Source organism: Nyctibius grandis, chromosome 5, assembly GCF_013368605.1.
Source record: "Nyctibius grandis isolate bNycGra1 chromosome 5, bNycGra1.pri, whole genome shotgun sequence".
Lineage (NCBI taxonomy): Eukaryota > Metazoa > Chordata > Aves > Nyctibiiformes > Nyctibiidae > Nyctibius > Nyctibius grandis.
The window spans coordinates 12,072,303-12,216,481 of NC_090662.1; the positions used below are offsets into that span (position 1 = coordinate 12,072,303).

Sequence of the window (144,179 nt, forward strand, 5' to 3'; positions counted from 1 at the left end):
ATTCACCTTCATTAAAATAAATCAGATTATTTTTTTAATTCATATTTGCAGTTAGTCTAACTATCTTCGGAGGAGGGATCCATACGAGCAAATACTGAGACAATGGAATGAAACATGAACATATAAGAGAGTTGCAAATGCTTTGAGTTTACAGGAAATAAAATAGGAAATTAAGAAATATTGAACAAAAGATTTCTTTAGAAGGAAGTAGTTTCTTAGCAAATTTCAGATATCTTTATTTTTTTTAGCACAAGCATCAGATTGGGTGTGTCATAATGCACTATTATGTATTTAAGATTCACATTCCCATTTCACCTTCTCTTCTTCTAGGTGGAGAATGCTCAGTATCTTCCTTTAACCAGAGGAGGCAAATTAGGCTGCTCACTTTTACACCTGAACCTCCTATTTTTTTTTTTTTTTGCCAGCTGGCATGACACGAGTAGTCTGTCTCCATCTGTTCCACATTTGAGGTAGACATCATTAACCCCACTACTCTGGTAAGCTGAATGAAATAAAACATGGCAAAGAAGAAGTTCCTTTCAAATTCTTTTAAAAATCCCCTATGTCTGTGGAACTGACATGCTTTATTGAACAAGTTTCAGAGCACTACCATGATTTACTGCTTTTTCAGCTCAAATTAAGCCTACATTAAATCACCAATATATGTGATGTCACGGTGAATGTAGAGATGGAAAGAAAATTAGAACATATAGATATTTTAGGGATTTAAAGATAAGGGATTCAAGCATGTGCAGTGGCAAATCACCTTTAGAAATATTTTTTTGGGTAGTTGCCAGCTTTTGGAGTCTACAATAGGTGAACGTTCCATGGTCATAGATGAAGAAATTCTTCCTTATCCTTCAGCCAATACTGGTCTTCTAAGCAGCCTGGACATCATGCCAGTAAGACCTACCACAAGAATGTGTTCTAAAAACAATTTTTTTTTTCAGTCTCAGAGCTAACCTGGGTTTTGGGTAAACATATAGAGTGTAACTCATCAGTAAATGACAGAATCACTTATGATTCATATTTGCATGGCTACTGGGAATTCATCTTTGGCAATTACTCACAGATGAGAGAGGAGAAAGAAAAGTCCTCCTTCCTGGATAACATGTACTTCTTAGATCTGGGTCAGTAGTGATACCAGATTGTGAAGCAGAAAGGCAATTTTTGTTAAAGGAAATGAAAATAGCAACATCTGGCTCTGCCTCAGTCCTCTGATTTGGTAAAGAGTTGTCATATGGTTGCTTTTTAGTGGCTTTTGGATACTCCTGCACAGTTTGGTTACATTTTCTGTCATAATTATCAAGCAAATTTGGGGCAAAGAGAAGCTAAATCATGGCTGTCCTTCTTTCACCTGATCAGTCATTTAGTTTTTTTGAAAGGTCTTTATTCAGAAAATAAGGTCTTGGAGGAAGCAAAAGTTATCTACATCTATATAGTTGTTGCTAGTGAACATTTAGGCCCACAATGCCAATAAAGGGTTAAATTATAAAGATAAGATTTTTATCAGTAAATGTTACATGTGTATAGTGTAGCTATTTACATCAGAAATAATCACTCCATGATTTTTTTATAAATACAGGGAAAAGGACACATTTCTCTGATCTATTCTAGATATCTAACTTAGGGTGAAATGAACCGTGACTGACATGACTGCTTCTTTCCACTGACTGTAACAAGGGCCTTGATAACTAGCCTAGACGCAGTCATCAACATTTAGTCAAATCGATCACACCTATATTTCTTAACACCTTGTATTCTTACTCAGTGGTACAGCAGCCTCTGTAATTCATGCACTCTATAAGTAAAAGAGAAGAGCAACAAAATAAGTGGACATATGTAAAACAATGGCACTTTAAACAGTCTAGATAGCAGAAATTTCTTATTTTATCAGGGATGTTAACTCTTCATGCTTGAAAAACGATAGTTGCCAACATTGCTGTTGGATCAGTTAGAGAATAAAAACACATTACAACTATCTAACCAAAAGAAAAAGAACAGGAACTAAACTTCTCAGAGAACAATAGTTGTAGTTTCTGAAGGTGATGTTGAGTCATCAACAGCATTCTGCCCATGGAAGAATGTTTAGGAAGTGAAAGTGCGGTCTTGGGTACTGCAGCCATCCAGAATAACAACCAGACAAGATCAAGTGATATGATCTATGTCTGTGTCTTTTCAAAAGACAGTGGCTTTTTTTCCTCTTTTTTTTTCTCTTATCCCTATAGCAATTGTCCTTAAGAATTTGTGACTGTTTAAGACGGATCTGTGAAGGGATCCCCACTACATAACAGAGGTGCAAACTCAGCCAACAATTCTACCAATTTATTCTGAACTTTTACTTGAGTGTCTAGAAAGAATTTTGTCTTTTAATGTTAAAAATACAAAAAATGCTTTTATTATTGTTATCTGCTGTGTGGTCAGGAATTTTCTAGGATTCTTGTGAAAAAATATTCAAAGAATATGCCATTTACACTCAATGTGTCACAAGCCAGAAACTCACGAGGGGAGAGGAAAGCATGACAATGAGATCATAAAATTACCCAGCAGAAGAACTTACTAAAATGGTCCCGGATTTTCCTCAGTTTTTCTTCACAATTTCTTACCTTCTTTCTTTCATTGTTTTTGTTTTGTTTTGTTTTCTTTGTAGGTGAGATTTTTAAAAGTGATTGCTTGAAACCAGTCAGTTAGTCTGGTTTGCCAAGAGTATGTCTATGAACTCAAGGAACAAGCATGGGGACAGTGAACAGGGGTGAAAAAACATAAAGTCTGATAAGAAATCAACAAGGAATATGCACTTTGAAAGAGAGACTGGCAAGGGCTATGTGATATATGGACTGGAAAAAAAGAAGAGACGCTGGAATTATATGATGGATGCATCAGCAGAGAAAATGGCTACTGCAGAAACTTTGGGAGGCTTATTAAACCTCAAAGATGTGCATTAAAATGCATATAGATGATAGGAAGAGAATGGGTTAGATTTAGAGTGCTGTGGAGAAAGAAAGGGCTGGATTTTCTCCAGCATGGATGATGGTGGATTTAGAAAAAAGGTCTTAAATTATTTTAAGCTACAGTTATATGGGGGTCAAGAAATACAAGAGCATGATTAGCTGCGATTATTAAAGGAAATAGAGTAGACAACTTGCCTAGAATATATTGGATTTACCAGACAAGTTATTCTAGATTAGATATTCTAGATGAGAACAGCATGAGTGAGATCATAACTCTAAAAGCTCTGGAACATAGAAGTGTAAATTCTAAGTAGTTAATCTAGGCATCGCAGATAAAAATCCATTTAAAAAAAGAAGGAAGTAAACATGGAAAAGGGGGAGTCCTGATGTAATGGCTGATAATGAGGAAACAGAGCTGCTAGTGGGGCTGCTGACAGAGCAGTTAGAGAAATGAGCAGTGAAGAACAATCATGGGGGTCAGGGAGAAACTGGCTGCCAAGAAGGGAAATGACTAAATGCATTAAGGACAACAGGAAGATCAAATAGGCCTTGAGCCAGGCCAGAGAAAGAAAGTCAGAGGGAAGTTACCATGGCTCATGTGCTGGATTGAATAGTTATTCTGCAGTAAAAGCAACAACTGAGATGTTATAAGCACTCTAAGATTTAGAAGAAAAGATAGAGATAAGACAGATCCCATAAAACTTCTCATACAGAACAGACCTTCATCAAATTTCAGTGGCTTTTCATCATTATCTTTGATATTTGTTTGCAAATTTTCTTCTCCTGACCTGTGCACTACTGATTTGGTGTACAGGGATTCTTTGTTCCAGCAGTTTCTCATCACAATGTGAAAGGTTCATCTCATTCCGTGGCTTTTTATGCTTGTAGCAATTCCCTCAGGTTACTAATGGATCATTTACACATCTGAAAATGTTGTTAAGAAGATCCTGAGGTGGAATGGGATTCCAGCTGTAGCAGCTACCTACTGCTCTTATTTCTTATGGCAGGCTCCTGAGAGTTGCACAACTGCCTATTAGTAAGTTGGTGATAGATGGAACAGCTGTAAATTTACGAGTAATGATAAGCTTGAGACTCCTAAATTAGTTAGAGAAGAGCAATTTGCAAATTTTTAAACAGACCTTGAACCAGGATCTTTTTACAGGATAATGCCACCAGCAAGACAACAGGTCAGTGACTGAAAGCTATAAGCATTCCTCTGTCTTTTCTTATGGTTTTCCATCTTTTCTGAAAATAAATAATCCAAATCTCACACTGGTTCAAGTATGGGTTTTAATTTTTCTATTAATCTGCTGGATGATCTTCAGGAAGTTGCATGTTCCTCTCCAATTCACCGGAATATGTAGCTATTTTCTTCTGCAAAGTCACCTAAATTCATTTGTTCTGGAAAGTAGGTGAAAAGTAAAAGGAATTAATATAGTAAGGAGGCAAACCAAGAACAGTCACTCAGGGATGGTGACACAGGAGAAACAACAGAATGAGGAGGAAGGAAGAATAAGACAGCTGGTTCAACAGATGGAAGAGAGACAGCATCATACCCATAGTGATTATGTGAAGCTCTTAAAGACACACTAAAACAGGTACTGTCACTCGCTCTGTATTTGTACTGTCTTTAGGACAGTGCTGCCTGACTTTGTCTGAGGTCTGTGTAGGACATCATAATATTGACATGTGTGCTCCCATCACAGAGCACATCACAGAGAGAAGTTCAGCCCATCTCTCTCTGTGACTTCAGTGCCTGACTTCTCTATCCCAGTTATTCACATTACTCAATGAGGTACCTGAGTAAAATTTGATGGAACTGCTCACATGCTTAAACATTAGGCAAATATTTTAATAATATCCAAGATAGGTCTCTGTTTAATTGCTTTTCTCTTTTATTCATCAATTCTGTATAAAACATTTGTAATACAATTCAATTACAGGAACAATAATCTCATAGTGTGTATGAAAAAGGAGAGAAAAATACCACCAAGGGAAATTAGAACATCAAGGCACTTCTTTCCTTTGGTACTTTTTTCCTGCAAAGGCTGTATTTGAATTGATGGCTTGTTGTACCCCTTTATTGCTTTGTTTGCCTCAGCTCTGCAGTACTTTCCAAAATTAAAACCAAAACGTGTCACCCTTTTTTTTTATTACCCCTCTCAAAAAAAAGTGACTGAACATTCTCATCTGACATCAGCAGTGTCCCTTAGAGAGATGATTCATGAGATACCGTGTCATGGGGAAAACTGAAGGGTAAAAGGGCACCCTGAATCCTATTACTTTTATTTCTCTCTTGATTTGGGTGTTTTTGAAATGGGTGGCCTTTTATTAGTTCTGTATCTGTTTTTACAATTTCTGCTAGTCTTTGTGTTCTTACAATAAAGTAGTGGCACAATCACTGAAAAGGAAAAAATAATCAGAACAGCTGAAATACTACTTCAGTTTCACTCAGAAATATCACAACCATGGCTTTCCTGGAACAGTGGAGAATGATGCCAAACTCAAGCGATGTCGCCTATGAACAAAGCACAAACGGCTAATGTGCCACATTGTCACAGCTATTGTAACACATCACTGTGGCTAGTTTTAGATCAAACCATAGAATATACAGATGTGTTTAAGCAAATACCTTGCCTAAGAAGAATTTTTGGATTGTGAAACAAAGTCTAGGGTGGAAATTTACTGATAGGCTAGAATACAATTTTTAATTAGAACAGTTGGCTTTCAAAGCAAATATAAACTCCTATGCTGTTCAGAGTATCTGTCCAATAACTCTACTAATTAGTATTATTTAATTGTAGACTGCTTTTTGACCACACTGCACAGAAAAATGCCTGTTTTCTTAAATGTAGTACAATCATGCCCTTAAAATTATGTGGGGCATCACTATTTCTACATAACTCTAAGTGTGAATGTAGTCCTAGCGTTTTGGGTTTTTTTTAACAGACATAAATGGATTTGCATAGCATGCCCACAGTAAGAATGTTTCTTTTTAGTGACATTTTAATCTTGGTTTAAGTATTGTTTACTTTACTGATCAATTGGTTTTGTTAGTGTTGTTCATCTGATGCTACGAGAACGATTTTAAACCCTAATGTTGAAAAGGCAGATCAAAGAAAAAAATGCATTCTTCACATTCAATGATTCTTGACATGGTGAATTATTTTATTTTATTTTTTAATAATGCAACTACAAATGTGATTAATGACATATGTAATGGCCTCCGGAGAATATCCACCTACCTGTGTTTTTATAAATATGAGATATCAGTGAAACACTGTCCACAGTCTATATCCAAAACAACTCATTTTCCAGCTCCAGCAAACTCCAGCTATGGAAAAAAATTTAATGGTGATTTCCTCCACTCTTGCACAATGTTGATACTAATTTCAGTGCCACTTTGTTTATCCATTTGAGAATGCTATTATTCCTCAAAATTTTCCTAGTTGTCCTTAAGATTCAGTTTGTGGGTATATATTAATTAGTGAAGCAGAGATGTTTGTATGGTCTGTGATCTGCTTGAGAATGCCTTATTGAATGAACTATTTTCCTTGATTATATATTCCACAGTATAATAGAGACCAGAATTTGGTCCATTTTTTCAGATTTTGGGATGAAGCTGTTAAAAAAATTCAACCATAACAACATGTCTCTTTTGGGACATGAACTGCTGACACACTTTTTTGTTTGGCGAATCAGTGTGATAACTGAGTTTGGAAAAACACTTTCTGGTAATGTGAAAGCAGTCACAAATATGTCATCTTCTCATACCTTTATGGAAAACCAGTACAACTTAGCATTCCTGTCTGTCTTCAACAAGACTAATTAGTAGGCTAATGAGGGTAGCAGACAGCATATTTTCCTTTTGGTTTTCAAAGGAGTCAAAGGGAAAGTCAGTGTTGTTTGATTATTACTACCCATTTTCCTTTTGTTCTTTTGAAAATTCCATAATAAAATATAGAGATACAAACATAAGTGTACAACAATCAGAATACAGATCATATGTAATTAAATACAAGATTTTCTTTGACACTTGCCTTGCAAGCTCTTATTTTTGCTATTAAAAATTCCTTTACTGTATCAGAACATTTGTGCCTTTAATGCTTCTGATACATATGCATCGTATTTTGCTACTTGTGTATTTTTTTATTCTTACTCTAATTTCATTTTCATCATGGGTTTCCTGTAATATAGAGGATTTATTTTAGAAGTTTTGGTCTTTGTGACATCAATATATCAGAGTGTGTAATGTGGTTAGGTCCAATTTGGTCGAGTTTCCATTTGCAGACATTTTTAATGATCCTACATAGCATTTCTCTTAAACACAAGATCGTGTACGGTCTGTGTATATTTGACTGTACAGATTATGGTCTTTACAGATTTTCAGACTATATACAAGGTCCAGATCTTCCTGTATTACACACTGGCAAACATTTTTCAATATTCATTATTGCTAGTTCTTGTTGGAATGTTCTTCCTCTGAAATACTGCTACCTTTTAAATAAAGTGTATATATTTTTAGAGGGAAATAAGTTAGAATTCACTTTTAGAAACTGTGGTTGTACTCAACAGATATGAAAGATTTTTTTCATCATTATGTTGTGTAAAAATTGACATTACCCAATAAAAGTTTTAATAGTAGGTTTGTTCATAGTTTATATATTACTGAAATACAAATCTTAGTGATTAATTAATTTAGACTTTATATTATGATTTAGTTAGTTTGCTTGCAAAGTTTGCTGAAAACACACTGGTTTATTATCTCCCAGTTTAATTTCATTCTGCACAAGTATATCTAAGACTGTGTAAAATGAAGTAGAAACAGACTAAAGTACCAAACAAGTTAATAAACAAAGAGAACCTCAGTCCTAAGAGTGCTCATCAGGCAATTTTCAAATGATGTCTGGTTTTGTCTGGAACAAGACTGTATATTGCAGTACAGTGTCAACTATTTGCATGTCATGTTGAAACTTTAAAACCTCAGCTATTTCTTGGGATGACTTTTTTAAAAAAAGGCACAAGATGAGGATATTTTTTAATACAGGAAAAAAAAATTATTTATATGCATTTTCATTCTAATCAAGACCTCTCTTGTACTGACCATAAAATCTTGCCTTTTGGAGCTCAGAAAAATTATAGTGTAAGATGTGGGAAATTATATCCAAGAGGAGGATGTTCCATTAAGCTGAGATAATCTGAACAGTAATCATAACAGATATAATTTTGAAACTAAGTACTTGCTACAGTGTGTTTAAGAAAAGAAAGCAGACATCAGCTTGGGTGTATTTTTTGTCCCCAGAACAGTACTTCTGGTCTACTTAGATAATACATTAGAAGAAGAATCACCCATTGAGTCAGACTGTCCCTAATGTGTATATTTTGCCTTCTAGAAGTGTTCTGTCTCTGACATGCCATCAAATAATCTCATTTTGTTTGCCAGAAACACCCTTTCTTTGCATTTGGGGTGTAGAATAGTCATTGGGGTAAAGGTCTGGAGGTAGAGTTAGCAGTTCCATCTGTTAATGTGCTTAAGATATGAGTTTAAGCTTTACTCTGGACTTACACGTCAGCTGTATAAGGTTATTGGGAAGGAGTCAAAGGTGATGCTAACTACATCAATCTTTGTTTTCCCATGGATGTAGGATCTGGTGTCCTATAACTATCCTGGCCTGGTAGGCGACCTATCCTAGTATGGCCTTTGCCTTCTTTTTGATGTAGCAAAAAGAAGGAGTTGGATTTTGGATAAAATGTGCAACATCCTCATGGGTGTTTCAGATTTCTTTGTAGGTATTTGATACAGTGCAATATAATGAGGAGCTGCATTGGCTGCTGCTTGGTTTCCCAAATACTCCATACTTCCAGAAGAAGAAAAAAATACTTGAACAGCCCTGGACCTCTTCTGCCTCCACCAATATGGAGATATGCTAAATTTCTTCGTTTAAACCAATCCCAGTAAGAAGTCAGTTAGACTGTGAACTTTCTCTTTTGTTCCTTCTTAGAGATTTCTCCCCTGTTCTCCTCTGCCGTGCCCTGTGGTTGCAACAAAGGAGGAAGCATGAGAAAAAACTTGTATCACCTGCTGGAGACAGTAAAGCAGAGATAATTTTGTGCCTTTCACGTAACACTTTCAAGAATTCAACCCATAGCGTCCAAGGATTTTTTATTACCAATTGCATATAATTCTTCTTATAGATTTCTATTGCTAAAGATTGATAGCAACATGGTAAACACATGAGTTCAGGAAGAAAAAACTACCGTTTGTGATGAGGAAATAGTTTAAACAGTATGAAACTGCCAATCTAAATTTAAATGTGCCCTTTAAACAAATCCATTCTCTCTACCTCTCCTTTGCAAGTGCTGTAAAAGTGTCACTTCTGCTTTCTGTAGTTTCAGACTCTTCTTATCTCTTAACAGAGTCTGATGGAAGTATCCCATTAGCTCTTTTCCCCTTTTTCAACATGTCCAATGAAATAGGTTTACAAAAACCAGGGCAACACTGAAAAACTGCTATTTTCATGACCATATCTCTTGCCATTTTTTCAATTCTGCTCTTAATTTATTCCACACAGCTTATTTTAATAACAATAACAAAGTTTTTTATATGCACAGTATGTTTTTTTTAAAGCCCTTTTTAAAGAAGTAGGCTAAAAATTTCCAAAGGCAGCTTTTAATTTCTGGTACAGTGATGATTTAAGCATCCTAATTAAGACAAGTGAGAGCCTATTTTAGAGGTGCTGAGCATCAGCAACTCTGAGTTCTAGAGCTTTAAAGTTCAGCACAGTCAAAGGATCAAGCAGGCACATACAAGCAACTCCAAATCAGACTGCTTTTGGAAAATTTAGCGTTGTTTCTTAAGGGTGAAAGCTCGGCCCTTCAAAGTAAATTACAAATCTCCCAATGACTTCAATAGGCTAGGATTTCACCCTTTATATTTTATAGGAAAAAAGCAAGCAACATCATACAGAAGTTTCTCTTTTATGATTTTCTTGATGTTTGCTCAACCCTGGCTTCCCTTTAGGTAGGAAAAAACATGGTTTTAATTTAAACTGCATAAAAACAAATAAACAGTAGCTTAATTACAAGGGTGGATGGGATGTTTCACAATGCTTAAGCTAATGTAGTAAAACACCAAATGTTTGAAAAAACATTTTTAAAGCTCAGAAAACTTCAAACTATAGTGTGTTTTCTCCTCCCTGTTCCCAACAATGCTGGAGTTGCTAATTTTACAGCACAAATGAGAAACTGATGACAGTTTCTAGTAAAGTAGATTCTATTTATTTTGGCAGATGCCAATGGCAGCACTATAGGATAACAATTTTAACTGCTTTATCTGTAGCATTTTTTAGGTGCTTCAGTGTATGCCTGTAAGATACACTGTGTCTCTGCTCCAACTGTATGATACTGATCTTTTAACAATCACTAAGGTACGGTCATCTCATGTTCATAAGTGTGTTATGTTTGTATAAAACACATTTCTGCATCTATAATTGACCACACTATGACAATAATTTATAAAATGTTTTTACTGATTGTCATCCTTAAAGATGATATCCTTACTGATGATTCAGACATGAAAATTATTGCAATATAAAAACTGAAACACAAACACTGTATAATTTTTTAATTCATAGACAGTCTGCTGGTCTTTGAGTCACAATGTGCTAAATAAACCTTAGGTCCTATGAAATCCCCAGAAGTTTTAAATATTCTTCTGTTCTACAGATATGACATATTCAAAAATTTTATGGTGCTGTCAGTTCAAAGATTGAATGTATGCTTTAGCTATTCCAGTCTTTCCACTAGCCCATTTCTTTAGGTGTTTGCAGAACAAGAATTGGCAATAATAATGTTTATTAACATACAAAATATGGCTCTTTATTTTGCATATGTACATGTCCCATCTATGTTGACTTATTTTCCCTAATAAGATCAGATACAGAAAGGATTTATCTGATGACTCCCTGACCACTCCCTTTAGGGACTAGAGCAGAACCAAGAACTTTGTTGGTCTACATATGGAGGGTCCTTGTATGGAAGAAGGTCTTGCGAAAAATTACAGTTCAACAGCTGTTCTTTGGAGGAGTTGGATAAGTGTCACTCTTTTCTTTGAAAATTATCCTACTTATCTTCTGTCTAATGGTCAGAGATTTGAGGACAGATTTCCTTTTTCCCTGCAGGAGGTGGTGTCAGCAGTGCTCACAATTCAGCTTTTTAATTTCACTTGATGCATCAACACCAGCAGACAGACAATCAAAGGTCTTATTTCCTACTCAGGTGATTTGTTCCCTGAGCCAAGCAGCCTACTTAGAGTACAGCTACCTTTTATGGGAAGGAAGCACAAGGAAAGAAAATTTGTGGTCCCTTATTTCAATGGTTGGTTGTTTTCAAATGGGTTGGTGAAGTTGTCTGTGGCTGAAGGGTTTCATTTGTGGAGGTGAAGAATACAGACAACCTCTGATCATCATGCCCAAAGCACAACACTGGATTCCATTTTAAACTGCAAGAGTAATTTTAGAAAATTTGCCTTCAACAGATAGCAAAGGTAAAATATCAAGACTGTGGAAAAGACTTCTTCCTTTCTGTGTGCTTAGAGGTCATGTTTTCATCTGAGCTCTCCAGAGTCTCAAATTGCTCTTTTGTAAAGTATACTTCTTGCCATATGGTATCTATGCTAAATTTGAGTCATCCTGTTAAACCAATTTTTTACTGGGTTTTTAACCAACCAAAATTCTGCTAGATGCTTCTATAAATAAAGGACAGCACTGGCCCAGTGTATTTTAGCTGGATCTGCTTTTGGACACTGTAAGCTTGTTTTCAGGATTTTAAAAGTCTCTTAATAGACAGAGTGTATCCTTACCTACCCATCTATCAATTCTGCGTACATAATGTGATTACAAAATATGCTGCACTAGTCCACTTTACTTTTTGCCTGGCAATACTCCTGAGGCATGTGTTCTCGGATCAAGGGAACATTGAAAGGCCTTAAATCTGATCTCTCAGACAGCTGTGCTAATTTAACTAAAGGGGCTACAAGAGGGGATGGAGAGAAATGTATAAAATACTTGGCTGACATTTGAAAAAAGAGATAGGATGTTTTCTTGTTAACCTTTAGAGCAGCCCATTACATAAATTGTGACAATGTTCTCAGATTAAATGAGACTGTATTCTGGTTTAGCTCTAGATTTATCACTCCAGCAAATGAATTCTACTGTAAAGTCTGGCAATATATCTTTTAAAGAATGCTGTTTATCTCACTAGAGAAGCAGACTGCTGATAAATAAGGAGCACAGCCTTTTGGATAGAACATGGTAAAGATGGATTGGAAAGAAGATTCAATAGTATTGCTTTCCTTCTTCAGTGTAAGAATGTTCCATGGTATATATCTGATTAAAATTAGAGATTTCTCATAGCACTTCTGTAAGTTTTAACATGATAAACAAAAGTATATAAGAAATATTGCCTTCTCATAACATTTGATTATGTAAATTTAATTACATATGAAAAGCATTTGCACAGAATTCGATGATGAATTGTTGTTCAGTAGTAGCTTCAATTCCTAGTTACGTTTCTGTTCGCTCTGAATGAATAAATTTCACCAATTTATGTCTAGGTTGAGCACTGATACTTTAAATAATTTTATTTTAAAATCTTCTAAAATAAATACAACTTCAATGGAATTTTTTGATTTCTCAGATACTAAAACTAAATCCTGCACTAGTTTCTAAGTGGTCAAAATTTCTTTGTTTTTATTCAAACTCTGAGTAATATCAGAAGCTGAAGCATAGAGCTCTTGCAGAAATCCAAAAGGCCTATGTGCCTCTCTCGGAAGAGAGTAGAAAACAGTTTGAAAAATTATTTTAGATTAACACATGAAAATACTATGTAACAGTATGAAATGTTATCAGAGGCAGACAGCTTATAAAAACTGCTTTCTGTAAATTAATTATTCAATTTCTGTAAAACTTTATTTTAAAATATCAAGAAATTAGCTATTAATAAACTAAGGGTAATGAGCACAAACCTTGATTCCAATAGGATGAATTTTTGAAAACTAAAAAAAATTTTCAATGTTAGTCCCTAAACTGCACTCAGGAAGCTGTCATGAGTTACTTAAACTTTCAAAGGCAAGAGGTTACAGACATTGTAGTGTTCAAAAAGAAAGACCTGATTATTCAATGTGTAAAATATCAGAATTGTTATAAAGACTGTAAGTTTTAAACTGTAATTGTGTTACTCATGAAAGTAAAGCCTACTTGCCTGAATAAAGCAAAGAATAATTCTTCCTTATAGGGTAAAATTTATTTTCAGTAAAATTTTGTGTTCTGGGAAAACTGAACATAGCTGACCAAAAAGCAGAAGTATATAATCCTACCAGTCCCACATACTAATTTTGTGGAAGGTTGCAGTGTTTCGTTATTTTATCTTTATTTACTGTAGAAAGCTTGTTGGGTGATGGTGACTAATAGCTGAACATCTGGATGCAGTGACCTTTAAAAGCCTTTAGTCATTACTGTGCCCAATTAAACTCAATATCAACAGAAGTGCTTGCATTTTGACTGGACTAGTATAAATCACGTTGCAAATACATTGTGCAAACAGGGTAAGTATTGCCATCCTGGGCTCATTCCCCTCTAAATGACTTCAGCAGAATGGGTCAGGAGCTAAGGATTTGTTTTGGTTTTTGATTCCAAAGTACAAACTTTGACAATTAAGAAAATTAATTAATGAAGTTAACTGGACTAAATAGCTCAAAAACTTCAATGGGGAACAAGACTGGAATTTATCTAAATCAAACGTAAAAAAAATTATCTGGGACTCGTATCTCATCCAGAGAGAAAAAATCTTTCAAGAAAGCTTTTTAAAGGCCTAACTAGATAAGCAACCATCTCATAAAAAGGATATTAGAAGTAAACAGGGAGCCTATCTGGAATGGGAAAAGGACTGATCATTAAAGGAAGCTATACTTTAAAGGTCAAAATTGCAAACACAATGTGACAGTTTTGAAAAGTCAAGCTGTCTTTGGCTTTACAAAGGAAAATAAAACAAGTGAGCAAAAGGGTCTTCTAATAATGTCTAAGACGTGGAAGTTTGACTCCTGTTCAGTGAAGGGTAGAGATAAAAGGCAATCATCTAATGTGGCACAAAACCCCGACGTTCAACATAGGTAGAAAAAAAAAAGTGCCACATCAACAAAGGAAGTAAAGCCCAGATCTAAAGTCAGTCAGGGCACTGCGTGGGCCAGGGCTGATGGTTCCCTGGGCCTGGGCCTGGGGGTGTTGGTACTCCCCGGGGCAGCAGGGCAGGGCCTGGCAGCCAGGGCCTGTTCCTCCCAGCAAGGGCATGGCAGGCCAGGGTGGCAGCTGAGGCTGCCCCAGCCCCAGGCTTTGGGCACCTCCTTGGAGACAGTGACAGGCCAAGGCCGGGCCGGGACTTTGGCCTGCAGGCAGGGATCAGGATCCAGGCCAATGAGGGGAAACAGGGTCAGAACGAGCCCAAGATGGCCGGGCAGGGCCATGGGAACAGGGGTGGGTAAAGGCCAGGCCGGGACCTCAGACAGTGGCGTGGGCCCCCCCATGGTCAGGCAGGACAGGGCTGGGACCGGTGTCCTACAGCCTCTTTGGGGCAGGCAGTGGTGGCCCGGGGGCTGGAATGGGGTCTTGGGCTGTGGGCAGGTGTATGGAGCCCCAGGGGTGGGCAGGGACATTAGAGCCCATGAGTGCACTCAGGGGCCTGGCAGGGCTTCCTCAGTGTCAAGCACTTAAGCAAAGCAATCAGAAGCTCGATTTTTCCCATGTGCCTTTAAAATCAACAGAAAAAAAGACTCTATAAACATCAATTCAAACCCCCTATGATCTAAACTGTTTGAAAATCCCTCTCTCCATTGACGGGTAGGAGGTCTTTAGGCGGTGCCTGCGTTCGTGTGCTGTGAAGTTATATGCTGAATTTGGAAGGGCTGGTAAGCATAATTTCAGACCTTTAAGAAAATGTAGCAAGAAATAATTAAAAATTTGACAAATTGAAGATTGTCTTTTATAGCTAGAAGCTATACAATGCAGAATTTGTATTTAAAAGAAGAAAAATAATATCTTGGGTGGCTGAGGGACGATTGTTTAACCTTTGTAATATGGAACACCTGGAGGAAAGAGTAATTGAGTATTTCACAATAAACAGAAAAATGACATAATACACAATGAGTTTATCAAAATTAATCATGCCACGCCAACAGGAAGCTTTTGATATCACTGTTTTCTAGACAGTGCATATATGCAAAGATCATCTGATATTATGTCGCATAGGAAACTATTAATTTTTCTACAATTAAATTATGAATTTGCAAAGGCAAGATAACAATAGATTGTGATGAAGGTAACTGTCAGGGTAGAGACAGTGCCATTCCTTGGAGCTAATGTTGTTTAGTATTTCTAATTAGTGGCTACAGAATAAAAAGTAGACATGTTTCCATAGAGCTTGTTAATGGTAGCATGTTAGGACATGTTGAGTGTATTTAGACTGGGTGTCACATTATACTTCATAGCTACGAAAGGTCCCAGTTCTTGAACTGTTTGCATTGATGGAACAATGTGATGGAACATTGTGATACCTGGAACGTATCACAGTTCACTTCTGATTCAGATATCTGAATATCTTCTGTAAATTGAAGCTTGGCAGAGGGGAGGATGCTGTGTGCGTGGATCTTGCCCTGAGGTAGGATTAGGAGAACTCTAAACATCAAGAAGGTTAAATGCAAACATTGTCATTGAAAGAATGATGACTTAGAGGACTGAAATGCTAGGAATAAAATGAAATTCAACACTACAATGTGCCCAGACTTACCTGTGTATCTCATAACAGAGAGTTATCCTATAGTTCATCACTCATAAATGCAGAAGCAGAGAAAGATCAGGCATCTAAATTTAGGCTCTGTGAAGACTACTTGAAAGAACTCAGTCCATTTGTCCTGGTAATGCATCTCTATTAATAACAGGAAGGCAGAAAAGTATTTTAAGATAGGCTGCATTTCAAGCAGAAGAAATTGGCCATAAACACCCTTAACATGAAAACAAAACAGTAACAATATGAAGATTTCTAAGCATCAGAGCAATAAAATTCTGGAAAGTTTTTCCAATAGGACAATCGTAAAGTGAAGATTGATTTATTTATCTATTTATTTATATATTTTTAATATTTTAATTTTTTCATCATTCCTATATTGAAAGATATTCAGATGTGACTTCCTAAGAACTTTCAGAACACAAACTTTCTGTAAGTTCCTATAGTGATGAAGTTCGTAGAGTGATGCCCTTCCTTCAACCACTTTTTCTCTACGTTGAAATGAGTACTCCCAGGATATGCCAAAGAAACCCTCTTATTTCTTCATTGTGCATGTCACTTCTCTGAAGAAAATGATGTCCTTGGAATTGCCATTCCTTACTATGCTTTTTATATTAAAAGATTGTGTAAAGGTAGATTATCTGAAGACAAAAACTATATTGTTTCATTCTTTAGGAAGAAGAAGAAGCCCATAGCAGATACATACGTGTAGATTTAGTATTTATGCATGAATCATCTTGGTGAAACTCATATGATTCTTTTAATTTGCCTGCAGTATTAAGTAGTATTAACAGAAATGAAAATAATCATGCATTCAATCTGCTGTCTTTGGTAGCAGTAAAATGATAACAGGGTGAAAGAATTCAAATGTAAAATGCCTAAAAAGATGCAAAGGCTTCACAATAACAAGTCCTGTTATTCAAAACTAAAACCTGACTTTCTTACAAGCCCAACTGTGAGGCAATATGTAGCTGTGTAGCTCAACATCTGATTAGCTCTAATACTGATAACGTAAATTTGAGAGCCACATTCTGCATTTCAGTTTTACTTTCTTCTTCCTTTTCTTCTGAGAAAGATGTATTAGACCTATCCATAGTAGGCGTACTGTCCTATCATGAGCTAGCACAACTTTTCTGCACCATATATTGATGAGTGGCATTTATATCTCATTTCTTCTCCCCTCCCCCTTCTCTTTACAGTATTGGCAGGTTACAGTGAATGGTTATAGCAGTCTCACAGGTTGTGTCTAAACTGATCTGTGTGTGTGAATGTAATGTGAGTCAAAATCTCGATTCCTGGTAATTCAGATTAGGGAGTAGGGCTGGACAGTTGTTCTGATCTGATCCAATTTCCTGAGTGTTATTGTCTGCAAACCAGGAGCTGAGGGAAGAAGGGAGTATGATTTGTACCTATGATAGAATGAATGCTAATTGAACTGAAGGAAATGAGTGTTTCATTTTTTGGGCAGCATCTAGTTTTATGAATTGTCTGTGTGTCATATTTTCCCTGTGAGTTTTCCCCTCCATTTCATTCAAAAATGCATGAAGAACATTCTGTTTATTTCTAATTTCTAAAATATTTATATGCTATGTATTTGAAAAGTAAGAAAACTTTTAAAGAGTAATTTTTATTGTCTTTTTTAAAAATACTGTAATGTGTTTATTGTGTAACATGCAATAGACAACTTCTGCTAGCATTTTTCATAATGAAAGTTCAATGTATACAAAGAAACTCAACTCAAGATTCAGATACCTAAATTTAGTTGCCTATGATACATATGTTTGTGTATGAGCTGGATGTGTAAGATCCCATTACCTTCACTGGAGGTTTGCATTCATATCACTCAAACGCAGACATTAAATTTGGTTAGCTGACTAGGTTTTTTTTACTCTATTGAGAATACTGCCAAAGGACTTGATTCAATTGCTTACACATAGGTGACCAGTGCAAAATGAAATGCTGCGGAGTGTCCGAGACCATGGCATAGGATTAGAAGATATCACAGAAGATTTATGGCAGTTCGATACTCTTATGAATCAGCAGTGGGTGGTCAGGTATGTTACTCTGGGGAATCCCATCCAATGTTGATATCTTCCTGTATTTAGAAACATTATGTAATTTGTCCCCTACATTTGTAGAGATTATAATGAGTTTAGTTGCATGTAGATACTTACAAGTAGACACACAAATTCATGTGTCTAAATATCATGTCCAAATCTGGATTGGAATCCCACTCTGTCCAGATGGAAAGTAGCTTTGCAATAAAAGACCTGGGGGTCCTGCTGGACACCTAGATGAACATGAGTATCCTGGGCTGCATTAGGAAGAGTGTTGCCAGCAGGTTAAGGGAGGTGATGCTTCCCCTCTACTCAGCACTGGTGATTCCACACCTGGAGTACTTTGTCCAGTTCTGGATTCCTCAGTACAAGAGAGACATGGATATACTGAAGAGAGTCCCACAAAGGGCCACAAAGATGATTAAAGGACTGGAGTATCTCTCATATGAGGAAAGACTGAGTGAGTTGGGACTGTTTAGCCTGTAGAAGGGAAGGCTCAGGGGAGATTTTATCAATCTATATAAATATGAGGAAGAAGAAGACAGAGTCAGGCTCTCTTCAGTGCTGCCCAGTGACAGGAAAAGAGGCAACAGACACAAACAGAAGCACAGGAGGTTCTGGCTGAACTTAAGGAAACCCTTTTTTACTGTCAGGGTCACTGAACACTGGCACAGGTTGCTCTGAGATCTTGTGGAGTCTCCATCCTTGGAGATATTCAAAAGCTGCCTAGACATAGTCCTGGGCAACCTGGTCTAGGTGGTCCTGCTTGAGCAGGTGGGTTGGACCAGATGACCTCCAGAGTTCCCTTTCAACCTCAACCATTCTCTGTGATTCTGTGATTCCGCGAAAATGACAATTTTCAGTCTCATAATCTCTCTTTGGCATAGTTTCTTCCTTTATAGAATAGTAACCAGAAGAACTAACTAAAATTTTTTGAGGCCAAAATAATGTTTATAAAAGAGACTGAACATCCTCTCTAATTAAGAACACTATTGCGAGCAGAGTATTCAAAATACATGAACTCACTATGTTATATGCTGTGCATTTAAAAGTAATGCTTTGGGGTTTTTTTTCAATATTCTTGAGAATATGGGCTTCAGAACTCCTTAATTCGGGTGACTAATCTTACTTTTTATTTAAGAGCATTAGTTGAGACTTTTAAAAAAAGTACCTTCTAGAATTTACATTGAATAGAGTATAAGTAAGCCAATTAAACACACACACACACACCCCCCAAGAAAAAAAAAACAAACCCCACCTTAAACTTTTTCAAGCCATATGGATTCCATTCACAGTCAGGTACTATTTAAATAATAAATATTTCACAATTTTATCTGATGTATTTCCCTTCTGAAGAAAACAATTGTCAGGGAAATCTCTGAGGCAGAGTATAAGAAGATAGGGATTACTTTCCTGAAAACAAGTCAAGTGTCCTGAAGTTCAAAGTCAGGCTTTCTGGATTTCTTCAAGAACTACAATTCCAACTCAAGTGGTCAAATTTAGGGACTTTGATGGAGGAGATAAATGGTGTAGTGCCACAAATTAAGTGACCGTAAGGAACACATATATAAAATAATCCCTTATTCATTAATGAGTGGTTCCAATCAAGAAGAAAAGGCTGAGAGAAACAAAAATGTAATTAAGAAAGTAGTAATAAGAAAAGGCATGAAACAATATCCTCTCACAATAGACAAAAATTAAAAGCACTTACAGAATATCAGATTTCCTTTTAAATTTAATCCTCCATAAAATGTTTCTGTATGTAAGGCTAAAAATTAGTCTTCAGATTTAAATCTGGTTGAAGAGTCAAAGATAAAGGAAAATATTCGAGCACTTGATTCATGAAGTTAGACCTGTAAGCAAAACTAAATAGGCATCTAACGACTTTTAAATATTCTTGACAATTATGAACATTAAAATTAAATATAATTAATTTATCCTCTTACCTTTTCTTTCTTATAAAAAGTACCAAAAAGAAAATTATCTGAAATGCTTACTGACCTAACTATGTAAGTATCCACATAGCAGCCTTTTTCTCAGACTTTGCCTTGCTCAAACTAGAGCTGGTAAGCCTTCTTCTCCACTGCCTTCCAACAGACCATCTGGCCTCATTCTTCTTCCTTCTTTCTCCCTCCTTTAGTTTTTATTTCTTATTCCAGAGACAATCTGGTAGCAAATGTCTTATTTCTTTTTCACCCAGTCTGTGACTTCCCCACTTCAGATACACCCAGCACACCTGTGGAAATAAAAGAAGGGATGTGTCATTATTGACTTTTATAATGAAAGAACTGAACTCTGTAAGTGATCTTAAGTTGATGAAAAAAATTGCACATCAAACTGATATTATCACAAGACAAAATATGATAAAGACATACAAATCAGACCAGTTGCTGTTTTCAAACGATATTGCTTCATATGCTACAGTGAAGTGACCAGATTTATACCCTCCTGAGAACCTGTTTCTATATGAATCCAACCTCTGCAAAGGATATCTCTCTATATATGTTTATATAAGTTACATAAGTAAGGCATAGAATAAATCTGTGTTGTTTAGGACACTGAAGAGCAGAGTCCTGAGACAAGACATGCAGCCTGTTGGCTTGGAGTCATGGTTTCAGATATGACTGGAAGGTGTCTCAGTGTAGACCTCAGAGCCTCCTGCCTCAGGAAGCCCCACTAATTAAAATGCTGCTGGACTTGTCTGGACAGGCCCTCCATGAGGCAGCTTTGTGGATGGTAAGAAATATGACATGCCTTTTCCATGGAAAGGAAGAGCTCTTTAAGAAATTTGCAAACATCACTACAGACTCGGAAAGCAATTCAGGGTTTCAAATGAAAGAAAAAGCTGCAGGCAGTGAAACGGCATGGACCTCACCTCACATGTATACTCTAAGTTGTTAAAGGTGGGATTTTTAATAGCCCTTGCAACTGTTCATAATAAAATCAATTGGCAGGTTTTACCCTAGATACCTTGAGGCAGAAACAGGCTAGCACTGAGTGGCAGTGATAACACAATAAAGCAAAAAAAAAAATCCTTCTGGAATGGCCCTCTGTGCAAACCCTTGGATTATCACACGTTCCTGAAAATGTCTGTGATAATTTGCTATGACTACAAGGAATTTTTGTTCCCATTTACTGCATGTTTCAGCAACGGCAACCACTCAGATCCTATATTTTGTGCATTTGTTATCTACTGCCTTGTAGGTTACTCTCAAAGAAAGAAACAGCATGTCATAAAAGACTATACATTATCAGTGGTGACGATAGCAAATAAAAACTGCAAGGTGCTATGATGTATTTACCTTTGACTGCAAGATCCTCTGTTTGGATTTAACAAATTAGCTTCTCAGAAATTTGCTCATCTGAACAGCAGCTGTTTGCCATATGGATCAAAACTGCATTTGGCAAACGGAATAGTTTCCTCATGCCCATCTGATTTTCGTGTACAGTCATATATCTGAATGTTTAAGGGAGGAGTTTGCTGGTCTGCTGAGGGTGGTTCAGCTGAGAAGTGTTTATTTTGAATCGCAGTTTTCTTTTGCTTTTTTTTTTCTTTTTCCCAGAAGATTCTCCTCCTGTAGAAAACTTTAAACAAAACAAAAAGCCCTAAACCCAAAACTTAATAATCGGAGGAAAACGAAAGGCAGTGGAAAAGTGAGGGAGAAATATCTTTTAATCTTAACAAAATAAGCCAAAGAAAATATTCTGGGTAAAATTCTGGCTCCAAGGAAGTAAGAAACACTCTATTTCTTGTATCTTCTAAATATTTGGTTACTATCAATAAAACCAATAATTTAATTAAAGAATAAATGATGATGATGATGACCGCCAGTTATAATATTAGTGCAAGAAACATTAATAGTAGTAACACTTTGAAATGTTGACAAGGAAGTTCCCAATTTTGCTAATTATGCTTTAAGTCCATTAAACAGGATTATGCAAATATAAAGAAGAAATGCTCTTTCCCTGTATGGGTTATAATTCTATGAGCACATTTTTTTTTTTTTAGTTATAGACTTCTAGCACTGCTCATGCAAAGCTGTCACAGCAGATTTCATGCTTTTAATGAATGAACAGAGCTTCACAACACCTTCTGGATATTATGGGTAAGGATTGTTGAAACCAGTAAGTAAAGCAAGTGAGACTAAGAAATTTATTCATGGACATAATGCATATCCAGATTTGCATGTTATGTTCACATGCTCCCATATGGATTCCTACACTAACAACACAAATCGCAGAACATTAGAGAGATAATAAATTAGGTAATGTATAATTGCGGATTCATTTATAACTTCAGTGTGCTGTCCTCATGACCAAAACACTGATTTCATTGACCTCTTGATCCATGACTTATCTAATAAGAACCATAGCTACACAGGAAATTAGAATAAGAATTTTTTTTTAACTTTTCTAGGTTTTTCCTAGAAAATTATGAAATATCAAAATCTGATATTTTGCGGAACTAGTATTAAAAATGTACTGAATTGTCATAATTAAAATTGTTCATTCTATTTTTAATTCTATTATATTTTATAGTTCTTTCTGCTACACATTCGTTCTGATTTTAATTTAAAATATCTAGAAACTTCTTCAAACTGGAAAATGTAATTTTAAATTCTGATATCTGTCAAAAAGTTCAGATTATTTTGTAATTGCATAGCTCCTTAAAAATAGAATAAAGAGACTTGTAGAATATACCTTTTCTTCAGTTTTGGATTTGATTGCATTCTGATTTTAAAATATCTGACCTTCAGTTTTCCAGTCTTAATTAATGTTCAGGATTCTGTAAGTAGTTTGATGTAACTTCTATTATGCACTAGTATATTAGCAATACAGATAATTTCTTTGTTGATAATATTCTGTAAGTTTAATGCATTCAAAATAATATTCTCAATTAATCATATAAATGTTTCAAATCTCCTGATAGATTTTATCATTCTCTTTTTGGAACTCTGTTGTCATCAGTTGTGATAAACTCAACAAAGAATGTAAAAGGCAAGGACTGTATTTTTTTTTAAAAAACAAACCTAGGAAACTAGTCCTCTAAAAGGAATCTGTAACCCAGAACTGGATGTCTGAGCTACTTAGACAAATTTTAAAAGTTGCATCATATTCCAAATTGCAAATATTCCCTTACCTACCTTTAGTCACATTGGTACATTCACATAACAGAGTAGGACAATTCAGAGGCACTGCCTTTGGCTACTGAAGAAATATATGCATGCTAGCATGGTGCTATGCCTAACAGCCTTAGCCTAATATCAGAAAGTGTAATTAGCTCAAATCCAGCACAGGAATGTCGTGCCTTTCCTATTTCTCGTTCTAGAAACGGATAGGTGCAATCTTGGAGATACCTTTGCATATGTCAGTGGAGATACATTGAAAGTGGATGCTAAACCAAGAAGTGAACTGGAAAAGCTTAAGTATGAGGGTTGATCCACGTGTTTCTCCAGAGTTAAATTCTTGATTCATGGTTTCTTTTCAGTGTCAGGGAATTAGAACCCTTAGGTGAAACAACAGACATTTAAAACAAATATTGAAATACTGCAGCTAGGGTCCTTCTTTTCTTTTGCTGTGGTGTATGTAGAAGAACACTAAGGAAATGTGAGTTAATAGTTCATTGTCCCCCAAAATTGTTATCAACAATTTAAGACTTAAGAAATCTTCATTTCATCTTGCTGAGTTGCAGGCTGTACTCAAGCCTGAGTGCTGTACTGAGCCATTGTTCTATCTGTCTTTCAAACCAAGATGTGAAGTCCATAGTAAATTTTCTATAAATTCCTGAGGATCCTGTATTACATCATAAACATAAGAACATGGCAGTTTCATGTGAGTCCACTGATTTCAAGATAGTTTTCTCATTCATTAGAACACTTCTGATGCACTAGAACAACATAATTTTTGTCCTTTACCTACTTTTTGCCTCGTTGGATGTGTTTCCTTAATTCTTAGCATTTTTTTCCTATTGTTCTCATCTGATAATTTCATTATCTTCTTGCAATCAAAATCAATGAGCAAATTTCAGCTAAAAGGAGTTATGCTGAAGACACTCAGAAGGGTAGGCATCTGACCGAGACGAAGTAAATACTTCCAGGATACTTTGAGGGCAACCTGAAAGATGCCTAGAAAGTGTATTCTATCCAGTCAGATCAATTATGCCCCCAAATGCCTATTAATTTCTAGTAATGCTACAATGAAAGCTAAGTGATTACCTCAGACATAATTGTCAAAAACATAGATATCTAGCATTAGATAAAATTAATACCACCCAAAATTAATAGCTAGGTAGAAGTGAGAGACTGATGTAAACATTTCCATTGGGAAAAGAGCCTTTAGCGTGCAGTCATTATATGTTTTAAGTTTGTTTGTGACCAGTCAATATGCATACGCCATGTTACATGGCAAAATGGTGTGTGTGATTTTCAGCGTTCACCACTGAACCCACTGCCTCCAGCCCAGCTGGTTGCTGTGGGGTGTGGCAGGTAGCTGAAGGCAGCACAGGGACAAACACGTGTATTCTCGGGAGGAGGCATGTGCACCCAGGAAGATGGGCTTCCTTTGGTAGCGTTGGAGGACTACAAGACAGAAATATGTAGGAAATACACAGTATAACATGGCAGAAATGCAGTGTGAGACAAGCAGGAAATATATGTTTTCCCATCTATTTATGATAGGATTGTAGGTGTCGATGATTTGCCTCCCTTCTTGTAATATTTTTACAGACTTCCTGGACTCTAGAATATATCTGAAAGTTTTTTTATGTTCCTTATTTTCACTTTTGATTCCCTGGTGTGTACATAAAAATGCCTTTTAAAATGGATTTGTGGGTAGGCAACCTTCCATTCCAAACACAGATGGTACATCTTCATTTATTATTTAGACATGCTAAGTGGAACACTTTTTTAGTCTATTGTAACTGTACTTCGTTCTGACTTATTAAATTTGGATATGATACAGTGGGTCTTTTCTTTAAAATAGAACATTTGTGCTTTATTACCTAGTAAAAAAAAATTAATAAACAAACTGCTTTATCCTTTCGCTGCAGTTGCTGTTCCACAGCCTCCTTGTCTGCAGAGATTTTACCTACAAAGAAGGTTGTTTCATTGCCCCATTGTTCATGAAGTATGTGATCAGTCTTGGCTTACACAGTGTGATGCACTGCTGAAAAATGCTCTTCCTTCCTGTTGCAGTTATGACATGTTTGACTGAATACTCATTTTGCCATGGTTGCTTCTTCACTGGATTTTTTACTGGCCAGATGACCTATGATTCTCAGTTTGAACGTGTATTTTTCTGTCCTGACATTCTCTTCTTTGAATTACATCACGTAAGCTAGCTGTTCATTCAGACTTGATTTTTACAAGGCTAAGATTCATACTTAATTTTGTGGTGTTGGCTCAAGATAAAATTTTTTTCCACTTCACTCTATGAGTTTTTGATCAATAGTTTTTAAGTTATTTTGGAGTCAAAGTCCTTTGAAGTACCTTTTCCATTTTCATAAAAATAGTCTCATATGCCTAGACCCAAGAAAGTTCTTTTGAATACATGCCTAAAAACATGAGTAGTCCCATATCTATAATGGGAAATAACCAAGGATTTAAATTTGTAAACATGTTTTAATACCTCTTTAAAGGTGTCACACAGAACAACAACTAGTTTATATTACTAACGATGAAGAAAAAAGTTTAGGGCAAATCTAAACTTCACTTGTGTCATAACTTTCTAAAACATAGTGGAATGTCCATTCACGAGAATTAGGATGCCACGCAGAATTTAAATGCTTTTCTGAAGCTAAGCTTCTATGTAAAAGAGAGAATGGCTGTAACAAAAATTTAGAATCTTTGGAGTTACAACAATTGTTATAACAGTTTCTGCTTTTTGGCCTGCTGAGCGCTATGAAGTTTATACAGTATCACAGACTGGGGGGCACATTCCTGATGTGTCCCTCCGTAATGCCTGCTCCCAACGGTAACACCTTCAGATGTGATCTTCGTGATCACTATAAAAGCTGATCTCTGCTGTTAATCTCCATCTTTTGACTTCCCTGTAACAGGAGACCCTTGGAAATAAAGATTTAATAGACTGCTGTTTATTGTGCCAGTACTTTATCTGTTCTAGATTGATAGAACATTTCAAGCTGCTAGTATTCCTTTACCTCCTTAGAAAGTTTATTTGAAAATCTATTGCACTTTGAAGTATCTTTTCTGGTTCTATTGTAACGTTGTATTTCAGCAGTCTCTCTGGTGACTGCAAAGTCAGGAAAGAAGACAATCAACAGGATGGTAATTAGCATATGTCAGTATGCCACCTAAAAAGCCTGATAGCTGGAGTTGTAGTTGCTAAATTTTGTCCCCAGATTCATGGCGCTTTGTAAACTTTTCTTCTAGTTTTTGTTTCATAGTCCAAAAATTAATTCATAAGTCTTAGCCCATTTAACTGTATTTTTAAATTGACAATAGACTTCTGGAAGACTTCTGTATTATGTGAGGCTTTAATAAAACTTCTAGAAGACAGAAAGAGACAGAGAAGGATAAAAAGAAGGAAGGAAGGAAAAGCAGAAAGGCAGAGAGAAAGATAAAGGGAGAGGCTGATGGAGGGGGAGAGAGAGAAGGTTAAAAAGAGAGAAAGAAATAGAAATAGCGAAAAAGAGAAGGAATGAGAAAGAGAAAGAAAGAAAAAGAAAGAAAGAAAAGGAAAGAAAAAGAAAGAAAAGGAAAGATTCCATATGCACTGTCAGCTACTGGCAATGAGGCATATAAGTGGTTTACCAGAGTAATTAGTACTCAAAGCTTTTTTAAAATGTGATATACAGCATTCAAAATTTTGAGCAATTATGCCTCCCATTAAAAGTTGGAAGATTATTTCCAGATACAGAGTCAGCTTTCTACACCAGTCCTTTCAATGCGACTATATCAGACTTCCTTGTCATAAAATACAGATTAATTGTAGATAGTGTGCTTGCTATTTTGATCTTGGGAAACAAATACCAGATTTTTATTTTTTTTTCCTGGTGAAACTATAAGAAAAGTAGTTTAAATGTTGTTCATCTCAAGCTGAGTGACATAGCCCTCTATTTCCTGTGGGTGCTCAATGCGCATTCTCAGTGGTTTATTTGAAGTGCTTCCATAACTGAAGGACATGTGCATAAAATAATCTCAGGCAAAAATAAAGACAGTTTGTTGCCATTGCTCTGTAATATGTGAATTGAAACCACATCATTTTATCTACTGGGAATAAATGAAGAAATACATTGGAATGGTAAAAAATACCTAATCAGATATGTGGCATGTAAATCTACATATTTTCAGAATTTATGGTTTTATTTTCTTATTAAAAATTGTTTATTCAAGTGTTTACATGAAAATCAAGTAAGGGACAGAGGGGTGCTTGGTTTTTGGCTTATTTTGTGGGGTTTTTTTGTCTTCTTATGGAAATGTAATACGATTGTAACATTGAACATTTATCATTCCATAGTATAGGAAAAAGCTATTTCTTCTCAGGGTTTTATATGTGAAACATTTTGTACCAGAAGTAAAAAGCAACTCACAAAATTGTATATTTGAAAATGCCTTGCCCAGATGATTTCTCTCATATTTTTGTTTAGCTGTGTACTTTGGAACCTTGGTAGGCTGCATAAAGAGAGAAAAAAGTCATAAATCACCATGAAGATAATTAATTTCATAGCACAAAAAATTAGATGACCGTCAAATGTTGGCAGGTTGGAAAACATTCTAAGGAAGTATAACTGCAAACTTGTTCTGTTTTTATACTTTTCCCTAGACAACCTTCATTGATTACTGTCAGATAAAATTTCTTGTCTATGTGGACTTGTCCTTCAACCCAATCTGCAGATTCTTAAATTAAAAAACAGTGTTACTGATGTGGGGATTTAAATATACAATGAGTATTAATCTCTATATCGCTATTTTGAGAAAGACTTCAAAAAAACTTGCAGTAACAATACAAAGACAGAAATAATGTGTTTCAATTTAGGATAGACCACAACTGCTATTCAGCAGGAAAAATATACTTTTCAATAAAGATTTTCATATGCCACTATTTTAAATGCATTTGTTGCTTTGTGTATACTAATATCAATCTGGTTTTATTAAGAAGATAATTTTATTTAATAATCTGATAGAAATATTGAAAAAGGCCATCATATAAGCTTGCTTAGCAGTAGTGTTCCAAATTAAAAAACTTATTCTTTAATTGATAAGTTTAATTTTGGACGTGAAGAATGGGATCAGAACTTTGGGAATGTTGAGCAAAGCTGATGCATGTGAACAAGCACACAGCTTTAGAATTGCAACTTCAGACTGCAGACAACTAAATTCTGCTTCAGTCTTATTTTTGCTGCAGAAGTTGGTAGCAAAATCCTCACAGAAGAATAATCCATGGCAAGAATATACTCTGTCACTGTTAATGTGCAGTGAAGCCTGATCATCCGTGCTCACATTTCACCTATAAGAAAAAAACTGGGCAACAATTAATTTCCGTGAAAAGTGGGGATTGGGTACTTCGTAAAAATAGCACTGTAGTGTTGAGGTATGGAATACTAAAAATAGCATAGAGAAAAAATGTTTTCTTGGCATAACAAATGTAGAGCACTCACACTGTTATCAGTGTCATTTCAGTACCAGCATTACAATACCTGTGGTAAGATCTTTAAGGGACAAAACTGTGCTGACAAAGGTTTCTCTTTAGTATCTAAAGACATGGAAACAGCTAAGAAATTTGACGGTTTGCCTTAGTCTTCCTTTGAGAGTTCCTGTCCTGATTCTGCAGCCACATGTCTCTTTTCCCTACTTGACTATTTTCCAGTAGCTGCATTACAAAGCTCATATCCCAAACAAGGAGACTTTGATTCAAATAAAGCACCCAAAGCTTGTTCTCGAAAAGAATTCAAGCTGAGATTCCTCCCCTGATAACATCTTTTCTGATGTCTTGGCAAGCTTTCAGTCTCTGGGGTTACAAACCTTAAACCAGGAAAGATCAGTGCTTTATGGTCATGAATTGTGAGTTCTTTTTTGCTGTTTGTGTTTTCTCTCAGCTGCTATTAATATGTCCTTATGTCTGAGAGATTGCTAGGAAACTGGTGAATCCCCATTTAGGTTTCTTTCTAAAATCTTTAACAGCACCCTAGGTAGAAATTCTCCTCTTTGATATGAAATCCTAGAGAATTTACTCCTGACAAGCAAGTTCTGGAAGTCTTCATTCTCTGGAATTCAAAGGCTAATGCTTTTGTCTCTGGATTTTCAAATTGCTGAAGTTATTCCATAATATATAGTTCACAGTCAAAGTCCAGCTTAACTTTATTCTTTGTTACTCTAAACTTATTGAAAATACATTTTAAAATGTCTACCAATCTGAGAGATATTAATAGTATTTTTATAGCAATACCTCATTTTTTTAAACCTCTGTACATTGATTTTTTGTAGCAGGTCTTTCAGTGTCAGTTTTGAAAGGGTCTTCTCAGCACATCTCTCAATGATGTTTCCTTTACAGAAGTATCATACTGGAAGATAAGGACCCTTTGCTGTCTGCCAACCATTTAACCTCCTCTAGAGGTAAAATGTATGCTACAGAGAACCTGTTTTAGACTTTTCCCAAGTTAAAAGCACACATTTAAGTTGAACAAAACAATACACAGGCTTGCATTAACATCTCTGCATTTTTTTTTGCCAAATTTTTCCTGGAAATCCTTTTTGTTTGTTTATTTATTTGGATTTTTTTGTACGTTAAATATTTTATAATTTATAACTAAAAATGATGTCCTGATTTGAAATCCTTCAAGATTTTAGTTTATTTTTAAAATAGGAGCAATCACAGAAAATAAAAAATGCTCTAGGAAATCGAAAAATTGTTCTCCAGTTTGGGATTTAACACATAAAAAGATTTTAGAAAACCTACTCTCAGTTTTATGGTTTAGCAAGTTAAATGAAAAAATATTCAGCCAGGTATGTTCTGTGGATTCACTTAAGTACACTTTTGATTTTCACTGACTTAAAAATTGCAGAGGGAGAGGTAATTATCTGAACCTATAAAAGTTTCAGAGTAAGCATTACTGTATTGTCAAAATCACAGATTTACACACCTCAGCTCAGCCACTAGAATCATAAAATGGTTTCAATACCAGAAGCTTTTAAAATTAATATAATTGGAGATTTTCTTAGTGGTTGAATATTTGGGGCTGATATTTTCAAGATTTTCAACAATAAGAAAGACTAGAAATGTACTTAAAGTATATATACAAATGTAGATTTCCTTCGTCATGATTGAGATTTGTAATTTACATAAATATGCAAAGGAATGAAGGCTTTCAGAATAAAAAAAAAACAATAGCTGGAAAAAGGGAGATCTGAAGTCTGGGCGATAACCATAGATGAATTTGGCCAAAATTTTGATTTTCAGACTACTTTGTCCTAGAGACTGTATCTTCTAAAAAGCACAAAAAAGCCACTTATTTGCTAAAAATTAAACACTTATGGAGAAGCACAAATGCATGCATATTTGAATGGTTAAATAGTCTAGAGAGTAACTGTCCTCAGAGAAGTAACTCAGTAAGTATGGCATGTAAATTAAGGGCTTCTGGGGTATTGCTTCATATGAAATATATTCAGCTTCTGTTTGTTTTTCCAATGGTCAGTACCACAACTGGATTTTAGTAGACTGAGGTCAAAGAGAGGTTCAATTTTTCTTACATTCTTGCACAAAAATATCTATTGTAAAGGTTTTGAAGATCAAATTCGGCCCTGAGTAATATAAGCAAAGTACATCGTTAGAACTATTTAATAGTACTTCCAATGGCATTTATCCTTTCTAGACTTTCTTGGCGCAGACACTAACAGAAGAGGAAACAAACAAATTTAAACAAAAAGCTTAACGTCCTCAGGCAATATATCTAAACTCTGAGTACGTACAAGGAACAATTATTCTGAGTAGAGTGAGGGATTTTTCACGTTCCTAGGAGTGTATAGCCACAATGCAGCACATTGTCAAAAATTTCAAATGGATGTTACTGGAAATTATTATGAAAGTAACCATCTTGCGTGAACATTTGTTTGCAAAATTTATCTCCTTGTAGATAAAGCAATTAGTTGTGGAAATATCTAAATTTTGATCAGATAAATTTGATCAGATATTTCCTACTAATAGCAATGTACTGCATATAGATTTTTACATTTTTCTTTTATTATTTTTTTATTATTTTTTCCCAAAATATTGGAAATAGTAATTTCCAAACTGATCTTGAGGGGCAGTATTATCATCAGCTGCCATTGGGCACTGTGACATAAATGGCTTAAATGGTCTCATATCAGAACTTAAAAATTGTTTTGTTATTCATTTTAGCTATTCTTAGTTAGCATGTAACAGATATATAAAAAGTAGTTACAACACATCTTATGCAGAGAAGCAATAAAGGATTTATCCCCTGAGTGCAGGGATGAATGCTGGATTACCTGACTAGCGTTTAGAATCCAGACCTGAGCATCTGGGAGTCTGAGTGTGAGGAAAGTTGTGAATTATATAAGTTTGAATATTATGAATACATGTGAATTATAATGGGTGCAACCAAGCACAACCAAGTCGCTTTGGAGCCCATGTTCGTTTTTAAACTCAGCAACTTCAAAACCATACTTTTCATTCCCCAGGAGCATTCATCTGTGTATAAAATTATAATCTAAACCATTTAGTATTTTGCATATGCCCTACATTATTTTGCATGTTTGTGCCACGAAAGTGCTCAGTCAAGGTGTGAAGCTGCTTGCACGTGTCTGTTTTTGGGGAGAGGAAAGTGCAACTGTAGAGTTTCAAGCCAAATCATACCATGCCTTGTGCCTACAAAGCCAGGTAATAGACCCTGACTGATTTTTATTTATAAGCTCTGACATGGGCTGAAGAAATAAGAAGCTTTTTAAAGATAAAGAGTTTAGGTTATTAAGTATACATGGAATTACGTATGAATGCCATGTTTGCAGAGGTGATAACCTCAGGACTGTAGGTTAGTGCCTACATTGCAGAGTGAGGTGTGACTCGTCTTCATCCCTGGGTTTCCCTGATGGCTAATCAACAAGAAGCCTCATCTGAGGCACCATACTCTCCTACTTCACTGCATGGGGCTCTAAACACTTGACCGGTGTGGTGAATTTGCCCTCTGGGACTAGCAGTTTGGATCTGCAGCATTTAGCATGATGACATGCAAAATCCTTTTGGCTGAATCTAAAATGGTTGACCCAGGGGAGATTCTGAGCTTCTGCTTTCGACTAGACATTAATACCTATGCTTGGACCTTGCTATCCCCTTCCCCCTCTTCCTTTCAGCCTTCCCACCCCATTTGCCTTATTTTCTTTCTGCATGAAGAAGGTTTGGGGATTGGGCTGGAAGGTGCCATGTGTCCAGCTGGGGCTCTGGCTGAGGTGCCTCTGCAAGAATAGACGTGTGGCATGTGCTGTAGCTCTGCTTAAACTCTACCTTTCCAAGCAGTGTCAAATCTCTCAGTCCATACCTCAGTCTTTTCCCTTCCTAGTCTCAAGCTCAGTTTCTAAAAAAAAGACAATAAAAGTTGATCCTGCTTGAAATGTGAAGCACAATTGCTTGGTTTAAACTTCTAAGGCAGCCTGAGACTTTTTTTATCAACCAACTCAGTGTTGAACAATAATTACTACATGCACTTGCTTATTTTATTGAGCTTATTATCCAATAGGATCTTAACAGGATGATACCTATACCAGATACATCAAGAAGCAAAAAGGTTTATTTTGAATACAAGAGGTGATTCATATGACAGTTGCTGGTTCATTTCGAAAAGCTTTCCTTTAAAGCTAATTGTCACTTGGTATTTCTGTGTGTGTGTGTGAAGATTTCTGCCAAAACTGTGAATATCTAGCATTTCTGAATAGCAAGTTACATCTGAAAAACAAATCCAACTGTGGTTGTGGTCAGAAAAGGGAATATAAAAATAGCAGTTTCTATGTATTTGGTCATGTCTGCTTGCTTTTCCAACCAAAATAAAGGTTTTCAAACTTTTTTACTCATGTAGGCAATCCAGAGCCAATACATCTTTGGTAAAGTGTGCTGTAACTCTTTTCTTTTTAGATATCTTCTACAGAAATGTTATGCTACTTTCCTAATACAGAACTACACTGATTTGAAAGTCAGGTTATCAGGGCAAGTTTGCAAAGCTGCCAAAAAAAATAGAGAATGAAAAAAAAAAGAAAACCCAAAATCCCCACTTTCAGCTAATCCCCAAAAAAACAGAAAAGAGAAAGAGATTTATAGGTCAGAAAACATGCCCTCAAAAGGTCAGAAAACATAACAGAATATTCTTGCATAAACCCTATGTCTTTTGATTATCATATTTAGATTTTTAGCTTCTCTATGTGCAGACTGAAACTCAAAATGGAATTCTTTTTTAAAACTTAAGCATGAAATGCAATTTTTTCAGTGTTGCTCCATATTGTATTTTGTTTCAAGGTAAAATTTGATTGAACTGAACTAATATTATGCTTCAGTAGTAAAACACATGGGGCAAGAAGACATAGAAAAAGGATCATACTACATTTCGCAGTATATGATGCAGGACCAGAGAGCATTTTCATTTCCCAGATCCAGATGCAAACCTTTGTCTTGACTGCTTACAAATAGAGTGTCTGAATACAGCATCTGTAGGATCTTTCCCTTTCTAAAGTCCCTACTGTCCTTGGCCCTTCTCTCCGTCTGTGCTAGTTTCCACTGAAGGGAAATATATAGAGATTATGTAAAAGTTAGAGGTGTCCTCCAGCAGGTCCCCAAAACTGCACAAATGGAGAACCAGGACTCTGGAGTTGCACCTGCCCAACATAATATACACAGCCAAAGAAGCTTATGCCCATGACTTGAGCTCTCAAGCAGAACTGCAGATACATCATGAATAATACAAAGGACTATGTATTAATAATGGGAATCCATATAGCAAAATATTTCTTCCATTAGGGAGCACCCTAGTCCTCAAGAGATGCAGAAGAATTCTTCCTAAAATTCAGGAGAAATCTGACTACAGGGCAAATACTCCTCTCAGGGAAGTCAGTGGCAAAAAAATCTGCTCGACTTTAAAGGCGCATGATTTTGTGCTTTATAACAAAAAAAAAAGGTCACTCATCACATGCATGGACAACAAGTCAAATACATCTGGTTAACAGAATGTGGCTATTTTGGGCTCAGCATGGTGTTATGATTATTTTTGTTGCTTATTGTTTATATTTATGTCTATCTTTAAGCACAGGGAGAAAAACAGAGAACAGAAACTAAGCAAGATATCCATGTTCTACCAGTTGCAGTGGACAAGGATTTCGTGCAAGGTCATTGGCCAGTGGAACACATTTTCTGTATTCTCAGGTTGTGCATCTCTAAGGAACTCCTGTAAATTAATTTTTATTCTTGGTAGAAAAACAAGGACAGCAAAAAAAGAAACAAACTTAGAAATAATTTTCATTCTGCAGATTTTAGAAAGTTTTTTTTCTTACATAAATGTGTTTTTCCTGTAACGCCAAATGTTCAAAATATTTTCTTCACAGACTCTCTCTCAACTCTTCTGTCCCCTTTCTTTCACTTACCAAGGCAGTAATTCTCAAATGGAAATTTCATATTTTGCCACTGGGCATAAATTGAGTGAAAAAAAATGTTTGGGGAATATAGGAAAAAAATGAATAAAAGTTAACAATGAACTTTTGTGGCTTGGGAAACAACCTGTTTTTAAGAAAAGGTGTTTCACTCAAAGGTGTTTATCAGCAGTATGGATAGTAAGTCTGGGCAAAGGAGTCTTGGCTGGAGAAGGAGACCTGTTTTCTGACTCACATGGCATTGGGCCACATGCAGGTCTCTGGTTTATTTATTCCTGTGTTGTCACACACTCGTGCTGTAGACGGTAGGTGGGTGCATGGGAGAAAGGAACAGTTTAAAGTAAGGCAGAACTTTTCCTGAAGTGTTTATTTTTGAACACTTGTGTCACGAAAGCCAGTTTCATGACTTCAAACAAAAACCAATGCCATTGCTTCCATGAGGTTAAAATGAAGTGCAATAGAAGAATTACAACCACTTTGCCTGCGACAGAAGGAAGGTCAGGTCTTCCTTCGGACTGAGGCTTGTCTCCATGGAGCGACGCCAGCCAGCTGATACTTGACCTTTAGATTCCCCAGAGTTGCCACAATTTTGGGGAAGTGGCATTTGTCAGATGGCCAAAGAGGGTGATGGGAAGGCCAGGCTGGTGGCCAGGGGCAGCCATGGGCAGGTTGGAGGAAAGGTGTTTCCCTACTGAGAAATTGGCCCTGCTTTGTCCCTGGCCATGGGGTGGGGGAGTCCTGCTGAAACAGCTATGGGTGAGGGTGCTGCCTGGGGATGGGGCTGAGGGGCAGGTGGAGAAAGGAGGAGGTTGTGAAGGAAGATGTCTGCAGGGAGGGAGAGGTTTGTACTGGCTGCAGGTGAGAGGGCTGAGGGGCTGTGGGCCAAGAGGGGCTGGGGGAAGGCTCTGGAGGACTGCATAGCAGCAGACACTGGCCTGAGGCAAGAGCTGGGGGGTCTGGCCCTTCCCGGCTGCTCCTCCTGAAACCCTAAGGGATGGAGGGAGGCATGCAGGGGGGAAGGAGGGAGGGAAGGATGTAGGGAGGGATGAGATGGTGGGAGCCCTCTCCCTGGGCTGGCTGCGGGGCGGAGGGGAGGCTGCTCCTGGGGAGGGGAGGAGGAGAGGAGGTAGAGAGGGGATGTTGTTAAACAGTTTCTTACCGTAAGAGGGAGTTGGGACCCAGATCTTTCCAGTTAATCACACAACAAACTTAGATCATCGCAATAAAAAGCAGCTCGGCTCACTCTGCCTCCTCTAGTGACCGGCTGTGCACAGGGTCCTTCCGAGGAGCCATCTCCTCTTCTCCTCCCCGCCAGCCGCCGGGGGGGCCGTCAGCACCATGTGGGCCACCCAACTCCTGCCAGCCTTGCTGCTCCATCAGCTGCTGCTGCTTCCCATCAACTTCCCTGGGGCAGGTTAGTTTTTCTATCACTTCCCTAGTGACCCCCCCTCCACCTCACAGCTGCATCATTTTCCCGCTCCCGCTCTCCGCAGTGGCGAGGGTGGGTGCTCCGGGCGGTGCACCGGGCGCGCCCCGCGGCAGGTGGGGCAGGCGGGGAGACCCCGCTACCTGCAGCGCCCGTCGGCTCCTACCTGCTCGGCGGGGCAGGCACCTCGCCCCGCAGCCGGCGGCCGGGCGGGGGCTCGGGTGCGCCGGGTGCCGGTGGGCGCCCAGCGCCTGCCGCGCCAGAGGAGGGCTGCGGAGCGGTGAGGAGCGGAGCGGTGCGGGGGGCAGCGCGGCGGGTCGGGGCCAGGGTGTCCGCGGCTCTGCGGGGAGACACGGCGCGTTTGGGTGGTCTGCGGAGAGGTCGCTGCCTCCAGCCACCTCCTCACCGGGTGCAGGGACACTCGGGGCTCGCCCTGGAGACGTTAAGAGCGTTGCCCATAGGTGCTCCCGGCCGTTACCAGGACATGAGGAAACGTGTCCTTAATTTCCAAGTGGTAGAACAGATGTTAAATAACAGAAGTTGACAAGCAATACCCAAAACACAGGATAGTGCGTTGCTGAAAGGGAATATCGTTGCTGAAAGGGAATATCCTTGCTGAAGTTCAGCAGCATGAACATGCTATTTCCAGACTCAAATACTTATAATTTCATTAGATGTTCCTGATGAAATCCGGGAGGTGGAGGGAAGGGGGAAAGGAACAAACAATAAGTAATCAAGTGCTGGAAGCTCTTTAGCTGAATTTCTTTCCTGAAGTGTCCCCCTTGGACTGAATATCTGAAGAGCTAACCCTGTGTTTCTATTGGCCCTCTGGGGAGATGTTTAAGGAAAAAAAAAAGTTTGCAAAGGTTTCTACAAACCTTTCCTTCCTTCCGCCAACATTGTTAGGGTCAGACCTTTGCACAGACAGAAACAAAAGACAGCCACAATTAAGGGAAAAGATCTGCCAGGAGCGGGCAGAGCGAGGGCAGGCACACACAGCATCTGGGTCCTGGAGCAAGGTCTGAGGGCATCAGGTGACGTGTTTGGCAAGTGATGTTGATGGCTTCCAAGACATAACTACATTTTCTAGTTAAAAAAATAAATATTTTTAAATAGAATTTAAAAGTGGAATATTTTGTGATCTGAGAGGGCAAGTCAAAAAAAGTCTGGCAACATCATGTGCAGTTAAACCTGTCACTTTTCCCCTCCAGTAAGAGTGTGGTTCTGTAGGACGCTAATGTCTCACCAGAGCTTCTGCACTCAGTCTGGTCAGTGATGTTTTTATTTTCATGGGCATTCTTAGCAGGTGACACAGAGATACAAGCACTATGTTACTACACTTTTCTGAACTCCTTTTCCATGTACATTGCAATTTCCATTTTATGGACATGTGACCTCTCTGAAAAGTGATGACTAGAGCTGGTTAGGAATTTTCTGAGGAAATGTTGTTTTTTTTTACTGGAAAATGCTGACCCATCAAAACTTTTAACAAAAATAATTCCTTTTATACAGAAACTTTCTTTGGCTTGGTTCCCCCAAATCAAATGAAAGAGAAATTTGCAGCAGGAGACATTCAAAATAGCTTGTAGTACCTGCTGTTGAGAAACCTTCACCTATGAGAGAAACTCAACAACTGATGGGTTAGTTTGAAAAAAAGCAGAATAAACACCCACCCACCCCAAGCTTATTCCATGGGCTAAAGATACAGAAACTACTCTATAGCTAAGTTCATAAGAAGCTAGGTCATACTTACTCTTGATGGTTAGGACACTTTTCTTGAATGAGAGAAAGTCCTTGTTCTCCCTGACAGTAGACTCTTAGCACTGGTCTGTAGTTTACCAAGCTCAATGCATATTTAATCTATCTAATATTCCAACAGGAGAGATGGGGAGACAACCTTAGTACTGCCAGTAACAGTAGGCTGATGATTAATGTTGTGCCCTAACCAATAGGCTCTCCAGTTAAGGAGTGGATGGTTCATCTTGATGTGGAAGAAAATTAGATTTCCAAAACTTCAGAATTTTTCACAGAGTAGAACTTGTTTTCTGTCCAACTTTCACAGTGACAGTTTCTTGGCAACCCTCCCTGTCTTAACTTTCCTCCCCCACCTGCCTTAATATTAATCAAACCTATTGTTTGCCCTATGGGCAAGAAAGAGGATTCTTACCACACACTGCCATTGTGCTTACCTTGCTTTTTAAAAATATATGATCTTCAACAATAGTATCTGGATTTTTACAATGTAGGCAAGGGGAAGTTGTGCCATTCCTTTCTGAAAATATATTGTTTGCTTTCTAAACATACATGGTATCTTTGTGCGGGATGTTGAATTTTTTTTACTGGGATTTTTTAAGAAAGATTAATATTTGCCTACATATTTATTATTTCTGTATATGAAAAACATATGTGATGGAACCAGAATTTAAAAACAGGAAAAAAAGAAGTCTTTTGCTAATGCATGTCCATACTTTTTCTATTACAGTTCCGTCAGAGCTGATTTTAAATGTACCTAATGATGAGTGTTATTTCTTCTGTGAATGGATCTTTTAGGTTTGTAATCCCATGATGTCCTAAGTTCTATGTGAAGACAAAGTCCTGTGTTGCTGAGTTTACTGACTAATACATGTTGAGTTATATTAATGAGTAAAGAAAAAGGAGGGTGAAGAAAACACCAAGAAATTTTCATGTCATCAAGCTGTCCACACATTCAGCTTCTGAGGGTTTTTTTTTAATATATAAAAGATAAGATGGTGACTGGTGAAAGATAAATGTGCAAGGTTCCTACAGACTACTTGCCTAGTCATTATTAATATTCTGTAAGTCTCTATCACTTGCACAAATAAATTAATCTGTAGCTAATAACTTTATCAGGGAGTTTTCTTCAGATTAAGTTTTCTTAAGATTAAGATTATTATTCAGTATTCTTAAGCAGTATCTCCTTAATAATGTTAATCTAGTGAAACTAAAAATGACTTTTTAATCAAAGCAAAAAGTAGACTGGTATATTGCAAAAGAATGAAAGTTAAAGATTTATTTAAGTTAAAGATATATTTTTCTGTGAAAAGTCTGTCAGCCAAGTGTGTTTATTCAAATTTCTCAGCACTTTCTGTAGTTTGGATGATCTGAAGTAGTTGCTAATGAAGATGTGGGAGTTGCATTTAGTTCCTATAAATAACTATTGCTTAGAAAAAAATAAAATAAAACCCTATAGCCATAATCTATGTATGAAAGATGTGTATTCCTTTGGTCTGCATAGTTAAGTATATTTTAAAAATTTAACGTGACTTATACTTCCCCATCCCAGCTGTAGATAATCATTATACTCTATACTGTCAACAAAGCGAAATGATACTCTGCCAGTTGGAAGACTGTATTCCTTCTGTTTAATGGAATCCTTTTGGTGCTCGGTGCCAGGGGCTGCTTGTTTTGCTCTCACATGTAATACAGCACTTGCCCTGCTTAACAGATTTTCTGTTTCTATTAATGCCATTTTCATAAGCAACATAGCAGGAGAATATAGAATTGAAAGACATGAGATTAAAATGTTGCATAAAACTCTGGAAAATTGCGCACTGAAGTCGAGGAAAGGAAAGCCTCTTATTGGAGGAGCTCATCTGTCGTTATTGTAATACTTCAACTGAGGCCAGGGTTGGAAGGGAAATGTGCAGTCTCCCTCAGAGAGCATAATATCTGCCCTTTGGATCTTTATGCTGAACATTAGTTTGCCACTTAAGCGTTTCAAACTTTTCCAAGGAGATTTGAAAGCAGGGTAACTGGGCCTCTTGATGGGTAAAAGCTTTATGTGGAGAGCAGTGGGTTGCCCTGAACATTTTGCGATTACTTGTACTGGATGAGTGTTGGACTTTCACTTTCTCCCCACCAGCACTGAGGTGTGGGGTTGAAGGGCAGAGGCTACAAGGCAGCAGGGAGGTGAGAAAGGATTGATCATGGAGGCGAGAAAGGATTGATCTCCATGCTTGGCTGGGAAGCATGAATGGTAGGAGAATTGGCATGATGTGAGCAGTGTTTGTACCTTGCAGTGGGGAAGTATGGCAACTACAAAGAACTGGGAAGAGGTGAGGATATCCTCACTGTTACCCCATCTTTTTTCTGTAGTTTTTTTTGGCAGTGCTCTTAGAGGACAGTAGGGCTATTCCCAAACGTGCTTAGTACCTACACATAAAGCAGCACTGCGGCAAAGCAGAGCTGGGGACATGCTCCAGATTAGTCAGATGTGTTGGCAAAATCTAGCTGCAGGAGTTTTCAATGGCTTGTGGGCCTCCACCCACGTGCTGTCTGATGAGGCCGGCCATGCCTGGCAGTCCTCGGTGCTGCTGGCTCAGCTGGGGACTGGCTGCTCCCTCTGTCTCCCCTCAGCTCCAGCTCTTCCTACGACTCCCAGCCTTGGCCAGCAGCACTGTTTTTATGTATACAAGAAGCAAGGCTCTCATCACTCCTCACAGGGCTGTTTTGCTGCCCTCAGCAGTCCATCACTCTTTATTTTGCCCAAATCCCTGCCCTGCCTGCCTGTGCTTTTCTCTTTACCCCCCACTCCATGCCCAGATGTTCTCAGTGGCAGCTGAGACCCCATCTCAAAAGAAGTGCACAACGTGCTGGGTGCCTTGGAGGAGACGCCAAACGCTTGTAAAGATTGCGGAATGCAATACAAAATAGTAGGGATTTAATTCTTGTGCAAAATGCATAAGACGACAAATCTTACAAGGGAAAATCCTCTCAGTAATTTAGCCAGAGGTTAGATACAGCAAGTCAGAGTACAAACTGCAGAACATTAGTTTCTGCCAATGGGTTCCAGCATCCTGCTGAGCAGATAACCTTTTCTTGGAAGAAAAGGAGCTGTCCTTTTGCATCTACCATCCAATTTTAGAATGTACTATCAGTTGTTAGCATTATCCTTAACTTCTTGAGCTTTCACACTGACTATAGGAGAGGGTTACAAAGGCAGGACTTAGCATAAACATGAAGTTGGGTTCCAAGTAACATGGCAATCTTTGCAGCTGCTAATAAGGGGTATGTGTGCATGGGGGTGTGTGTGTGAGCGGTAATATGCAATGTAAAGCCAAAAAGAAATATCTTTTTGCATTTCCTGAAACTGCTCAACAACTAGACTGAAAGCCAATGTAAAAATAAGGAAAAAATTATCTCTATATTATACATCTATATTTCAAACTGCTTTCTAAAAATTGTAGATTTTTTTCCATGATGGCTCTTTTGCCAAGAAAATAAATTCCAGAAGTTGATATAATCACATTATCCTTCAGATACCTTTCTGAGAAACTGCTTAATTGTGACAAGCTAGAGATGCCTCCTTGGACACCTGGTTTTATTTTGGTGACTTTCCATCTGTACAGCTGATTGCAGTTTTTATGGGTACGGTTGGTAAACTCCTTTCACGCCAAATTATTGTCTTACATAAATAACTGCATTAAACGTAGTCTGGCATCTAAGTCTATTCAATCTACAAAGTTCTTTTCTTGGGTACATTTCAGAATTGTTTCAGTTTCTCATTATGCTGGTCTTTCTTTCTTCTTCCTTTCTTTTTTTTTTTTTTCCCAAATGAGAAGTCATTTGGAAAAGGTGTTCACTTTTTTGCATTCTAGCCAGGAATCTGGACATTTCTGATAGTGAAACGGACATAAGAATTCAAAGTAAATGAAAGTAAGTTAAAAGTGCTGAGCGTTAATTCTTTTTATCAAAGTGACTCTATCAGGACTTGCTTTAAGAGACAAAACTGCCTTGAACGTATTTGTTTAAAAAGTTCTTCCTAACTATTCTCATAAATAACAATACTTAAATGACTCTATTAGTGATTTTAGTATTGACATTTACCTTTAACAACTTTTATTATTGTGACCATACTGTTAACTTAAGCATGTGGTGTCAGAAACCATTTAGTAACATCTACTTTCACCATCTGGTCAAGTTTTGGGGTTTTTTTTTCCTTAATGAAGCCAGTATATTTACGCTGTCATACTGGGGCCTGCAGCAATATACAATTTACCCTTGATGTTTTTTATCCTTTGAAAAGCATTGTCTTGGAAATACGTCAGTGAATTTAATTAAAAGTATCCCTTGAACCATGTTTTATAAAAAATTTAAACACCTCACTGCATTTACATACTGTTCTTCAACCCAAGTGTGCTGATTTCGAACTCTGCTCATTGATTTTTCTTCTTACACAAGCTTTGCCAAATGCAATTTTACCATATAATTAAGCATACTTTATTTTTTATTTTCATGTTAAATTGTCACTATTTATACTGAGATAAGCACTCAACTTTGATATCTCTTATGAAAAATGTTTTCTGACACTGTGGTAATCCATGGTTTTGCAGATTTTTGCTTTGTACATTTTATTGAGATCTAACATTTGCTTGTTTCTTTTTTTTTCCATTCAGATACATACTTATGCATATCTTCAGTTGGGTGTTACCATGTAATTTTTGTTGAGCATGGTGTTCCCTGATAAAATGTTTGCTACGTTTACTGTGTTGAACTGTGCTTTCCTGCATTTATTTCAGATGTATTTAGAGTTGGACTTTTTTTTATTCCTTTTTTTTTGGGGGGGGGGGAAGGTCTTTCATATGATGGTAGATTTCTGATCTATTTTCCTCCTAAGTTTTAAGTCACATGACATTCAGCTCTCATATTAATTCTCTTTTCTAGCTCATTGGAGAAATCCAGTTTACTTTGGCTTGCAGTGATGATTGTTTGCAAAATTAAGTTACTAGCTAATGTCATTTTGACATTCTGACCTGGTTATCAGTTATAAGACAAATAATGCAATCTCCAATTAGTCCATCTGTTAACTGTTCAGGGTCAAGACTTCATTTCATTAAAAACATGGTGCAAAACATTAAACAGAGATCTAAAATGCCAGTTGATACTAAAGAAAGGGGCTCTTCTATATTTCTGAAATAATTCTATCACTTTATATGACTATTTTTATTTACTGGAATATATTTTGAATCTTCAGCTTCTCAGAGCTTCCTACACAGTGTGTGGACAATTTTCCTCTTTCAGTTTTTCTCCCTAGTACCATCTTATTTTGCATTTCATTGCACTGTTTGGAAGGACTGCAGTTGATTCCTGCAGTTCTCTGATAATATCTTCCAGCCTAAGGAGTATAGGCATCTTAATTTTCTTGATTTTTTTTTCCCCAAAGGTTAAGTTTATCTCTGACATCTAACAAACGTAATGAACAGCAGTGCTGTTATGTGATTGTCCATATTTTTTTTCAAACCTGAAAATCATAAAAGGTCTTTTTTACACCCATAATTTGAAGACCTGTATCCAACTTAGTTACATCAGTAACTATGAAAAAAGAAAAAAAATTTTCATTACTCCAGACAGTTGAAAGTTTAACACAACAAAGCAAATAACTACTTAGTAAAATGCTGAAGGTCTGCAAGGGCAGAATAAGGAAATAAAACTCCATACCAAACCATCAAGATTTAATTAAGAATCTTGATTTAAATATAAACCTTTAATTTAAATGTATTTCTCTCCCCCTTTGGAAAATTTGGTGTTGAGTTTTGATGTGTTTGTTCTGTTTAATAAAGTGGGATGCAAAATTAGAAGAAATGAAAGGAATGAGTCTTCTCACATTATCACAAGGTTTCACGACGTGTTTCTTTAAGAGAGCACTAACTATTTCATAGACTAGAGTGAAACTTGGAAACCCTGGGAGGTGACATGCCGAATGCATCATAACTCCTATTTAGTAAAAGCTTTGTAGAGTCTATGACAAGTCTATAAATGTGGAGATTTTTCAGGGGAGACAGCCAGTATGCTCCAGTTGTACTCTGTAAGGCTATAACTCCTAAGCCTAAATATACATCTGCATTAGAAAAAGCTGGACTGGCAGAGGAATCATAGAATTGTAGAATTGTTTTGGTTGGAAAGGACCTTTAAGATCATCAAGTTCAACCGTTAACCTAGCACTGCCAAGTCTACCACTAAACCACGTCCCTAAGCACCACATCAACGCGTCTTAAATACCTCCAGGGATGGTGACTCCACCACTTCCCCGGGCAGCCTGTTCCAATGCTTGGTGACCCTTTTGGTGAAGAAATGTTTCCTGATACTCAATCTAAACCCCCCCTGGCACAACTTGAGGCTGTTTCCTCTTGTCCTGTCATTTCTAACCTGGGAGAAGAGACCAACATCCACCTCACTACAACCTCCTTTCAGGCCGTTGTAGAGAGCGATAAGGTCTCCTGTGAACCTTCTTTTCTCCAGGCTAAACAACCCAGTTCCCTGAGCCACTCCTCATAAGACTTGTGCTCTAGACCCTTCACCAGCTTCGTTGCCCTTCCTCGGACTCGATCCAGCTCCTCAACATCTTTCTCGTAGTGAGGCACTCAAAGCTGAACACAGTATTCTAGATGCAGCCTCACCAGGACTGAGTACAGGGGGATGATCACTTCCCTAGTCCTGCTGGCCACACTATTTCTGATACAAGCCAGGATGCTGTTGGCTTTCTTGGCCACCTAGGCACACTGCTGGCTTATGTTCAGCTGGCTATCAATCAACAGCCCTATGTGTTGGAGAAAGGGATTACAAATGAGGTAGATAAAGTCAGATAATTTAATTGTAAAATTTTGCTGTAGACAGTACAAGTAGTGTTTTGATCTCATTATAATGGATAAAGGTGATCTTTAGGCCTGTTGATGTCCTGTATGCTCTTTTGGTTACCACAACAATGGTATCTTATTGGACATATTAATTTTTTACTACTAAACAGCTAATGCAAAACCAAATCCTTTTCATGGTCAGACAGATAGATCAATCTCAGCCTCTCTTCACAGAAGAGGTGCTCCAGCCCTCTGATCATCTTTGTGGCCCTCCTCTGGACCTGCTCCAACAGGTCCATGTCCTTCTTATGTTGGGGGCCCCCAGAGCTGGATGCAGTACTGCAGGTGGGGTCTCAGCAGAGCAGAGTAGAGGGGCAGAATCACCTCCCTCGACCTGCTGGCCACGCTACTTTTGATGCAGCCCAGGATATGGTTGGCCTTCTGGGTTGCAAGTGCACATTGCTGGCTCATGTTGAGCTTCTCGTCAACCATCGCCCCCAAGTCCTTCTTCTCAGGGCTCCTCTCAATCCACTCTCTGCCCAGCCTGTATTTGTACTTGGGATTGCCCCAACCCACATGCAGGACCTTGCACTTGGCCTTGTTGAACTTCATGTAGTTCACACAGGCCCACCTCTCAAGCCTGTCAAGGTCCCTCTGGATGGCATCCCTTCCCTCCAGCATGTCGACTGCACCGCACAGCTTGGTGTCGTCGGCAAACTTGCTGAGGGCGCGCTCAATCCCACTGTCCATGTCGCTGACAAAATATTCAACAGAGCTGGTTCCAATACCGACCCCTGAGGAATGCCATTCATCACTGGTCTCCACTTGGACATCAAGCCCTGAACACAACTCTTTGAGTGTGACCATCCAGCCAATTCCTTATCCACCAAGTGGTCCATCCATCAAGTCCGTGTCTCTCCAATTTAGAGAGAAGTATGTCATGAAGGACAGTATCAAATGCTCTGCACAAGTCCACGTGGATGACGTCAGTCACTCTTCCCTTATCCAGCAGTGCTGTAACCCTGTCGTAGGTGGCCACCAAATTTGTCAGGCATGATTTGCCCTTAGTGAAGCCTTGTTGTCTTTCACCAATCTTCTCCTTGATTTCCATGTGCCTTAGCATGGTTCCCAGGAGGATCTGCTCCATGATCTTGCCAGGCATAAAGGTGAGCCTGACTGGCCTGTAGTTCCCTGGGTCTTCCTTTTTTCCCTTTTTAAAAATGGGGGTTGTTTCCCCTTTTCCAGTCAGTGGGGACTTCACCAGACTGCCACGACTTCTCGAAAATGATGGATAGCAGCTTACAACTTCATCCATCTGTTCCCTCAGGACCTGCAGATGCACCTCATCAGGTCCCATGGATTTGTGTGCACCTTCAGGTTCCTTAGAGGGTCCCGAACCTGATCTTCTCCTACAGTGGGCAGTTCTTCATTCTCCCAGTCCTTGCCTTTTCCTTCTGCAACTTGGGCGGTGTGGCTAGAGCACTTGCTGGTGAAGACTGAGGCAAAAAAGTCACTGAGTATCTCAGCCTTCTCCATATCCTGGGTAACCAGGTCTCCTGTTTCCTTCTGGAGAGGGCCCACATTTTCCTTAGTCTTCCTTTTATCACTGACATACCTATAGAAGCTCTATAGAAGTTGCCCTATAGACAACTCTTGTTGTCCTTGACATCCCTGGCCAGATTTAATTCTGTCAGGGCTTTAGCATTCCTAACCTTATCCTTGGCTGCTTGGACAATATCTCTGTATTCCTCCCAGGCTACCTGCCCTTGCTTCCATGCTCTGTAGGCTGCCTTTTTGTGTCTGAGTTTGTACAGGATCTCCTTGTTCATCCATGCAGGCCTCCTGGCATTTTTGGCTGACTTCCTTTTTGCTGGGATGCATCGTTCCTGAGCTTGGAGGAGGTGATCCTTGAGTATTAAAGAACTTTCTTGGTCCTCTCTTCCCTCCAGGGCTTTATCCTAAGGTACTCTACCAAGCAGGACCCTGAAGAGGCCAAAGTCTGCTGTTCTGAAGTTCCAGGTAGTGAGCTTGCTGTGCACCCTTCTCATTGCCCTATGGATCTTGAACTCTACCATTTCACGGTCACTGCAGCCAAGGCTGCCCTTGAGCTTCACCCACCAGCCCCTCCTTGTCAGTGAGAACAAAGTCCAGCATGGCACCTCTCCTCGTTGGTTCCTCTATCACTTGGAGAAGGAAGTTGCCATTAATGCATTCCAGGAACCTCCTGGATTGCTTATGCCCTGATGTGTTTTCCCTCCAACAGATATCAGGATGGTTGAAGTCCCCTGAGAGGACCAGGGCTTGTGAACGTGAGGCTACTCCTATCTGTCTGTAGAGGGCCTCATCCACTCGGTCTTCCTGGTTGGGTGGCCTGTAGCAGACCCCCACTATAATGTCACCTGTCCCTGCCCTCCCTTTAATCCTGACCCATAAGCTCTCAGTTGGCTCCTCATCCATCCCCAGGCAGAGCTCCATGCACTCCAGCTCATCATTGACATAGAGGGCAACACCCCCTCCTCGTCTCCCCTGCCTGTCCTTCCTAAAGAGTCTGTGCCCTTTCATTCCAATGCTCCAGTCATAGGAGCCGTCCCACCATGTCTCTGTGATGCCAATAAGATCATAGCCCTGCAAGCATGCACACATCTCTAACTCCTTTTGTTTATTCCCCATATTCCATGTGTTTGCATAGAGGCATTTAAGTTGCCCCCCGATCAAGCTGACTTACTGGCTGGAATTCCTTTGTGCTGCTCTTCAGGCACTCTCCTGCTGACCTGTGATCCTTCTCCAGACTCTGGGCATCTATTGCTGGCCCTGGCATCAAACTGACAGGAGTGGGATGAACTAAGGTTCCCCTCCCCCAGCAACTTTAGTTTAAAGCCCTCTTCACCAGCTTGGCAAGCCTATGACCAAAGATTGTCTTCCCCTTCTCTCACAGATGGACCCCATAAACCCCCAGCAGACCAGGTTTCTCAAAGCAAGGCTATAGTCCAAGTAGCCAAACCTCTGGATGTGGCACCAGTCCTGCAACCATTTGTTGTTTTACCTGATTCAACTGGCCCTTTCAAATCCATTCCCTTTGACTGGGAGATTGATGAAAAAACTACCTGTGCTCCAGAATCCCTTACTGCCACTCCCAGGGCTCTGTAGTCATTCTTGATATGTTTCATACTGCTCCTGGCTTTATCACTGGTGTCCACATGAGACAACACCAGCGAGTTATAATCAGTGGGCTGTACAAGGCTCTATAGTCTCTCCATGACATCCCTGATTTGAGCCCCTGGTAAGCAGCACACCTCTCTATATAATTAAAATTGCAGTTAAGTAAGTTCTAGAATACAGGCATTGCAACCTCCCAGTGAGTTTTCTTACCAAAATGCTGCAGAATGATAATTTTCTTTATGTCTTATTATTGATTTGACATGGACTGGAACTACTCCAAGATAATGTATTATTGGAAATATTTTCCCCCAGATGCTCTATAATTTGAGCAGTCTCAGTTAATGCTTCATATCTGAGAAGATTATACAGAAACCTCATATGGAAAAGGTCATAAGGGAAACCAAATTTTGGTTCTTGTATCTCCCAGGTAAATGTCTTTCACTGTGAGGAAACTTTTTTCTTCAGTAAATATTTAAAGCACTTTATGAAAATGAAAGAGCTCCAGCAGGGGACTGTGGAAATCCCAAATGAGATTATGGAGTACTTGTCCAATGCTGCGTCCTACTAGAGCAAATGTAGTAGTTCCCATTTCCTTGGGCACTGGCTGAGCTCTTCTTTTTTGCTTTTCAACCAGGGCTGCTATCATGTTAAGAAATAGAAAGAGACACTACCCTCACCGTTTGGAGGAAATTTTTAAGTTGACCGAAGAAATATTTTAGTTAGTGGTTGTTTCTGTTGAAGAAAAGAAATGTTGATTGATATTTGACTAGATTCTTCTGTGTTTGAACCAGCTGCTATTATTTTCAAATTTAAGTGGAATGTCAGATTCCCTTAGTAATATGATATTCAACTCCAAGAAACATCAGAGGATATGGCCCATAAAATAACCAAAAGTCCTGATTAATCGTAGTTTAGGAAACTGGAATGAATGGCAATCACAAATCAGGAACATTAGTTATAGCACATTGCATTATAACCTTGAAAGTAGAACATTTCTAGAGCACTATTTGATTTAAGATTTTAATAATAAAAGCACCTAATATGAAGTAAAAAGGCTCAATTCTTTTTATTTATTTTGTTGTTAGAGTTGTAAAAGTAATGCTTTGCATTATTCCAATGGTTCTAACAGTCACACCACAGATGCATTTGGCCCTTTGCCTTTTGGATTATAGGCAAGTCGTAGAATGTAGTTGTTTGAAAGCTAAAGTAAATCAGACTGTTTATGAATTGCTAAATACAAGATCAAACCCATAATCCTCTTTGGACAACTGCTAGGAAAAGAAGAAAAAAAAACGCAGAACTGTGAACATGTTTTTCAGGCAGAACAGAATTTCTTGATTTTTTAAAAATCATATTCTTGTATGCTAGCTGGTGAGGTTAAGAAGCTGTTATCATTGGGAATTAAGATAATGGCACTTATCAGTAGATAGGAAATGTTAACATCAAGAACTGAAAGAAAATACTTTGATATTTCTGTACAGATTCTTACCTCCATTGGACATAAAAGTCTTCTTGGCTGAGACAACACAGAACTAACAAATATGTCTTGTGAGATAATAGATTGAGAAATTTACCACAAAAGCTTTATAGAAGACTTGTTTTTCTGTGTTTGTCTTAAAGAACAGATGCAATCCTTTTTGCAGCACTTTGACTCTATCACAGGTACAGCAAAAAATAAAGCAGCTTCAGTGTAGACATAATGGCTTCCAGTAACCCACTGCTGATACTTAAGGCAAGAGTGTCCTCGCAGCATTTCCCTAAACATAATGATTCATGTTGGGTGCATGTGCACTGCACAAACACAAAGGCTGAAAGTGCTTAACAGAACTGATGTGAGTGCCTAAGACAGCACCAAAACTATTAACATTTGGTCTTTTAATCGGAAGCTTCTCATATAATAATAACATGGATTTGAAGGTAAATAAATACTTTTTTTCTTAAAATATTTGTGGTTGGAATAAAAATTGTGAGCTGTTAGGTGCAGAAGAATAGCATAGTTCACCTTCAGTTCAAAAAGGAGAGTAGGATGGAGTGAAGATTATTTTATAGCAACCTTGCAGCAGATATATTCTACTCCTTTGATTTTTTTTTTTTTTTTTTTAAAGGCTGAAGCTTGATGAGATCTAATTTAAATGTCTTTGGTGTATTTTTAGGTGTTTTAAGGATAAGCCGCCACTGAGAGGTGTGATTTAGCTGAATCCAGTCAAAATATGAGCTCACTTAATGATCAGGATGGAAGTTCTGCAACTGGAACACCCTTAAGCCCTCTTTGACTTTACAATACGTGGGGTTGACAGTAACTCCTTCAGAGCCTCAGCTATTGCAATTTACAGAGTTATTCTGAGCTGCTGCACAGAGTGCACCAAGCAAAAGTTAACTGACCTAAGTGCACTCTGCACTTGCATGAGGAATTATGTATTCGGGATAACCAAGCACTAGGCTGAGGTTTCATCTGTTTGAAAGACTCTGGCAAAATTTAATAAATTGATCCCGAGCATTTGTATTCTATAATTGTTGCAGATTCTGTAGAGAAAAAAAGAAATGACAACTGTGAAAACAGTTATACAGAAAGAAGTTATGAAAAACACTATTACCTACTTTGCAAATGGAGGGTAGATTAATTCACCTAACCTTACCTGGATTAGCCATCTAATCTAAAAAGATCATCTGGGATCACTGAGTGAAATACGAGAAATAGATGCAAAGGGCAATTTGTCCTCCCTGTGTTACTCATCTGTCAGAATAGGGAGAATCACTCCCCAGAGGTACTCATCTGCCTTCACTGACAATGGAGCAGACTACACTGGCAGAATGGTTTCTATGGAACAACAAAAAAAATGTACATACATATTGGGAAAACTGTGGGCTTTTCTTGCAAAAATCAAAGACTTTTCCTCTTTCACTTTAGCTAAACATCTCTAGCCCATCTTCCCTGCTCCATTTTATATCTGTTCCTCTGGGCCTTTCAACAGAGACATGGAAACCAGATCAGTGCATTCTTTTTTTGCAGAAATCTTTTACAACAGTGCAGACTATTTCCACGCTATGGCCTCTGCCTCCCCTCGTTGTCTTTTCTATAGGCTAACAACTCTAATTCAGTCACACTTAAACCGGACACAACACTCACACTGAGTCTTCACTGGAGCAGAGGGAGGACAAATGATTATTTTGTGTCACTTCCAGGCTCCATTGCTTTTCACAATTTGTGATAAAAAGTTTACTGTTTTAAGAACAATTTATCACATTCAGATAGTGATTCTCTATAATATTTATATCTTTTCCTTCTGATTGTAACTCCACTCTGTCCATCCAAGAAAGACCTTTCTTCATCTTTTTCACTTGAGTTTTTTTTCCTAGAAGTATTTATAAGATCTCAGATTATTATCAGGCATATTTTGGAGGGTTCTGAAAAAAATTTGCAAAGGGAAAAAACTTTCATCTTACCCTTTTCCAGCATTATGCAAGTCTTTACTTGCAATTAGTTTTGCTGCAGTTCTTACCATTCCTGTTTTTAAGGATGGAGATCACTATTTAAAACAACTAATTCTTCTGCAGTATCTGCTTGTACCTTTTTTTTGTGAATTTGTCTATGCTTTAGGTACTGATGTTCCTATAATTCCTAATAAATGTTATTCATATCTAATGCCATCTTTAATCTCAGTACTCTCCTTTACAGTGGTTTTGTTTTTGTTTTCTGTTCTTTTTTTCCTTCTTTGCTTCTTTCTTAGAGAGTAAAGGAAAAAGGAGAAATCCTCTTCATGACTTCAAAAAAACAGGAGAGTTGATGCTCATTAAAGTAAACAAAACACTGGAAGTAAAAACCAAGCTGTTAAATACCACTGAGCAATGTGCCAAGAGATGCAGCAGGAACAAAGGCCTTTCATTCACTTGCAAGTAAGTTATGTATTTCTATTATTTTTATTGTTTTTTTCCTAATGGAACCTATATAACCTCCTTTGACCAAAAGTCTCTCTGTAACTGTCATCAGTGGTAACTTGTACTGAGGACAACCTAAAGACTGTGCTTTTTGATTTCCATAATCTTTTTCTACCTGTCCAGAGAGTGTCAGTCTTTTCTGAAGTTTTATCTGAGTTGTTCTGTCTTCTTAGCTTGTCCAATCTGTAATCTTTTCCATAACATAGCTGAAAAAATGTACTCATGTTGAGATGTGGATGTCTTGTGCTACACTGTAGTGTTCGGTGAACGTTTCTGAGATTTTTATGTCTCTTATAAAATGATTATTGTCACACATCACAGCTGCAGTATTTCAGCTCCACTTCAGACCATATTCTGTCTTCATTCTTTGCACATTACTCCGGCTGAAATCAATGGGAACCTCACACATGGAGCACAGATACATGCACTGCTGAAGTTCACTGGCAAGTACTACAAATCTGATACAATGGAATCAAACCTTCTGGGCTGCACAATCATTACAAGTATATGATAGCTATTCTTCAGCATCTGCTGTCTCTTAGAAACACATCATACAGCTGATTGCTTGTCTGCCTTGTACATATTCTCTACTATTTTTTGGAACAAATCACTATTATTTTTCCCATGTATTACACTTAAATTACCCCCCGGCCTCTTTTAGTCTACACCATTAGCAATAAATGAAAGGACATGAATGCAGGAGAATCTTAGAATGGATGATTTCTGTACTGGTGAGTACTGGGCTAAGTGTGAGCCTGATCTTGAAACATAAAAAAGTTTTGACAATCGTAGAAAAGGAAGCTAGACCAAATGTGAGAACAAAAGCTCTTCCTTGGCAGAAAAGGTCCTTACCTGTATTTTAATCCTTCTTTAAGCCTTTAATTCCAGTGTTGCAAGATATAGTTTGCGTTGTTTTGTACTTTGACTATTTGTATATGTAAACAATGAGCAGAGTTTACTTATTTCTGTTAGAAAATATTTTCCAGGCACTAATATTTTTCACATGGTGTAAGCTGCTCCTTTTCCTATTGGCAGAGCTTGCACTGATATCATTGCCAAGTGGATCAGGTTGTATTCAATACAGCAAGAGATCCTTGAGTTCTGGTGGTCAGCAGTGAGGAGTATTGTAAAATTAGTTTTCACAGTATAAAAAAATTCTGAATGATGCCAAGCAAACAACAATTCTATATTCCAACATCTGCTTAGGAAAATAATCTCAAGCTACTTTTAGCTGCTCTGGATAGCATGTTTTGTGTTCTGAAAATAAAAAGTATGTTAATATATTTGTTAATTCTATTTTACATGAATAATAATCTAGAATCTCTCTGAATTTTTAAAACTTTCTCATTTGTGAAGAATTTTTTTTCTGTTGGGAGAGTGTCTGATGGATTCATTAAGGGGTATATTCTCCCTGCCGTAATTAGTTAATAAAGCAACACAGAGGAGCCATGAGTAACTTTGAGAACACAGCTTGGAAGAGTCCTACTCACAGATAGCAGAATTGCAATTAGTCATGTAATTGTTTTCCACTGAAGATGAAAAAGGACTGCAAATCTGACTATTCATGCTCTGAATTTCTGATTTTCCCTGACACATTTTTAGCAAGGAAGGCTAACAGCAGAGGTGTAAGTGATTAGATCTTGCCTGTGCTACCACTATGCAGCAGAGCAAGAGGGATTTTCTGTATCTGAGAACATTCTTGTGGTTTCTCATTTGGCCCCAGATGAGTCCTGTTGTAGTGCACATATTTCTTTAATGCTATTGTAAACACATATTTGACATGTGTTCCCTTTTAAAGGTATCAGTGAAACTATTTTTTTAGTTTCTACACTAAATGTTTCCCTTTTATTCCTAGGAATCCCAGTCTTTAACTTCATATCAGCGTATGGTTACTACAAGGTGAAATTTGCTGCCAACTTAAAACCAATTAGTTTACTGGTTGCTGTGGGAGCATTCTAAAATAAGAAGGGAATTAACACAAAAAGGCATTTTGAATACTTGAAATACAAGACTTGGACTTTCCTTTGTTTATTGACACTGTTGTGGCTTGATTCTGATACTCCACATCCACGCAGTAGTTCTCAATCACTTGCGTCACAGCACTGATGTCTTATTTTCTGGATGCAAACTCAATTTGTTTAAGTATTAAGATAAAATAAAATATAAGTACTTTGTAAAATAATTGTCACAATAGCACTGGGAGCAGCAACCCCTGGGTCTGTGCCCTGCGAGGTACACAAGCAAGAAGAGGGCTGGGTTTCTTTTCTTCCGGAAAGGGTTGAAGTAGCAGATTCCAGGCACTACAGACTTATAAAGGAACAGCCACTCCTTATTTTCTGGGGAAAAAAATTACGATAACTTTTGATTTATTTATGATAAGTTTCTGTATCACTTGCAAGTAAAATGTGATTATTATGCTTGATAATCATTGATCCTTGCTGTTTTTAACGCTGACACCTTTTTGTTGGAGCTAATATATGTCACTTCCAGAACAGACCTTTCCTCTTTTCCCTTGCTGTCATGCTTTCACAGATCTTGCTTATTTCCAGCTGAGTTAGAAGATCCTTATCTAGACTTGTTTCTTCTTCATAACACTATTCCTAAAATCTCCCATCAAAGTACCCCTTAGATTCACTTACCTTGTCTTTTTTACTTCATAACTCTCTGTGCATAATTTTCTGCCTTCCCTATCAGCTTTATTAACCTGCTACTAAGCTGTCCTTATTCCTTTGTTTCATCACCATTTGCAGTCCATTACTCCCACTGTTTTCCTTCAGTCATCCTTGCAGCTTTTCCCACTCCATTTCTTATGGATGAGGAAAAGATAATATAGTTACTATTTTATTGGTTATGCAGATGACTTCTGCAGACATGTCACTTCCTTACCTACAAAGCTGTGCCTGTCTTATCTTTTGTTATCTGCTTAATTTCTGGAGTGTCTTTGTATTTACACAGAAAGGGATTCCAGTACAGACCACAGGATTTCAGTATCTGATCAGAAAATCTACTGACTATCTCAGTACAAATAGCAACAACAAAAATTGTCGTGATCGGCAGTATCAGTAGAAGGAAGTCCAAGAATTTGCTTAAATATGTTGACTTTGGAAGTGTAAAAACCCTCCAGATTTGGGTTCAAGACAAGATTGTTAGAAACTTTTATGTGCAGAAGTGGCTGAAGCCAAACTGGAAAGAAACCAAAAGGCAACTGAAAGGCAAAAACTGAAAGAAATGTTTGTAAACAGTGCATTCTGCATTCCCACTCTAGGAGGGAGGAGGGGAAAGGAGAATGTAATTTGAAAGGCAGGAAAGGTCAAGGATATTTTTGTGGAGATGGAGTTAGAGACACTTGGATACGCTCATATTTGAGAACCAGCCAGGAGAGAACAGAAGGCTGAACAAGGGCAGAAGGATGAAGGTTAGCAGGTTGGAAACATTTGGAGTCAACAGAGTAGAGAGAGCAGTTGGATCAAAAATCTGTTTGGTGATGGAAACGATAATGAAGAGGATGTTTGAAAGAGAGAAGAGTGGGGAGATTGAATAGGATCTTGTAATATTTTTAACTGAAGCCAGCAAGATCTCACACAGAAAAACTTGTATGGTGAATTAAATGAAGATCAAAGAGCTCTGGGCTGAGGGATGTAGCACTCAGGAATATGGCACAGTCAAAGTGCAGATGAAGTGTAGGAAATCTGTGTGTCTTTTGGATATTATCAAGTAGTGTTAAAATGCCTTGTCAGGTCAGAATAAAACATCTCAGAAGGTTTGGGATGACTGACAGAAATGTAGACTTTGTGGTGGGCTAGAGACAATAGTATCATGTCAGTGATTTGTTATTTGGTTCTAATGAGAAATTAAGGGAAAAAAGATTTTTCAGTGGGTTTTTTTTTTGGTGTTTTTTTTTTTTTTTCATTTTTTCTTATTGAAATAACTGTTACCCCCACCCAGGCAGTCAACCGTGTTTTGAAAATCCTTTAAAATATTTCACCTACACTTAAGGAATTTTCTTTCAAAATGCTGTTAGGAGGAAAAGGTCTGCATGTTTCATTTAAAATATTGAAAGAAAATGTTTTTACTCTTATGATTTCTGTTTGTTCCCAAAAAATCCACTCAATTCAGCACATGTTGTACTCTATCCTTGAAAGCAATTAAAAATGAGAGAAAAAAGAAAATGAAAAGCAAGGACAAGCTGTAGGTACACTATCACAGTTTAGATTATTCATAAAAATAAAAATAATCTTGTTTTTAAACAGCTCTGTTGTTCTAGGCAAGAAACAGACTCCTTGTGCTTGAATTTTCCTCAAGCCACCAGTGTGAGATACTTAACTATTTCAGAGGCATATTGTAAGCACAGCAAAGAAGATGTTTTAGAGTCTTCCTTTTTTTTCCCCAGAAAGCAGCACAATTGGGGACACAAATGCTGTCTCAGTCACATTTATCTCACTTTTAAAATAAATATCTGTAATGACAAGGGAACTCTTAGATTAGTGTGAAAAACCAAGCTGGTATTTAATGTAATGGCCACATCAATTTAATTTCTTTGTTTCTTTGTTCTTGTCAGCACAGTTGTGGGTTTAAATAGTAATTTGGACTGTTTCTCTGACTTTCTCAGTAAAAATAAATCTGATGTCATTGCATGCTCCTTGGCAGGCCATGTGTCATTATTATAAACCACATAGAGATTTTTTTCTCATCCAGATTTTCTTTGCAGGGCCTTTGCTTATGACAGAGTTACAAAACGGTGCCATTGGTTATCCTTCAACAGCTTGACAAATGGTGTGAGAAAGAAGCAAGACCATGCGTTTGATCTGTATGAAAAGAAGGGTAACTGATTTATTTACTGATTTTGTTTTTTCCAGCTATGGAGGGGGAAAAAAGCTGAGGTCAGTCAGAGACTTTTTGGCTGTAAGAGCATCCTGGGTACAGCATGGTTTTATGCATTCTGAAAGCTGCATCTTACAGTTTTATTTACAAATATCCTGGTTTTGTTGTCATGCAACTTCATCTACATAATTGCTCTTGCTCAGTTTTCCAACCTACATATTTGCCTACCCTTATACATGTTAGTCTGAATTGCTACTTCAGTTTACTACTAAAAAGCTCAGTTGTATGAGTTACTGATATTGACTTAATATTGCTTTTATTTACCTCATTAATAAGAGGGGGACATGTTCTCAGACATGGATTTTTGGTCAATCAGACACTTTGGAAACATTTTCAGTAGCTTTCTTGGGGAAGTTAGTGATCAATATTTTGAAAAAAAAAAGATACAAGAATGTATGCAGACAATTAAACAGTATTTTGAATAACTAAGTATTTAAAGGCTGTCAAAAATATATTATTTTTATGTGAAAACTGATGATGAACTCTAATTTGAAATACATTAATCAACCCCCTAATTTTCTATTTTCTTTCAATAGACTATGTCAGGAATTGTATCATGGGAAAAGGAGCAGACTACAAAGGAACAATATCTGTTACCAAAAGTGGTATCCAGTGTCAAGCCTGGAATTCAAAGATCCCCCATGAGCACAGGTAAGAGTTCAGGAGCAGAGACAATGAGAATAGTGCTCAGACAGCTTCCATAAAGCATGGTTTGACTTATTATCAGATAAAGAATTTATGAGAAAACTGACCTTAGACAACAGAATCTCTTACCTGTATTCTTGCGTTTCCCCAAGAGATGCCATTCTCCAGATCACAGAAAATCCTTACCTTCTTGGGTTTTCTCCAAAGAGGTCTCTCCTAGCGCCAGCCTGTGTCTGGATCCCTTCCTTTCCTGTGTCAATTTTTTTTTTAGCTGTTTATATCCTTTTGATCTCTTAGATACTGGCAGAAACAAAACACCTGCGTAACTTTAGCCTGGGGTCTGGAAGTTTAGCACTGATTTCTAATCGACTCCCAGGAAATGGGTAATTTTAAAAAATACATTATTAGTAAGCAAAGGATATTAGGGATATTAGCCCATGTTTTTGATCAGTATATAATTATTGTTACTATATTTTGCATCGTTACTATTAATTCTCTGTTATTTGTAGAATATGTTAAAGTCTATAAAGCACTTAGACCAGGCAACAAATACACGGAAAGGACTGAACAGATTATTGAAATCCTTTCCTTCAGATCATACGAGCAATAACTAAAGGCTGATGCAGCAGATATGGGACTTAACTTTTGAGTTTAAGACCTGATATAGAGAGGAACTGAGGCCATATCTACACTTTGAGACTAGACTTAATTCAACTATATTGGCTAAAGAAAAAGAGAAGAAAGCCAAAAGCTGAAGCCAGCAAGAGTAATGGTAAAAACAGATTCATCCACAACAAATATTGCTGGAAACTAGCAAAAGTGCTATGAAGTGCTGGTCTACTTTTTGACCATTTCTCTTTAAACTTTTTTGTATTGGCTTTAGCCATTTAGATAATAAACCCTTAAGAGCCAAAACCAGAGTGTCCTCTCACCCATAAGCTTCCTATCCACGTTGCTGCCTTTTGCTCTAGACTCCCAGCATCAGCACTTTGTTTAGGAGGAGACAAGCTGGAGACTGCTAGTGAGGAACTGGGCTGTGCACTGCTCAGTCCTGTCCTGACCAAATCTATCCAGTGTGCAAGATGATATCTTGGAACAACATGAAAAGGCAGAGGATACTTGGGTTCTCTCCTCTTATGATGTGTTACAAAGCTGAGCCTCAGGCTTGAACTTGGCTGGACTTGGCTGCTTATAATATAGACGAGTGTGTCTGATTTTCAGTGTGGGACCAGACCCATTCTTAATTGTGAACATGTGATAAATACAATCAGCTACCACAGCAATGACCTCTTGAGACTCAACACCTTGAAGTATACAATCTTCATCTTTTAGAAGTAAAAGAATTCTCAATAATTACATCCTAAGCAAGAACAAGCATTTATTTTATATAATACACATAAGACTTTATATAATTACAGTGTCTGGATAACATATATTATCATTAAATTGAATTTTAATATACAGCATACACATTTTTATCTAATACGTTTGGACAGGCACTCTTCTATGATGAATTTTATGAGAATGACTTTTCTCCTGCCTTGTGCAATAAGTTTAATTTTTAAAAGGTCACTGGATAAATGAGGTGGCTACATGCTAATTTTGTTTTTCAACATCAGAAAATATGATTTCATCATCAGAGACATGAGGGAGATGGGAAGAAGCAGACAGTAGTGGTGTGTTTGGAACTTATTAGTAGGAAAGGCTTAGATTTTTAGGTCAGTTTTTCTCAACATCTGATTATCACAAAATGCCATTGGAAAATAAATCCCTTTTTCATATTCAAAAGAGAAATATACTTTACTGATTTTTCATTATCTTTCTAGAAAGAAGTGAAATAACTTCAGACTTTAAACTTGTGCTTGAATTTAACAAATTGTATTTTTATCTATTTCTATGCCAGTAGAACCTGGAGAGTCCCAGCTGAAATCAGGGTTCCGTAATTTCCATCTCCATCCTGGTACAGATTACAAGACTATCTTTTTTTTTTTTTCTTTTTTTTTCCTCTTAGGAGGTTTTTGCCTAAATGGATAAAGCCAATGAAAAAAGGATTCAAAGAGAAATGGTCAAAGAGTAGACCAGTACTTCACAGGCTTTTTGTTAGTTTCCATGACTTTTGCTGTGGTTGAATCTGTTTTTACCATTACTCTTACTGGCTTCAATTCTTGGCTTTTTTCTTTTTTTTTCCTTACCTAATATAGTTGAACTAAATCAGCACAAAGTTTTAGGAGTGGCTCTATCTTCCATTTCTGGGTGCATCTTTACTGCATCTCATCTTTTTCTCCCTCAAAAATGTTGCTTCAGTACCTGTTAAAGCCATTTGTACATCTGACCCATCTTTAGTTCCTGATGCTATTCATTTAGACATTTTTTTTAATGTTCTGACAGCATATCTGACATAATTTGAAATGCCTTTTCCCCATATTTTCTAATGTCCATAATTTCTGAGCAGAAAGATTTTCCAGCAGGAAAATCAAATAAAATATTCTAATATGCACTGACATACTACATTAACACATACACAGGCTGCAATGTCGCATCAGAAAAGTTTGCCCAGGGCTGTCTTTAGCTAAATAAATTTGAGACATTTATATTACAAGACTACAGAGGAAAAACAGAAGCAGCAATTTTATAGGCAGCAGTAATGACATAAAAATTATTCTCTTCAAGCACCAAAAATAAGAAAAGCACTTCTAAGTAATGCTTCCACATTGCATTAACTAGAACCACAGTACAATTAACAGAGGTATTTTCCACTTCATTTAGTTCAAAGGTTTCATTAATGGGAATAAAACATGATTAAAATGTCACATGTCAGAATTTTCTTTTTGTTTCTCTCTCTTTGTCTCTCTCTTTTTATTTAAATTTTTATTGATTTGTAACATAGAATTTGCAAGGATGGCAGGAACCATACATTTCTGTTCTGCTTTTGTATATAAATTAAATCAGTGTCTGTGTATAAAGACTGTCCCAAGTGCTTGATTTAGTTTCCTAAGCTTCAAGTGTCTACAGTCTTCTTAAGGAAGATGAAATTTTACTCCTTTTTTTTTTTCCTCTAGACTATAGATACATTTGAATTGCTTTAGTGATTAAAAAAACACACACCAAAACAAAACAAACCAGAAAAAAACCCTAAACAAACACCCAAAATAAAATATTACTCATTTTCAGAATAAAAGTTACATTTTACTTGTGATATTTCTGCCAGAATTTAAATATACTGAAGAAAAAAAAACTGGAACAGATCTTAGAAAGCTCAAAAATTAAATCAATGTATTAAGTTGAATTACAAGTTTTGTGTGATCCCCTATGTATTTTGCCCAACTTTTCAATAAAGCAAAAAAAAAATCTTCATGGAATTGAGCATAACTCTGAATTTAATATGTTTTTTAACTACAGAGATTTAGCTGCTCTTTAAGCATCACTGCAATGAAACTGGCAGTGAAGTGCCACTGGGTTTGTCTGCAATGTGCAGCCTGAGTGTGTTCATGAGCTCTTGCAGTGGCACTGAATAGAACCAGCTCTGGGGTTGGGCTCCTTACTATGGGGTTAGCTATTCCCTAGTTTTGGGGGAAAAATAACTAGCGTTATTTTATGTGTGTATATATATACATACACACACACATGCCTACATATATCTTTATATGTCAGGGTGTATGTGGAGGTTTCTCTAGAGGTAAGCACATAATTTTACAGACAGCTAAGAACACAGAACCTTGACCTGGAGAGTTTATATTGGAGGGACTGAGCATAAGCAGCAGTCTCACACTGAAAAATGTGTGTTAGGCAAAAAATATAGTATCAGCTCACATTTCTTTTAAATCACTAAAGAAAAACAAAGTGCTTAGCATTGGCCTGAGAACCCGTAATCTACGGAAAAAATCTTAAGGGGTATTGTTATTTAATAGCCCCTTACAGCAAAAGGAGAGCACAGTGTAAGTCAGCTAGGTTGCTGTTAAATGACCTGATTTGTATGATAGCAATGATGAGTGGGTCTATAAGTAGCAAAGCCTAAGGTGACAACAGCGGGGCTTGTGGCAGAACATGAAGCAAGACAACTAAAGCGGGATGTGGGGAAATTTCTGATGCTGAAATGCAAAGCAGTCCATGGTTTCGGGCAGTGAAAGCCTCTCAGCTCTGTGTGTCACACTGCTCAGTCACACTCACATGCTCCTGATGCTCAGTTCTAGCTGCTGCCTGACCAGGGATGGGAGGAGGTTTCTCTGCTTGTGGCCTTTATGCAGTAGGTGCACATCAAAGCCCAGCTGGGCCCGCTGGATATGCACAACGTGCATAAGGATGGCAGGTCTGGCATGGCTATGGACCCGATTAATTTTTTCCCTGTGCACCCAATACATTTTTCCCCCTTGTCCAGGGTCATTCCACCATTGTGTTAGTAGTTATGAGCTTGTGAAGGAGAGAGCAGCGAGGGCTGGCAGGGAGTGTGCTGCTGCCTCTGGCTCTGCAGCAGATAGTTGGCTCTGGATGCCTGAGGGACAGGAGTAAAACTTGCTAGAGCAAGTTATGGACTAGACAAATTGTCCCAGATTTAGGTCATTGATTGAGTAATCCTGACTGAAGATGTGTATTTGTGTATGGACAGATATTTGGGTGTGTGCATTTGTGTAGGCAGGGTGCAGGGAGAAGGAAGCAATAAGATTATTTCTAACTGTTTGTAAAAAATACTGTGATTAACACCGAAGTTTGCATGCTCTTATACTGTAATGATTGTCATTTTAAAACTAGCTTTTTACCTTCGAGCTATCGGGGTAAAGACCTACGGGAAAACTACTGTCGAAACCCCCGAGGGGAAGAGGGAGGGCCGTGGTGTTTCACCACCAGTCCGGAGACACGCCATGAAGTCTGCAACATCCCCCTCTGTTCACAAGGTAACCCGGCACGGCTCCTGCGAAAAGTTGCCTTTACTCTACAGGTACGCAGGACTTCCAATAGTTTTAGTGACACTTGCTCATGGACTTTGAAGAAAGAATAGCTGACTTCTCAGCAAGAATAACTTATGCAGCAAGAAAAGGAGTTTTTAGAGAAAGAGGAGATCTTGTTATGTCCCAGTACTCTGGAAAACTTGAACAAGCTTTCAGGCTCAGCAGCTTTTTTTGAGGTCATGGAGGAGCTGGAACAATGAAGTTGTGCTGATTGCACAAATGTGACCCTTTTTCCACTTGTCTAGCCCATAGTGAATCCATTAACAATTCTAGTATTACTATGTGATAAAATCATCTAGTGCCACTCCATGAGAAAATCAACTTTTCTTCTTTTTGATGAAAATACAGATACTGAAGTATAGGACAAAAGCTTGATCTAAGCATGCATTTTGTTTTTCAAATGAATACTGTAAATAAGTAAAACTTTTTTAGAAATCCAATCTTATTTGACTTGCAAGTCAGAGAATTCAAAAGACACTTCATTTGCACCATTGCATTTGTTGACTTTTGAGTCCTGTTAACCTCCAAACTAAGCTCATGTATCTTGCTAATCAGACAATTCAGTTCCAGTCCATCAACTCATTTAAATTCTCAAGATAGGATGCCTTTAATTTTCCTGCTAATGTGTCATGTGTAATAGCTACACAGTGGTGGGGGGAGAAAAGGGAGAGGGAGGGAGGGAGGAAGAGAATGATTTACAAGGAGTTCAAAAGTCTATTAAAAGCTAAGATTTAAAAATCAATTTAAGTGAGCTTCAAATGGGATAAGACATGGAGCTCACTGCAGGATGAAGACTTTGGTAGCGGATGTTTTGACTGAAAAGTGATATCTGTAATTGCATAAATTAGTATTTACTAAGTGATCCTTCATTACAATTTCTCTAATTAGGGGACCCTTGAGAAATGTATCTATAGCTAATTGTAGTAAATTTATTTTATATTTTAGGACTTATTCTAAATTATGAAGCATATTTTGTTCAACTGTGATTTCAAATCCCTTTGGTAGCTTTTACCCACTCACCCTCCACCCCCCACTTTCCCAAACCAGGGCTGAAAATGTATCATAGTTTAAGCTGCCAAAAAGAATTAGTATCGAAAAGAAACAGTATCATATGTAGCCAAAAGTGCTGGGAATTTAAAGAGAGAGACTGTACTGCATTTAAATTGTGATTCAGACATTATTCTGCACTTAAACTTGTGCTGTTATTACACTATGACTTACAGTGATTCAGAATAATGAGTGTTACTTAATTAGAAAATATCACCTCTAAAAAATACTCCTTCCTTAGATGTGTGTCTCTGTCACTATCCATAGATAAGGTGAAAAATCTCCTAGGAACTTGAATGCTTCTAGCAGCTCACACGTACCTGCCTCGAAACCATAGAAGTATCTTATAATGTGATACCAAAGTTAAGCATCTGAATTAGCTCTAAGAGATGTAATTCTATTCCAAAGGACATTTCCCATACCAACCTAACTAATAGATATCAATTTTTTATACCTCTCTAGGTTGGCTTCAATTTATAACAGCAGGGATTTAATTTTTTTTTCTGCTACAAATCAGGAGCATAATAAATGACTAGTACATTTTTTTTTTCCTAGTTGAATGCATGACCTGCAATGGAGAGAGTTACAGAGGGCCAATGGATCACACCGAGTCGGGCAAGGAGTGTCAGCGCTGGGATCTTCAGAGACCACACAAGCACAAATTTCGTCCAGAGAGGTAATCCTTCCTCCCCCTCAAGTAAATCCATGTGGTTATAATTTGAAAATTACACATGTCTGGAACCAGTTGGGCAAAATCTGCATTAGCTGAACTGAACTTTATGAGTTCACCATTTTTAGTTGCTTGGGCTTCTGGCCCATGGTGTGTGCAGGCTGGCTACCGTCAAGATGGAGATACAGGATGGGGACTAGAGGTTATTTGGTGCAGTTGTGGCTACATCCCACGGCTGTGTAGTGCAGTGATGTACACATGCTGCATTAATTGATCAAAATTTCCTCCCTAACTTCATTAACAGTAAAAAATGAACCTTTTGAATGTTTCTGTATATGTTGTTACACAGCTTCAGTCAGCTTAAAATCCCTTAAAGTAATCACAAAGTAAATAATGATTAAAAGTCATAACTTTTTGTTAGAGTTCTTAACATAATTAGGGAATATAAACTTGCAACATTGTCAAGTCAGAGTATGTTCCTTTTTTGAAATATTGAACAGCTTTAAAGCTATATATGGTCTTTTGTTGTAATCAGGTTTAAGTATCCAATTTGTTTGACCAAAATATTTGCCTGCTACACTTTTTTTCAGCCTGGGAAAGGAGTTTGTCATTCTGTTTAGCATTTTATGCACATGGATTTATATTTTAGACCTTTTTTTTTTTTTTTTTTTTTTTTTAATTTAGGGATAGATACATAATGCCAAAAGGTGAGTCAGAAATAGCAAGACAAAATGCATCCCTCTAAGGTTTGTCCTAGAGGGTAAAATTCACCCAACTGCAAAGGGTCATCTATAATACACCCTTTTGGAAGGATTCTGTGTGGGGGTTTAGGCCACACAGGAAGGTCTTTGTGTTTCTCTTAAACTGGACTAAAGTTTCATCTTAGTTTTACTCTGGATTTTGGATTAACTCCGTTTATAAAGTGGAGTCAATAAACCTAAACTACCAGAGGAAGACTGCAAGAATCAACAACCTCAGAATGATTGAGACCTTCTACTGAAAGTATCTTTATATATATTGAACTGTTCTACTAAATAAAACATCATTTTTATACTCAGAAATATGAGTACTGGTAGATTTTCTAAAGCCTGATTATTCAGCAAAACATTAAGGGTCTGCAGTTTTGGAGTTTATGTGATATAACTTCTTTTACCTCTTGGCTCAGATGATCTGCTTCATGAATAACAACAGGCTCTCACACAGTGCTACAATAAATATTTTGTATTAGCAGACTGGGACTGAAGATAATCTGTTTCTGAGTTTTGCCATGCACTTGGTGTGTATTCTAGAATAAGTCACAGAAATAATTTTGTTCCTTGGGAGTGAAACATTTATAGAACTTCTGGGTACAAACAATAGTAATTTCACTGTCAGGAGGAAATGTCTTTTTTTTCCATTAATTTTAGGTTGTTTGTAAAATGACTTTTCAGTCTAACTGCACTCTCATGAACGATCATCTTCCTCCTTGAAAGATTTTCTTCAGAAAATATCTTCTTGAGGTTTTTCAGGCTCTAATAATAATGCTTTCTTATTAAAAAGCAACCCATCCAGATTGAGCTGATCTGTATGTGCTCTCAGAAAGAGCAACTGGGATCCAAAGACTTCTAATACACTGATGTTAATTAACTCCATGGAATGGTCGTTAAGGGTAGTGACAATTATACTTTGATTATACTAGCTTTCAAAGACGTTGTGGGTTTTGGTTTGTTTGAGTTTTTTTGACAGTCATTTAAGCTGAAAATAAGAGAGGAGGTCTGGAACAAATGACCCATTAAAATACAGCAACCTCTTGAGAGGCTTATCCTGCATCATCTAGGAGTAATGTGAATAACCTGGAAAGCAGGAGAGACTAGCTGGGCAGATTTAAATTTATTTTCATTAAGGGATTCATCAGTTGCCATGACAAAGAAAGCAAGGTAAAACCAGTAATCTTTTCAAATGCTTCAGTCTGCTTGCTGTTGGACAATGCTTTCAGCTCAGGGTGAATACATCTCACTTTTCCTTTCTGTCACCTCAATGAATTGTTCTACATTTATTCCCTTCAGAGGTCACTTACTGAAGAGAATTCATAATACCTGTTTACTTAGATGTGACTGAAGCTAGCAATAGGAATGCCCACAAAGAACTCCTGCATGACCTGTTCTAGCTATTAGTGGATGCAGAATTGTATTCTGAATCTCTAGTGTACTCCTCATGGGCAGGATTATGCCTCAGTATGGAAGGAAGACCATTGAGGTTAACGACTTAGGCATAGAGTAGCATAGAGAAACAACAGATTCCTCCTCTTCTGCTCATATTTGCTGCTCAAAATCAAATATGCTCTGAAAACAGGCACTTATTGCATGGAGAAAAGTAGGGTTGAAGTGTAGTATAAGAGCTGAATAACTCTGGATATCCTTTTATTAAAATACTTTGGTTTATACCTCTTGTATGAAAATTTACTTTATATAGTAACATGTTTCCAGTCCTGCATGTCTTTTAAAACAAAAAGAAGGGGAAGAGAAAAATTGGTGAAGAGTTTTAGGCACTAAGTTTCAGTATAGTTCCAGCAGAGCTAAAGATCAGCACCTGCCTCTTTAAAGAGAATAACCTGTTCATTTAACACTTCTTTCCCCACTAGAAATTGAGAAAAACTCTTGATTTTGACACCAGAAGTGTATCTTAATGCTTCATTTCTGTTTCAGCAATGAAGTACAGCTACTGCAGTTTCAAGGGGCGAAAAAATGAAATACATAGGTTTCTGAAAGATCTTGGAAACCTCAGGCTATTTGTTGGGTCCAAGCAAGAAGTCATGCCCAAGTGTACTGGGGGAGCAGGACTGTGCAGAGCAAAGGGACAAGCTCTCACAAAATCCTCCACAGTCTCACTGGTGAATTTTGTGGAACAGTTTGAAGTTCTGTTGTTTATCTTATCCCTAATATTTGTGTCTTAAAGGTGTTAGCTGGCCTTTTCTATAGGAACTGATGAACTGTTTCTTTTTTGATATGAAGGAAGGCAGAAGTGTGCCTGAACACTGTGGGAAGAACCAGTGACTGGGAAGACTGTTGTTGCTCTAGAAAAGGGCACACATATATAGTAGGTGGAAAGATACAGTTCACGAACACTACTCCATTCCACAAAGACACTCAAAGCATGATCCTGGAAGAACTGTTACAATTATACTTAAATTTTAGTTAGTAAATAACACATTTTTGACATACTGTAGGACCATATCATACAATATTAGGAAGGACAAAGCATTCAGTGCTATGAAAGACACTTGTCTTCTAGAAAGTAGATCCTTTACATCCCTAGTTGTTTTGAATGGCTTTTGGGAGCTATGACTGCAGATACTTTGCCATGCTTGAACTCACCTTCGTTCCTGTGCATTGCCACGGACTCTCCGTTGCTACTTGACAGGGAGCACATACTGCCAACATCAAAGCTCATCACTGCACCTACCAGATAGCCAAAGCCATCTCATTTTCTGCTATATTGTTAGCCCATTAACTGCTTGTGAAATCCTTGGACATAATTCGTTCCTTTACAGTTTCTCTTCTACCTAGGAGAAAACATGGTACTGCTGCTAGATCTGAAACTATCACTTTCTTGACAGCCCTTAAATTCTCATTTTTGTGAGGTTTCTCCTTGTTGGTGGTTTTGGGTTTTTTTTGTTTGTTTGTTTTTTTTTAATTTTACTTAAATCTTGTTCCTGTCCCTTGTGTAGATGAAGGAACCTGATTTTTCCCAAGGAATGGGAGATCAAGTTGCAAATGCATGAGTCAAAATTAGGATGATTGTCTGACAGAAAAAGCATCCTAACAAAAACACACACTTGTAAATCATATTTTCCTCGGCTTGTGTGAAACACATCTGCTTGCAGTTGTGAATGGGTTCAGGTTCCCAGGTAGTTAACTTTATTGTTCCTTTACATACTTTCCATGTTTCCCGAGGGGGCAAATCTACGTTTTGTTTCTTTTACAAATATGTTTCAATAAAACTGAAAAACAAAGATAATTTTTATTCATTGTAGGAAAAAAAAGGATGCATTTATCTCTTTACCATTAAGTTTATAGAATTTCATATGGCACATTTATACAGAAAGAACCTCCTTATCTTGAATATCTGCCTTACCATTCAATGATGGCAGTAGGAATGTGGAAACAATTAAATGGCACAACAGTTTGAAATCTTAATGAGATAAAGTGAGACGGAAGTTAATTCCTTATTTTTCCTCTTTTTTCTCCCCCCGATGCTTGAAATGAGGGCATGACCTAGAATGAGCTCTATTACAAAAATGGAGCTATCATTAGTAACACAGCTATTCAAAATAGCTTCCAGTTTGAACCCAGGGCTGTTGCACTGAAGAACCTGTTTTTTTAATGAGTCCAGCATGCCAGGCAGTGTTTATATAATCCACACTTAATTGGGCTGTTTCAAAAAACCGAGTGGCTTTAGAGTCTGTTCATCAGTTGACAGACACAAGAGCAAGAGTTTAGCAATTAGCAGAGTTACCCCATCCGGTATCCTGTGCATTAGCACAGCAGGGAATCCCCTCAGTGGAGGTCTGATTCTGCCTCATGTTTGGAAAGAGATTTTGTGTTATTAACTTTCTAAAAGTGTTAAAAAGTGTCTGCATCCATCTCACAGGATCAGGCCCAAGGTTAATGGGAACTGGTTCTTGTTTGTCTCTGCTGAAGACTGTCCTTTAAGTACCTTGCACAAGCCTGTGCAGTGTTGCCAGGAAGACTTCCCTGACACGTTTCTCACTGTGGTTTGCAGATATCCTGACAAGGGCTTTGATGATAATTACTGCCGCAATCCTGATGGCAAGCTGAGACCATGGTGCTACACTCTTGACCCTAACACCCCCTGGGAGTACTGTGCAATTAAAATATGTGGTGAGTTCAAGCAAAATTTATTACTTCCTTTTCCTTTCGAAAATCTGGACACAGATAGTTCAAGCAACATAGGACCACAGTTAGTTCATTCATTGCACTTCACTGACTTTTAAAACATAGCTTTCAAAGAGGATCTCTTGTGAAGACATTATGTTTAATCTGGACAGGAAATAAGAGAGCTGTGTGTTAATTAACACTGGAATATGTGTATACCTTACATACAATAAATTGCATTAAAATGTAGGAAAATCAAGAACTAAAAAAGTGAGGCAACATCATCATGAATATCTCATGTACAGTATTAGTTTGGCCATGCTGGTCACCGGCATTACAGTCTGGGAGTAGGTGCACGCACACCTTCCCTACTCAGTGCTCTCTCTGTCAACAACTGGTTGTTGCTTTGTTTTCCTCTTGCACATTCTGTGGTTCTAGGCTTCGGTTCCTGCACACTATGCAGCCTTGTGCTGAAGACAGAACTATTAATTTCCTCATGGGTTTCTCTGTGATATTCAGCACTCCAGTATCAAAGCGCTCCACAGGCAATTAATTTCTTTTCATCTGTCAACTACAACTTTTGTTATCCTCACTTCATAGACAGGGAATTGAATCAAAGTAACATTAAGGTATACAAATATTGGATGCCCACTTTGAGATATTTTAGTTCAGAATTTTTAGAGCATTCTGCGGCATGTTCTATCTTCAAAGCCCAGATCCTCCTCACGTTGGTGGTAGCTCTGACAGCTCTATTCTACTGACAATTAGATGTCTTAAATGAGCAGTACAGGGACAATGAGGAAGGTAAAACTATTGGATCTCCCTTGAAAACTTGGGTAGTTTTTCTAGACTTTCATGGTAATGCTGGGGCTGAGGGAGATGGTAGAATTAAGACAGTTAGGACATACTTTAATCAGGAAACCGAGATTTGCATCCCTGAAATTCCTTGCCTCATTCACAGCTTGTGGGATCTACAGGTGATAGTCTGCTCTCTTATCTCTCATTTCTCATTGTCAGATTTGGGGTCGAATTTTTTGCCCTTATTGAACTGATAACATGTGAAATAATCAATGTACAAGCATGATATTAAAGGCAGTCTCGTAATACCGAGGCAGATTTTTTTATTGTTTTTACTTAAAGACTTGGTTTATAACATCTTGGGAGTAAAGGCAATTTCTGAAAACAAGGCATGACTTTAACTGAATCCATGCGGTAGAAGCTTGTTAGCTTCATGTGCCCCAGCCCTGTGCCCCAGGAATGCAGGCACAAAAGGTAAAACAATATTTTTGGATTTCCCGTGAAGCAGAGGCAAAAGGAAGCTTCTAAAACTGTTTAGTGAAACTCAGTGTCATGTTGGCTCATGAGAAAGTCGGTTTCTCTTAGATCTGCAGTTTTGGAAACTACAATTTCCTTTGTTGTCCTTCTTCAATTTTGACCAAAATTAAGTGTTAAAAAAAAAAAAAAATCCTCGAAACCAGACACTGCTTTTCATCTAGCTCTAGGTGTCTCTTCAGTACGCTTATTTCATTGTAAAATTTATTTGGCTCTCTTGAGAGTAGGACAGAAGAAGAGACTAGATGCTATTAAAAAGAACAATAAAGCTCACCTGGAACTGGATTGACATGAGAATACAAAAAAGGGGAAAGAAAATGAGGAAAAATAATAATAAGCATAAAAGGAGTGATTTTTCATGACAATTTTCAAGGTTCTCTGTATTTTGTTGTTGTTGTTATATAAACCAAGATAAACCATTAATGGGGTATCTAAAATCCAGATAAAATAGAGACAGTACTCAATCTTAGAAAAAGTCTGTTTCCATAATGTAATACTGCATTTTTCCTATAATGGTAGCATATATACAAATACTGGGGCAAGGGGGAGAGAGAAGAGATAATGGCATGAACATTTATGTGTGAGCAGTTGCTACATAAAGGTGGAAACATGGGATTCTCTGTCTTGACTTGGAATTCTTACCAAACCAAAATATGCTGTGTTTTCTGCTTACACCACCAATAGTTCAGAACTTTCTCTCCTTGCTTGTTCTTGGCTTAGGCCAGGGTAATGTCTTGGAGTGTCAGTCACTTCTTACCAATTAGCCAGTTATTTGAAATCCAAAAGTTCAGTAAAAATACTCTTAATGTAGGTCCTGATGCAAAGTAATTGAACTTATTCTACACTTTCATATGTCATTGTAAATCCAGCATAAGGTAGTTAAAATTAGTAAAATTATTCCACTGTAAAAAAAAAAAAAAAAAAAAAGCGAGGTTCATTTGCTACTTTGGGCAACATCTGTAATCAGGTTCTCCAGAGACAGAAGAAACTTAACAGGACTACTGTTTCTTTTGTCTCAGTCACTCACTAAGTCACACCCATCAGGTTCTCCAGAGACAGAAGAAACTTAACAGGACTACTGTTTCTTTTGTCTCAGTCACTCACTAAGTCACACCCATATTGGAAGTCTTGCCTGTGAACCATGGTACTAATTAATGTAATTGTATCTAGAGTTATTGATAATCTTTGATAATGGGGAACGTTCAGCCTTTCTCCATTGTGAACACAGTCTTGCTTAGCTCTATAACTGAATCATCTTTCCAATTTTTAGTTAATTCATTGTTAGGGATGGTTTTTTTTTTGGTTTTTGGTTTGGCTTTTTTGTTTTGTTTTTTTTTAACTAAACTGTGCTTCCTACATTTCTCTAATTATTGGATAGTATATGAATCATATATAGCATACTAGATCTGTTCTTTTCCCTTGTCAGAAGTGTTTTTATTACAAAAAAAAAAATATTCCTAAGTTACAGCTGACTGTTTCACAAATGCAACTTTTATAAACCTTTATCCTTTGGCATTTCCTGAGCTGATGTGTTAGTGCTCTGAGGATTCACATCTGGCTTTGTTGGTCACGTAAAGTTACAGTCCATATAACTTTCAGTATCTACAGTCTGGTCTAGGCTTTATAAAATAGTTGGGTGGGAGATCTCCTGCAAACTACTGTAACATCACCTTAGTCTACCCAAGTCACAATTATAGTCCTGAAGAAAAGGTAATCATCAAAATGAGATTTAAAAAAAAAAACCCACAATGTAATGATTTTAATGTTGTGGTGAAAGCCTTTTGTCTCATTTCTAGGCAGAAGTTGACTGAATTAACCAGATATTCTTTCTTTCATTTTCAGTTAGAAAGTATATTAAGATCAGTGGAAATTTCACACGCAAAACTGTATTTTTCCTGCAGAAGAATTTTGGAAATTACTGAAGCAATCTATATGAGGATGAATACAAAAGTAATGATCTTGAAAGTGTTTAATCCAGCAGATATCAAAGAATGTTTAACACAGGCATATGGCATTGCCCTCTACATAAGATGCGATGCTGCTCAGTGCTTTCCTTTGTAACCCAGAGAGGGAATTTATTGCTGATACTACTGTTATATCACCAGCTCGGTGACCAGAATACCAACACAAAATATCGAAGCCCTGTTTTCAGTTTTCTGTCTTTCCTGAGGCACATAGAAAAACTGTTTTCCCGCCTTCTAGCAGGGAGCCCAAAACACTAGGCCGTTCTGGGTTTCAGTGGCTGCTTCATTTTCTGAAGCTGTGACTGTGTGCAATCTCAGTACACTAAAAAGAGAACATCATGAGTTATATGTCTTTATAGCTTTGTGGTTTGGATTCTCACACAGGTTTTTAATTCCTATGCTGAGGACTGTTTATATATTTTACAAGAAATACTAATTAGAAAAAATGCTTTGCAAATCCAAGTCCTTGGACGATATGCAAAAACGTAGGTGTCCCACTTTAGGGGAGTGACCACAAGGCAGCATGCTGCTTGTGGCTTTTGCTACATGTCATGAGTGCTAGTATGCTCTATAGCCAAAATGCTGACAACAGCTCATATACAAAATTTTCAGCAAAAAAGTCAGTGGAAGGAAGCATTCAGAAAATAAATATGTTTTTAAGACTGAAGAGACAGGAGGGCATTGTAACTTTATTTCCAAGCACAGAAGGCAGCATAAAACATTGTGGCTTACAGCCAGGGCTGTGAGAAAGAGATGACAGGAGCAATTAGGGATTAGAGATGGCTCAAACTGCAAAAATTGGATCTGGATTAAGACTTCAGGGACCCCAGGATTGGTTTGAAGTTGCACACATATGTGTCTGTGGTTTTGGCTTGAGACAATTTTTAGTTAGAAGAGAGGATAAAAGGACAACTATAACAGCAATAAAGAAGTGTAGGATGAAATGAAGAAATGGAAGCAGTGACAGCAAATATGAAAAAAGAAAATTACTGTTACTTGGCATGAATGAGGACATAGACTACACGAAAGACAGGAGTTGGGAGCTAATAATGCTTTTAAAAAAAAAAGAAAAAAGGATAGCTGCACTTCTGTGGGTGAGCTATAGGGCTATGAGAGAAGTGCTGAGGCCCAGAAATGAAACTACATACGTCACTCATTCAAGAGATGCAGAACTATATGGAATTATTATGGTAAGGACAGTGTTTGGTTGCTGCCTACCTGATTTCCAGCCAGCCCAGCTGACTTTACCATGGGTTTAGCCTTTGCTGTCGGTACTCATAGGCAATAGACAGGGGTGGCTGGAGCCCAAAAAGCCCCGAGAGAATTCATTAAGAGTCTGGGTTTTATGGGAAAGAGCAAGTAATGAAACAGCAAAATTGAGAATCTAGGTGTAAAATGAACCATTGCAGTGTGCTTAACAACTTTTGGGAAGGCAAAGAATCACCAATATTAGAATACTCATTCTTTAGAAGCAGAGATTTCAACTGCCCATTTGAATGTGAAGTTGTGATTAAAGTTATTTGTTGAATCATAGTGTGTAAACAAATAAAAGTGCCACTCAGTTTAAGCTTAATATTTATGTAAAATAAAAATGTTTACAGAAAGGGGGCAGTGAAAAGAGTCTGATGTTTAGTAGTTGATAGAAGTGTTACCTTCCACCTCACTTCACACAGAGGCGCAGCAGAGGTCAAGCATTAATTGTGTATGCAATTGCTTAATCTACATTTCTTCAAAAAGGATCCTTCTCAGATCCTTTTCATCATTTCTATTACAGTTTTGAAAATGAGATTTAAGAGCTCTGAACCTGCAGAGATCCATATATATTTTTTTCAATGGATTTAAACTAAATTTTTTTTTGGATTTAAAGCCTAGTTGTAGATACTGGAACAACCCAGAAAGATATCTCTGTGCTCAGGGACAAATGAACTGTAGGTGTGCATGTTTGAGGTGACAATGAGTTCTTCAGTACCATGATTCTTGAGCTTGGATCTAATTTATTTCTTCACATTCTTATATGTTTTTACTGAAAAAAAAAACCCAGAACACTAGAAATCAGTGTGGTTTTTTTTTCCCCATGTTTCATGTACTGTGAGATAGTACATTGAAGGAAACACATGGAAAGAAAAGAACTGCCACTATCATACTGCCCAGAACGGTAGATCATACTGCTTGAGGTAGGGATGCCTGGAGGCAGGGTAACTGAGCATGAGTGGCTTCTCCCCATAACATCATTCCAGTTTCTTACTGACATTTGCAGAATTGCATGGATCATGTTTAACGAGGACTTTGCTGTGTTTAGAACACTTTCTTTACTGGGTTAGGCACCTCTTTTAAAATCTACTTTGTAATATCTTTTGTTACAGATCATGGATAATTTTTCTTTTATTGAGTAACACACTAGGAAAGACATTAGAACGATATAAGCAAAAGTAGGAATTTTCCTGATGAAGTAGTTTAGGACTCTGCTTCTTTTCCAACTATGTCGTTTCCCAAAAATGCATAGATAGTGTTACCATGAAAGCACATAAATACTCCAGCAAAATCACGACCTTCTTTTAAGTCAGTAGGAGTTTCACCATTGACCTAAAATTTGTGTAGGTTTTTCTTCTGGGTCATTGGATTAAAGACAGAAATAATACTCTAACTGGTTACTTCAGCTGTAGAATGACTCAAGGCCCCTGCTGATTCCCTCATGCTGGCATTACTGTGAGAACCAGAACTAAGAAGACTGTCTGTGGCTTTACAGATGAAGCTCTGGATAATGTTTCATCTCTTTACTTAAGCATCTATAAAGGCATGAGATGGCCCTTATTAATAAAGTTACATTTTTTGAAGTATCAATATAGGGAGGGTTTTATGGAAAAAAAGGAAACCTTTGCATTATTGTACTTTGGTTGGAGACTTCAGAGTGAACATGTGAGGGTGGAAATACTACTAACAGGAAATCCTCAAGTAGCTGTCTGAATTACATGGTTAATTTGAGTCATCCAGAATGAAAAATAAAAAAATACAACAAAGTTCAAAAGTAGCAAAATGCTGCTAGACAATTACCAAATTCTTCTGTTCATAATGAAGTTTCATACAGGAATAAGAAGTGACATTTAATGAATAAATCATAAATAGTAGTCTTTTATAAGATGATATTTTGTGTGATCTTCCTTTAACAGTACTTTTTATCTCAGTTCAGAACTAGAAAAGCTGAACTGGAACAAAAAAAAATATACTTCTCATATGAAATTAAAGTACCTGCCTGCATAGTAAGGATTAGTTATTGAATTTAAATTCATCTTCTAACTAATTCTTCTAATTCATAATGTCTTTCACACTGGAAGAAGCCCTTGGAGTTGCGGGTCTTAATTTATATTTTAGAGGAATTGCAAGGATAAGGATAGGAATTCAGCATTACTGATTTTTAGCTTGATCTTGTTTCCACCATGTAAGAGAACTGGTGAGTGTGGTCTCAAGACTCTTTCACCAGCGCTCTGCACATTCAATGTTCATGCTCAGTTATTAAATTTTAGATAATTGGCTATGTGGGTGACAAGAATAATTAGCCTCAAGAACAAGTCCAGTACTGAATAGAGATGATTATTTAAGTTGTAGGCTTGGGCAACCTGGACACTTCTTAAAGTTTGGCAACTGCCTTATACTCTGCAGAGCACCTCTGTAATGCCTGGTGAGGCAGGCACTGCTCCTCAAGCTTTTGCATGTCCTTGTGCACATCCAGCCCACCTTTCATTAACATGAACAGGGAGACTGTTCCCATCATGCCTGTTTGTGGAAATCACCAGCTGAATGAAGGATTTCTTGAGCTTTTTTTGATAGTTTTTAAACTTTCTGTGAGGCTTAAGAGCAAGAATGAGAGAGTTTGTTTCTGAGGGCACAAGCCCTCAGAATTTCAGAATATTCAGAAATATTTTGGAGTCCAATTTTTCATGTTTGAAAATTAGACATTTGTAGGAAATGCAGGTGGTATAGCAAGAAGGGTTTGGGGAGGGTTCTGTGGACTTTTTGGAATGATAGAATTGCTTCATAAATTCAAATAAAAATATTTTAGTGATTCTCTTCATCACTAGAATTCTTATTGAGAGCTGACACAAAGTAGTAGTAGCAGATAATCCATCACACATCGCAGATTTTGAAATAATTTCTCTCTTAGCCATTATAACATAAGACTTTCCAGTAGTGGCTTGGCTGTGCAAGTATTCATGACAATGTGAAAGTTAAGTTTGTCTGGTTCCTTTAAATAGGATACTTTGACATGGACAAATTGTTGTAAAATCTGATCTACAGATAGAGGTCACTGTCCAGACATGTAGTGTAAGGTTTAGCAATGAAGTGTGTATCTGTAGATGTATAAGAAGGAATGCTCTACAAAATGACTCTACGGCCTTGCTTAAATCAATTGATGCATTAGTTATTTCATTTCAGGCATGTAATTTTAAAAGAAACACACACAGAATGATACATAAATGCCAACCTAATTACTTTTTCCCTAGTATGACTGAGTACAGAGTAGATGTCCTATACAGATCATTACAGTTGAAATAGTAACTCCTTGTGTATAATTAAGGTCTTTGTAATAGCTTGTATTAGGTTGAATTTTTATACATTATTACTATTATTTAAGAAGATTTGTTGCAGAGTTACATAGTTGTAATTTATTAATTTACTTAGGAAATATTATGCATCCAGAATGCCCCATGTATGCTGAAATTTATCATGGTAGGTAACGCTTTATTTTTTTCAAATTATACACCTCATCTCTTTCATTTTTAATAAAAGCGTTGGACATATATTTTGAAAAACTAATATGTATTTGAATGTGACACAACAATGTTCAGTCTAATCAGCTTAGGAGATGTTTTAGAATATAATTCCAATTTGTTTTCATATATTAGTTATGATAGAAAACTTAGATATGCAGCTATGTATTTCTATTAGATGTACGAATTTGTCTTTTAGTTGTCCAATTATTTTAAAAGTGAGTAATAATGATTCAGAATACAGTTACTAGCTGCAAGCTTGTGTGATGAATCCACTAGAAAGGATGCATTTGTCAGCCTGCAGAAGCCTATTTGTGACACTTGCAGCGCCACATCCTTTTGACTTTGGAACAAGCTTGGAACACACAATCCCACTGAAACAGGACAACCTTTGCAGACAAAGTGCCTTGGGATGGAAGGACAGGAAATTAACTTGACCATGAAACATAGATGTAAAAATATCAACCAGATGAAGAGAAAAAGGGAAATTTTCTCCATCCTGGAGAAATGTATAATTCAACTGCGCAACTTGATGTTATCATCTGACAGGGAAGTGATCTTTAACGTAGAAGATTAGACAGCAAATCAGCCAAATCCATCTGTTATGACATTTGGTTTCTTTAAGATTCATATTCTCTGCAAGTTCATAGAACTGGCTCAAGTTAACAGGAATGATCTATATTATGAGTAACACACAAATATTGTTCTAATCACTGGACCATTTGAAGAGAACTAATTTTAAAGCTTTATTAACATACTTATTGCTAGCAACTAATACTTTTAAGGTAATTAATAAAATTAGTCTCGTGAACAATAGCAATTACCAACAGATGGGCAGTTACTTCCAAAAATATTATGTTGGGACCTTTTTGGGACATTGTAGAAGTGTTGCTTTTACAGTATTTAGTTTTGTACTACTTTGTATATAGCTGATGCAATATCTGTGCCATTAATTTGCAATTATGAACATTGCATAAGAAATAAAAAGGGACTTTCAAGTTATGTGAATGAGTCATTTCAAAACCCACTGTTTTTCTGAATTTAGTTCAAGACAGCCCACACCAGGGTGAATGCAGAGTATATCAACATCTGTAAAAGATCTTGAATCTGATGAATTTGTTAGTCTTTGAAACATTTGTCTCTCTGTAGAGAATACTGATCTTTGATTTCCAAAAGCTGGGCTTTTTTTTTTCCCCTTCTAACTATATAAGGCATAAAAAGAGAAACTTCAAGGATTTAGCACATTACTTTATAATAGGATTTATCTTATCTTTTTTTTATCTGCATTTTTTTTCATCTGCATTTTTTTCCCATGACTTGATATTCTGGGAACTGGAGAAAACCAATGGGGTTTCGATCCTGCAAACATGTATTAACATGTTTAACTGCGCACATGGGTTGTCACTCAGTTTTGTAAAGCTAAGCAAATAAGAACATATTTGCTGAACTGGTAAGTTTAACCAAGAATATCTCCTGACCTTCAATGTTATGGCATAAGCCAAATATCTCACTAAACAAAAGCTCCTAAATGTTGCAGATTGTTTGCCTGCAAGTGGATAAACTAGCATAAGGTCTAACACTTATTTTGACTTCATGAATGTTGTGAATGTGAAGAGGACAAAATTATTCTGTAAAAGACATCAGATTAGCAATTTCACCAAAGAACTCCAATTACCATTATTTGAACTGTGACGTAGAGTTCAAATCTGTCATCCTGAGCGAGGCTCAGTCTTAAGAAAATGAAACATCTCTTCTTCTCTGGGTCTGCAGATGAAAGCGTCGTGAACAGCACCGAGGCGGCAGCTGAGACATTAACATGCATTCAGGGACAGGGTGAGGGCTACCGTGGCACGGTCAACACCATACGGAGTGGAATCCAGTGCCAGCGATGGGACACCCAGTTTCCTCACCAGCACAACATCACTCCTGAGAATTTCAAGTGCAAGTGAGTAGAGGCATGTGGGTATTACTGCAGTGGGAGAAGAGCTTAGTTTCCAAATGTTGAGAAATTCATGCCACCAAAGTAGACCATAAGATTGCTGTCCTTGCTCTGTGACCTAGTGCATTCACTCTACTTGCTGATGCTGAAAACCATTTGAACATGGGAAAACCAGTTCTTCAGATCTCAAAATATGAGTTCTAGATGGACTTCTGTGAAATTGTGGGCATTTTAATGAACTTTTTCTTCAAGCGTGTATTCACCAATTTAATTGATTATGAAGTGTATGGATGTTTTCCAGTCTGGGACCTGAATCCCAATAGTGCTGGTACATTATTATTGTTTTTCTTTCATGGAGGTAAGTACTTGTTTGCAGTTCGGTTACTGACTTTAACTTAATGTGTCCTAAATGTTACCTACGTGTAATCTCCTTGGCAATACTTGACATTTATAATATTTGACAACACTTTTTTGATTTTCCATCTTTTAAATCCTTTTTCTGTCTCATTACTAAATCTACTTTCATGAATAGGGCTGTTTTTACGTGAAGAACCACTGGTCATCTAACCTTTCTGTACAGTTCATAAACTTCGAGAATGTGAATAATCTCCTAAATTTCGGCAGTTACTTTAATCATGCTCTTTCAGTCCTTTTTTTTTTCACTGAGCATAGAAGAAACCTAGCTGACCAGCCCAAAGCTCAGTTTGTACTAAATGTCTTTATTGATGGCTAAATATCAGTCTGGGCTTGTGCTGGAATTTAATAGTGTGGATCTTTCAAGGTAAAGAAAAGATTCCAGTCAGAGTTTGGATTCTCTCTCTAACAATAGCTTGTTTGAGCAAAACAGTTAGGTTTGTTGTCTTAGTCCCTTCACTGATATTGTTGTTTATTGATCAAATACTATGCATTGTAACACATCTACTAAAAATGTAACAATCGTTGTAATGGGAAATAGGACTGATCCTGAGCCTTCTCTGTCAATCTCAGGACCACTTTGAATTTACCTGGAAGCTAGTGCTTGAGCCTGATCCCACAGGTTTTTCTTAGGCAAACCACCATTAAACCGATTTGCACTGTACCTATGTACCACTGCTGCAGGATTAGGTCCTTGTGCACTTTTAACAATGTTTCTAGCAGTGTAGACAGACTAAAAATATTAGGACTGCTTATTCAGAGGATGCTTGAGAGTGTTGTGGCTATTCAGGCCAATAGCTTGAGTAAAATCAACAGAATCACTGATACGACTGTTCAAAACTCACATGAGTAAGGATTAGGCCCATTCTTTCCATAGTCTGTTATCAGTAAGTGCTGCAGATGGAAAAATAAGGTGAAATATGGAGATGCACACAACATGGCAACAACTGTCAGGAGATGGGAAAATAAAACTTACATTTAAGAGGTTGGACTATTTTATGCAAGCTGCGAGAGACATTTAAGGTTGTTCCCTTGTGGCTAACTTTTATTTAAAGGTAACAGCTGTATAGAATTTCCACATACTTTTTTTTATATTCCAAGATTCTGTTTCTTAGATGAATCACTGACAATCTACAGGACTCTGTTTCTCTAAACTCAGCAGAACCATTCAAAGTACAGGGAATTTTAAGCACTTTGTTCGTATTTAAAAGCACTTGTAATGGATTGCAGGTGTATCCAATGTCAGCTTGCATGCAAATTTTAGTGGAGAATCCTGAATAAAAATAAGCTATATGGAAAATATTGTTAAACTTCAAACGAAATCTTATATCCAGTCAAAACATAGGTCCACTGAAAATGAATTCCCATAACCATATTCTTATTAAAATTACTATATTTTTCTTGACACTGTTCTTACTGGCTCCTCATCTCCTTGCACTTGACACTGATCAGTAACATACAGACCTTAAGGAGCCTATATTATTGCTAATTCACAATAAAAAGCAGTAGAATGTATCAGTGGTTTTAGGTTATCCCTGCTGTGAGCTAACATATTTATTTTTATAGGGATTTGAGGGAGAACTACTGCCGAAATCCAGATGGATCTGAATCACCCTGGTGTTTTACCACTGACCCAAATATCCGTATTGGTTATTGCTCCCAGATTCCTAAGTGCGATGTATCAAATGAACAAGGTAACAGAAGGCAGGATGATAATGTGATTTTAAGTGAATGCTGTACTGTTCCAAACAGCAGATAGGCAAGCTTGAAAATTGAAGAAGTTGGTCTCAGTACATCTGTATTACACCTGTGTAGTTCCGCTTTGGCTTTATTTGCACACTTCAGATTCATCGTGGTGTAAATGAGATTCATTTCTCAGTTCATGTTTTGATTCCAGCAGGGAAAGCTGCAGCAAAGGTTTGCTGTTGAATCTGATTTTTAGACAAGGTGAATCTGCGTGCTGTTTTACATTAGCTGGAGATCCGCTCCAGTGTCTTACCTTTCTTAGTTTGAAAGGCCTTTTTCCAGAGCTGAGATGATTTCCTTGATTCACAGTGTTTTTATAATTGCATATGAGACCATCAAAAGCAATTTTAAAAATTTATTTTCTCCAATACCCCCTTGTCTAAAAGGAGTTGAGCTGAAAAAAACATGTGGGACTTCCCATATAGCCTCTTAGCTTCAAGCTGTTAGCTCTGCCTGTAAAATCCACTTTGAGTCTTCAGGTAAACGTTGTTTTCCCATGAGGTCTTGGTATTACTCTAAGGAGTATTATTGCGTCCTGAGAACTGGTGTCAATCACAGTATAAACTGAGGCTAAGACCTCAGACCTACAACCCTACATCAGGCTACATTAAGATCTCTATCTTTAAATTTTAGCCATTTATTCCTCTTCAAATTTGAAAAAGTTGCAGTTGCAAGAGTTATGTCAGTGAAAGAATTAAACTTTGACTTTCATTGTGTTTTTTGTAAAGTATCAGTTATCAAAAAGTAAAAATACTGATGAATATGAAATGAAACGCTTTATACAAAAAGCCTTTATAGTAGTGATCATTTTAAACAATCCTCTTGAAAAGTCTCAGAGAGGCTTGTGATTAAAGCTTATAAATTAAACATGACTTCTGCTGGAGCGAACAAGCAAGTTTTTGAATTACACTAAAATTAAAGTCATGTTGATTTTTTTGATTTTGCCAAAGTAGAACTTAAGTCTAGAATTCTATAGTTGCCAGTATTCAGAATTTACACAAAGGTAGAGTTCTTTCAAATAGTCTGAGTGCCTGTTTTTTGAGGAGGGAGGATTAGGGGGGCATTTTTGCTTTGTTTTGTATAGAACAGCAGCTGACAACTTTTAGAATATTGTTTGTGACCCTTCTGAATTAACCATAAACTATTTATGAAAGAAATTCTCCCAGTTTATCTAAGTAAGAGAAAATTTAAAATGCTAGTGTTGAGAACGAAGGCCTCGAGCAGGAGATTATGTATCTAAGTCTGAAAACTTTCTCCCGTTGTCTTTCTGATTTGATTTATACAGTTGTATGATTTATATTGTATAGTGTTTGTTAAATATAACACTTGTCTTTCTTTAATTACTTTCGTTACTGATGGAAAGGAAGAGTTTTCTTTTCGATGTTGCACAATCACCCTTCATTTCTTTTTGTCTTAACTTTCTTATTCAGATTGCTATCGTGGCAATGGCAAAAGTTACATGGGGAATCTATCCAAGACAAGATATGGGCTAACATGCTCCACATGGGACAAGAATATTGAAGACTTACGTAGGTGTGTACTACAAAACAGAAAGAGATGGTTCTGTGAGTCCTGAATAAATACTGCCTCCAGATGGCACCTCTTTCTTCTGCAGTGATTCTAAAATAGCCCCTTACGCCCTGGAGCTTTAGTATCTTTTTTTTTTCTTTATTTTTTTTTTCTTTCGGTGTTTAAATATATTACTCAACATGTCTTTGTTCAGGCTAACCACTAATTGCAGGCTTTGGGATGTTTAGTTTACTGGCCCAGTTTACCCCATATTTGTCCTTGAAAGTTTTCTTCTATAAGAGGATAGCAGGAATAAAACAGGAAATGTTTATCTCATCAATCTGATCTCACAGTTTATGTTGCTTCAAGCAGGAGGTTGGTCTTGAAAACACCTAAGGTCCTTTGCAGCCTGAAATTGAATCTTGAGTCTGCAATCTAATGACACTGACATCAAATGCCATTAAAGTGACTTGCAATTTCTGTTGTTTATCATTACTTTGGCTTCATATTCAAGTAGTGGAAATGGCAAGTTACTTTAATTTATTTGTTAAAGTAAAAAATGAATCAGCAGTAAGTACAAAAAAAGTTGTGAGTTTCCAAGACTTTTTCAATCATGCCACGATCCTCAGTGTTGTCTTTGCTGGTTCAGAACAGCAGATTAATAAACCTCAGGAGTGACAAGAACAATGACTTCCAAAGACAGAGATTCATCAAAAATTTTGCTATGTATAAGATATTACACGCATTAGTGGCCCAGATGGAAACAGTTTTCCTTTTGTTTTCCTTTAGTTTCTGAAGTTGATGTGATTATTTCTATATTACTTTTGGTACTTGTTCCACTAGCACTAGCTCATGATCTCCACAGTCATAGTGCCCAACATATTAGCCATTGTCCTCTGGAATTTGACTGTCCCCGACTTCTGCTGCTGAATTGATGGTCAGTCAGGTGAAGGCATGTAAGTCAGTAAGTCAGCCTTTGGGGAAGCTGTATTGCAAAAGGCAGACTTCAGTGGCACTCTCTGGAATCACCGACTGGAATATATGTGTTTTTCCCCACACAGGGTCAGAGACAGTACTCAGATTCCAGTGTGCTGCCCATGTAAGGGAGGCAGAGGTTTAAGATTATGACTTCTGAGACCTTTGATAAGTCTTCAGTTAGCTGTGAATGAGACAGCTTGAACCTACTGGATGCTTGATGCAATTGCATTCATACAATCTTGAGAGCAGATCAGCCTTTCTTCTCTTACTCCCACAAGTTTTCCACCTGGGAACTTTTTTGTGGAGTTATCTGTCTCACTTCAGCAGTTACTCTGGTTACGGGTGTGCTAGAAGCAGCATGCATGGTTGGTTATGAACCAAAAGAGCAGTGCAGCTGTAACTTAGGAAGCCTGTGTGCTTCTGTCTAACAAGCCAGAAATAAACAGCTTTCTCTGCTTCAGATTGTCACCCCAAGCTTTCACCTTTAAAGTGCCTTGTGTAGGTTTGCAACTTGGATGACCTGCCACTGCAGTTTGCTGAGCCATTCATCCTTCTTGCGTGCTTCTCAGTCTTGCTAACTTTCTTGCATTTGTCTTTCCTTTGCCTGAGATTCAGCTTGCTTTGAAGAGTCAGTGCTCCCTCGTGCTGTTAATCTGTAGGGAGAAGGTACCTGTGCCCCCAGAGAGCCCTGCAGATTTTCTGAGGGCAACACAGACACTCTTCTAATCAGTGTTGAGATCCCTCCTCAGGGTATCCAGGGATTTTAGCTCAAGTGTGAGATCTATAAACCTACCAGCTGTTCGGTAGAAACAGTGCTTAAAATACCAACCAGAGGAAACTTGGACCCAGATCCAGCAAATATTTGGGTCTCATCTTCCCTTTGATTTTAACCAGCCCTAAACCCTGACCTGTAGGCTTCTCAATCAGCTAATATTACAGTGTGGTACAAAGCAACATTTAACCTTTGAAAATTTGGACTGTAGTGTAAAGCTTTTCAGCACTTTGAATTTTTTTTTTCCCTGTAGGCATATACAAATATTCAGAGAACCAGATGTTAGTAAACTGAAGAAAAACTATTGCCGCAATCCTGATGATGATTTTCATGGTCCCTGGTGTTACACAGATGATCCTCTTGTTCCCTGGGATTACTGCCCTATTTCTCGTTGTGAGTACTTGATATGCCTCAGGCATTGTTAACTGTGCAGTCCCAGTGAAGCCATGATGTCACATGCATATGCATACCTTTCTGTTGTCACTTGCGGCAGTAGAAAATGTGTAATTCTAACAAGAATAGATTGTGCATGACTGAGAAGGAACGGACAGAAGTTGCTTGTGCAATATATGAACAAGGGGTCCTTTTTCTTGACCAGCTTGGAGATTTCAAGGCTTATTTATGCAGCAGGAGCATAAAAGGGCTATTACAGATGGTCAAACATTTTCCAAGAGCTCTAGCTATTGAATGAGGGCTGGACGGCGACAAAGAACTGTCTAGTGGTCAGAATGCTGGCTGTGGCCTCAAGAAACCCAGGAACAGTTATCTTCTGTGCTACAAGCTTCATAGTCTCTTTGTGTGTTCTGTATTTGCTTATAAAATTAGGATAGCTCACTCACATGTGCTGAAGTGTATATGTGCTATATAGACTAGATTCTGCTTTCGGATGTTTATGGGATGATTTAACTCCTGGCAAAAACTAGGAACATCACTCCTCCAAAGTTGCATGTTAAAATCTAAATAGCTTAAATAAACAGAATAAAAACTTCTAGGAAATTCAGTAATAAGTTGATGTTAAGTGGAAAAAAAAGATAGATTTATGCTGAAAAATGTGCAATTTACATTTATGTTCAAAATTTTTCTCTTCAATTCTTATCTCTAAATCACTGCGCTGTATATTCTGGGAGAACAGTTAAATGGTAAAACAGGCTTTTGAATGCATGTCTGTGATCTCTAGAGGTTAAGGATAATGTTACATTCATTCCTAGCAGCAATCTGCTGCATTTCCTCATAGTCTGAACTGCAGCATATCTAAGAGGTGGTATTTGAAGTCTCAGGTGGTATTTTGGCATCTACGTGAAGAGTAAACAAACTGCTCAAAAGGTTACTTGTGTCAATGTAGATAAAGAACAACAGCTGAAGAAATACAAATATTTTTCACTCACTCTGAATTCATTATCTGGATCTCTGAATTCCTAAGGAAATATTCACAGCAAGTATTTGTATGGTTGGGGTTGTTCAGTCTGGAGAAGAGAAGGCTCCTGGGAGACCTTCTATCAGCCTTCCAGTACCTGAAGGGGGCCTACAGGAAAGCAGGAGAGGGGCTTTTTACAAGGGCATGTAGTGACAGGAGAAGGGGGAACGTCTTTAAACTGAAAGAGGGTAGGTATAGATATTAGGAAAAAATTCTTTACTGTGAGCATGGTGAGACACTGGAACAGGTTGCCCAGAAAAGCTGTGGATGCCCCCTCCCTGACAGTGTTCAAGGCCAGGTTGGATGAGGCTTTGAGCAACCTGGTCTAGTGGAAGGTGTCCCTGCCTGTGGCAGGGGGGGTTGGAACTAGATGATCTTTAAGGTCCCTTCCAACCCAAACCATTCTATGATTCTATGATTCTATATGGCAATAGTAAGTATCATGATTTCTGGAATCAAACTCCAGAGCTGGAATACGTCTGTTTACAATTGTAACTTGTGTGGACTAGTATTAAACTACTACAGCCTCATTCAGATACTGATAACCAGTTTAACCAGTACAGACAAAATGCCGTCAGTTCCCAAATGTACTTACTTAGTGCCTTTAACTGGTCTCTTCAAACTGCACTATATATATCTATTTATGTGTATATATACATACATACATGTATAAATTTTGCCTGTGGAAATTTTCAGTACCTACACTTGTACCTCTAGCTGATAATGCTGGGTCACTCTGCAGACCTCACTGAAGGCAAAAAATTTGAACCAAGTTTAAGCAACCTTGTTGTAACTGTATTTTAACTTGGAGTAGATGGAAGGGCAAGTGTAGAGTCCTGCATCTGGGCAAGAACAACCCCATGTATGAGTACAAGCTGGGGACAGACCTGTTGGAGAGCAGCGTAGGGGAAAGGGACCTGGGGGTCCTAGTGGACAGCAGGATGACCATGAGCCAGCAGTGTGCCCTTGTGGCCAAGAAGGCCAATGGCATCCTGGGGTGTATTAGAAGGGGTGTGGTCAGCAGGTTGAGAGAGGTTCTCCTCCCCCTCTTCTCTGCCCTGGTGAGGCCGCATCTGGAGTATTGTGTCCAGTTCTGAGCCACTCAGTTCAAGAAGGACAGGGAACTGCTAGAGAGAGTCCAGCGCAGAGCCACGAAGATGATTAAGGGAGTGGAACATCTCCCTTCTGAGGAGAGGCTGAGGGAGCTGGGTCTCTTTAACTTAGAGAAGAGGAGACTGAGGGGTGACCTCATTAATGTTTATAAATATGTAAAGGGCAAGTGTCATGAGGACAGAGCCAGGCTCTTCTCAGCGACATCCCTTGACAGGACAAGGGGCAATGGGTGCAAGCTGGAACACAGGAGGTTCCACATAAATATGAGGAAAAACTTCTTTACGGTGAGGGTGACCGAACACTGGAACAGGCTGCTCAGAGAGGTTGTGGAGTCTCCTTCTCTGGAGACATTCAAAACCCACCTGGACGCGTTCCTGTGTGATATGGTCTAGTCAATCCTGCTCCTGCAGGGGGATTGGACTAGATGATCTTTCGAGGTCCCTTCCAATCCCTAACATTATGTGATTCTGTGATTCTGTGAAGAACCAAACCAGATTTTGGGGAACACATTTTGATAAGGATAAGCTTTTGCTGCTAGCAACATAACAGGACTTTTGAAGTTTCAAAGGTTTGTAAGGAAATTAGAAATTTTCATTAAATCTGATTTGGATTTAATCACATGATTTCTGTAGTTCCCGAAAGCTTATAGAAAAGTCACAACTTCATTTTCAGTATTTGCTTGTTCTAATAAAACATGTAAATTGAACATGATAGGTAGCCTGATATATTCAGGCTTCAGACAAGAAGAAAAATTCTTGAAAATCCTGTTGAAAAATGTTTAATTCATATTTCATTCTATTGGAATGAAATTCTGCCTTCTTATTAATCCTTACCAAATTGTGCTTTTGCAGAGTATTAAAGAAATCACTGAAGTTTAAAACTTTGTGAACTATTAAAATTAACAATATGTCCTTTGCTGTTTATTTTTACTCTATTCAATTTTTAGATGTGTTCTAATTTTGTTTTATGGATATCTTATGTGCCTGTCTAGGTGAAGGTGACACGACTCCTACTACAACCAGCTTGGATGGTAAGTAAGTTTGCAGATGTACTGTGCAGTGCATGTATTGTATCTTCTAAGACTAGCCATTTCTTTTCAACTGGGAAACAAGAGAAAGATCAACTAAAGATACAAAAAAACCATACAGCTTGGGAAAAATTGCCTTTGCAAGAGGAAAATGTAGAATAGCTTTATTATACTCCTTTATCTATTCTCACTGTCCTGTCTTGCCAGTGGTGAGATATGGTTATGATTTTCAATATTTGCTTTATAATTATGTAAATCTCTGTAATAAAACAATTTAAATATATGTATTTTATATTCCCTATGAATATTTATATAGACTGACCTAGCTTCACTGAAGTAGTTTTGATGTTCTAGAAGTATATTTCATTAGCGCAGGAAAGTTAATCCGTAATAAATATTGACCTTCTTGTGGTCCTTATGTGCAACTGTACAGGTTTCCTACAGCTATTTTTAGTAAAATGTGATCTCTGGACCTGCTTTCAGATACTGTCATTCCTTGTGCCTCAACAAAACATTTGAGAGTTGTAAATGGAATCCCAACACAAACTAATGAAGGATGGGTGGTTAGTTTGACATACAGGTAACTATCACTTTGATTAGCAAGACAATGTATCTACTAGGATATTTGTTTTGGAACTGTAGAAAATGTTGACCATAATCAGAATACTTGTAGATTGCAGTTAAAGTCTGTAAAAGCAGACAATCAGCATTCCCGGAACATCAGGTGATTCCATACTATTCACTCCATCAGTGAAATATTTATATGTTCATTATCACTAACTTACACACATGCACTTGTAAAGCATTCATAACGTTCTGCTCTTTCGATGAGCTACTGCAGACCTTTTCATATCATTGGCTTAGCATCCAGCAATAAACTGTTTATTTTAGAGACTGTTACAAAAAAAAATGAGTTTCATATCAATATTTTCATTTTAACAGCAGTACATATAATTGTGAAGTGTTGGATTCAGGATATATAGCTATCTCAAATTTAGCTTTCTGCTCATATCTTTGCATGCAATTGAAATGTAACCTGTATTAAAAAAAAAGTAGGAGCTATAAGAAGATACTTTCCATTCTGTAAAACAAGACCCCAACAGTACAGCTGGAAATGTGTATTACATTATGGCAGATCTTACTTTGCTGCTGTGCAAAAGCCAGAACACAGAACTACTGTTTCCTATGTTCATTACTCTAGTTCATAACTCATCAGCTGGAAGTGTGAATCATTAATATATAATAGGAGATATATCTCATGCATCAGTCCTGTATCTTCTATCATGAAAAAAAAAAAGAAAAAAAAAAGTCTTTTTTTTGTCTGCTAGTACACACTAAAGTTCAGCTCACTGCTATTAGCTTATAATTCGTCATCTGTTTTAAAATCAGCTCATAAAATAGGTCTTAAATGAGAAACGGGGTAAAAGAAGAGATAAAAAGACTATTTTCTACATTGCTTCATTGCTAGAGAAATCCTGGGGGTCCTTCCCATCTTTGGTAATCTTTGCATTTTACAAGCTCCAATCAGAACTAGACCTTTCTGGAAGTCTAGTGAGTGGTCCAGAAAGACATTTCTAGAGGAACATCACTCTATCCCTAGACTAAATAACCAGATAGGTGGCCTGAATAACCCTTGGAAAAGTTTATCTTTGCACTGATTTTAAAGCAGCCTTGTTGTTTGAGGCACTTTTAGACAGGTAAGGTGAATTTCATCTGAGTGCCTAATAATTAAAAAGCTATTAAGGTAGTTGAACCTGGTTTTTGTGCTATACAACAAAATTCCATTAAGCAGACGAGTGTGTAAATGATTGTAGATTCTTTTATGAAAAAGGGATTCCTGGAATCCTGCAGCAGCATAATATATTTTTAAGTATTACATGTGGGCATAAAAATGTAGTTTTATTTTGTATTGTTACCAAGGAAGCAAATAGAATGTTGTCTGAAACAAAATCTTAATGACTTCAGGTCTTTCTGCAAAAAATTGACTGCACACCTCAAAATGCAATTGCCATGTCTGAATGGTAAAGGTTGAGTGATACTTAGAAACTTGTATTCATATTTGGCAGCTAAGGTCTACCTCTAAATGTAAAATTAATCAATGACATATTTTTTATATATCTGATCCAGATTCTGTTATCAGGTATATTTAAGTATGTTTGGATAAATTGAAACTATTTAATGGAATCAGCTCTGGATTTGTGCCACATTTAAATAACAAGTTTAACCTTCCTGTGTGTACTAGCCAATCTTCTAAAGCAGATGATGCAATCTTGTAAATTCCTTTTGATAATTAGTGATGCAAACCTAATATGCAAGAACACATTTATATTCCTGATTGTGACATTTTTATAATAAAACTGGGCAGAATCTATATTTTAAAAAGAACCCAGCCTTTTGGACCTGAAATTTTGTTCCTCAAACAAAATACAATTAAAAAAAAAAAAAAAGGAGGCAAGCATCTGTGTTATTCTGCTGTCTTTGAACTCCATATAGAGTCTGGGATCCTTCCAGCAGTTCTTTGCAAAGCTTTGAACATTTGTGTTATTTGAATTTATAAATTGTGAGAGTTTAATCTTTTCCCAAATTGCTGACAATTTGGATTCACTTTCCAAAGAGCGGCAGAAAATAAATGCGATTTTGGAGGCACAAAGAAGGAAACTAATTAATTTGCATTCCACAGTCATCTTTATTTTTGAAAGAACTGTCATATTTAATTGCTTTAATTTTACTTGATATATTGTGCTGCAGGTTTTCTGTAATCACATGTAGGGTGTCATACATTGCAGATTGTTTCCAACTGAAGTATGTAGGGACAGAAATCTCATAGGGCTGGTAATCAAATAGAAACTCTCCACCTTGAGGTCAAAGCTTTGAATAATACCAACATGAATAATGACCAAATATTGTTTACATCTGGTGGCAGTTTGGGGACTTGCTTGAACGTGACAGTCCAGTTCCTATTACAAAGAATAAGCTCGCCTTTTTTTATAATTATGTCTCTCATTATAAATTCAGCTTTGAAACCACTAAATGAATAAAGTAACTGAATTTCTCTTTCTTCCTTGTTTATATGCATTGGAGTAAATCTGTGCAGTCATGCTACTATAAGTGTTGAAACTAGAGAAAAGGGACAGAGACATGTTTTTGCAGGCTGTCAGTCAGCCACTTTTCACCAGCAAAAATACATGGCGAGCAGAAGTACTCTCTAAATTTTTTGACTCTGTAGAAACTAACAGTACTCTTTTTTTTTTTCCTTCTTTTTCTTCTTTTTTTTTTTTTTTTCCCCAGGAATAAGCATATCTGTGGAGGTACTTTGATAAAGGAAGAGTGGGTTCTAACAGCAAGGCAGTGTTTCCCTTCTCGGTACAGTATTCTGTAGCTTTGCAATATTGAAATGCATCTATTTTCAGGAAGTTATCAGCACAACACTTCTTCAACTTAAATGCAGCAGTTTTCCCTCCTGTTTGGGTTTAACATTGCTTTTCTGATGTAAAAGTCCTGTGGGACCCTGGTATTCTCTGTTATTATTGTTGTTAATCTAAAAGAGCTTTGGCTGTTTTACATAGAAGTATAAATATGTTTTCCAAGTGTAATGCTTAGACCATTGCCTCTTTATGAAAATAATCTCCTGCTTCTACTTAACTGGACATAATAAAATAGATAACTTGGGCAAATGTCAAAAAGTTCAAAGGTTCATACTGTCTAGAGATCTAAATGTTTGGATACTATTAGGAAATAATAATTAGATTTTAGTCACGGTTAAAGATAAAATTATGTAGTGGCTTCAGACTGAAAACTTACATCGAGCATGTTGATTTTGGAATAGCAGTTGGCAGCATAAACCCATCTCTGGTAAAAAGTATTAGTTAAGATCTTCTAGCATAATCATATTAAGCAGAAATTTTTTTTAGTTTTTTTTATTATACACTCAGAAAAATCCTAACCAACTTTGCCTCATTTAGGTACAAAGATTTGAAACACTACAAAGCCTGGCTTGGAGTCCATAATATCAAAGGAAAGGGAGAGGAGAAGCATAGACAAGTTCTGAATATCTCCCAGTTGGTATATGGACCCACAGGGTCAGATTTGGTCTTACTGAAACTTAGCAGGTTAGTAGCTATTGTCAATTCCAGGATTTTCAACTGATGAATGAGATGCTTCCTAAATAAGATTTGCAAATTCATTTGTCTACTATCTCTGATACTACAGATGATGGCTCCATGGGATAAACTTCCAATTATAAGAAATTTTAATGGATATATGCAGAAATGCAGGTTCATCTACTGTACTCAGAAAACAGATGTTACTTCAGAAAAATCTTGCTTAATTTTCCTGATAACCAAGTTTAGGTTTTTGGGGAGTTTTTTTTGTTGTGTTTGTTTTTTTTTTTTTCTAAAAAAAACCCAACTCACATTGACTATTATATGGTTTTAATTTATAAAATAAGCACCAGATTGTAACTGAGCTCCTTATGTATATATGAGCTTTCCAACTTTCTCCATATTAACAAAACTATATATTAAAATGAAATGCCATCTTTACTTACTTTTAAGATGAAAACCCAAGTTAAATAGCATAAAAGTGGTGACAGCACTTCAAGAAATCTTTTGACAGTTAACAGCTGTAGAATAAAAAACAGGTAGAAGAATCCATCATATTATTTAAAAATGGGAAAGAAAGAAAAAGAATTGGCACAGTTTTTAGTTGCTGTGGTCTGTAATAGATTTAATGTCATTTTTAAGATACATTCTACAAGGGTAAGTAAAATCCATGATATCTATTATTTGTTTTCTCTTTTCAGACCTGCCATATTGACAAATTTTGTAGAAATAATCCGATTGCCCATTTCTGGATGTACCATTCCAGAGAAGACCAGTTGCAGTGTTTATGGATGGGGATACACTGGATGTAAGAAACTATTTTTAAAAACTAAATGAATACGTTGACAGCTTACTTCCTCTTGTCATTATAGGTGAGGCTGGTGGTATTGCCTGATGCCATGGTTGTCCAACACTTTTTGTTATAAAGTGCAGTTTCAGTTTTTTTCTGATTTTGTAAATCTTTGAGCATTTTATCTAAGACTATTTAATATGAAATATTTTTTACTAGCCAATCAGATTTTTTTCTTTTTTTCAGTGACAGGCAAAATGATTCAAACATTTCAAAGAATGAACTAGAAAAAAATATCATTCTACATGTTTAAAAAATCCAGCAGAATTGTTTTGCAGAGTCCTAACCCTTTTTTGAAAAATTCCAATTCATCTACTTGAGCAGTCTCTTGCTGTATCCCAAAGCAGCCTGCCCTGTGGAAAAACTAGTACAGAATCATGTAATCAAAGACATAATTAACATATACAGAAACAGTGAACTAAGGATGCACAGGCAGCCCGAAGTCTGACGTTTCCTAACTTTTGAGTACTTGACTTTCAAACCTTGCTAATGTTTATTAAACACAGTTTTTATGTGAAGTAAATGCAAATACGTGGGAGAACAGACATTTATTTAGTCTGCTAAATACTATATCTGGCTAATTATGTGTTGCTGATAAAGTTAATAGTGCCAGTTGACAATAATGACTCCAATAATTACTGTGCTCAAATGCCATTTTGCCACAGACCCTGAGTAAGCAGCAGCAATATACTCACGCTATCCTGGAAGCAGAGCAGAAACTGGATTGTAATTCTGAGGCTCTCTTCCTTGTAACCATTACCCTGCATTTCTTTGTGGGTGGCAAGTAATCTGTACCAGCCCTCTCCCAGCTGACTGCCTTTGATGTTCCCAGCACGGCCATATTAACCATTCTCTGGGGGGAATGGCTGTCTGGGTGACAGGGAATTCAGGCTGGAGCACAGTGCAGCACCACAGGAAATCTTAGCTTGAGAGAACTGATAAGGAATTTGCAATGTTGTGGAGTTATGTAATACAACAAATACATAACATCTGTCATCCAAGGACTTTGTACTATATTTTATGCACTTCTTAACATAATCCTCACAGCATTCGAGTCAGGGAAGGAAGAAGTGTTACATCCATTTTTTCAAGAAAACAGGATAATGAGTCAGTGAAGGGCAAGCTTGGCATTTTCTTTTGATGGCTGTGCAGAGAACGGGCAGGTCCAGGCCCTTTATTTATCTTCGCAGCTTGTACAGACTTGTCTTTTGACATGTAGAACAAGAGCAAGCTCCACGGGGCTCCTGCTTCCTGACCTTCACACTGATGAATGAAGATTGCACAAAGCTGTGGCTCTGCCCTTGCAGGCACAAAGTCATTCAGTGTAGCTGAGCCAGCACAGAATGAGAAAAACTCTGCTCTGCTACAGGATTTTTCAAGTCACGTGTCCTTCCCTAGGCCATGGCAGGCACTGTTACACATTAACTCATGTTTAAGGCAGGGAGCAAAATCCTCGCTCCACTGATGGGAGTGACAACATTCTCAGGCTCACTTTTTCTGATTTCTGTGGCATGACAGGGCAAGCTCTTCCAGAGCCAGGCTCTTCTCAGTGACATCCCTTGACAGGACAAGGGGCAATGGGTGCAAGCTGGAACACAGGAGGTTCCACTTAAATTTGAGGAAAAACTTCTTTACGGTGAGGGTGACTGAACACTGGAACAGGCTGCCCAGAGAGGTTGTGGAGTCTCCTTCTCTGGAGACATTCAAAACCCGCCTGGACGCATTCCTGTGTGATATGGTCTAGGCAATCCTGCCCCGGCAGGGGGATTGGACTAGATGATCTTTCGAGGTCCCTTCCAATCCCTAACATTCTGTGATTCTGTGATTCTGTGAAGCTAGTGGTTAACTGTAGAGTAAACCCAGATACCTAGCCTTTCTTGTAACACAGAAAACTTCTCCAGATATTCTCAGAGAACTGAAAAGACATGGGCATCAAAAAAATTTCTTGCAAATCTTGTTTGTAGCAAATATAAGAAATTCAAAAGACAAATGCGTGATAGCACTGAGGATGGACAAAAATGTGAGTGCTAGAGAGAAAGTACAATAACTGAAGTTACATGAGTAAGTTTATCCAGACTGCATCTTCAATTATTTTTTTCCCCTAAAGTAGAATAAAGATTTCATTCTCTTTTCAATCCTAGTAATTAACTATGACGGCCTTCTCCGGGTAGCAAACCTGTTTATTTTGGGAAATGAGAAATGCAACCAATATCTCAAAGGGAATATCACTGTGAATGAGTCAGAAATCTGTGCTGTGCCTGAAACCATTGGTGCTGGCCCTTGTGAGGTAAATATTAAAATTTCCTAATATATTCTTAGAAGCCATCAGCCTGGAATTTACTAGAATTTTTATAACTATTCTCTTTACATTAAACTTGTACACAAAACATTATTTTAATATTTTGCATTGGAAAACAATTTGTGTTTCTAGTGTTCTATTTTCTGCCAGCGTGCAGGAAGAGGTTCCTTTGCTTCAATTTCACTGTACCACCACACCAGTAAAGGATTTACATCAATATTAAAGATATGACTAAACACTTTGCTAGGCTGAGACAATTTTGTATTCTGTATAAAAGCACTAAAGTGAGCTGTGTGCTAGAAACAGCAGTCTATTTTGATTGAGTAGAAAGCAAAGGCATGAGCATATTTGACTACTTAGATGAGGACCTGTATGCAAAATACAAAAAAAGTCACTGCTCAAGAGAGTTGATAAAGTTATGAAGGAAGGAGAAATATCAAAAAATGTACTGGAGTTCAGTATTAGTCAGAAGGCTGGAGCATTTGGTCTCCTAATCAAGCCTGAGCAACATACCAGTGAGGACAGGAGAACTACTTCAGTGAAAGTGCAGTTTGATACAGTTGTTTTGCTTGGGACTAGTTTTGATGATGGAGAAAAGACATCTGAGGAGAAATGTTGTAAATCATTTATTACAGGATGATATAATTTTTTGTGTGGAAAATCTGCCTGATGAGGTGATGTCTAGAAGGAGGGCAGTCATGAGTATTATTATGCACTTAATATCTGGAGTAGGATAGATGGTTCCCTAATGCTGATTTTAACCAAGCAGTGAAATTTTCCCTACCCAAGGGTACTACAAAACCATGGGGAAACGAGGTCTTCATCAGGTTAAGGCCTCTTCCATTTATTATTAATATTCCACAGGATCATTTTGTTATTGCAAAGTATTTTCTTCAAAATCAAATATTTAATCATAAATGACCTCCTAGACATGTCAAGGCTTATAAATGAAACATCTGCATGGAAGTCTGCTGGGGATCCTGCAGTTTGTTTTCCCCTGCAAGAAGAAATGGACTGAATTAATATTAGCAATCAGTCTTAATCACTGCATGGTTTCCTGCTCCTTGAGTTCCCCTTTGAAACTACTTTCCTCAGCAGAGAACAGGCAGAGAAACAAAATCAGATTGGCAGGTGAAACGCCACTCCTGAAAGTGTTTTATGAGCCGCTCTGATGGTACTGACATAGTTCATTGTTCATGTGGAAACTAATCTTCAGTCAGTCAGGAAAAAAAAAAACCAAATCAAATAAAGGTCAAGCATTGTTTTTTCTCTGGTGATCTGGAGAGAATAAAATACTGATTGTCAGCTTTTATTTTTTGAAACAATGTCTCTCTATCCAATATGAACATTTACTGTCTACTTTTGCAGCTAGTTTGCTAGGTTCAGTGCATGTTTTGCCTAGGTAAAAACTGCAGTATCTATGTTCAAGTCCCAAATCTATGCGAATGTGTCTAAATTACTGTTTCAATCTAATTTAAACTGAATCTATTTTAGTGCTAAATAAGAGCCCAATCTGAGTTGACCATAATACAAATTTTCACTGAATGCATGTACTGGTGCATACATGTCTCATTCACTCAGAATAATGAAAAAGAGTATTTTAACAAGTTATGTTTCAAAATTATGTCTGCAAAATATTACCTTTTATTATGTTCAGGATTTCGCCCTGCCCTCACCTATTAGTACACATAGATTCTCATCCTAGGGCCTCGAAAGACGATTGACTGACACAAGGATATTAACCTGGCTCTGTCAGTAGTCTTTGATGCAAAGCCTGTTATCACAACAAAGATATTTATCAGTCAACCCACTTTCTGCTCATCTGGTTTATGTGCACATAAACAAATATTATGCTTGCAGGTAGCTGAAAGAGGAGAGTAAGATCTGGTAGTCTAGAATCACATATAAAGATGGACCAGAGGGTTTAATTTGCATGTGAAGTAACCAAAGATCAAAGGCCAACTTTGGCAGTGGTTCGCAGAAGTTCTGGTTGTGAAAAAGATATGGGAAGTTGGTTTGTGTCCTATAGCAAGAATAACTCTATTGACTGTTCAATGAGCTAGGTCATCCCCAAAAGAAAGCAGTCAGCAGGAGACAGGTGGGAGCTGTGTCTTGAAGCATTTTGAGAAGTGACATTCTTTGTATTTATTTTTTTCCTAGCGAGACTATGGCGGTCCCTTGGTTTGTGAACAAAACAGACTGAAGATAGTAGTTGGTGTCATTGTTCCTGGCCGCGGATGTGCCATTCGAAATCGTCCTGGGATTTTTGTTCGTGTCTCATATTACTCCCGGTGGATACACAAGATTATGATGACCTACAGAAAACCCTGAAAAACTCAACAAGTTCCATTCAAAGAAAGATTTTTGAAAGAATGGAATTAATGTGTAATGTAAAGATCAACAATTTTTTAACTACTTGATAGTCAAGTTTATTGAGCTTCTTTTAATATTTATGGGTGTTTTTGATGTTTTTGTCTATCAGTGTTGTTTTATAAATGTTGGAGTGACTTACAGTATATGCAAGTATGGTGACATATCTCCTGAAGATACTTGAATGGGTAAACAATTTTGCAAAGATATTATTACTGGATGATAAATGGTTTTGTAGAAATAGATCGTATGACCTCTTTTATGCTGCTCTTCAGATTATCTTGGAAGGAGAAACAAATTATAGTTTTGTTTAACACACCTTATTCTTTCTATGAGGCATACATTTCTCTTCATATATGACAAAATACCTATTGAGAGATATACGCATCTGTCAAGGACAGCACATATGGTCATATTTCTCCTCCCCCCTTATAAGAGGTCAAAGATTTCAATATCTCATTAAAAAATAATCTCTTCAGAAATTAATCTTTTCATTATTGATGGACTTTGACAAGCCTGCCTTAAGCAGAGTTCTCACAGAAGTCAGTATCTCTTCCTTTTACACAGTGCTTATAGACTCTAGTTCTGCACTTGGTTCCTTCAGTGTGTATGTGGTCCCCTAACAGATATCTCAAAAACGCTTTTGGATGAGGAAAGAGACACAGAAGTGGATTGGTTAGCAAACTATCAATCATCTGTTTAAAGTTAGTCCCAGAAACAACGGTGAATTTACAATGGTAAAGAGAGTATTTCACAGAGTTTGGAAAATCAATCCTGATTAGCTACTGGCAGACTTCGGCCATTAAAAGAATTTTCAATCAATCAAATATGCCCAAAACTTTCTCAACAGGCAAGTGTTAAAAATTCAGTTGTTTCTAGTTATTTCATGAAAGTGACTCTGTATTTACAGCAGGAAAAAGAACAGTTGAATCTGGCACCTGGCTGAGAGACTTAATAGTGGGAAAAGTAAGTTATACATTAATAGCCTTTCACAGACTTAAGATCTTTAGCAAAACCTTACCTAGATATGGACAAAATTATATCCTTTGTATAATTCTTTTCAGGGTAATAAAATTATTGTAGAGATTGGTATGATCTTGTATGTAATACAGAAAACATCACCAACAGTTTTGTAGCTTGTGTTTCCTGCCTGTACATAGAACCTTCATTTTCCTTTAGGTTGACAGGGAAAGGGAACAAATAATCACCATCTATGAAAAGTGTTTGTTCTCCTTTCGGCATTTAGTTGTATGGCTGGAACTATTATACAAATGTCTTGTTATAGGTGGCACCAATTACCCTGTAATTTCTGGAAAATTGATATAACATATATCCAATTGTTAGTTTTACTACTGTACATGTAATTGCATAAGTAACTGCACTGTTACTTCACTTGTGACTATGTAATTGTAAATGTTTCCAGTAGCAAATTGTATGGTATGTGTATCATATCGAACTGCATAACCGCTAAGCTGACATCATGGTGTAGACATATAAAAGGACACTTCACTCAGAAGATGCAGGGTTGAATTCTGCCCTGGCAGAAAGTAACCACTTCAGGGGAGTTGTCTTGGGCAGCAGCCCTCATGTTGACTCACCAAATCATTTTCTTCAGCAGTGCACTTTGACTTCAGTGGGACTCAAATATGCTTACGTCTCCTGGTGAACTGGGATGAGTTTCAGCCCATGCTTAAGTGGCTTGGCTTGCTGAGTTTTGTGTCAAGCATCCAGCAGATTCTACTGGCACATAGGAAGAAGTCTTTCAGCAAGCAGAGCTTCTGAAATTCCTCCTGATGTAAATAGTCTCTTTGGACAAGATGAGACTTCTCCGCTGATCCGCTGATCTGAGGTTGTGGATGCCACGCAGATAGTCTGTCTTGATCTATTCTGGCTGCCTCTGAAGGCTTTATGCTCCTTTTGGGCTCTCTTACTTACTAGGCCTAAAGAGGGCACGATTTAGCCTCTTGTATTTACAGTTAATTATCGCCACGTATGTGAAAAGTGTATTCTTGCTAAGTATATACTGACTATATCTTATTGAAAGGATTAACTTTTTAAGAGAGACTTTGAAAAAACTCCAAGTGAGTTTTGTTTTCAATCACAAGTAGAATGTGGATAAAATATATAATTCCATGTTCACTCTTTGTATTCTAAGAATTGTTATGTGCGCACTGTATTATATTTGCAGGCATTTTGTTACGTCTATCTAAAAAAATCGAATCCTAAAATATTTTAGTTATAAGCTTCTGCTGTGCAGAAGACTGTGATTTTTATATATATATATACACACATATATATATATATGAGATAAAAATTCTGTTTTTTGTTAGACAACGTGTAAGGATTTTTACCTGTTTTTTCTGGGCAGCGCCTCAGTAAAATAAATTGCGCAGAGTTGATGCTCCAGAACTTAACATGCTTGTATGCACTTGCTTATCAGGTGCTCTTGCTCTCCCTATCTCAGTATGGAGGGTATGTGAGACTCTGAAGAGCAAGGGAAGAGAAGGATAATGATATATGGTAATGAATTTGTACTTCATTTATTCCTGTGAATATTTCTTGTTGGTACCAATGGTACCGTACCAGGCAACTTATAACTGTAGGATTCTCTTAAGAAAGGACACTCTATGGATGTTTTTTCACTGTTCTAATATTTTTCTCTCTGTAATAACAAGAGAACCTGATCTAGTGCCCATCTAAATTGCTGGAAGCCTCTTACTAACTTCAGTGGGATCTGGACTTTACTTTGCAGATGTGATTTTGTTCATATTAGAGCTAAAAGGTACAGAACTTAAATTCTTATCTAAGGACATTCTGAAAATGCATTGAATTTCATCTTCATTCTCCTTGCTGCAACTAATCCTTGGTCTCTGAAAAGTGTAATAACTAGGTACAAAATTTCTGAATCAAAACCTAAGAGCTGATTTTGTGCTACTGAAGTTAGTTTGACTTAATTACTGATTTTCTTTGGGCATTGGAACTGGCTGACACTTCTTCCTTTCATTAATGAAAACATTTTTCCATTAAAAATTCCCTATCTCTTTTTCTCTCATAAACCTCATGACCCTCAGAGAAACTGCAGCTCTCATTGGGAATGTACTGATCTAGATTTTTGCTGCTATCGCTGAAATCTTCTCTACTATAAGATTAAAATTCTCTGAGGCATTCTGCAAACCCTTGCTGCAGATAGTGCCAATGTACTTGACAGAGCTACTCACTTGAGTTAGAGCTTTTCAGACGAGGTTCCAAATATATCTCTGAGGGTCAAAATCTACTCAGGCAAAATGTCCCTTGAAATCAGTGAATGTGATTGTCAAAAGAGCAGGGGCTGAAAGTTGCTCAGTGTTTTTCCCTATAGCCGTGCACTGAACTACATGCATCCTTGTACATCGAAAAGCACACAGGCTCTCAACTCCACAGCAACTGCAACAGAAGGTGAGGCTTTATCACCATCCTTCTGCAAGGCTGACTGTAAACCAGTTGACCCCTGTGGAACCTGTATAAAACCTATTGGATTTGTTCTTTAGCTTTGTTTTCTTATCAATTATTTTCTTCCTCCCTCACGTGCACTGGTATATTATTGTTTTATGAATGTTAGGGCTGCTGGCAGGAACTAACATGGCTTTTCACCCTAAAATTTTGCAGTGTTCCTTTTTAGACATACTCTTGGGCATTTATGTGTGGTGTTTCCTTGCATGGGATCTAACTTCAGGGAGCTGCCTGTGGAATTCAGTGTATGATAAGAGTATTTTTTTCATATTTAAGTGGGAAAAATAATGCTCCCACTAAATACAACTAGCTGAAAGCCTAATGAAAAGGGAACACTGTGGTTATAACTTGTATTACAAATCTTCTGTAATTAACGACATCTTCATTAGTTAATAAAATTGGTATTTTTGTAATCTTGCTTACTCTTATTCTTAATAAAGTATTTTATAAAATACAACAACTTAATTAGCATTATATTTCTTATTTAAAGAAGAAGGCTTGGAACCCCATTGCTAGGTAGAGCCTTAGAAAAATGAGTGGCTTCCAATTCTAATTTCAGTGAGGCATTTTAGTGTGCAGAGTAAGGAGGACTGGTATTCCAAAGCTCTTCATCTGTCCAATAGCAGAACTGCACTTAAAATGAAAGATACAGCTAAATCCATGCTGTGATCCTGCTGAATCTCCCCAAGAGCTTCCTGCTGGAATTCTGCACTGAAAATGGCCTAAGTATATTTGTAGTAGAAAGGGTGTGTTTAACGTAAACACGAGTGTTTGCCAAGAAGTTTGTAATTTCTTACAATTTCAGTATGAGAGGCTTGGAATTTTAAGTATTTCTTTTAATATACTTTACTTCAGGAAAAGGCTCCCCTCACTGTGTCACTTAGTACTACTGGTGGTACATAAGATGATGCAAAGGAAACCACAAACCTAGGCACTGCTGCTGCGCTTTTAATATCAAAACCAGCCAACAACACTAGCTAGCAAAAAGGGAAACCAGAAACACCCTTACTGGCCCCACCAGGTTAGTGCCTCTGTTCAGTTGAATACTGTCAAGCTCCTATAACATCATGACATTCTGGTTCGGTAAGTTCAAATAAGGGACAGTAAGTTCTTTACTACTTTTTTTGCTATCCAGCTGAAATTTCAAAGTTCTAAGCATTTCTGGTTATGCTGAAATTTTGATGATTTAAACATGTATTTGCTAACAACTGCAGCTATAACAACAGTGAATCATTCTCCAGATAAACTCATGTGCAGTGTTTGAAGTCTGATTCTGAATTTTCCATGGTAAATATAACTTTTTTTTTGTTTGTAGTCCAAAAAAAGAATTTCCTAATTGATTCATAAAATCAGTGGATTTTATCAGGAACTCCTGAAATCAATGGGAGACTTGCCAATAAATTCAACCATGCAGGAATGCTTCCAAAGTTATAAAAATCTAGAAGTAGTCCATATGTCAAAACTGTATCTTGCTACAGTTTTACATTCAAAGTGTTAAGGATGTTCAGGTGACCTGTTTACCCCCTGGGAGCCATGAGAATTAACTGCTTGTATAGCAATTTGCACAACAAAGGTCTATAAAGGGATATTGCCTTCATATTACATTCTGTTATGGCTTTATCTTTTGTAGTTGCAAGAGCTCTATAATCTGCAGATGATAAATGATGAAAACCCACATCGATGCTCAGTGCTTGCTTTCTGCTCTTTGTTTTTTAACAAGCCTCGTGTAAACAGAGCAGGCTATTTAGTAGAGTTCAGTTGTGTATCTACTCTGCCTTCAAAAGCACTGATTTCTGGACAGTTATGTTCCAATAAAAACCACATGCAATAAATAGGAAAGAAAACAGCTGGGAAGAAAAAGGGAAACCGTAAAAAGGTTAATACCAAAGTAAGCCCTAAAATGAACAGATAATTTTTTTTCATGTTGTCTCAGTTTTTATAGCACAGCATATATGGTGTGAAAAGCTGCAATAGAATAGCTTAATAGCTTTAGCTTTCCTGAAGCTGTTTCACTTTGATTCAGAACACCTGGGAAGGTGCAATGACTTCACACAGTCACAGAGGACGTAGCGCAAGTTGTGTTTCTGTATCTGAGGACCTGATACTACTTGCATTTAAATCATTGTCAAAACTCCATGTAGGGCTAATGGGTGGGTCCTAAATCCTCCTCCTGAACCCCTTAGACCTTGTCATGGGACTGTTTCAGATCCTGACTTAGTCAGGCACTCAGGGCATGTTCCAGACTGGTACTGAGTGGCAGAGGAGAAAAGCATATGTTTTACTTCAAAGCTGGGCATCTAAGTTCCACTGCAGACTATCAACTTCGCACAGTCAGAGTCTAACTGAATATAAGGATTGTTTGATTTTCTTACTATTAAAATATTTTTCATTAAAAAATTAATAATAATAATTAAAAAAACATGATGGATGCAGTTATTATTAATGTAGTTTTTATACACATAAAAATAAATTCGTTATGGAATTCCTTAGGAAAAAACTCTCCACTAGAGCAAAATCCTGTATCACTTCACAGCCCAAGATATGTTGATGTTTGCTTGAGATATCTCAAGTTATGTCTATTTAAGTCAGTGTTGTTCTCAAATGGGTTATTTCATATATTGTACTGGGAGAAAAAATATATACAGGAAGTGCAATTCATAGCAATTTATTAAAAACAAGGCAGCAAATATGGCATTAGAGGCACTCATTGAATTAGATGAGGCTAGTGTAAAAGACAAACAAGAGTATAGTCCTATTCTCCACTTGAGAAAAGTTTTACCTTGAGTAATAAGTGAGTTTATGGTATTTAATTCAGTTCAGATTACACCAACTGAAAATTTTCCAGATGGTTTTCTTTCCTTAAGGATTAATGTCAGCATGATACACAGACTGAGCAAATATGCGTTTACATCAACATTGTTATTACAAACTGTGTCAACAACAGTCTCATGTCTTGGGTGTAAATATGCCATCTGCTGTTCAGCCTTGTGTTTAACAGTACTGTAACTTCACACAGTAGTTACAAAACTGCCATTGCATAGTTTCTTCTCTCCTTTTTTTTTGGGTGTTTTTTTTTTTTTTTAAATTAAAGCTCAGAAAAATTGCTGGTAACAGCAGGGTAAGTTGTGGAAACTTTTCATTAAGCATTCACTTGAAAGCCTCTGTTTTTCATTGCTGTGCATCCTCATGAGGCAGCTGAGTCCCAGTTATTGCCTGATCCTATAGTTCTTTGAAGTCTATGTTTCTGTTGGCAAAGTCTCCACATAGCCTTAATTTTTCCTGTTGAACATATTCAGAATATGTCTCTAAGAATACCTGTAGGAGGGGAAAACTCATAGCAATCCTGAAATATTCAGATACTTGCCTTCAACTATCCACACTGATGTTCCTAGCTTGCCATTAAGTACATTAACACAGGGAAAGGAATATGCTAGTGGGCTAGATCGCTTCTACACATCCCACATCAGTGAGGTTTGGCTGTCCCTGGGGAGGTGCTCCACAGCCCTCTCTCTATACCAAACCATCCATACATAGCCAGAGGCTTGATATGACTGAACATTAAAGCACACAAATTACACAGGGACACTCAAACAAACGCACACCACACCCACACAAATGCACGCAGCTGCCTTCACAATGGTATCTACCTGACTAATTCAGAACTTCTTGGTCTACACAGATAATGCAGGAAAAGGGTTATAACCTGGGATTCTCCCTGTCCCCCAGAGCTCTGCTAACTGAAGTGCCTTAGTATAGGAATAGGACAACTTGAGAAGAAAGATCCAGGATCACTTATCTCACTTTGCCTAATAACCAAGAACAACAAGGGGAAGCTTAGTGGTGACAGCCAGGACTATGAATTTTTCACATCCTGAATTTGCACATTTGTGATGGCAAACTTCTGTAGTGTAAGCCTGAATTATGAGAAAAAGTCTTATGTGCCTCAGCAACTTCACCCACGCCCTGAACTAGCTGGATCCAAAACAATTCAATCAGTTCTTCAGTGACAGCATGTTTACATACGTCTCTGTGTGTGTGAGTGTTCATGTGTGCATATACACATGTATCTATTCCTCCTGAAGCAGTGTAGAAGCTCTGGCACTGGTGTTTATTGTCCTGGAAGCAGACAAGTAGACTTGATTGGTGTTCAGCCAGCTGTATTGGTTTGGACCCATCAGTATAACTATAAAATGCGTGTGAAGGCCCTAAAAGTTAGGAATTTAAAAACTCAGCCTTGGCTCTTAAGATGCTCAAACTCTCTAGGGAATCAATATAATCATTTGCATCTACATTGCTAATTGAAATGGTGCACGGGCCTTTGGAGATGCTTCTGGATGCTTTTTTTCCTGTTACTCCACTTTAATTTTGTTAGATATCACCAGAGGTTGGTCTTAATGTTAAAGCTGTCTTAAAAGCAAATATTATTCCTGTAGAAACCTGCTTCCTTACTCGAGTTTTTCTGGGCTGTTATCTTAGTTAATTTGGTTAGGAGTCTCTTCTAAAGTTCTGGATGGGTTTTCCAGGCTGACTTCTCACTTTATTTTAGCAGAGAGACTGGGCTGTACTTGTAAACATGGTGTTCTTTAATCCCCTCTGATGCCACTTAACAACTTTTTAGTTCATATAGCTCCTTAACACTAATGCCTGAGCATTAGTTCCTTTAGCTTTCTACTGATTTTTTTTTATTCAGCCTTACCTTCCTGCCTGGTTTATACACATGCTTGGGAAAGAAAAAAAAAAAAAAGGCTTTTCAGTTTTCTTTAGCTGTCCTTTTTGTTAAAGCTACTAAATTTTCTTATCGATAATTTTTCCCATCATGACATGCAGATCTTACCAGCTCAGTCTGCAGGAACATGTCAGTTTTATCGGTACGCTTGACAGAGACCAGGCTGGTTTCCAACTGAAATCCATTTGTTTTCCCTCCAGCGTGCTTGCTTACATCCCCAGGCTCCCGCTCTGTGCTGCTTCCTCCAAAGAGGTATTTCCCTGCCTATTTGGGTATGGATTGTGCATTCCCTTTCAAAATTGGCAGCAGAGTTTCCTATCTTCCCCGCTCCACACTGAGGAGGATGGACTTTTCTTCCCATTTTCCTGACAAATTCTTCAGGAGCGTAAAACACTCATTACCTTTAAAGCAGCTTCTAACTAAATGCAGGAAGGAATCTGTGAAGCTGTTGTGAGCTCAGGCAGCCAGCTTACAGGAAGACACCTCACTTGGGCGCAAAACAAAAGTTTTGGATGTTCCCCTTTTAAATGTAGTCATGGCATTCCCGTATGCCTCTGAATGGTTATTTCAGACACTTAAGAAGAGTTTGTGAATTCCTTTCTTGGATCGGACATGGTGAGGCAGTGGTGTTTGCACAGGCTGCAGCACAGTGTGATCCAAGGGACTCCTCAACACTGCTGACAAGGATTCAAATTATTTTTTCTTCTCTACTGGATTTTCTTGCTTATTTTGTTTGTCTTGTTTGTTTATTTGGTACTTTATTCTGTTTGAATGCTGACAGGAAGAAAATAAACAGGGAAGAGTAGGCCTGGTGCAAGTGATGTGTTTGAACTGTCCACAGAGTAATATTTATGATCTGCTAAGGACAGCTTTTTGGAATGTTCTTCTCTTCACTCCTCTCTTGGCAGTTTTCTTGGCTGCCTTAGCTGTCTGAAGACACTTCACTTTCTCTGTTTGGAAAGTGCTCTATTCGTTATCTTCTCTGTAAGGGTGGAAGTGATGAAGTCACTTTGTCTCTCTTCCCGCTTCTCCCCTGCCCCACATTGCTGTCTACATCCCTCAGCGCAGATTCAGCAGTAGTACTGAGCACTTCACTGCAGGACGTTTCCTTCTGCAAAGTACAGAGCAAAGGGCTACTTGGGCATACATGTGCTGAAGAACAAAATATAGCAAATGCACTGAGCAGAGCAGCATTTCTACATTTGCCTTACTCTATCCAGACACCATGCCTGTAAAGACAGAGCTCTGTGGTGTGTGAGAAGCTTGAAATAGAGAAGTTCTGTAGAGATAAATGAAATGGTTAGGGGCTACTCTTAGGGAATTTCAGGGGTGAGAAAGTAGGGCAATAATTTTAGGTCCCAGCCCATAGGAATGGCCACTGAGGAGCTTAGGAACCACACAGCTTCTGACCACAGTTCATGACCTCTGTTGTTGTCAAGTCTCTTTCTTTGGAAGATCGGCCTAAGAGAAGAAATTCAACTTCAAGAGAGAAATTTCAGCAAGCTCTACTGAAATCACTCAACAGCATGCCACTGACTTCCCTGAGATCAGCCCTTTGCACAGGGAGCTGGTTTGGTTTGGTTTGTTTTCTCTGCCTGCTATGGGCAGATTGAAAAAGTGGCCTGAACCAGTTTGTGTCTGTATCTGAATTTAGTCAGTCTTTTGACTCCAACTTAGGAGATGAAGATCAAAGGAAGAGAAGTTTTTTTTAAAAATATTCTCTTTCAGGCCACATCCTTCCTATCATTTTCCCAATTTCACACATCTGTTAAAAGGGGAAATGTACTGCATACAGAAAACACACCAACCCCTCCAAGTGAGAACATATAGCAATTTCATTCAGAAACACTCCTTTTAAGGCACAGAGTCTATAAAAACCACACCAAGACAATACTGTACCCTGTGGTCATTTGTTAGCAAAGCTGACAGGAAATCAAAACTGAAAGGATTCTTCTGTAACTGCCAACTTGCTGTAATGGAAGCCAGGGGAAATATATTTATCTGTTTACTTGACTAAGAAGAAAAAAAACAAAACATATTTTCCTCCAATAGTAGAGAGGGTTTAGAATGTTACTAGTCACTTGCGTGCTAGAGTCTTCCCTCCAGGCCTTTCCTAATGTATTCTGTTCACGTTCACAAGAAATAAAAGATCAGTTCTTAGGAAAAGAAAATATTTCATAGAGTATAGAAACCAAAAAGATCTTTAAGTACCTAACATTTAATCTTTACAGCCATAAGGATGCTGTCCAGTACTTCACATTATTGAGAACTATGCTTTCATAGTTTATTTTTGCACAATAAATAATGCATGCCTGTAATCTGGCACAAAACTGCAGCTGCAAAGATGGACAGCCCATTTACAGGTATGACTCACTAAGCTTGGTTTTCCCTCCAAAATACATTTTTATTCCATTGAAATAAATAACATGAACTAGAATGGATCTGATCTCAGGAGATTCTGTCACCTGACCTAGGACTTATTGCAATAGATGCTAGGTCAGTTGAGTCATATAGGATGGAGGCTACTGATGTCATACTAAATGTGATCTCTATAGTTAGGATCTCTGTAAGAAAAAGTTAAATGATGATGTGGAGAGTAAAAATAATCTGAAATATTCCAAGGTCAGGCTCAGCAGTGGATTTTGTCTTTGCTGCATTGCTCTGATGATGCAGAGCTGCCATAAATTTCTTCAATGGCTGTATTTACAGTAGTTTTGCACTGCCATGTAGCAGTCAAAACCAGCTGGCAAATCTTGTCAAAGATACTTCATTTGATTGATTCTTCTGTCTGGGCAGATGCAGTGCAGTCTGACAAACCATAAAAATAAAAAAAAAAAAAAGAATTAAGATGTAGTTCGTAGAGACTGCTAGCTGCATAAAGCTTTCGAACTGGAAGAGGACAAGAATCAAAAGTGGATATTTTTCTTAACAGGATATCTTTGATATGAATCTTAACATAACTGCTTTTGGGGATGTTGCATGAGAGAAAGCAATCAGTTTATAGTGGACAGGATAGCTGAACCAGATAATTAATGCATTAAGTTTTGTCCAGTTTAAGAACTCCACAGCAGGTACCATCATATTTGTAGCAAGAGATGAATCTGTACGTGCTATCATCATGCAGTGTGTTTTTATGCTTTTCAAATTCTGTTACAATGTTCAAAGTGTTGAGAAAGAATCTCATGCATAGACTTTGTGACCTTGTTCCTAAATATTGAATATACCCATAGAAATTCAGCCAGAATAAGTAGACCATGCACCTTATAACATATTTAGCAACATAATATCAACATGAATACATTCTGCTGTAACAAACCACTTAGGTCCTCATTTGGGACCATAATTAAACATATGTTTAATTTCAAGCATAAACTTAAGTCCCATTGACAAGTGCCTTCCTTTGAAGACACAAATAATGCAGGGAAATTTATAAAGCATTGTGACTCTGGCTGAATGTGGGTAAGGTTTCAAGGGGTGGACGGGACTTGTTTATACAGTACCTAAGCCAGGAACACCATAAACATAAAAAAGACTTCCAAAACTGACATAAAAAATGTTAATGGCTCCCTTTCATTCCTCTTCTCTTTTTAAAATAACAGCTTAACTTTCAAAGGCTCAACAACTGCAACTATACGGGAGAGGACACATACAAATTTACTTCTGCTTTAACTACAGCTTGTGTAACTCTGGTGAAAATAGACGTCGTGTTGTGATTTAGTCTTCAGAGTCTTATTATATGCCTTATTATAAGTCTTTGTGTAGTTGAAAGGTAATGCAGACAACATTTTAAGGCGGTTGCATTTTAATGGCATTCAGTCCAATTACTTCAGAGTCTATGGGGAGCACCTATAACTGGCCTGTGCTCTGGAGCTGAATTTAGAATGTATATCTCTGCAGCATCTATATTACTTGTCTAGACACATCTTTTAGGATTCAGAATTACAAATGACAGATTGTATACCAGGCCTGACATTTATTTGATAGAATATAGAGATATATTTATAACATGATGGTAACTGTATCTGATACGTGCTTCGTCTCAGATCAGAATGAAGCCCAAAGCATTCACATGCGGTAGGGTCAAAACCACTTTATAATTACATTATAAGACTAAAGGTATATGTGTATATGTGCAAAAGCCCCAGATCTTGGCTTTCCAAACTTTTTTCATGTAAATTAAACTCTGGTTCATCCTTGGAAGGAATTCTGAAGATTAAAAAAAGACTTGAAAAGTACACTTGAAAAGTGTACTACAAATACCTAAGTCACATGAATTATTTGATCAAGCCAATTGAATTATATTCAAAAAATTATGCTAAGTCATTTAGTGAAGCTTGATTTCACAGCTCTACAAACAAGGCAATTGCTTTAAGATTAGCATGGAAGATTTGTGGATTAAAAACAAATGTTGATGACAAGTGAGGATTCACGTGGAAGAACTTGAGGACATGCTCCTCCCTAGGACTCCTTAAATTAGTCCTTCACAATCAACATATGTATTAATTCCTTATTACCATTAAAATTTTTTGCTTTTTTAATGACAAAACAGATTACGAAACTATAATTTATTGGAGTTGTATGGCATTCTTATCTCTGCCTCTGGCTCATTAAGAGTCACTTTATCTTTCACTGTCTGTCGAGAGCCTGAGTGCACTCAGGGACACTAAAGTCCCTGCCCATCTCCGAGGCTCCCCCTGCCCTACCTGCAGCTCAGAACCCCATTCCCGCCCCTGGGGGCATCAGTCCCTGCCCCAGTGAGGCCGTAGAACACCGTGTCCACCTGCCCTGGCCCATTCCAGAGTCAGCCTGTCCCCATCCCCAAGGAGGGGTCCCACGCATGCCCTGACTGCCCCCCGGCCTGCCCTGCCCTGGGTGATGGACCATGCCCTGCCACACCGGGGAGCCCTCGACACCCTCGGCCACTGGCCCAGGGAACGACCATCCCTCCCAGCACCATGGCAACTTTGATTCTTTATTTTTAAACAATTATAATACATTTTTTTTTCAGCTTAGTGGAAGAAGTACAAAATCAGGAAGAAAGCTTCTGATACTCCTTCCTGCTATGGTCAAGGGTTTGTGCCTGCGAAAAGGAGTACCATTAGCCTGAATTGCTTTGTTTGATATGAAACTTCCTTCACATCTTTCCCCTATTCAGTAATTTAGCTCTTCAACTTCACTTTTTTCCCTACTAAAAATCATTAATTTCTAATGGACATACTTTGTTTCAAAATGGAAATCAAAGACTGCTCATTAGAAAATGTGGAAAAAAATTGCTTATACTTTCCTAAATAGAAGGTTTCATTTTAGAAATGCTCCCCTTTTCATAAATAGCTTTAATCTGAATTCAGCCATAATTTCATCTAATCCTAATAAAAAAAACTTCCTTCTTTGGGTTTGAGTGTTAAGTTCAATGACACAAATTTTTTGCAACTCTGTTATGTTTAATACTTCACAATGCTCTACAAAATATTATTGCTTTCTCCTGACTCCTCAGGAGACCATAGAAATTAGCAGATATTGCCTTCATTTTGCAAAAGAAGACATAGGTGAATCTGTGCTTCTAAGATTTCTATGTTTTTAGTTATTTCTAGCTACTTATATCAGCAATTTTGAATAGAACATGAAAAAGATGAGAAAACTGGTACAGTTTTCAAAGAAGGCAGGTGAGAACCTAAAGACACCTAAATGCCTTATATGTGTAAAAACAGAATAAACTTTGCCTTTGTGTTTGTTTGTCTGTATTTCCTGAAGAATATTTTACAGATTTGGGAATTATTGACCAGTTGTGAATTTTTTACATTTAACTGTAATGAACCAAGCACAGTTGCTCATATAAATATATGAATTAAAAAAAAAAAAAAAAAAGAAACCTACCTTTCCTCCAGCTCAGTGATTATCAGGCATGAAGATAATTTTAAGCATTTTTCAGAGAAAAGAAAATGTACTATCAGTGCTTTTTTTTTAATTCTTTTTCTTTGAAAGTGACTGCAACTCCATCTATTCCATATTAGTGTTAAAAATTATGATAGATATTTCAGGTTCCTGCAGGATTTTCGTTTCACATCTGGCTATTTTTACACAAGGCTTTTCAGAATAATTTCCATATTGTTGAATTACCTAAACACAATAGTTGCTGTATCCACCCCAAGATTAAATGCACACATTTTGTGTAACAGCTGTGTACGAAAGTTTGGTATATGAAGTAAAGTATCCAAGCTGAATTGAAAGCGGAAGGGAAATTCTGAAGAGGTAGAATGCAACTAACATTGAAAGTTGGCAAAGTTACACAGTTTAACACAAGCTGTTCCTCTCTAATATCATAGTGACAGTTTCATATAAATGACATTTCATGAGTAATAAAATGACAAATACATCATTAAAATTAGAGACAGATTGCTAAATGGATTAGACTGCAAGTATCTTGGTTTTTTCTTTCTTCTTCCACATGCATATTTCATCTTGCTGAAAAGTTATATGCCAATGTTATTCAGAATGCCAGATCTTAAAATGAGTTTTAAAATTCATTCAGTTCTACCATGCAACAGCTCTCTGAGGAGATGAAATTCAGCACTGACTTTTTTTGGTATCCTTGAACAAACCACTCCAAGCTCTGTTTTGAAAGCTCTTAGATGTATGAAGTGCCAGGCACATGTAAGGCCTTGTACATGTATAAAGTAATTGCAGAACAAGAGAGGACCTCTCTTTTTATATGATCTTTCAAAAATAAAACCTTCTTTAAGGCTCAGGTTAGAGCGTGAAAGGCTCTTGTTGTAAAACATGGTCTCAGAGTATGTAAATGACCATAAATTTGGGCGTTTAGAAAAGGAATCAGTCAAACCACATTCATACAGACAAATAGCATACAAGATACAAGCAAGAAAACCAAATAAACTTTTGTCATAAAAGAGGCTAAGAGGCTGGCAAAAAATTTTTAAAAAAACTAATCACATAGCTATCTAGAAGGACTTCTAAAGAAGTTATACATAAATAGAGGTACACAAAGTTTTATAACAGGTTGTCAGAATTTATAGTATAAAAATACAATTTTCTTTTGGGTTTTGGGCTCATTAAGTTTATTTAGTGTAAGAAATAATATTCATTATAGAATAATTTAGGAGTAGTTTCCCTACTATCCTGTTTAAATCCTCCAGAAGTCTATAGATTTTAGAGTATATTTTTATACATGATTGGATTGCAGACTTGAGCCACTTGTCAAGTGTGGCTATAGTATGCCAGTAGCCCACACAATTACTATAAACAATATGTTGTTCTGTTAACAGAGGAAATAAAGAAGGTTTTGATTTCCTATGGATGTGTCTCCCTTAAATATATACCTCACTAAACAACAGGGAGCAGTAATGTGAGTGGTCCAGGGCTCTGCATCAGAGGATTCTAAAGTTGTTAGAGAAGGATGGACCAGCGGATACCTGAACAGTGGAGGTTTGACCACAAGCCAGCAGCAATGCACCACCACAGCAAAGCAGGCCAGCAGACTCCTGCGCTGCAGGGCCACAAACATGTTTAAGGTTTTGGAGCATCTGACGTATGAGGAGAGGCTGAGGGAGCTGGGACTTTGAGCCTGGGGAAGATAAGGGCCAAGGGGTACCTTATCAGTGAGTATAAATACCTCATGGGAGGGTGTGAAGAAAATAGAAGCAGACTCTTTTCAGTAGTATTCAGTGACAGGACAAGAGGCAATAGGCACAAACTGAAACACAGGAAATTACATTTGAAGATAAGAAAAAAAACCCACGTTTTTATTATGAGGGTGCTTGAACACTGGAACAGGTTGCCCAGAGATGTTGTGGAACCTCCATCCTTGGAGATACTCAAAAGCCACCTGGACAAGGTCCTGGGCAACCAGGTGTAGGTGACCCTGCTTTGAGAGGGGGAGCTGAACAAGACGACTGCCAAAGGTCCCTTCCAACCTCAACCATTCTGTGATTCTGTGATCTTGTTTCCTTAGGAAATCCATCTAAACACATATATATAAAATCTTCAGAATATCTATGCAGCTGGTTCTTGTTTATCCATTCTCATGGAACAAATGATTTTGCTTACTGGAGGCTACTCACACACCCTGCAAAACCACCATTTGTAGAAAATACAGACAACATTTGAATGGATGGAAGCCTCTAGATTAGTTAGAAGTGCCGTACGTTTATCTGTCAGTGATTTGTTAAGCAAAATCCTCTTTTATGATAACATTAAAATATCTTTTACTAGGGAAACTAATGGGCATCCTATCAGGCAACCGTCTTTACAGTGTTCCAGTGCAAACAAGCAGGGACTCATTTTAGAATTATTGAGCACAAGAGAAAGGAACGAAACTTTTTTTTGACTCATTCTCTGGCAAAACCTTACTTTTGGACCGTGGAAATTATATATTCTGATGATAATGGCAGCCTGTAGTATTAAACTTTACTCACTTTGAGACTGTTTCTATCTTTGATGAATTTGCCAGCTATTCAAAAGGAAGTGAAGATTCCATCAAATTGACCATAAGGAAATATGTACATCTTATACAAACCAGGGCTGTTTAGTTGCTAGATAGATTCCACTTTTTTTTAATGGACTGTGGAAGTGAGTATTTGTCAGACTTGGCCAAGACATAGTGTTTGTAATAATCTTCAGGATTGCATAGGTCTTGGATCTTGCTGTACGAAACTGTCTTTATGCCAAGGCACAAGTGAGAGAAATTGCACTGAAAGAAGTTATGAGGTCTGATCATGGAAGGTGCTGAATGATGCTGGTGAAGGACTGAGGGCCCTTGGCTTCAGCTAAAGCAAAGAACTGTTCAGGATGAGGTCCTCACTCTGTAAAATAATCTTCTGATTAAGCATGTGCTATTTTCTCCTCTTCTGAAATGTGTGTGCCCATTAACATCCGTAAATGTCAGACAAGTGATCTGCTGTATTGAGTAGTCTCAGTTTAAATCTGTCTAATGCATGCCTTGTCTTAGTAAAGATACAGATGCTTTCTGTGGTCCTATAAAAATGTGCATTTTAATGATGAATGGGAGAGTTTATAGTTCCAATTACTCTTTTCTCCTTTGAAGCAGGAAAACTGGCAACCCCTTATCTAGACTTTAGCAGGTTGAGATAAACCTTGATAGCAAAAAGTATCTGGATTGTCAGAGCTTTTAGCTACAGTAAACTACTTAAACTAAAAGCAGCTGTTAGTCAGAAAAGAACAATACCCATTCATTTATAAGATGTTCTCCAGTGGCTGCGATACTATTTAATGAGTTTTTTCTTCAGGTGAGATTATTGTAGAAAATCTAAGTTACACACACGGACACTCACATGCACAAACATGCGCACAAAGTGGTATAAAACACGTAGTGTTTGAAAAAATCCTGTTTGGCTAACACACAGTAGTCATTTGGAAGAAAAGATCCACAGAGAGCACTGTGTTCAGAAAACCATAGTTTAGTTCCAACAATATAGCAGTGAGATTACACTCATTGTTATGAAAATGTTTGTTGTCTCTACAGATCTATTATTCCCATGTGATGTCTGGAGCATTAAAATTATCCTCACTGAGAAGTACTATTCCGTCTACTTCTTTTTTTGTTCTTAAATATATTGAAATTACACTGACAGTACAGACTTCTATCGTGTCTTCTGAATCCTTACCAATGTATTTCATTGTATTACATAAGACAATCATTCTGACTCCCTCTGGGTTTTGTACTATGTTTCTGCCAATTTTCTATGAATTTTTCTGGTGTAAATTTAAGTCCATGTTTTAGTTAATATGGCAAACAGGGAAAGATACCAATTCAATTTGTAGTATACCTTCAGTGTGCTCACTTTGTTTATAAAACACTGCTCAGCAGTTTTAAAATTGTGCGTGGAACTATTTGGTCAAGAATGAAGTCTCCTGTATTTATAAAATATCTCCCCAGGTCTCTGAAAATGTCTATACCATGCACACTGTCTCTCTAGTTTCCCAAACCATTCTCCTGGAAATATGAAAAACTACATCTACAAGACCAAAGCTTTAGCTGACAAACAGTGGCAACAGTCCACCTGATTTCCAAGGGGTAAAAAACCACACCAGTTAAAATCCTCCCTTCTGCCTGCAAGAGTCTCAATTCTGCTTGATTTTCCTGTGGTTTCTGTGCAAAATCAAGTTCTGTACCCAAATGTCAATCATCTTGGCTTGGATTACAGCACATTTTCCATTGATAATCAGTTTGGACACTCATGAAACTCATCCCCTGTTCAGGCTGTATTTGTTACAGCCTACCCTGATAATTGACTTTGCAATGACAAGGTACTGTCAGTGCCCTTTTCCGGGATTTCTGTATTAGTTCACTATTGGCTGCAAGAGAGGGATGGGGATCTAGTGGGAAAGATTAGGATGACAAAGGAGAGCTCTAGAAAGGTTCAGGTTATTGTAAGGTAATCTCCCCGCAATTTATCCACACACATCTGCCAAAGGGTCACCATAACTATGCAGTAGTGAAGAAGCACAATTTTCCTTCTGATTTGTTTCTGTGAAGGCATCAATGCCCAGATGAAGTTTGAAACTGCATTCAACTCTGAAATTGAATCCTAAAGAAATAATTTCTTCTAACAGAGAGGAATTTGCAGCCCGTGGAAAGCTGAGGCTTAGCCTTACCTTTTTCCTCATATTTTGACATAAAATCGGACTTGCTTAGTTGATTTCCAGACAGATTTTCCTATTTTCATATGCATATTCTTATTATTGCCACGGCTTATGCTGGGACTTGGCAGGTTGATCCACAGTTGTGAACTTCCCTTCCAGACAAGGACCTTGAGCCTCTCACGTGAACCAAAGAGTTGAGTTCCTTCTTTCAGGATTTCCTTTTTAATACTATAAAATAATGGTGTCTAGTCTATTTAGTTTAGGCACTGGTTCATTTCCAGTTTGAAGTGCCTGGACCCAGAGAGGGGAAGAAAGAATATCTGAGCTTCTCTAATGTAGCTTCCTGCATCCCTTGAACAGTTTTGAAAAGAAATAAGCACTTCTGAGATCTGCAGATGGAGTTCCAGGCTACGGAAATCAAATGTCTGCTCTGTGGCCTGTATATGAAACTTAGGTACCACCAGAGAGTAATCCAGTCTAAGGTACATGTCTATCCTTTTCCATTGAGAATACAGTGAAATAACAGGAAATGTTCGTCTCCTCCATTCACTTGGGATACACGCTAATAATTTTCTCTGTGCAGAAGTGGAAATCTCCAGATCTGCAAAATGAATAAGGCTTCATATCTGCAGGACCCTAGGCTCTGCTCGGGATATAGTCCAATAGCCCAATAGAGTGTTTCCCTCCCTGAGGCCATGGTCTGCTGACCTGAATCACTATGCAGGCACTGACCTGGACCAGTCAATGAGCATATGAAAGTTACCTAATCTACAAGCATGTATCTGTCCACTATCAAAGTTGGCTTCAATTATGACAATATAAAACTTTCAGGGTTTCTCCAGAATATTTTGACAGATTTCTAGTGTAGTTGCCCATAAACTGGATTGCATCAGAACTTTAGCTGGTATTTAAAAGAGTGCCACCTCATCAGAATAAGTACTTGTGATAAACCTGAGGTGAACTTTAAGGCTGTGAAGGGGAGCAGTTCACAAATACAAGATTAGGCTGTCCTGGAAAATAGAGCTGCTGTTTTGTACGTGGTATGCTCTAGAGATCTAAATCCCAACTGGTATGGGATTTATGGCATTAGGATTTCATCTGCTTTTGTTTGTCCTGTATTTTCAGCACTAGATAGCATGGTTTGTACGTGGGAGACGGAACAGGACTGCTTCTTCTATCCTTTCTCATCAGAAACTTGCTATTGGTTGATACAATAATTCTTGTTAGTTAGGTGGGAATGATGAGTACAGGTGCATCGAATCGTACTATTGAGCAAAATCTAGCTTTCTGGATTTTATACTTTTCATAACTCAACCAAATTATTTATTCCACCCTGTGCCACAGTTCTCCATTTGCCAATGAAATAAGACATAGTTATATATCAAGATTGCCAAGTGCATGCAACCCAATTTTAAAAATATGGGTTAAAAGTGTAAGTGGTAGAAAAAGAGAGAAAAGACAAACTTGTTACTTTTAATGTAAATGTGAATTAAAATACTGTGCTATGAAACTTTATTTTCAAAGTTTGCATTATTATAATGCCAGATATTCTGATCCTGCCAGAGCCAATCAGCTTTGACGAGAGTATTAGCTTGGCTTGGAGCCAGGAAGTAGGTGTAAACATCAGACCTTGTTAGATTTTCCTGAACTGTATCAAAATTGAGGTTTATTTCATGCCATGTATAATTAGACAGTTACTGTAATTATTCCAATTTATTTCACATCAAGATTTCTGCATTGCATCCTTTTAAGACAAGAACTGAAATCTCCTATGCCCCAAGGCAGATCAAAAAAAATATGTCATGTCCTATCCATCTAGAGGGCAATCAACATTTGTATCTGTCCTCCAATAACAGCCAACTCCTGATGCCTTAAAGAACGACAGAATTTCAGCAGAACAGAGAATGCTTGTAGATGACATCAGTACATAAGAAAGGAAGAATCTGCATTTTTAAAGGGTCATTTAAAATTACAATAATTCATTTATTTCTAAACTACTTTGTAGACCGAGTCTATCTTGAAGCGTCTATCAGATATGTCCTTACGCAAAATAATTCCACAGAAATGATTGACTGGTTTGAATTATTTGGGCGTAAATTATTTCATTAAAGTCGAAAGCTTCTTCTATCTGCCATCCTTGCATGCACAGCTTGCTTTCTAGATGGATTTTTGATGGCTTTAAGCTGACTGAGTTTGTGTATTTAATTCAGTTGTACACAGCAGGTTGCAGCATCTACAGACAACATCAGAACTCTGAGGTCAGTGGATCAAAAAGAGTAATAAAAATAATGTTTTCCTAGTAAAATCAGATAAGCAGAGGGAAGGCATATATGTTGAGAAAGGACATGTCATTTTTTCTTTTATGTTGATTTCTACTGCAAATTCTTGTGTTTGCTGTTCATTTGGCTCTCTTTAGGGAATTCTAGATCAGAATCTACTTCTTCCCAGGTTTTGACAATTGTGGTCTGTCTGCACCAACTTTGAAGGTAATTTGTACCTAAATCTCATAAAACTCTTTTCTCTTTCAGTCATTCAAAACACTTAACCTTGCAGTTACTGGAGAAACCTTTTGTATTTTGGAGTTGCCAGGTGTTATATTTCCTGTTGCCAGGTGTTATATTTCCTGTTGCCTTTGTCTGAGACGTCTTGAAGGATTTTTTTTCCAATAGCTCATGTTGTTCTGACATTTGAAATCACATTTAATTGGGGTAGGTGTTTTCTTAAAAAACATTGCCATAGTTCTGCACTACCTGGATTACTGTTTTATTGTCATGGTCCATCCACTTTATACTCTCTAAAGATTCATGGAGTAGTAAAGGGAAAGTAGTGCCTCTGCAACTTACTGGAACGGAATATATTTTTCCTGGAATTACTAAAATGGGGTATATGTGATCACCTCCTCTCAATTAATAATAAGAGCATACCAGATATTCTTCTTTGAGCGTGTACTTTTTTCTACCTTTTACTTCTTTTAGTACCAAAACTGGTTGTACAATAAATATGATATATGTTTGTATATATGTTTGTATATATGTCTTGCTGATATATATCTTTGTTTCTGGGGAGAGGATCCTCAGTGATGTACTGGTCTCCTCATATATCATGGTTTAAGGCTGGACGGGCTGTTAAGTGGGCGACAGATGGTCTCTATTAACTCTTTCCTTCAGCAGAGTGGAAAAGGAAAAGAAAAGGGAGAGAGACTCATGGATTGGAAAGTTAAAACAGCTTTAATAAACAATAAATAATGAGAAAGACTATAATAAATAATGAATTAGATATGAAACCGATATTGAGCTACCCCACGACAATGACCATGTCACCACTGATGCTACAGGGAAGGCTCTGGTAATTCCAGGACTCAACAGCAGATGGGAACTGGATTCAGGAATGCACAGATTGGGATCAAAAGTAGAAGGCCAGGGAGAATCCTCCCTGGATGCTGGCCACAGAGGAAGAAAACACGACCCTTGTTCTCCCTCAGCTTTAAACTGAGTATCACATGTATGGGATGGAATATTCTGTTGGTCAGTTTTGGATCACCTGTCCTGTCTGCTCCTTCCCGCAGGTAGGACACTTTTACACCCTTTCACTTGCGGAACAAAGAAACTCAGCGGAGACCCTGGTTTCCATGGAAACAAGCATGTGTAGTCAACTTCAGAAAGTACAGTCACTTAAAAGAAACTTAACTGAAAGGAAAATCGATTCTGTCCTAGTCCAAAACAGGACAACATGATCAGTGTATCAAGATTATCCATAAAATACTGTAGAATCATTTCAGACTAGGAGGAACACAGGATTTTTGAGAATCTAAGGATTAGAGAAAAGAACTAAGTATAAAGTTAATAGTACCCGACTAGATTTATATGGTTACTTTTTATGGCCATTCACTATGATAAGGTGATACCAACTGTTTGTCATTAGATAATCTGATCAGTGGTCTTGAGGTTTTAAATGTTACATAAAAGGAAGCATCCTTTCTGAGATTAATCTATGCAATGAGATGCTAAGATCACATTTTAGCTCTTAAAGTCTTAAACAAAGAGCTCTTAAGCTCATAAGCAAAGTCAGTGTCAGCTTTGTGGTCTATTGTTAATAAAACTGTTCTGTTGAAGAATCCTATCAAAATACTCTAAGGAAATATTTGCTTTGGTTGGGAGATATGTCTTCTCAAGTAATATCCTTCTGAAATCATAGTAGTACTAGCATGATCAGAAGGGGCAGAAGATGAGATCCCAAAGCTATTTCTGCACTTCTCTCATTCTGAGAACACAGCTCCACTGAAATTTAGACACCATGAACTAACTTCAGTGGTTCAGGGAAAGGTTGTCTAGCACAGAAGTAACAGAGTGGATGCAACTGCAGCTAAACATTGTTTCATGGTTGATATTGTCATAGAAAAATGTGTAAAAGCAGGGCTAGATCAAAAGTGAATGTACAAGTAGAGAGAAGAATACACAGATCACCTAGTGTTACAAGGATTGTGGATTGTAGTACAAACTATATCGATCAGCTAGTGCATCCTCTCTCTTACCAGTAGAGTAGGACACTTGTTAACATACTGATAGGCACTACGGGGCCACGTGTGATCTCCAGAATATCATTTCCCCTGTTGTGCTGACTCCGATCCACCAACACAACAAAGAAAAAGCTCATTCCTGCCTTATCTCTTGAGTTCTGCCATTTCCTTAACTTTCTCTTCTTGCAGTTTGATAATGAGGCACAATCTGCCTTCAGATCACCTTTTGCTCACGGAAACTTTATTGCCAACACATCTCACAGCCTCCACCACCAATTATGATACCCAAGCAACACCTTATCAAAGAAAGCACGAGGCAGAGAGAAGACTTTTGAGTAACAGATAAGAAAATGAAAGAGCAGGGCACAATTAATCACAAATTTCATAAGCATGAGATCTTCAGGAGCAGCAGGCTAAGAGGAATCATGGAAGCTCCACCTTCTAGGATGAATACATCTCTTCAAATGGTACTGTACTGTGGGAATGAGGGGGCATATGAACAAATAGGTCTTGTTCTGACAATTCATAAAGTTTTTAATCCATACCAAAACTTGACAATAATAATGGCAGTAGTCTTTGATTACAGCCCTGTTGATTATATCAGACAAAAAAAAAAAAGCCAAAAGCATTGTCCTTTTCATGATATGCTTGCCTAGCCTTTTGCCTTTGATTAAGTATAGTTTGAAAGACAGCTGTACTGGGTTGAGTGGGTAAACATGTCTTCAGAAAAAAGTAATGCAAACCAGGACTGGCAAAGGCATTGCAGCAGTTTATCTCTTGTTCAAACAAATTCTTACTGCTTCATCCCAGTGTTTCTCCATTTGTATCAGAGCATGATATGAGCTTTATTCAGTGAAGATCCACAGTGACTCCATGAGAAAAAATAATGACTTGCTGAGCCATTTGTCATTAACTCTAGATACCAAAGACACAAGGGCTGATTTGGGAGAAAAATCCTGATTCCGTGGTCTTTATTTTAAATCCATTCTTTTTCATGGAATGTCTTATAATGTGGACTTTAAAAAACTAAGGGCAAAGAAACGTTTGTATATTTTCATCAAATGAGTCAAAGTGAGCACATGCCTTAGAGCAGAATTCTAGGGACTTCACAAGGAAAATTCAGAAACAGAAAGATTTTTAGGAGCCTATGAGGGAATCTTGGAAAGTAATTAGTCTAGACTAGACCCCTATATTTAAGCTGGTTAAAGCTAAGTGAGAAGAACTCAAACCGCTAACAATTTTAAGTGGGAGCTGAACTTACATACTAGTCTGTTTTGTGAGTCAGGCCAAAGTGCCTGTTATGACTAAGGACGTTATTTGAGACTTTCTAGAGGCTAGATCACTGGAGACTTACTCAAATGGCTGAGTCCTCACATTCTCATCTAGCTGATGTCAAAGGAACTTCTGAGAAAGGTCAAAAACTTGACTGACTCTTTTCAGCTTATCAGTTCCACACCACTTTCTTATTATCATAGTAGTACAAGAGGAGGATTCCTCATTAGTTAAATGGGCTGTCTTGGATTAAAGGTTAGTTGTGGAAGGGAGGTCCATCATCAGCTAATTTGTTTGTCTGCCTGGCAGGCTATTATTTTGCTGTGGAAAAACCTTAAACCCACAGTAAAATGGCATTACTGTCTGGTATTCATAATTCTAGCCACACAGTCCTCTTTCTTCAAAATTCATCTGCTCATTATTTGCTGAAGCCAACTTTATTTTTCTGCAAGATGCAACAATAAGTAAACAACATATGTTGTTGATTCAAAGAATTAACGAGAGTGGGTTTTTTCATGCTCAAAAATCCTGTCTGTTGAGCATGTGTAATATACTTTCTGCCTTTGTTAATTTCTCCTTCTTCTAAGTGTTTGCATTCAGAAGCTGAAAAGGTCTTAGATGTTAATTACACTTGTACTTTGAGTCATGAATTTATCCTTCTAAATATATCCTATGTACACTCACACAAATTCCTTTCTTTTCTTAATCTATCATTGTATAAACAGTACAAGTACAAACATTTGTGTTGATTTTTAGGAAACTATTATATATGGCTGGGTAAATCAAAGTTCCTGTTTTCTGCACTGGAGTATGATTTCATCCCTGGATTAGTGACACTATATTTAGTATACATGACTTATATGTGCTCTAGTAGCAGCCAGAAGCCTGAGCCTGCTCTTACTGACATTGTTTTTAGTGGTGCAGAATTGTTACTCGAATGTCGTAACATTTATCTGCAAGGATTCGAGGCATTTTATAAATGTGATAGTAGAAACAAACTTTTGCATTATGCCCAAAACCCATATTGAAGATGCTACCATTAAAATTCATAAAGAACATTTAGCTAAAAGACATAGGTGGAAAAATCCATTTGATTTTTTGTGATGGCCCTTGTCAGTCAGCAAAAGTAAAGGTGGAACTTTATTAGTAAAGGCTCAGTCCTTCCCATTAACCTTACCCACCCACCCAGCTTGCAGAAAAGCCTCTGACTCACATTTTTACTAATATTCTCCAACTCTTACTTTGTCTAAATTGTTCTTTGGCTTAGAAGAATATTTATGTCAGTGTAGTGTTTGTGTATGTCTTCCTCTAAATCTCAACTCACAGGAGTATTTAAGTACAGAATTATGATTAAATACCAGTAAATATAATTTGTAAAATAGTTATCCAGACAGGAGATGGAGCCATGTGAGACTTATCTGGCCAATCAAAAAGTGTGTGATGTGTAATGAGTCACACAAATATTCAGACTGAGAAGTTGGCAAACAAACAGAGTCTGAAAAAATCACCTGATCAAAAGTAGAAAAGAATTAAAAAATGAAGAATCATAAAAAAATCTCATTTAGTAAAATTAACTTATGCCCTGGCTTTTCACAAGCATTTGGCTAAAATCTCTGTTATCTGAATGTCAGACTTCTTTTCTCAATGTTCACTGTTGTGTGTTGCTTATTACTGGTAAAATATTCTCAAGGCTTTATAGAGAGTGTATTGTTGTCTTCTGCTAGCACTAGAAATCCTTCTGTGGCAAAACATATCCTTCCAGATACAGTTTAGAACATTCTCTATGTAAGACGTACTGCATAAATTCAAACCTGTGTAATACAACATATGATTAATGATATTTAGTTCTTTGTGCCTATGTGAATAAGGTAGTAGGAGAAAGAGGTGTTACATGTTTAGTATTTATTCTTCAAAGTACTGATGGAGACACATATCTATATTCAGTACTCCTAAACTATGACAATGGGTTGTGAAAATGATTAGAATGTCCTTTTATTTAGATCCTATATTCTTTATTAGGCACTGTTACACATTCTACATAGGACCTGTGAAATAAAAACAAAGCTATATATCAGTAACTATAGAAAGGTTTCATGGAATTGTAGAATTTCCAAAAGAAACAAAAGAAATTGAGATAATAAATACCACAGCAAATTTATTTTGCAGCTGTCCTATGATTTCTAAATGATACTCATTTGTAGGAACATTTTAAAATGTAAATTTACACTTTAGAATCGTTTTAGGATAAATATACACATGTAATCCTCAAAAGCATATTTTTAGCCTATAAATTAATAACAAATGCTTGATTCTAATAGTGTTAGACCACAGAAAATCAGAGAATGGGAATATTATCTCATATGTCCAATTTAATCAGCTATTCCACATTTACACAATGTTTACGCTATGTACACACTAAATAGTATTCATTTAAATTACACAATCATCAGGTAGAAAGCAATTTATTTTTTGTTATATATATACTCTGTGGACACTGTGCATTTAAACTATGCATACCTACTTGCACAGAATTCTGTCAATTGTTTGCACTCTAATGTAGTCTGCATTTCATTGTCTCCATCTACTCAATTATTTCTAATCTTTTTTGACATCTTGTCCATGAAGACCTGTCTGAAATCAGGCATCTGCTTCTGATTAGAATCAGTTGTGATTTACATATATCAACTTCTAATCTTGCTTTAGTCACTGGACCTTCGTGTGGTCACTAGTCCCTACTGGTTGAATGATTTCTAATTTGATTATCCTGCATTAGTCACCATATACCAGATGTAGACATGAAAAATTTCCCAGTAGGTTTATAAAGTCATTTATGGCAGGAAGCAATTTTTCAGTGCATTCATCACTTCTGTCTCCATCACGCCATTTCTTTCAACAAAGAGTTTTTGAAATATAATACCAAAAAAGGTGAAATCATACAGCTCCATCTATAATTGTAAGGATGATGCTTCCAAGTTTTTGATATAGACTAAGCTCAACTGCATTGTTAATTGAAAATTTAGTCTTTTATTTTCTAAATCATTGATACTAACATCTGTGTACTTCTGTTTTTACTTGTAATTGTCAGTGATCATTATATTTGTGAATACATTAAATTTCAGTGGTTATTCAAAAGTAACGAATTATTTATTCTTAGTGGTATGTGTCTCATCAGTCATACTGTGCTAACCACATCTTTATGGGAGTTGGCCTCTTCTCCCGGGCAACTAGCGATAGGAAGAGAATCACAGAATCACAGAATCAATCAGGTTGGAAGAGACCTCAGGGGTCATTGAGTCCAACCATTGCCCTGACACCACCCTCTCAACTAGATCATGGCACTAAGTGCCATGTCCAGTCTTTTCTTAAACACATCCAGAGATGGTGACTCCACCACCTCCCTGGGCAGCCCATTCCAATGTCTAATAACCCTTTCTGAAAAGAAATTCTTCCTGATGTCCAACCTGAACCTCCCCTGGTGAAGCTTGAGGCTGTGTCCTCTTGTCCTATCGCTAGTTGCCCGGGAGAAGAGGCCAACTCCCACTTCACTACAACCTCCCTTCAGGTAGTTGTAGACTGCAATAAGGTCACCTCTGAGCCTCCTCTTCTCCAGGCTAAACAACCCCAGCTCCCTCAGCCGTTCCTCGGACCAGCTCCCTCAGCCGTTCCTCGTAGGACAGACCCTCCAGACCCTTCACCAGCTTGGTCGCCCTCCTCTGGACTCGCTCCAACTCCTCAACATCTTTCCTGAAGTGCGGGGCCCAGAACTGAACACAGTACTCAAGATGCGGCCTCACCAGTGCCGAGTAGAGAGGGACGATCACTTCCCTAGCCCGGCTGGCTACACTATTCCTAATAGAGGCCAGGATGCCATTGGCCTTCTTGGCCACCTGGGCACACTGCTGGCTCATGTTTAGCCGGCTGTCGATCAGCACCCCCAGGTCTCTTTCCACTGGGCCGCTTTCTAACCACTCTTCCCCCAGCCTGTAGAGCTGCATGGGGTTGTTGTGGCCGAAGTGTAAGACCCGGCATTTGTTCTTGTTGAACCTCATGCCGTTGGTCTCGGCCCATCTATCTAACCTGTCCAGATCCCTCTGTAGGGCCTTCCTACCCTCCAGTAGATCGACACTCCCACCCAGCTTGGTGTCATCTGCAAATTTACTGAGGGTGCACTCAATCCCTATGTCTAGATCATCTAGAAAGATATTGAACAGCACCGGCCCCAGAACTGAGCCCTGGGTGACACCGCTAGTGACCGGCCACCAGTTGGACTTTGCCCCATTCACCACCCCTCTCTGGGCTCGGCCATCCAGCCAGTTTTTAACCCATCGAAGAGTCCACCCATCCAAGCCCCGGGCAGCCAGTTTGTCTAGGAGGATGCTGTGGGAGACAGTGTCGAATGCCTTACTGAAGTCTAGATAGACTACATCCACAGCCCTGCCCTCATCTACTAAGCGGGTCACTTGGTCATAGAAGGAGACCAGGTTGGTCAAGCAGGACCTGCCTTTCATGAATCCATGCTGGCTGGCCCCGATGCCCCGATTGTCCTGCATGTGCCGTGTAATGGCACTCAGGATGATCTGTTCCATCACCTTGCCTGGCACCGAGGTCAGGCTGACAGGCCTATAGTTCCCTGGATCATCCTTCTGGCCCTTCTTGTAGATGGGCGTTACATTTGCTAATTTCCAGTCAGCTGGAACTTCTCCAGTTAACCAGGACTGCCGGTAGATAATAGGGGACAAGAGGACACAGCCTCAAGCTTCGCCAGGGGAGGTTCAAGTTGGACATTAGGAAGAACTTCTTTTCAGAAAGGGTTATTAGACATTGGAATGGGCTGCCCAGGGAGGTGGTGGAGTCACCATCTCTGGATGTGTTTAAGAAAAGACTGGACATGGCACTTAGTGCCATGATCTAGTTGAGAGGGTGGTGTCAGGGCAACGGTTGGACTCAATGATCCCTGCGGTCTCTTTCAACCTGATTGATTCTGTGATTCTGTGATTCTGTGATTATATTAGCACTATGTTAGTTGCTAGTCACATTTCATCTCTTTGACTACTGAGTAAAACTAAAAGATAGACTAATGGATAACAAAAAACAGAATTTTTTATTAGGGAATTGGTGTCCTCACTGAGACAGATAACTTCCTGTAAGGGAACATCTTTGTTAGAGCAGCTGATAGACTTTGAATAAACAGGGTTTCCAGCACAGAAGCCTTTCTTCAGGTCTGAAATTGTGCAATCCTCAAAGCCAGAAAGAGATTGCTCCAAGGTTTGCTAAACAGGTTATCAGTTAAATCTTTGGGGAGAAAAGATAGTAACTGTGAAACAAAGATGAGGGAGGAGGTATTTGCAGTTAGATACATTATATGGGAGAGAAAAAAGAAGTGACTTATTGTCCGTGGGACATAGAAGAGAAAGGAATATTATGTGTCATGATATTAATGTGAAATATTCATTTTCCAAATAGTTATGAGGGGTAAAACCAAACATAATATAAAATTTGGCAAATGCAGCAAGTCATGGGATGCAATGAGAGCTGAAATATGTGGAAGGAAAAAAACGTCTTTATGTTCAGTCTTCAGCAGGTTTTAGTCAGCATATCTTTTCAAGACTTTTGGAGCATTATGGCCCTTAGATTACAAGCAATTTTTAAATTTTTATTTTTTAATATGGGCCAGAATCACAGATTATAAGAATATAAAATCATATGGTTTCTGTTTTGGAGTCAGCTTAAATGCTTTGTTCAGGGAGTGATAATATTCAAGGGGAAAGTCACTCTGGGCAGAGGAGCCATTTCATGATCTACCTAATCATGGTACAACAAGATATGCAGTTTATTTTGGAGCTGATCTCTACATGGGAATAAATAAACTATCAATCATCTTAATTTGTGTTTCATTGTAGCTCATGACTTTAGTATCTTGATTTCAAATTTTATATTTAAACCTACTCTGGCTTGATCAAATTCTATAATCATGTCTTGTGCTTAAAGCAAACTCAGCTGAATATTTTCTTCTTTCATCCTCATAAGTGAAAAATCTGTGTAAAAATGATGTGGATACCACCACTGAGTCCAATGGCAAACAGCTGTGAGAATCTTATTAGTTTCCCAGCAAGCTGAAACCAGGGTTGATAGCATCAAATGAGTTATCCAGAGTGAAACTGCTCCTACAGGAATTCATCTGTATCTACCTAGCAAGAGGCAGAGGGAATGTTGACACCCCATAGCTTTAAGGTATCCCATATTGGAATATACACTGAAGACCATGAGAAAGAATGTAGATAATTTAGTATGAATAATCAAGAAGAAACTATTTTTAATCAATAACTGAACTGAAAACTTGGAAATACAGCCTATCCCTGAAAGCATTAGCTACACAAATACTTCTACTTTATATGACTTCAGTACCTTGCTTACCTACTTTGTACCAAATGGGTACATAATGGGTACCTAAATGGGTTGCATAAAACATCCTAAAGCAGGGAAACAAATGAATTCCCAGAGTACATGTGGTTTGTGCAGATCTGCTTAAAAAGATAAATTTTATATTCATCAAATCTTGATCCAAAAAGGATCAGTGAGGGCATGTGTGTACTTTTAAAATGTAATAAACATAATCTTAAAAATTTAGTAAACATTTATCATTGAAGTCTAAATCCAAGATATCTAGCTAGAAGTGCTAGCAACAGGTGTCTGTTTGTGGCAAAAATATAAAGTATTAAAACTGTTACCAAATGGATCTTTCAAAGAAATGTAAAGTCAACATCATAATAGAAATGGACAGTTTACTGTCCTCCAACTATTCAGAGGTATAGCCTTGCAGTTAGGACAGTGAGTATTGAAACACCGCTGTATGTCCATTAAATATACAACAGTCATTTTGCCTTGACTGACTTTTGTTTAAACTCAGTTTCACCAGAAATTGTTTTAGTTATTTAGTTCTACAGTGAAATACAATTATGTGTGGGCTGATTTGGTTTTTTTTTGTTTGTTTTTCTTTTCTGAAGAAGACTAAAAATAAAATTGCTGTTACTTCTCTTACTATATGGTGCTTGTTTTAAATGAAATGGGAGCTTTATGTATAGATTAGGATCCCTCCAAAAATTCATTCCTATTTCTTTGCAATGAAGTGTGTGGATAATGACAGTCCCATTCATAGAAGTACTCCCTAGAAGTTATTCAACTGTTTCAGCTGAGAAAGGAACATTTGGTGACCTACTAAGGCCTATATAATTTACTCATGACTAGGTCTTGGATTGAATGAAATAAAGATTTTAGAAAAATATTAATCTTGACTTTTCATCCAAGAAGTACAAGATGTATCTTACAGCCAGGACATTTAAATATCAGGCCTGAAACTCTGTCAGCCATTCAAGACTTCTTTTTCTCACATCAGGAAAGTTAGTTCACCTGTTTTTTCTGGAATACTGTATTCCCCAGTGTGCTTCTAAGGAATTACACCAAAGCAGGTTGACCTGAAAGCAATCATTGGGTAGATTTTGTTGAATGTCTGAGTCAAGACAAAATTAGGTTTTATGAAATTGAGAATGGAGTATGATTAAGGGGGAGCGAAAGAAAGATAGAAGAGGCAGAAGCAATAATAGCATTCCTGCTCAGAGTTTTCTTCCTGGAAGACATGAAACTTTGCCTAAAGAAAATCTGTTAATATATACACTTTTGAAAAATCTTTTCCTTTTGTTGAAACAATGAAGTACTAAGGAAAAAAATATCCATCAAAAAATTCCTAAGCACTTCGACATTACTTTTCGTGGGGATGGAGTCAGCCTGAGGGGAATAAACTGAACACTAAACACATAGCACACCTCCCTGGTCTGTCTCATTAAAGGATGGAGAAAGCTAATCACTTGTAATGGGAGTTTGCTGTTATTTTTTCTTCCCTATTTCCAATATTTCCTTTACTCCCAAAACCTATTTTTTGTTTTTTTCAATTAGATAAATCAAGGTCTCTGAGAAATCTGTTTAACTATGGCAAAGGAAACTAATTCTATTTTTCTGGACACTGTGTTAAGCTTCAGTTCATGTTTTTTATGCCCAGTGACAGGGAATCAAAGAATCATAGAATCATAGAATGGTTTGGGTTGGAAGGGACCTTAAAGATCATCTAGTTCCAACCCCCCTGCCATGGGCAGGGACACCTTTCTTCTAGACCAGGTTGCTCAAAGCCTCATCCAACCTGGCCTTAAACACTGCCAGGGAGGGGGCAGCCACAACTTCTCTGGGCAACCTGTGCCAGTGTCTCACCACCCTCACAGTAAAGAATTTCTTCCTACCCTAAGCAGTATGAAGTCCAGCATTCACTGTATATGTTTGGCCTTGAATTCCACAGTTTATTTTGATATAAGGTAATTAAGCTTTGCCTAAGGCAAGGAAATGTGTGCACCTTTTTCTTTCAGGGGTACATTGGTAAAAGCATGAGATAGTCTGCTCTTGGAAGGCTTTTCTGTTTATTCTCATAGTCAGCGCTAGCTCATATTTCTGTTTGTTTCTCTATGGACCACTCTGAGTAAAGCAGATATGTATTTACTTCATGATCTACAGCTAAGGCATATTTCCTTAGTTGAGAGCTGGCTGAATCCGAGCTGAAATCTGACATGTGGTTTATTTTAATGGGAAATTTCTTTTGTTTCATCATGGTATTTGTCATCTCAAAGTAACTGTAAGTTGTACTCGTATATATCCTCTGCCTTGTGTGGTATTTCCCATGTGATGGGAAAAAAACAGCAGTGTGTCATGAAATTTGAGTACTGAAGGGGAACACCTTTTCTCAATCTCCAACTGTTTAAAACATGAAGTAATAGCATCCCAGCAACAAGACAGGCAGGCTATTATCAAAGCATACCTTTTTTTTTACTTTGACATAGTAGAGGCAGAATGTCTCTTGCACAAACTGCCTCACCAAAAAAAAAGTTTTGCCAACATTTTCAAATATCGGTCATTTTAATCTGTTTTGAAGCGCCTAAAGAATCTTGCCCACTTTGGGACTAAATTTTTACTCAGAAAACATCAGTAAAGGCTTATTGTACAATACCTATGAAAACCAGGACACTTTTCTGTAATATTTGCTGTTTTCTATTTCTAAGCTGGTTGTATCGAATTGTTTTTGTGGAATGATATGTATACAGATACTGTACAATATCTGGAATAGAATACAGTGCCTATGATGAAAAAAATGTTGAATGCTACAATTTCTGCTTAGATTGTTGGGTCTTCCTACAAAATACAAAAAATCTTCATTGTACTTTCAGTTAAATTCCTTATAAACTCTTCTGTGACTATTTTTCCCTTCAATAGAATTCCTCTGCAGTCCAGTGACAAGGAAAGGGGTTAACGGATGAAAAATTTTCAGTGTTTTATTCATGTTATTTAAACATAGGACGCTGGAAAAGGTGGGTTAAAAATAAAACTGAAGACTGAAATTTTCATATGTGAAAATGTGTTACATATTTAAAAAATACTACATCTTGATGTTGTTGGCCAGTTAAAGTTTTAACAATCATCAGAAATCGTTTCAACTTCTTTCATAACTTAGTGTTCATAGTTTCCCTCCCTGTTTCTAGATATCTTCTCATATTTCTTCTCATCCCTTTCTTTTTTTCTTTTTCTTTTTTTTCCCCTTTTTTATTTTAATAAAGTCAAGGGAATCTAAAACTACTCTACCATACAGATCTGTCCTACCCAACTGTTACAATGGAACTAAGATGCCTGACTTGAAAACCTAGGCGGTCAAGGGAAGGGGAGATGTACTTGCAGAAGGAGAAATGCAGTCCTGGTTGGACTGATTTGACCTAAAATGAATGTCGGTTTCTCTTCATGGGTATTATCCAAGGGTCGAAGATGAATGAGGGTGTGCATGTGCAACATATAGGCCCAAATAATTAAGTCAGTTTAAGATAGTCACTAAAGACTGAACACAGGGGTAGTGTGTCTCAGGAATTGTGCTCAGGGTAATGGGAACTCACTGGAAATTGACAAATATTAAGAATATAAAAACATCTGGTTTTAGCCAGATGTAAAACTCTTCTGTGCCAATATCATATTGTTGATGGTCAGCAAATGTTTTGGTAACTGCACAGCCATGCAGCTTCCAGCCATCTCTGGTTGGGGCTTTCTCAAACTGAAGGTTGCACCACATCATCAGATTTATTACTTTTTGATGGATCTTCCAATCCTTAATTTGTTTAATGTGTTTTTGAACCCATTTACACTTCTGGCAATGGAAGTAATCTGTGGCAGTGAGTTCCACAATACAATGAGGTGTTGTGTGAAAAAGTACTCCTTTTACTTCCTTCAAACCTACTGCTTGATAATTCTACTTGGTGCTTTCTCATCCTCGTGTTACAAAATACAGTGAATAATTATTCCCCACTCACCTTCTCCAGCCCATTCATGATTTTACAACCTGTCAAATCACTCATAGTTCCTTCTTTTCCTGAGAAGAGTTCTAGTCTATTTAAAATCTTCTCATATGGAAAGCATTCCTTACCTCTCATCATCCTTGTCACAGCTCTCTATAACTTTACAGGTTTTATTATATTTATTCGGAGAGGGGGATGATGAGGTGTACTTTACATAGGATAGAAGGCTTGTGTTTGCCACAAGTTTCTACAGTCATGTAAGATTTCTTTTTCTGTCTTTACTAGCATCCTATTTTCCCCTGATTGCTGATGATCATTGAACTGGTGATTCTAGAGAAATACCAATGATCCAAAGATCCCTTTCCTCATTGAGAGCAGTTTATTTAAAGTCTATCACAACATATAGGTAACTAGACTTTCTTTTAACTATTTTGTATTTACCAACACTTATTTTTCATTTGACCTTTTGATATCTCATCATCCAGTATAGTATGATATCTGCATCTCTGACATGACTACCTTGAAAAGATGTATATCAACAAAGTTTTTGTGTTCCTTTTCACCCCATGACGTTTATGTTTAGCCACATGCACTGAAGTGCAGATCTTCATGGGTTACCACTAGTAACATTTAACATTATTTGTTCCCATTATTTGTTTCCCAGCTTTTAACTAACTACTAATCTGCGAGGGGACCTTTTTTGTTAGGTTAAGAACTTTGACAAGGAACTTTTTGAAAGTTCTTTGAAAATCCAGTAGAATATATTAGGTAGCTCACCTGCAAACCTTGTTTCTCTCAAACAGTCTGTAATGAAGCACGATTTCTCTCAGTAAAACTTATGTTGAGCTTTTCCTGTTACATCATATTTATTCATGTGGTTTGCTATGCAGTTCAGTTGCTTGGCCCAGGACATAAAAGGCTTACTAGTTTCTAGTTTCCTGGATTTCTTCGGACAGATTCTTTGAAAACACACCATTTTGTTCAGCACCTTCAGTCTTTCAGCATCTGAGCCGATTTGAGCAATTCTGACAATCCCAAATATAATTTGATTTTGAATTTTCAGGGGAAAACTATTTTACTTTCTTCTTGTTATTGATGATAAAAGACTTACCAGAACTCTGAACTCTTCTAAGCACACTTCAGTTTGAGGTATTTCCTTGGATTTGTCTTCCATAAGGAAAGACTCAATGTCAGAGCTTACCTACGTTCCTCTATAGTGAACACCAATGCAAATAATTCACTTAGTATTTCTGCTATGACTGCATCTCGTTGGAGAAATTCTTTTATACATTCTATATCATCTATTAACCGTGAACACAAACTGGCATGCTTCCTGCTTTTGATATGTTTAAAGAAGTTATTTTTGTAGTTTTTGTCCCTCACACAATTATTCAACAAAATGATTTTTGGCCTATCTTATTCTAGACTTGCCAGAGTTTATGCTTAATTCCATTTTTCTTGCTTGAAAGTATTTTCCACCTGAAGAATGCCCTTCTGTTTCTAACAGCCTGTATTATTCTTCTGTGATGACTTCCTGGGGATCTTTTAAGGTCTCTTTGAGTAGGTGGCACATACTTACTCTGAATCTTTGTTATAGAGTTTTAAACCACTTTTCTTGCCACCTGTAAGCAGTTTGCAGAGTGTGTGGGAGGCAGACATCTGTTAATAACATATTTGAGGAAAAGAGAGATTTTGTATTACAGATGCTTGTATATTTCACTGTATTTGAGATTAGGATTCACAGCTTGGAAAAATCCTTAAACTATCCCTTTCAAAACAAATTAAGACAAACAGTAATGGCTGGACTTTATGATCTTCAGGATCTTTTCCAACCTAAATGATTCTATGATTAAGAGAGTCATTAACAAAGCAACAGCTGAAGCATTGTTTCAGGTCATATGAAAAGTTAGTTCAATGTTTTTCATACTACTGAAAGGGTCAGCATCTTACCTTCAAATCGAAGGCAAATCTTCAAATTTCAGGGAAATCTTCAATAATTTATTGAATGTGAAGAAAGAAACATGATTTCCCACTCTGGACATCAGCAAAGTATTGCAAATTTTAGTTCCTTCTCCAGGGCTGTTTATGCTTGTTACACAAGGAGGAATCATGCAAAACACAGAAACAATAGTGGGAATAGAGACTCAGGTGAACAGTGTGCTCACAGACGGGGAGAAATAAGTTTCTTTGCTCCAACTCCAGACAGAGGCTATTTCAAAAGCTCCACCAGGAGGAGCAGGCAACAGCTTAAGAGTTTGGTAGTTGGGGCCCTCTTCTTGAAAGAGGAAAATGTCTAGTAGAATTCACTTTTAAGGAGCTTTGAATACAAGTTTCTTGCCCCTGAGTATATGATCTGGCACCATGATAGACATCAAGAAAAGAACATAACTCCTTCTTCTCTGACAGCTGTCCTTCTGAATCAATGCTCATGGCATTTGTGTTTACAAGAGAAGTCAGCACATCTAAGTAGAATTACATGTTTTCTGAGCCCAAGAAATGGCACTTTCAGGATACAAGCTTTTACAACACTTATGAGAAATGTTCTACATAATGTCTTTTATATCAGTTGGCACTTAAAGGTGTAAATCAAAAACATGTAATGAATACTTCTAGGATGGGGGACAGTTCTTCAGTTTGTAGGGTTATTTCCAGTGTAATGGAGAACATAACCTGGTTCTGAGTAGCTCTTCTTACTTCTATTAGATAAAATGAAATGTACTTTTAACATGAAGAAGACTGCTACAACCATTTTTTCCTGTCCTGTGACTTCAGACTAACATTTCTCAGCATATTACTAATTTTCCCTAAATATGTTCTTCGGGATGAATCTAAATGAGGTCAAATCCTGCTTTATGCAAAAGCTGCTTTCGACTCAGTGGCATTGTTTGAACTAGAAAAGTGAACAATATTTAGACACATGGTAGACAGGAAATATATTTCTTCTTTGTCAAGAAATGACATAATTTTTTCTATATAGTAATAATCCTTTGCATTTTAATAGGGGAAAAAGCTTTAACATAAGAAACATACTTGGGGGGGAGTTGCTTTGTAATTAAAACAGGATGATTTCACCTACTTAACTGTCATGAGCCAAAAAAATAAGCATGTTCCAATTTCTATTTTGTATGGCATATCATGATTTCAGTACAAATTGGCTTCAAAAGCCTAAAGTAGTAAAGGCCTAAAATTAGTATGGATAGATGGAATGGAAAAATACTAACATTAACGATCTCTTGTTCCCTACGTGGGCCTATGCCTTCAGGAAGAACAATGAGTTCTACAAATTTCAGCTGTTAAGTTTATGATTTACTCTTTTTTTTAAGATCCTTTCAACTCTACTATTTTGCAACCAGTAATCTAGATCTTCCTGTAAAAAGTGTTAACCAGAGAATTAACATAAAAAGTTTAATTCTCAAAAATGTTTATAGTTGTTGAAGTCCCATGTTAAATGAGTAAAAAAAAATTTTTTTTTGTTAGCTTGAATTTCAGGTAAGAGTTAGGGACTGATACAACTTAGCACTGCACTGCCTAAAATTCAAGTACCATAAACATGGTGGTGGCATTCCCAATGCAGAATTAGATCTCCGCTCTCTATTCTGTGTTCTCAGTTGGAGACATGCTCAACAGCAGTAAGACAATAAATAGCACACATCTCAAGGCTGCAGCTAAGAATGCCTATGAAACTATAGTTTAGTGCTTGAAACCCTCTTCTGGGCTTAGGTGCCAATTTTTTGTTTTTCTTAAACATATTTGTTGGTGGAGTGATTTTCTCCATTTCACATAATACTCTGTGGGTCAGACCATTCCTGCCAGTCTCTCTATGCCCAATCTGTTCTCAGTAGAAGACAGTACTGTAATGAAGGCCTAGAGGGGATCCTGCGTGCTGGTAACCTCCCCTTCGTACATTGGAGCTGTGTTCAAAAAGAAGGATGTTGGAATCAGAGAAAGCAGGAGGAAGCTTTAGCCTGTAATTAGTGGTTAGGGAGAGGAATGACTGGAGTCTTGCTGGTGCAAACTGTTTTAGAGGGAGCTGCCAGATCTCTTCCCAGGATTTCTTAGAAAGATGCTAACCACCTGGCTCTGGAGAGAGACCTAGGATGTGGATCTCAAGCAGAGGGATGTAAAAGTCCTGTGACTACAGGATCTTTGCTCACTACACAAGCTTTCAGAATTATTCTTCAGAGGCATCTGACTCCATCCATTGGCTATTTTTATTAAGTCTAGGTCAGCCTGCTAAGTTTGCAATGCAGCCTGATTGGAACTTCTCTGAAGTTCATGATCTTATTCTCCTGTCTCACTTAGGATTGTTACTGGAATACAGCTCCTGATCCAGAACACCACAAGCCTTTCTTGAGTGGAAAGGTGAAAAAGAAGAGTGAAGAAAGAACGTATTTTGCACAAGTAGCTGGGGACTCTGCCATCGAACACTTCTACATCTGGAGAGGTCTCTCTAGATCTCTTTGGAAAAAGTGGAGAAAAGATATGCAGGACCCAGTTGTCTTCATTGTCTAGTGTCATTTCCAGTGCTATGGGGATCCTGCTCAGTCCATAGCTTCTGTTCCTGGGAACATTAGTCCCCTAGATCCTGTGGCATTGCATTTTCTATGGTGTTATAAGGTGCTAGCAATTTGATTTCCTTCCAACAATCCCCCACAAAATATCTGGAAGTAGAACTTGTTCCACTTTTGAAAGATATAGATGTTACTTTCCTAAAAAATTGTCTTTGTGTTCAGAACCCAGAGTTTTTATTTTCCTGATTGTAAGAGAAAACAAATTTTAACCCCTTTGGTTTGTGTTGCCTCATGGTCCAAGTAATTTTAGAAAATCATCAATGCCACAACACTATAAATGACAATTCAAGCTATGAACGAGAAAAAACATTTGTTGCTGTTATGATGTGTGGAAGCTGTTCACAAACTAATCTGGATTCACATTTTGAGAGGCACCCACTGATCTTTTTCCATTTGAGCTCCTCTCACCTGCACATTCAGGCAGGACTGCCAACTTTCTACTGTTTCTATTGGCGAAGTAACAGTTTATAGGATAAATGTATTTCTTATGCCAAATGGTTAATGCATTAAGCTGTTGACTTATGTTTTGAGGGCTGGAAGTTTATGTTTTAATATATGTTTTAAGTCATTGTGCTCTTTTGTTTGCTTGTACCTTTAATCTTCTGTTCTTTGATCCTGTTACGTAATCGTAGATTTAATTTATATCTGTTGTGCTTCTTGGCCTTAAAGCTTTACCACACGAGAAAAGGAACACTGTGAAGAGCCAGAGTACTGATATAAAACAATTTTCCCTGAAATCCTCTGTACATAGAGCATGATTAATTTCACAGCTGTGAATGAGACCTGGCCTTGCTTAGTATACACAGTCTATAAACAACGTATGCATATATTTATACATAACGAAACAAAGAAAGTAGCACAGAGTTTACTTGGCTAAGAACAAGTATTGCATCAGTCTAATATCTGAAAGACCCCAGAGACAGGATGAGTCTCCCAGCTTTGCAAGATGATAATTTGATGCTCTAATAGTTTTTTATATAGATGTTATAATACTAGGCAGATGTTTAATTCACAAGTAGTCCATAGTACAGAAAGCATGTGTCTTTGTAATTTTAACTATCACCAGGATGCAATAGATATATTGGCTTTTAATCAGGAAGCTTTGATTTCAGTGTGCTATTTCACAAAATAATATATATTATAGGAACACAATTTTTTAAATTTATCTCAATCCATTCTCTTTATTTTATTGAAAGAAGGGATAAGAATGGCCGTACACTTGTGGCATACATTTTTATAAAGATTCAGAAATGGAAAACAAAGGACTGCAAAAAATTTATATTTCAGAAGAAAGTTTTCACAAAGAGTTCTGAATAAAAATAAATCTTAGCAGTCTAAAATGGTGGAAAATATCTATGAACTGAAGTATGTAAACTGAAATTTTGACACCTGTTCTTACCTTAGTAACTTAAAACTATATCTAAATTTCTAACAGGTCCATTAATAGAGAGAACAATGGTCATTAGCCCATAAATGAATTAGGATCAGACTTCAAAAATTGCTTTGATGCCAATCAAGGTTCTAGGTAGGATTTACAGACACAAATTTAATGCTAGAAACTACAGTTCTATTGCTTTTTAACTTAGGTTATCATCACATGCTGGGTATTTTAATTTCAGTCCCCGAATGCTGCAAATGCCACATATTCCACTGTTGTGCTTTCACAGAGCTGTCTCTATGCCTGTGCAGAGAAACCTGACACCTATCCTAAGTTTAAATCCTACTGGGGTTTGGAAAATAAGACCCAACTCATAGCCTGAGGCATCTAAATGTAAATTACTACATCTGAGATAAGCATCTCAACTCCCATTACAGTCACTGGCATTTATCAACCTAACACAAACTTCTAGTGCCATTAGGTTTGGCTCCCCTAGGGTATCCCAAATGCCCATGAGGATGAGACAGGCGAAACACAGGACCCATGGAAACACTGTGCCCTTCTGGGCCATCAGCTGGAGTCCAGGTAGGACACCTGAAGGCATCTTAAATGGCACTAAACACCCCAATATAAGGGCAAATGAACTGAGTCCTTATACAGTGTAGTCAGTAATACTTAGGAGCTATTCAATTCATTCTAAAATGAATACCTTCAAAGTAAACACTTATTTGGGGCAAGATTCAGTTGACTCCTAAAGTTGTTGCAACTCAGTTTCATGGAGTTGACAGATATGGGGCAGTAGTGGATGTTGTCTACCTTGACTTCAGCAAGGCTTTTGACACTACCTCCCACAACATCTTCATAGGAAAGCTCAGGAAGCGTGGGTTAGATGAGTGGACAGTGAGGTGGACTGACAACTGGCTGAATGGCAGACCTTAGAGGGTTGTGATCACTGGTGCTGAGTCTAGTTGGAGGCCTGTAGCTAGTGGTGTTCCCCAGGGGTCAGTACTGGGTCCAATCTTGTTTAACTTGTTCACCAATGACCTGGATGAAGGGATAGAGTGTACACTCAGCAAGTTTGCTGATGACACAAAACTGGGAGGAGTGACCGATACACCAGAAGGCTGTGCTGCCATTCAGATAGACCTGGACAGGCTAGAGAGTTGGGCGGAGACAAACCTAATGAAATTCGACAAAGGCAAGTGTAGGGTCCTGCACCTAGGGAGGAAATAACCTAGGGAGGTTGGGGGTTGACCTGCTGGAAAGCAGCTCTGCAGAGAAAGACCTGGGAGTTCTGGTGGACAAGTTCACCATGAGCCAACAATGTGCCCTTGTGGACAAGAAGGCCAATGGTATCCTGGGGTGCATTAGGGAGAGAGTGGGCAGCAGGTCGAGGGAGGTTCTCCTGCCCCTCTACACTGCCCTAGTGAGGCCACACCTACAGTACTGTGTCCAGTTCTGGGTCCCCCAGTTCAAGAATGATAAGGTACTACTGGACAGAGTCCAATGGAGGGCTACAAAAATGATCAGAGAACTGGACTGTCTCTCTTACAAGGAGGGGCTGAGGGAGCTGGGTCTGTTTAGGCTGGAGAAGAGAAGACTGAGGGGGCATCTTATCAATGCTTACAAATACCTTAAGGGCGGGTGTCAAGAGGATGGAGTCAGACTCTTCTCAGTGGTGCCCAGTGACAGGACAAGGGGCAATGGGCACAAACTGAAACATGGGAAGTTCCATCTGAATATGAGCAAAACTTTTTTACTTTGAGGGTGACAGAGCACTGGAACAGGCTGCCCAGGGAGGTTGTGGAGTCTCCTTCTCTAGAGATATTCAAAACCTGCCTGGACACGACCCTGTGCAACATGCTCTATGGGAACCTGCTTTGGCAGAGGGTTGGACTAGATGATCTCTAGAGGTCCCTTCCAACCCTAACTATTCTGTGCTTCTGTGATATGGTGTAGCACTTCTGGGACATTCCTATCCTTCTAGCAGCTGGAGACAAGGTGAGCTACCCTAGAGTATATCCAATGGCACTGCTTGTCTATGCCTATGCATAGGTCTCATCCTAAATAGCTCTCCAGATTCCTTTGAGTAGATTTTTACTCACCTCACTAACATGTTGACATTTCAATCTCAGTGTCTCTGAGGGATGGATTTCAGCCTCTGATTTCCTCTGCCTCTCTGCCTCAGTGACTCATATATCACGTGTCCTAATAACATGGTTCATTTCCATTAAAATAACATCCTTTTAATCTACTGCTTTTTTAGGGAACAGATATTTGAAAGTATTGAATGAGACTTATCTCATACAATGTTTCTCTGCCATCAATCCTAAAGTGAATCAAAAGGGCATTAGTAAACTAACAGAATTAGAAAAGCCTAGTCCATATTAATCCAGTGGGCCAATGACAGAGCCAGGAAGAGCATCGAAGTCTCCAGAATCCCCAGCAAGTCCTGATGGATGCACCAAGTCACCTTGCAAAGAAGGGCTTCAATCACTTTGTGTGTCTTCAATTTCTGTGTTACCTAAGGTAATTCTGGAAACTGCATTTATTGCGTTCAGCACAAAATTTCATCTTTCTATCTGCAAATAATATTTAATTTCTTCCTTTTTTCCTGTTACAAGTTGATTTATATACTTTCTTAATAGATTAGTATCTAGTTAACATAGAATTTTGCGGATTTAATGAGTCCCATAACAATTACTATTTTGGATTTTCACAGGAAAAAATAAAAAGGTGAAATTGAAAATTACTGTTTGTCTCCTTGGGATACTTAAGTTACGAGTTCAGAAGATCTTCATGATAAGTCTGAACTTTTGTTCAGAGAAAAAAAAGAAAGTGATTCACTGACCAAGTCAGAGCTCCCTTTCCTTTCCCCCTCTTTCTCTCTCCCTCCCCATTACTCTCCTCCTCTCATGCACCCCTGGCCCTCTTAAATTATTTATTTTCTTTTGAAAGTTGAAAATAAATTATTGATACCAGCAAGCAACTTGGCTGCTGTGCCTCAGTCCTCTTGTCTTGGTAACAGAATCAATCCTGTTTTCAGCTGTTCTGAGGAAGCCTGAGATATGCATGTGTCGGTGAGTGCTGTCTGGACTAGTCACTCTGCATCTGTGAGTTATAGTCCTAGAAAAGCACAGCCAGCCTGAGGCTATGTTGTTTCTATCTGGCAAAGAAAGGGCATCTCCAGTTCTGGCATACCCTAGCCATGGAGTACCTGAATTTGCAACTTAATGTGATTTTAATACAAGTGAGTTTTTGATGAGAATTTGTATGTAAAAAACACCTGGGAATCTGCTGACCTCATTTGAGGATATGCCTGATATCTTTTCAACAAGGCCTGAAGTGAAAGTTCCCACCTCTAAGCAAATATTTAAAGCTTTATTCACATTGGATTGCACCTTGCTCTTTGAATGGCTTCAGTGATTTTATAGTTATCTAACATGAACAAAGGAGAGAGAATTTGATCCTAAGCAAATGCATGTGTGTGCAAGACAGAGAGAGAGAGGCTGGAATAATTTTTCTGAAAATAGAGCCTTAAATGATTATTTTTTTAGCATTCCTATCTACAGTGGAAATCCTTTCCCCACAGTCAATCCAAAGCCTATTCAAGGCAATGGGTTTTGGATCTCTGTCATCTGCAGCTATGGCAGACAAACAAAACAAACTTCTATCAACTGTAATATGACCTAAGTATTTGCAGCCCCTTAGCAAAAAAAAAAAAGTCTGGCTTTGGGTCATTTCAAGGAGCTTACTGAAGTGTTTGTTTCAACTGTGTTCCGTTTCTAAGCAATTTCATATAAAGGAAGCAGGAGAATATATAAGTTCACATTCAGTTGTTCTGAGCATCTTGTGCAGGAGCAGGTTTGAACACAGTTTTTTTTCCTTCTCTTCTGATATTAATAAGCTAGTTTAGCTGCTCTTCAAGGGCAGAGAATCACTAGATGTCCAAACAAAAAATGTAAATTATGCTTAAAAACATCCAAAGGAAATATTAAATGCTGAGCTGGCGTGAGCTGTTGTTGCTTCCTTGAAACACTGGTTAGGACCTGGCTTGATGTGTTTCATTTTGTCCAAGTGCTTTAAGTCTGTGGCCACAAGGCCCTGAATATATCATTAATCTTTTTTATGAAAGTGTAGGTATTCTGAGAAGGAAATAATAAAACTTAAGACTTGGAAACAACAGCTCACCAGCTTCAGTTTACTTTCTTTCTGCTGCAAATCCCTGGTGTACCTCTTCACTTTTAACTGAGAGGGGCTAGGTAGTCATTCACTTTTGAAAGCTGACTTCTAGGTAGCTGAATGAGAGGAAAAAATAGAGGATGCAAACGTTGCTACTTTGTCCCTGGTTGTCATAAAGCACCTAATGAGTTTTCAAAGGCAGACAAGCTAAGTGAGTTTTTGTTAATTTTCTGATTTTAATATCAGAGAAAACAGCTCTGCACAAATTATATTGGAAATTTCCTTTCTCATGAGTCATGCTGTTACTGGATCCTTTTGGTGAAAATTGCAATCAGGACTGATGTTTTATGTACCAAGAGAGACAATACAAAAAGTGGAACATTTAAGAATGGCTTAACAATAAGGGGACTTAGATGAGTCACTAAAAATGGCAGGACTGAATCTTTGGCAAATCTGCTTGTGGTGGTTGAGGACAGTTTTTACCTTACCACTTCGCTGGACAATCTGAAAAGAGGTGACAGAAGAAATGTGTGTTTGCACCTCTGAAGCTAGAAGGGTAGGAGTTGCACCAATTAATCTGTACTGAGGCATAAACACATTTGCTTCTATTACCCCAGTCCCATTGCATAACTTCTGGCAGAAAAACAAAGCAGAAAGAGGGGTTTATGCCTTAAACTGATGCAGATGTTTGGTCTGGTACAGGGGAGTCAGTGCCTGAATAAGATGTTCAGCTAGGAGACTCAGTTAATGCTAGAGGGAAGAACTTCTTAACAGTGAAGATCAGTTCAGTTGTATGTTACAAAGATGTCACTATCTTCCTCTGCCTTTAGAAGGGTTCTCACTTGCTCCAGTCTCTTTGTTTATCTTCGTTTCTAAGGTTATAGCTGATCTTGTATTTATCACTAACTCAGTGAATCTCAGTAACATCAAGCCTGTTTCCACAGAACTAGTCTGAACTTGAGATCCTATTGCTGTTGGCAGGAAAAAATCTTACCAAACTGTTGGCAACTTGCAAGAATTCAACACTGACTCAAGTAAGTTCTGGATTTCCTTTCTACTTAATCATTTAAGTACATTTCTGATTAGCATCTTCACTGGACAGAGTCAGATTTGGAATCCGTGTTCATTCCATAGATGTAGCTTCCAAAATATTTTCTTTTTACAAAAGACATTCCACAAGCATGATTAAGTAGAGCATGTTCCTATTCCACTACAATGTACTTCAATAAAGGAAACTCTTCAGAAGTTTATGCAGAATTGACAGTAGATGTAAATAGAAGTCCCTTAATGAGCCATAGTTCTACAAGCCCTCATGCACTTCATTAATTTTTACTTTCTTAAAACATGGGATCTTAAAACATGGAAAACTTACCTCCCATATGTACCCCAAAAGTCTTCCTCTGCTTAGTACAGTGGACTTCTGCCTTATTCAGTTTAATTACGTTCCACAGAAATTTCATTTATAAATGTGAACTTTCAAAGTATCTGGCATACATGTGAAATCCTTTAAAATACTATTTTAAAGGAAAATCATGTTTCAGATCTCAAGGAAAGTAGGCAAATTATCTAAGTGTGCTTATCTATGCTTTTGCAGGTGCTAGTGTCATTACAAATAACAGCGTATTCAGTTCTGAAACTGATGTAAAAAGGTATAAACTGACAACCTGAAAGAATGTTTTCTCCATGGTAAAATAAAGCATATCACAATAAATATTTTCTGTTTCCCTAAAAAACCCACATGTAATAGATCCTAAATTTATTGAGGGAACATGTGAATGGTGATGCTTTTTCCCCCAAACCTTTTTCTCTGTAACTGCTGAAATATGAATGACAAGAGCTTT

At 37.7% G+C, this 144,179-nt stretch overlaps 1 protein-coding gene across 1 annotated transcript; it reads left to right on the forward strand.

Annotated features, from left to right (window-relative positions):
- Positions 1 to 17,741: 17,741 nt before the first annotated feature.
- Positions 17,742 to 97,175, forward strand: HGF (hepatocyte growth factor). The gene is made up of 19 exons (XM_068400594.1): positions 17,742 to 17,839; positions 49,779 to 49,807; positions 51,354 to 51,519; positions 56,270 to 56,382; positions 56,979 to 57,093; positions 61,834 to 61,976; positions 63,633 to 63,753; positions 68,509 to 68,627; positions 78,454 to 78,628; positions 80,603 to 80,730; positions 82,213 to 82,315; positions 84,295 to 84,434; positions 87,560 to 87,598; positions 88,079 to 88,175; positions 90,884 to 90,958; positions 91,558 to 91,704; positions 92,397 to 92,503; positions 94,687 to 94,832; positions 97,005 to 97,175. Exons 1-19 carry the CDS (start codon positions 17,742 to 17,744, stop codon positions 97,173 to 97,175), a joined length of 2,232 nt encoding a protein of 743 aa, XP_068256695.1.
- The last annotated feature ends 47,004 nt before the right edge of the window (positions 97,176 to 144,179 follow it).

Excerpts from the sequence above, each read along its gene's own strand:
- HGF (XM_068400594.1), top strand. The coding sequence starts at position 17,742 with ATGCTGCGGAGTGTCCGAGACCATGGCATAGGATTAGAAGATATCACA. Across the intron at positions 80,731-82,212 it reads CGATGTATCAAATGAACAAG|ATTGCTATCGTGGCAATGGC; the intron begins GTAACAGAAGGC and ends TTTCTTATTCAG. Across the intron at positions 84,435-87,559 it reads TTACTGCCCTATTTCTCGTT|GTGAAGGTGACACGACTCCT; the intron begins GTGAGTACTTGA and ends GTGCCTGTCTAG.